Below are 144,179 nucleotides of genomic sequence, written 5' to 3' on the forward strand. Positions count from 1 at the left end.
GAAGTCATGTACTCATGGAAAAATTTACCAGAAGCCAAGAGAGTTTACAAACAAGGAGTGGGTACTATTTGGAGATAACTATCTATGGATCTTGCATTTCTGCTTGTCTTGAAAAGTGAGACGTTGACTGGTCTGTTTCAGACTACCTTTTCAGTTACGCTTGTCTAGAAAACACCCTTGACAGAGATAATGTTTCCATCTGGAGCAAAAAGCAAGTTTGCTTATAGACTTGGAAGATAGTAGGGTCTTCCTCCAGAGCAAAGATGTATGCATGTATGCATGCTTACTGCCCAGTATAATAAAAATAATGTCACTCTCCAAGGCAAAAAGTAAACATGCTTCTCACTCATTTTGAAAGATTGGGTTTAAAAACCTCAGGGTTCCTTTCCTCCAAGGCAACCTTATGCATATGTAGGTATAATCTGACCCATTTTTATCCATCCTGTGGACTTGGGGCTCAAAATTTATCTTAAAGAAATCATTGCAAAGTCTGCAAATATGTAGGGCTATATACACAAGGAAAGTCTTTGCAGCATTGTTTACAATGGTAAAATACAACTGTTTATCAACAGAGGACTACTAAACTATATTACAGTTATATTATACATGTTCTATGGTATAAAAGCTCAAGGGTGAGTTCCGGGCTAGAGGTGTAGATTTGGGAGCTGTTTTACACACACACACAGAGAAACCAACATTAAGTTATTAACGGAATAGGATACCCCACAGAGAGCATATAAAATATGCCAAATATTCCAAAGATGAAATGTACAAAACAACATTTTTGTCATAAGCAAAATAAATTTAGACAATGAAAGCAGGGGTATTGAATCTAGAAAGAGTCTCTAAGAATAAATGTGTTTTATTCTCAAGAGGAAATATATTCCTTAAATACAACCTCTTTTGTTGGCACTCATAGGTTTATTGCCATGGACAATTTGGAAAGCTCAGTGAAACCACAAAGGGGGTGAGAAAATAATGTCAATGGAGAGTATAGACACATATTTTTTAATTCTTACAATACAACACACTTTTTGAATAAAAAATACTATAAACAAAGCTCTATATAATATTTTTGGCTAGAAGGAATATGCAGAAGCCAGTGATTTTCAAGATAAGTAACTGAAGGAAGATAGGAGACATTCATCTTCCTAAAAGAAATTAAAAAGAGGGCATAGGTTTTTAAATGTCTTGAAACCAGTCTGAGCAGAGTCGAGGTCTGTAGACCATGCCCATTAAGCCATGGATGAGTGCCTTTTCCTCAGTCACTGTGGTTTTCCCAGCCAGATGGGAAGAGAGGGCTAAGAATGCATATGTGTACAACTCATCCCTATCTCAGGGATCTCAGGATCTATTTTAATTCTTCTTTTAAAATAACATGATTTTCTAAAATTAAAATTCATAAAGGCCAATAATAAGGAATATTCTAGAGAAATGTCAAACATCATGAAGGTTACATTTGCCAATTTTTTGCCCTGCTTAAAAAAAAAAAAAGAAAAGAAGAAGAAAGAAAAACTGGAAGAGAGTATATTACGTTTGACAAAGGATTTCAAAGACTGCTTCTTTGATTCAACTGTTTGGAAATGTTATGGAAAGGAATCCTGATAATAAAACAAAACATATCAAAGAATTAATTGTGAAATATCTGCCCTCTCACTGTCTCCACTTTCCCCTCCCCACCCCCTTTCACCACGACTAGGATCTTACAGAGTTGAAAATCAGAACAAAGCGGTGAGAGCAGACAAACAGAACATAAGACTTGACACGTCTGTGAAGAAGAATGACAGGTAAAGTGGTCGCCTGTGTTATTTGGGGGAAGGTTCATTATAGGATGGTAATTAAAATTATCCCTCACATTGGTAAGTGAGAAGAAGCAGAGCATACTATTTCTCTGAATTATTTCCTAGTCTCCTAAGACCGATCCCTCCCTCCAGTGCCCTCCTGACAATTTGTGCAATGTTCCCAGATTCTCTCCTCATCAATTTTCTTCTTGGTTTTTGAAAGAGAGAAACCCAAGTCATTTTCCAGACCTAGCTCTTTGTGCTTACTATCGCAGATTGCCTTAAAAGGTATGTGCCATGAGACCCTGTGTATTAAGGATGAGAGAGGCTCACCATGGAGCCTATGCGTCACATGAAGGATTTATAAAATAAAAGGCTATTTATAGATTACAATCTAAACTCTCATCACATTCTTTTCTTTCCCAGAGAATCCCACTTGGATTTCTCTCCATTTCCCTTTCCTTGCTAATTGAATCTTCCTTTTTTAATGTCTCTTTCCATTGTCTTGTCTTTGTTTTCTTTGAAGAGAAAGTTAGGCTTTTATTTTCATTTTATTTTTTTTCATCCTGTTTTCTCTTGAATAGATGGTTTGTTGTTTTGTATCTCACCGCTAAGTTCAGAAATTCTCCACATTATTTACTTAATGAACTAATTACAATTCTTCTGACTTTAATTTGGTCATTTACAATTTGTGTTTGGTTACCTTGAGTTCCTAGACTGACACAAATTGTGTCACTTCTACAGGCTACAAATGCCATTGAAAATAAAAATTTGGTGTCGTTCCAATCAGTCAGCTCTCCCTTCTCCTTTTTAATTATTTATTTTATTTTTAAGGCTCAAACTTCTGTCATTATGAAGAGGGTTGTTCATTATTCCAAAAACTGCTAAGAACAGGATTGCTACCCAAGCAGAAGAGAATCTGTTTTAAGTGGTGAGACATTTGGGTTGATTGTGGAAGAAAAAGGTGCCTCATGCCTTTCCTTCACTGGTAGAAATGCTTTATTTTAGAATTCTCAGACCTGGTCCTTATTCACATTATTCCCAAAATAGAATGCAGTGACATTTATAAAAGGAGGAATGACTTCTACTTTGTTTCCTTATAACTCAAATGTTTTAAAACTTAAACACTTCATTAAAAAAGATTAAAAGTATATACCTGTTAACACTAATATACTTAATTTAGTGGATTCGAGTTTGTAGAATGTTAAAACAATAAGATTAAGTATTGAAAGAGTCATTCTAAATATTTATTTAGCTCCACTACCTGTATCAATGTAATTGGTGTTTCTCTGAGATACAAAGAAAGCAGAATTAAATTCAACAAATATTTATTAAATTGCTAATATGTCCAAGACACTGTGCTAAGTATTGCATGGAATACAAATAGACAATATGCAAAGGAACTTACAGTCTGGTAAGCTAAGGTTAATGAATCCTTAAAATTACATGCAAAATTGTGTGTGTAGGTGGCATGTGTGTGTGTGTATTCATATGTGTTTTTCTGAAAAGAGGTGTATTATCTTCTAGATTCTCAAATAGTTCAATGGCCCCAAAACATTAAAACTCATGTGCAAATACAGAGTAAACTCAGAGCAGTAAAAGAAATTCAAACAAAGAACTCTTTTTGTCCCAGCTCCTTCAATTGCCTACGTGGTGCTTGGGACTGGGCTACGTACTGGGCTGGCCATTTACAAAGAATTTTACAAGGCAAAGGAACACAAACCTCAGGATTAGAAAGCAAGTTTAAAAGTTAATGCTAAGGAGTGGGATATTAAATGTTACAAGAGATAAGAGAATAGTCAGTAAATCCTGAAATAGGAGAAGCAGACTCCCCGAGGAAAGATAATTCTGAATGGAGCCTTGAAGGACGTGTAAGGCTTGAATGATTAGAACCAGAAGTCCATGCCTCTGCCTCTGTCTAGGTATCGAGAGACATGTAAACAAAGCTAGAGAGGAGGAAGTGAGCAAGAAATGGATGGGGATGGAAGCTCTTCTGGATGCTTCCCAAACCAAGGGGATTCTAGACCCAAACTATCTGCAACTCAACTGTTCTTCAACCCAGCTCCTGAAGTTGCCACACCTGTTACATGATTGCTGGCTAGACCAGAAAGAGAGATTATGTGTGTGTAAACTTGTATGCCTAAACACACACACGTACATTCATATTAGCTTCTCATACATATGTATGTGCTAATGTATATGTACGTTAGCATCTCTCACATAGCCCTTTTGATTATCTTTTGATCACTGCTCATTAACTAATGTATTCATTAAAAGCCTACCTTTTGCCAAGCTTTGAGTAAGAACTGAAGATGAAAAGTAGTTTCCATCATTCCATTTCCCTAGGAGAGCATTATAAAGACAGCAGCATGCAGAAAGGCAAGGAGGTGGGTAACCTGTGGCCCTCCCTGGAAATATAACAGCAAGTATTTCATTTGAATGGCTGTTGAAAGAGAGGTTCAACAAGGAATGAATTTGATGAAGTAAGACCACATGGAAAACAATGTGCATCGTGTTCAGACTTTGGTTTCGGATACCAGAGAAGCTATGAAAGGTTTTCAGCAGAGGAGTAATGCCAGTAGATGCAGATTTTAGAAAGTTGGTCTGGCAGTAATGCGAACAGTGGGGTAGATGAAGTAAAACTAAAGATCAGGATAAATATGCAGAGTGGTACAATAGACTAAGGGATAGAAGATGTCATACAGAGGTAAAACTAGGGTTGGTAATTTATCAGATGTGAGAAGTGAAGGAAACGGAGGAATCTAGGAAAATTAATTACCAGGTGTAAGGTGTGGGTGACTGAGTAGACAGTTGTTCTGCTAACCAAGGTAGAAAACACAAAAGGGGGAGAAAGTCAAATCATTATAAACTTGCTTGGGAGAGTTTAAATATGAGGAATCTGCAGAATTAAAGCTGTTGAATGGTCTGCTTTATAAAAAATGAAGCTTGGAAAGGATTCCTAGATCAAGGTCAGCAAATGAGGTCCAGCAGGCCCCATCTGGCCCGTTGCCTGTTTGTGTATGGCCTGTGAACTTAGAAGAGTTTTATCATATTTAAAAGATTGAAAAAAAAAAAAAAACAAAAGAAGACCAATATGTTGCATTCATTTCCTAGGGATGGTATAGTAAAATACCACCAACTGAGTGTCTTAAACCACAGAAATTTACTTTCTCACAGTTCTGGAGGCTGGAGGTTGACAGTGCTTTCTTCTGAGGCCTCTGCCCTGGGCTTGTTGGTAGCCATTTGTGCCCTTCGTATTCATAAGATTTTCCTTCTATAGTCATCGGTGTCCTACTTCCTCTTCTTATACAGGATGCCAGTTATATTGGATTAGGGTCCACCATAATGATCTCATTTTGATTTAATTATCTCATTAAAGACTGTTTCCAAATACTGTCACATTCTAAGGCACTTAAAGTTAGGACTGCAACATATGAATTTTGAGGGGACATGATTCAACCCATAACATACATCACCACATGAGAAAGTTTCACGAAATTCAGATTTCAGTGTCCATAAAAACACTTTTATTGGAACACAGCCATGCTCATTCTTTTCTGTATTGTCTGTGGTTGCTTTCACACCACAATAGCCAGAGTGAGTAGTTGTGACTGAGACAGTATGGCCTGTTAAGGCTAAACAATCTACACTCTGGCCCTTTACAGAAAAACTTTGCTGTCTTCTATTCTAGATAGAAGATGAGTTGGTAGTTACCAGTTTAGAGCTGGTAGTAGAAGTGATGAGATTATTAAGGAGGAGTGAGTTGTGTGAAAGAACAAAAGGGCAAGACTTGCACTGTTAAGACACAAACAGGCCAGAGAAGGAAGGGGAAAGATGCTACCAAGGTAATGGAGACAGAATGAGCAGGGCTGTCAGATGAAAACAAGATTGAGCTGTGTACACTGTATTTCACAAAAGAGGGCTCAATGACTGAAAACACTGACAAGAAAAACAGGGTTCTGATGTGGAATCTAGCATTTCACAGTGATTATAGATATAATATATTAAGCATTTTTAATATATATAATTAATATATTATATATTAATTATATATAATATAATATATTAATTATATATAATATATTATATTAATTATATATAATTATTATATATAATATATTATATTAATTATATATAATTATTATATATAATAATATATATATTAATATAATAATATAATATATTAATTATATATTATATAATATATAATATATTAATTATATATAATTAATATAATATATTAATTATATATAATATAATATAATATATATTAATTATATATTATATTATATAATATATAATATATTAATTATATATTATATTATATAATTATATATAAAAATATAAACACACATATACCCACACACACCACTGCTGTTTTGCTATTTACATGACTTGCAGAACTTTCCTCAAGAAAAAAAAAATCAGTGTCTATACTATAAGTATTTATATTCTGAAAACCCTTCTTGTGAAATTTTCTCTAGGATAATATTTTAGCCAGTGAGTAAAGTGAGATAAAAAGAACAATTTCAAATACATTCTAAAGCCAGTTATTGGGTACACATTTTAAGGAGTGAGATTTGCAAGTATTTCTGCCTATATATATCAAATTTACCAGAAAATACTAAATTTCTATTTCACTTTGTGCTGAGGAAATCACTGTACTTTGTAATTTATTCCTTTAATGTTACTCTCAAATTCTTAACTATTTCTTTTTAAAGCAAACCACTTTCACATAAAGAGTGGATTCTACTAAACTTCCATATTTTGTATTGTTTCATATTTTGTGCCTTGAGTTTTCTTCAAGAGACACGGCAATGAGAACTTTATCACTAATAAAAAGACATTTGAATAGAAAAGCGAGCCATAATCATGAACCAAGAGTTTCAAAATCATGTTTAGATCAAAACAGATGCACCCTTTGTATGCATTAATTATCAGTGAAGAAGACCTATATATGGTTATAGGCATTGCTTGCTATCAATAAAAAATTAATTCAAACATTTAAACTCAGAGTATAAGAGCATAAGCACATGGCAGAGCACTGAAGAGGGAACTGTCACTAAAATTTAATACAATAAAGACAAATACAGGATGAAAACACAGGATAATTGTTTCTTCAGTGCAATTTTATTACTATCAAAATTCCTTGGCCAGGCTCGGTGGCTCACGCCTGTAATCCCAGCCCTTTGGGAGGCTGAGGCGGGCGGATCACTTGAGGTCAGGAGTTCAAGACCAGCATGGCCAATACGGTGAAACCCCATCTCTACTAAAAATATAGAAATGAGCCTGGCGTAGTGGCACATGCTGTAATCCCAGCTACTTAGGAGGCTGAGGCAGGAGAATTGCTTGATCCCAGGAGGCAGACATTGCAGTGAGCCAAGATTGCGCCACTGCAATCCAGTCTGGGCAATAAAGTGAGACCCTAACTAAAAAAAAAAAAAGTTTATGTGACCTATCTTTACTCTTCTTTTGAAAATTATTTATTCCTCTATTATCATCATCATTATTGGTTATTATCTTTAAATCTGCATTTTTCCAATAGGTTTTCAACCCTGTCTACATTTCTTGGTACATTATTTACATATTTTCTAGCTACAGTTATTTATTTTCTAGCATTTTGCTTCTTAGCTAAGAAAAAAAATTTGCTGAAAAAATAGAAACTATTTTTGAGTACACGTCAATTGGAAGTAAGTGCTTACTTTAATGCACATTCTAATATTTATATTCGTCTGGACTTCTAATTACTTTATCATTTCAGGAGCAATGGAATAGAGTGGTCTGCACATGAGAAAAATATTTCCATTTGAAAGACCCAACACTCTATTTAGAAATGGTGCCTGCATATCAAAGTGCTGAAAATAGATTTCTTAATTAGGTGATTTTAATAAATAAATGCAAATGATAATGTGCTTGGTGCTCATAACTAACATAAGAGCATAATCGTAATTGCCAAGATAAATAGTTCTTCAGCCACATTCTTGTACTTAAAATACTGTCTCCTTCCTAGGAAAACACTTGATTTCAAAGGAAAAAGTCTGGATTTCTTGAATGCTTTTATATCCAGACAAATTTCCTATTGAATGTCATGAACTAACTCTACCTTGAAAAGCAGCTTTAGTATAAAATGTATTCTCAAAGAAGACTATTTCCTAGAAAATAAGATCATCATCACTTTGGTCCCAGACAGTTTTGCTAGATGGATACTACATTGACACAACTTCTAGTTGTGTTTTACTTTCAGGAAAAAATATTCCTGGCTGATAGAGGGATTGAAAAAGAAAAGAATGTGTTGTTAAAATATTCTTAAAGCTGTCCTGACTCATTCATTGTTTTTTTTTTAACCAAATTCCATGCTTTGTAATTCTTAAGAGTATGAGTATGGATGTTTAATTCAGCATACGCTGAAATTCTCAAAAGGCAAGCAAACATTTTATGAGAATGTGGCGACTGTTCATATGACCAAAGTTTATATGCTGGGTACTCAGCTCCCAAAGATAGAGTGGGCAAGGCTGAACTCTAATGGCACTGTGAGGCCTGCTAGTTGCTATCATTTTATATTCCTAAATCATTAGTAGAGGAGGGAATTTATGCCTAACTTTTCTTTAATTAAAGTGCAGATGGGAGAACAGCTGCACAGGCTTCAGCCTGTTTTCCAATTAATCAAGGGTTAAATTCAGGAATACTGGAGAATGAGTGAGTAGTTCTACTTTTTGGCTGTATCTTTATCAATTGCCAAAGTTTTACACAAGTAAAATTACCCATTTCCACATCTATCATTTGTTTCTTTATTTTTCTTTTTTTTTTGTATAAACCATAAATAATCTAGTATTTGACCCAATTTTGTAAGTTACATAGTTCTGGTTTATTTGTTTGTGTGCCTGTTCTCCAAATGTACTTAATCCCTCAACACTCTTCACACACATACTACACTTAGACTGCTGGATAGCCAAGCAGAAAAAATATTTCCAGTCTAAGAAGGTTGTTTCCTAAGTTAGGCAATATTTTAGCTTTCCTAAAGATGTTTTCTTTCATCACTTTTTGATGAAAATTCCATATGTCCCCATGGCTCGCATAATAGAAAATGTAATCATATACATCTGGGCAGGATGAAGAATGCCAAGGCTGACCCAGGAGCCAAATTGCCTTACCTTAATCTTCCTCACTTAGTTCAGGAAAAAATGTTAAAACTTAAAATAATAGGGTCTAGAAGCACTAAAATGGCTCTATTTCACAGAATTTGGAACAGTAATGTTAAAACATTTTAGAATGTTCATAACGCCACCAATTAAGCTGCTACAGTTTGGAAGGTTTTTGCTTCAATATAACAATTCCTCCCCCTGATTCCATTTTCATTTGAGCAGTTAAGAATAATACACATAGCACCTGTGTGAATTATGAGCCTCGCCATTTTTGTTTTTCCTTTCTTCATTTACAGCCTCCACCCTTTTTATCTTCTCCAGTCCACACTTTGGCCTATTCCCTAAGTCCTTCTTTGTTGCTGATTATCTTTTCAATTTAATATAATTACATATTAATTGGAGCTCCTAAAAGCCCATATGCATTGTCACAAAAATACTACTAATAAAGGACCTGAGAGGCTGTGAAAACAAGCTATTTCTCCTCCTAAGTAAACTTTGGTTATTATATTCATGTATTAAAATCCAGTTTCTGTCAATGTTGGTTATTGGATCACAGGAGAATGGCTAGATTCATTTGGAAGGTGTGTTTGGGACGTGACATACAAAATTTGTTTTGGTGTACCCTGACTGATGGTGGTGATAAAGGTTATCTAGAAAGGTAGGCAGTCATCCACAAGTGCCAGATTTGAGGCTGCTATAGAAAGGGAAAACAATAGTGTTTTCAAATATGAGCCCCAAAGGGCAGGGGTTCATTTGCAATTAGGCAGCTTCACTTGTAGACATTCCCATAGGTGAGCAGTAGCAAGGACTTCTGTTTAATGATAGTTTTTTATTCTTCTAAGCAGTTCTGGAATGTCTAGCTTGTACAGAACAATGCTGTATTATTTAAAAAATAGTATATATATATATATATATTTCCAAAATGGTATAAATCGATAGTTTTATATTATTTATATTTTGACCAAAATACCTCTGGAGAAGAACAAAGACAAATTTCAGGAGAAGAAACCAAGTTGTAAAGAGCTCAAGGGGATTCAACATACTGCTTTTTGTTTTGTCTTCTTTTGTTATCTATCAAGTGTCAAGTACTATACTGTTGTGTTATATTGTTTCTGCATTGCTATAAAAAAATACCTGAGACTGGGTAATCTATAAAGAAAAGAGGTTAAACTGGCTCACAGTTCTAGAGGCTGTAAAGGAAGTCTGGTGCCAGTATCTGCTCAGCTTATGGGGAGGCCTCAGGGAGCTTTTACTTATGATGGAAGGTGAAGTGGGAGTAGGGACATCACATGTCCCTTAAACAATCAGATCTCATGAGAACTCACTAGTATCATGAGGACAGAACCAAGCCGTGAGGGATCTGCTCCCATGACTCGAACACTTCTTATCAGGCCCCATCTCCAACACTGGGGATGACATTTCAGTATGAGATTTGGATAGAGACAAATATCCAAACTATATCAATAGTGTATAGTGATAGTGCACTATGCCGACACTGAGCAAAGCTGACTTGTCTTTCCTGGTTATACAGAAAAGCTTCACTAAGGTATCTGCCTCCATATATAAAACCCTACAATTTTAACTTTAAAGATGTTTTGCAGAGCAATCATTTATGCCACTAGAGGTTTGGGAAAATTTTGGCAAGACTAAACAAAATAAAAACTTTGACTATATAAACCTTCTAATTTGTTTGGACTAAAACCTTAATCAACAAATATTTACATTCTTAATTCACATAGAAACTATGTGAATTAACAAATATTTACCATCTTGTCTTTCTTCTTCCCATTTCTCATCCCCTCTCCCTTTCAATCTTCTCCAGCATTGTCCAGAATTCTTTTCCCTCATTTCCCTTGCCCTTGGTCTTGACCTCCCAAACTAAAGGAAAAAGCAGGACTATCTAGGGAGGAAATGGGAGTATGGGCGACCATGGCATTTGGGAGTAGAGAGGCTACCTGAATAGGTAGATTTAGAATAGAGCATGAAAAGCCCTTGGTGCCTTGGGGAGTATGAACTTATTCTGTAGGTGTTTTATTGAAGGACTATAAGCAGGACATTGACAAGATCAGATCTGTATTTCTGAAATATGATTACAACAGCATAGAGATGAACTAAAGAATAATTTAAATAATCCAGAAGAGAAGTAATGATCATCTGAAAGGGCTGTAACATAAAGATCTCATTATCACTTTTTGGCATAAGAGGCTGTATTAGTTTGCTAGGGTGGCAATAACAAATACCACAGAGTGACTTCAACAATAGAAACTTATTGTTTCAGAATCCTGGAAACTAGAGATCCTAAATCAAGGTGTTGGTAAGGTTGGTTTCTACTGAGGGCTGTCAGGGAAAGATGTGATCCAGGCCTCTCTCCTTGACTTGTAGTTCACCAGGTTTATGTTTACATCATATTTTCCCTGTATGTGTGTCTGTCTCAAAATTTCCCATTTTTAAAGGTACAAGTCTTTTTGGATAAGGGCCCAATCTACTGACCTCATTTTAACTTATCTCTGTAAAAACTCTACGTCAGCCTGGCACGGTGGCTCACACCTGTAATCCCAGCACTTTGGGAGGCCAAGTTGGGAGGATCACCTGAGTTCAAGACCAGCCTGGACAACATGGCAAAACCCTGTCTGTACAAAAAAATACAAAAATTTGCTGAGTGTGGTGGTGTGTGCCCATAATCCCAGCTATTCAGAAGGCTGAGGTAGAAGGACTGCTTGAGCCTGGGAAGTGTAGGTTGCAGTGAGCTGAGATTGCCCCACTGCATTCCAGCCTGGGTGACAGTGTGAGACCTTGTCTCAAAAAAGTGAAAAAAAAAAGACCCTATATCTAAATAAGATAATATTTTGAGGTACTGGGGCTTAAGAGTTCAACATATGAATTTAGCAGAGAGGGCACAATTCCACCCAGAAGAGTGGCCAATAGCTAAGGATTAAATAACTTGTTTGAAACACAGTTATCTGGATTATAACCTAGGTCTGTTGACTCACACTCCAGGAATATGTCTACTCTACTAGAGGGGATGCCAGAAAGCACTCTATTGCCATCCAGCATTGTGGCTTTAAAAAGGTAGCTTCTAAAGTGCTGCTACTGCCCATAGGAATCATTTATTAGCAAAGGGGTTGGCTAATGTCTTGAGAAATTTTTAAATTAGAGTACCTTTTTGAGAAACTAAATTGATTTTTGATAGAAATTAGAAAGCAGAGCTATTCCTCTAAGAGCAAACATCATAAGGTAATTCAGAGTACTATGCCCAAGCCCTCACTCACACAGCATTACTCTGTATTATCCAGGGGATACTTTCAAGCAAAACCAAGGAGCATAGTTTATAAAAAAAAAAGATTAGATAGGACAGTTTATTTCTACTGCTTAAAACATCATTTTCTCATGTGAAGTAAGACAAGAGGCACATATCTCTCTGCTTTCATAATAATGCTGTAATACCAATAACATAGTATCCAAAACAAACCAAGACATGGACTAAGTGGAGATAATACAGAGCCTAAACTTAGGAATATATCTCAAATTTACTTTGCCTCATGTCATGTCAGCTCACATGATACTTAACATAGGATTTACATGGGGGGTGATCAGATGCTATATACCATTAAGTAGATAGATACAATCACAAAAACCTCAAATATTTATTATATTAAATCATTGCATTATCCTATGGAAATTTATTTAGCTCTACCATAAAGACTTCACGACTTGAAGAGGTAGAACAGTTTTACTAGTTTGTCAGAATTGTTATGTCAAGGCAAGGCCACTTATTTTTTTTAGTGAAATAAAGTGTATAATAACATTTCTTAATAAGTATGAAGCTAGCTACACGGAAATGTTCCTCAGAGAACTTGGACGTAAATGAGTTTGTGACAGAGAAGTAAATTGTAAAAGCAAAAAGTAATGGATCAGAGAAGAGATGTTCAGTTAATGGAAAGAGACAGGGCAGTTCATAGACCATACATTTGGGTTTAACTCTAATCCAATTATACACACACATGCTTACACACATGCATGCACACACATCCCTTCAAAAGGACTGTGGCCGTCAGGAAGGCAACTGGTCAGCATGGACATAAAAAGAGAGTCATAGAGGTGCCTATTAGCAGCCCATTCAAACACTTCTTAGTGTGGATGAAGATGCAGCCTTCAGCTGTCAGCTGTTTCTAATCCATACAGCAAGGCTATCCCTTCAATGGAGGTGGATGGAGATGATGATAGCTGATGGACTTTACTAATTTCCACTCCCACTGGCAAGCCTCTTCGTGAGAAGGGTGTGTGACGCCACCTTTGAATGAGGCCATTGCATATTTAATTTATTTAACTCTTTCTGTTCTCAAATAGCATTTTCCTGATTGTGATTTAGTTTCCCAAGTAGCTTGATAATGGAGAGAGAATATGCTAATCAAGAAAATAAACTATTCAAGTCCATATGATTGCCCCAGTTCTAATTGCAAATTAATACACTGACATTTTGGTATCTGTCCCTCAAACTTTATACATAGCAGTTACGTATAAGGAATTTTCTTAAGGCTATTTTAAGGGTAACAAAGGCAATTGGCAACTGAATCTGGACTTTATCTCATTCTGTCCAGTGCCGGAAGGCCTTACCTTACGTGACACCATGATCAACTCTTTCTTTTTCCACTTATTTCTACATTGAATAGTAAGAAAATCCTCTTACCACCAGTATATTTCTGTGAAGTTTTTCTTTTCCTTTTCTTTTTATTTGGATGGGGCCTTGCTCTGTCACCCAGGCTGGAGTGCAGTGGTGTGATCATGGCTCACTACAACCTTGACTTCCTAACCTCAAATGATCCTTCTGCCTCAACCTCTCAAATATCTTGGACTGCAGGCACATGCCACCATGCCTGGCTGATTTTTTTAAAATTATTTATCGAGATGGAATCTCCCTTTTTTGCCTAGGCTAGTATTGAACTCCTGGGCTCAAGCTATCTTCCCACCTCAGCCTCCTGAGTAGCTGGGACTACAGGTGCGCACCACCATGCCCAGCTAATTTTTGTATTTTTAGTAGAGATGGGGTTTCACCATGTTGACCAGGATGGTCTCGATCTCTTGACTCGTGATCCGCCCACCTTGGCCTCCCAAAGTGCTGGGATTACAGGTGTGAGCCACTGCACCCAGCCTTTTCCTCTATTCCTAAGCAAGAGAAACATATCTAGTTGGCCTTAAGTCAACCATATGCATCATACAAGTCAAAAATTATTCTCTTTAAAACACACACACACACACACACACGCACACGTTGTTACTTTTACAAACTTAAAGATTTCATCCAATTAGCACTGATTCAGTTTCATTGTAGAATGAATATTATACCCTCTAAGAAATACAATTTGCATTCCATTATTAGTTTGTATTATTAAAATGCTTCAAATGAAAGTGTCTTTAAGTGTTAAGTAGTTTAGCTTCCTGAAGGCTTGCTATTTATCACTAATGCTTCATCAAGAAAGGACTTTTTTTATAACCTAGTTTTAGAATTCCATCAATAAGTAGAAAGCTTCACAATAGGTCCTTGAACCTCCATTCTCAATAATAAGTAACATTTATCTCTTTGTTTTATACACATTATATGGAATTAGAGTCCCCTGTAGAGACATTAGATTAGAAATTATAAAACCAATGTGGCATGCAGTCATTGTCCTGATATTTTCAAACCAACAACAAAGAATGGAAAAAGGGGCAGGGGCAGCTGGGCCCTGACCTACCATGTGGGACCATATTATGCAGCAAGGTATCTCTGTAAGAGTCACTAACTAGACTGCCTGTGTAAAGTTAGATAAGGGGTAAGCTTAGTGTTGAGAAAAATCTATAAATAATTATGCAGTTCACCAAGCAAGGTAACACTGCACCCTGTGGGGTCTGAAGCAGATGACTCAGTATGTGAAGAAAAATATTTGTATTTAACTGGAATTTAATTTAGTTTCACATCCTCGCTATAGGTTAATCTTCCCTAAAAGTAGGTCACTAAATTGGTAGTGTTTTGAAGTGTTAATTTCTTTTGCCATGTCTGCCATCCCTGTGGACAAACTTTTGTAGTTTATAATGTAAATCCACACTGATCCAGACTAATTTGAGGGGTTAATTCCATGGTGATCAATGAAATGGATAAAATGAAGACCACTGTTTAACTACTAACAAGAGGATTTTAAGTAAAGGTCCTTCAAAACCTAATTTAATGAGAAGGGATTCATTTGTAATTAGCTCCATCATTTAAAAATATGTGCTGATAACTATTGCTAAACAAACATTACCCAAAGTTAAATATACTTGCTCACTTCTCAATTTATTTCATCAAAATTTTGTTTTTTCTTTATATATATTGTCCAGGCAATCTCCAGATCAACTCAGATCCAATGTTCATCACTCATAACTCACAAATGGCTTTGTAGTACACAGTGGATGACAGGCATTTTATTGTATCTCATAAGCAGACATCATAATGCAGAATCAACCAGAGCTTCCTGAAGGCTTGAAAGGAACATCAATTTATGCATTCTTCAGAAGAGAAATCTTCACTGATATTTTTATTGTTACCTCATTAATTTCCCCTAGTTTTCCTAGCAGTGTCTAAGTATTCAGCCAGGTAACAATATAAGAAGTTCTGATGGTTAGTGGAGATGTTTCTAATCTCACTGGCAAATGTACTCTGAAACACTTGAGCTCGTAAATTAACTTGATAACTCATGCTTTAGAAGAGTCAGTAAATATCTCAGTTCGTTTTGGCAATCTAAGGAGGTTTTTTAATAAACTGGAAAAGGTTAAGAGATGCAGTTCAGGTTATTGGGACAATAATTGACAGGCACTAACCTTACCCAAGGAAAAGCTTTTCTTCCCTAGAATCTTAAGACAAGTACATGATTCATTCTGCATCATTAGCCTGTGAATCTATGGCACAAAACAAGCTTGGAGGGTAGACAGAAATAGTGTTTATTGAACAACTATTATGTAGCCAGCAACTGATAGGAACTTTACTCTGGTAGTCTTATTTTGTACTCACAAAGATCCTTCAAGATAGTAGTGTCAACTTACCAACTTCATTCAACAAAGGCACCAAAACTCAGAGAAAGAGAAATCTACTTGACTCTAGTGAGAAGAGATTTTGAAGCCACGCTCTTTACACGGTGCAGCCTCCAACTTAATGGGCATTAACCATTCATGGTTGGAATTCTTCAAAATCTGTTTTTAGGAGTTAACGTGCCCTTTGGTTAATGGACCAAAGAGGGAGAAAGATTGTTATACAGGATGTGTTGAGATGATAACTGACCCTTCATGTATCCTTCAAGGTAAGTTCTAGTAGGTTCTGTTTTGAATTACCGTCATTTGATGTATGATTATCATGGGCATCAAGGAAAAATTATACTATTTAAATAAAAATTTGAAGCTCAGGTTCTTTTGTATTATCTTCATCATGAACAGTATGGTTATAGGTGTGCCTATGCTATATATAGTGTGGGTGTGTGCCTGTGCGTGCATCAGTCTAGGGAAAACTCTAAAAAAAATTGTGTCTATATAATTAATAAACACACTTAAGACCAGTTAGGCAGAAGAGTTTCGTAACTGCAGATCTACCACTTAATTAGCTTGGATCCAACAGAAAGCCGAATCAGCAGTCATAGAATTAACACCACAGAGTTAACTTGCTCAATCCTGATCAAAGAATAGTCTAACTTACATATCAAGTAACTGAGTGTTTTAATTATATTTTTTAAAAGGTGTTTTATGTTACCAAATGCCTCTTCCTTTTTTAAAACATTGACATTTAGGTACAATTTAAATGTATGGTCTAACAAAATGCACCTCTGAATTGATAAGATTAGTCCATGGAGAAGTGCTGTGAACATCTACATTGCTCACAATCATATGTAACCCAGTGGTTGACTGCTTGGGTGTACCCAAGTCTCAGGCCTCCAGCACTCTGAAATACTCTTTTGCTGAGATCCTCAAATAAAAGTGGTTTTAGTCAGCTTACCAGAGAGGAAACTTTGGTGTTCCTATAAATATGGGAATTCTCTCTGAGCTTAAATGTTTCACCTTAAATTTCAGCTTTCCTGAGTTGTCCATTTCTGCTCCATGTCTCACTTCTTGCCATTCCTATATTATATTATATTATATTATATTATATTATATTATATTATATTATATGAAATATATATATCCATGCCATTCCTATTTTATATTTTATTATTCCATCAGTGAAATCTCTTACTTAATAAAATTCTGCCAGAAAAAGGTGGTAAAACTTATGTATAATTTACATATGACAATGGTATTGTGGTTTTAGTTTGTCCTTAAGTCCTTGTATTTTAAGGAGAGATACAAATATCTATGGATAAAATGGTATGATGTTGGCGTTCACTTCAAAATAGTAGAAAGCAGACAGGCAGCAGGAGATGAGGCGTCGCTTATAAAATAAAAATGACTATGGGTTAATTGTTTAAGTCTGATGCTAACTTAATTATATGAATCTCACATTTGTATATTATTGAAAATTCCAGGATAGAATGTTTTTGAGTGTCGAAACAATATATGTTAGAAATATAGTTTCCTGACTGTATAGTGTACATCAAAATATTTTTAAATTGCAATTAAAAAAAGGTGATGTCTGTACCAAACTCTGAAAGTCTGACAACAAAGACCAGGTTTATTTTTTTTGTGACTACATAATAAATGATATCTAGCTGAAGATGAGCTACCTTGTTCCTCCATGTCCCCTACCCTTCTCCCTCACAGAAATTCTCCCTAAGCCTCTCTTCTTGTCCTTCTATTCACTTACACTCTTCACTTATTCTTCCTTACTCTGTGTTTTCTCTGGGTTCTACCAACTCCTCTCTCAGCAGCCAACCTACAAAACTATTTTTAACATACAATAATTAAACTTCATTTCATTTTCTCTCTTGCTAATTGAGAGACAGCCTGAGAACCATCTTTCCCCACACAAAGTAACCTTGAAATTCCTTTTAAGGAGTTCATTTTTAGGAAATTTCTCCTCAAATGTAAATCAACCCTTACTGTGCTATATGCTCTTTGCTTTATTTATTAAATAGTTGTATATTCGCAAACATCTTAGTCTTTTCATATATTCCTCAATTTATACTATTCATATAGCAGAGAATCAATCTGTAAGGAATGAATAGTATTGTTTTTATTTAATTTTTTAAATGTATAGAATCATTTCATTCGCTAAAAAAAGTATATAAAAAGATGCACATTTAAATATATAAAAGAATATACAAGGTATATATCATCAAAGAAACTACTGTTTTTAATTATTCCTGAATTGAGGAATAATCACATAGCAAGATAATATATTATAAAGTCCTCATCTCTTAATGTTTAAATCAGAAAAAAATTACATTAAGTTGTTTTTTTGCCGTTTTATTCCCCCAATCTGCCTCCAAATCCTTGAGATCTCACAACTACACAAGTTTCAATCTACTAGAAAACTTTCTTTTTTTCTTTTTGTAGTTAACTTTTACTCTCTGTGGCAATGTTTTGTGCTGTGCAGAAATTTTCATAGCTGCCATATTAAAAGTCATTTCTTATCAATTCAACAAACAATTGTTGAGTTCTTCTATATATATAAAAAATAACATACTGATATACATATCATATATATGATATATATATAACATAACTGATATATATATATAACATAACTTATATATATATATATATATATATATATATATATATATATATATAAAACTTGTTGACAATACTGATGTATCATTTCTTTCCTCTGTATCCCTAAGGATCCCCTGGCAGAGCCCCATCTCTTTCTAAAGGTGCATGGCTATAAAATACAACTTCAGCTTCCCTGCAGCTTCTATAGATGAGATCAAGAAGATGCAGTTGATTCCTTCCATAATTACTTGGTGCATAAAACCTTTGACTTTTTTTGAATCCGCATATCTCAGAGAAGTACACCATTTACTTCTGGAGAGCTATTTACTTATTTTAGTCTTGGACAAGAGTTTTATACTGCTTCTAATAAAAGAGCAAAATGTGTTCATTAAAAGATCCCTAAACCCAAATGCATACTTATGCAATAAATTATTGCTTGGTTTAAATGCAGGAGCGTGACATCCTTGAAAAGGCTAAATGTAGACAGGACTGTCAGTTTTAGAAGCTACAAACAGCATCATAACTTTTGGAAAGGGTCAACAATGAATTTGCCTAAGTGATGTCATGTGTCCAATAAATACTGTCACTTGGTGAGTCTTGGAACACTTTTTTGCTGCAGTGTAAGGAAGTTTCTTTGTACCGTATGCACCTTAGTTGATTAGTTTTTAAATTCTCTACTGTAATTGATTGTTAAATGGGAAAATATGCCTAATCCCTTTTTCCTAGAAGCAAGTTCTTTTAAATAAATAGCACATCATTTAGCTGGTTGGTTTGGAAAAAGACACAGGAACTATTTATTTGAGCCTTCCCAAATACAATAGGAACATTGTTTCCCATGGTTTTGCATTCTTTTCTAGTGCCTCTTACTCTGAAATTTCTAACTTAATGCAAAAGCTCATGTCACATGTTTCAGTCCTGAGGGAAATTACTGTGACCTGTTTTTATTTTTTATTTTTATTTGTTACTTTCTTCAGGGAGTTAATTTTTCTCCACTTTCCCCTTCCCCAAATTGTTGTCTATTTCTTACCAGCCTCACTCCTCTAAATCCTCATTCTGGCAGGAGCATGCCAGCTGTCTACTGAGGACACATCTAATCTTGGCCCTGTCATTTGGCCTTTTTAAAATGGCCCCAGTTAAAAGTGTTGTGTAATAAAAATAAATAGGTTTGCCTCCCTAAGTGATATGACTCATCCTCATTAAAGCCACTGCTGCCTTAAAGGACACTGATTTTACCTTTCTCTTCAGAGGAGAAAAGCTTACACGTGTACTTCCCATTGGAGTTAAGGACAGAAGTTTCTTGTATTTTAGTTAATCTAGAATTACGGATCACATACTATATACGTGGATCATGAAAGTGTGACCAAAGTGCTTGTGCGGGGGGAGAAATATCCACTAACTATTTCATACTATCATATTTGTTTTTAATATCGACAGTCTAAAACCCACAAATCTTTCAAGTTTTTACATCTCAAGAATTCCTTCAGGTGTGCATTCTTGGTATTTACAATCCTGAACAGAATATATATTTTAGTTGTTTTTACTTCCCTGCAGTCAGGTTCTCCTCCTGCCCTACCTGCAGCCCCCTCACAGCTGCTACGTCTTCTTTGACAAAAAGTCCTAGGTGCTGGATACACTTCTGCATAGTTTTCTTTCTTTTTTTCTCACATGTCCAGATTTCTGTAAATAGCATAGGTTATACTTGAGTTTTTAAAAATTATAAATTATTAAGCATTAGTTTACAAATATTAAATGGCTACCTTTATTAATTTATTCAGCACCTTATCAGAAAAATTTATTTTGTAAAGGAGTGACATCTGTACGAGTAGGTAAAGGTCCGTAAGACATTTCCTCTTGTTCGTCTGTTCTAAGTATTCCTATGACGTGTTATACAGTTTATCCTAGTAAACTTTCAAATACATTATGCATATATTGTACACAGATAAGCAAAAAGCAATGCTGAGTATTGATTAAAGTTGATACTACTAAGACAAATATGGCACTTTTATTTGAAAAAGCAGGTTTTTGTTTGTTTGTTTGTTTCACTTACCATAAGCAAAATCAACTTCTTATTATGTTTTTTTTTTGTTTGTTTTTGTTTTCCCCTGTTACTTCAGTAAATGCTCCCACTTTAAAACCATGAGTTCCTTAGCCAATGTTACATGGGCAAATAATTTGTCTAAACAGCATGCAGTAATCCTAGATTGTCATCTGCCAGTTCTTCCATGGCAGGGCTAAAAAGGGGAGCAAAAGCTGACTGGCCATTTGCACCAGTGGTGAAGTTCACACTCTTAGAAGGCAAAATCATAGGGTTTTTATTATGAACACAAGGGAGTAAAGAAAGTAAATAAAGAAAATTCTAAATTATAGCTTTATACATTAAAGGCCACAGTTCTTTACTAGAAAGGTTCCTTGTGGATCCATGATTCTCTCTGTCCATTTATTTGGCTCTTAGAAGCACTGTTCTTTTAAAATTGAAAACCAAAACAAAATTCAAGGTGAGCTGTTACTACATTTTTGTATAATAATGAGTACCTCACCAGGAAGAGAATTGGTCAAGCTTTTCAGTAGAGTTCCTCAAACTGGGTTCGCAGGATCTCTGGATAATTTGGAAGGACACAGGGCACACATTTTCAGGGTAAAAATGTCCACAATAGTGTTTTAAATTTGTATTTTTTATTTTGATAATAATCTTTAAAAAATATTACCAGTTCTAAAAGTTCTGTTTTGCAGTATACAATTTAAATAAAAATGTATTCCATAGATTACAGGAGGTCTGTAAGAAGCTTATTCCCTCCTCCTCTTTAAAAAAGAGGTATATACATGAGTCAAGTTTGATACATGCTTTAGTCAAAGAAATAAACAAAATGGTCCTACTACCTCACAGAGCAGCAGAACAAAGACACATGGTAGGAACTCTCAAAGAAAAATTGCACCAAATACAGTCAAACGGGCAAGAAAGACTGTATGCAAAAATACTGCAGTAGAGGTCAGAGCTGCAAGAAAAGATACAAAGGTGAAACAAAGGCTGGAGACTTCTCTAATGTCCTCCAGTACTTTTTCACTAGCTCACCCCAGTGTTTAAAAAGTCTCCAGCCTTTGTTTCAGGTGAAACAAAGAAGTGAGCTAGTGAAAAAGTACTGGAGGACATTAGAGAAGAGGCTGCTCAGTGCAATCAGGCCATTCCTATTTGCTAATTGGCGATTGTCTAAGTTAGGCTCCTATCCTCCCAGAAAGACTGGGAGAAAAGGGTGCTATTTTTCTCGATAATTAATGTTTCAAAGAGATGGTTCCCAGGTCCTTGAGAAAGAGATTCCTGGGTTGTAAAACTGGCAAGAGCTGGGAGACTTACATCTCAAAGACGCAGAGAAAGTGTTTACAATTGCAAGGTCTTAAAAGTAAACACTCTAAGAAAAGGGAGCTCGGGGGCTGTATTAGTCCATTTTCACCCTTCTGTAAAGAACTACTTGAGACCGGGTAATTTATAAAGAAAAGAGGTTTAATTGACTCACAGTTCCACATGGCTGAGGAGGCCTCAGAAAACTTACAATCATGGCGGAAGGCTGAGGGGAAGCAAGGTATGTCTTACCTGCTGGCAGGAGAAAGAGAGAGATGGGGAAACTGCCACACATATTTAAACCATTAGCTGTCCTGAGAACTCACTCATTATCACAAGAACAGCATGGGGGATACTACCCGCAAGATCCAATCACCTCCCAACACGTCCCTCCTTCCACATGTGGGGATGACAATGGGTTTATAGCGAGGAAAAATCCTATCTAAAATTTTACTAATGCTGAGAAGAAGTTGTTTTGGTCATCAACTTGCAGAGGAGTAGAAGAGAGAAAATGGCCACATCTCAGGGGAAAAGAACAAGCTATGAATTAATGAAAGAGGGTAAATACCAAGAGAGTCTAGCTCTATTGCCCAGGCTGGAGTGCAGGGGCACAATCTTGGCTCACTGCAACCTCCGCCTCCTGGGTTCAAGAGATTCTTCTGCCTCAGCCCCTCAAGTAGCTGGGATTGCAGGCGCCCACCACAACACCCAGCTAATTTTTGTATTTTTAGGAGAGAAAGGGTTTCACCATGTTGGCCAGGCTGGTCTCAAACTCCTGACCTCGTGATCCACTCGCCTTGGCCTCCCAAAGTGCTGAGATTACAGGCATGAGCCACCGGCCTTGGCCTGATATATCTTTGCTAAGGCATTTAAAAGCATGTTTGAATGAGTGAAGGGATGTATTAATTTATTAATTAAAGATTCCCTAGAAGCAGATGATACTGTTTATGAGGATTTATTCAGAATGGTTCTTTGCCTTTCTCTTTCCTTTCAATGAACTATGAGTTAGATGAGACAATATTTGTGTTTTAGATGTTTTAAAATACCTAGCATTATATTTGTTATTCTCTTTAGTTCTTTAGTTCATTGAATTTCTGTAAATTTTGTTTTGAGATTGTCTCAAGTATGAATAATGACTGAGTTGGGAAATATATTTTTCTCACCAATATAACCCCATCAATATAACCCATGGATACACAATGCAACCCTTTGTTTTAAATAATTAGCTAGAAAATGTTTATGGAATAGCTACAAAATGTTTACAAACTGTTTCTCATGTTACAAAATGTTTCTCAGATCCCATGAAAAGTTCTGAGACTAATAAATGATTTAAATTCTGAACACTTAGCCCAGTACCTTGCACAGTAAATACTATATAATGCATTTTCTTATGGAAAATACTAATTGAGCCTACTCTAGTCCCACTGCATCCTAATATTGAGATGAATAAGGCATAGTTTCTATCTATTAGCAGTTGACGGGATAGTACAGTGTAAAGGCAAATAAATAGACATTGTCATTAATGCATCACGAAAGGGCACAGAGGAACACATATCTCCCTGATTGTAACACCTGCATAGACTGTAGTTTATTGTGGTATTATTCATTCATTCATTAATCAAAAATATATTTATCGAAATTCAGCTATATGTCATTCTCCTTGGTGCTAGGGATTTGGCAATGAACAAGACAGGCAAGATTTCCTAGAGTTTACATTATTGTGAGTGAAACAGAAAATCAACAACTAAATATGTAACATCCTGTTAGGAAATGGTAAGTGCAATGAAGAAATTAAAGCCTGGAAAAGAGAAAGAGAGCAGCAGCAAAGTCCTATTTTAGACGTGGTGGTTAGGGAAGGATTTTTAATGAGGCAAGTTTTTGGCAGGTATCAGAATGAAGTAAGGAAGGAAGTCATTCCAGTGTATAAAAAAACAGCACTCCAAGCTGGGCAGCAGCAAGTGCAAAGGTCCTGGGGCAAGAGCATAAATTTGGCTCCTGTCAAAATAGCAAGAAAGCCAGTGTGACTACAGCAGCGAGGGGCACAGGAAGACTGGGAGGAAATGAACAAGGAAAGTTAGCCAATGGACAGATTATATAAAAATCTTATTAAAACCATGGTAATGTCCCTCGGTTTTATTGTGGCATGATAGGATGCCAATAAGGAGTTTTGAGCAAGGATGCAATATGATATGTTTTTACTAAATTTAGATCTAGAATGAAGCTGGTGGGTTAGATAGGGAAAGGTATCTGGAGATAGAGGAACCTGAACTTTATCTGGAAAGACACATAATGATTAGGTGAATAGGTTCATCTGGGCTTCAGGGAGTAGGGAATAGGGTATAAAATTGTGGCAGGTAGACGAAGCCGTGTATGAAGAGTTCGGAGATAGGAATGATTACAGTGCCATGGCAGGATTGTTTTACCCAGAGGACAGTACTGGAGGTAGAATGCCAAGGGTCCATAAGCTTTCAAAGGCTGGCTGACCTAAAACAAACAAACAAAAAACCTAGTTTTTTTTTTTGTTCTAAAATATAAAAGGGAGAATTTTAAAATCAAATAAATGAGTAACTAATTATATTAAAATCTAGTTAAAAATGGAATGTAGGCTCCACAGAAGTAGAAATATTTTAGGTATTTTAGTACCTAAACTAGGGCCTTGCCTGTAGTAGCCACTTTTAAGTATTTAATGAATTAATGGATTTAATTCTATTAAAAGTGTTATTATGTCAACCAATCAACTACAATCTCATTCAAATATTATTTATAAATTATTAATGTGGTATATGAGTTTACTCTAATATATCTGATAAAATGTAGCTCTCCAAAAAGAATTGTGAGGGTATTTTAAAAGGGTCTGTGTCCTGGAAACCACCAAGTATTTGGAGGGTATGGTGTGAGTGGGTGAAATAGTAAGAAATGAATTTGAGGTGTCAGCAGAAGACAGGCTGTGGGCGGCTTTGTGATGCCCTAAAGAGAAGCATCAGCTTCGCCCTGGAGGAAATATGGAGCTATTATACAATATTAGGAATGGAAGTCAGAGTCACATATTAAAAGGGGCACTCTGGCCGGGCGCAGTGGCTCATGCCTGTAATCCCAGCACTTTGGGAGACTGAGGCTGGCAGATCACATGAGGTCAGGAGTTCAAGACAAGCCTGGCCAACATGGTGAGACCCCATCTCTACTAAAAATACAAAAATTAGCCGGGCATGGTGACATGCACCTGTAATCCCAGCAACTTGGGAGGCTGAGGCAGGAGAATCGCTTGAACCTGGAGGCAGAGGTTGCAGTGAGCCGAGATCATACCATTGCCCTCCAGCCTGGGCAACAAGAGTGAAACTCCATCTCAAACAAAGAAAAAAAAAAAAAAGAAACCACAGAAAAACAAAACAAAACAAAAAAACATGGTGGGGTACTCTGATTTTCACTTTGACGATAAATTTGATTGGGACAAGACTATAATAATTGACTGTAGACAAGATGGCAAGGCAGTTGTCATCATATGAGGGTAAAACAAAGATGAATTGATCTATGAGGTAATGCCCATAGGGATAATGAGAAAGGAGGTGAGTTAAGTCTCTTGAGGAGATAATATTAATAGGAATTGATAGCTAATTGGTTGAAGTAGAGAAAGGAAAGCATTTCAAATGACTCTCAGGTTTGTAGCTGTATCATTAGGTGGATAGTAGCGCCTTTTTCAAAAAGGAGAAGTAATAGAGAAAATGTTTATCAAATTAATTAATCGATTGATTAATAAAATGAAGTTTCTAGCCCTTTGCCAAGATTTAGCAGCAATTAGGCCTTGGATAAATGACTTAAATCTCACTTCCGGCATCTGTAAAACAAGGGCAATTATATCTATTCAGCCTGACACACAGGGCTGGTTTGAAAAACAAATGTGATAATGTATCTCCTAACTTTGAAAATATTTAACACTTTATATGTATCAAATATTACTTAAGTTATGAAGCATAATTTTAAAAATGAACCTTCTGGAACCTTCTGTAAATATTTTGAAAGGGTTATTACAAATGTTTTTAGGCAGTGTGCTTCTCTCCTTTCACATTTCATTCTCATGAAATTTTATGTTTGACGTTCTCTTACATTAAAAACTAGTTTTATTTAAACATATATATATATTCCCTAACAAGATATGACAAAGTTTTTCTTGTTTTTGAGCTTTATTAAAGTTACATTTAGCCTTATGCATTTTATCTATTCAGTATTATGCTTTCATTACAGTCACAGAAGCATTGTGTACAAAAGCAAAAACAAGTAAATAAATAAAAAATAAAACTAGGAACAATCCAAATGTCTGCTTACAGGAGAATGACACCTAAATTGTGATACCGATATATTCTTCCACAGAAATATTATATAGCAGGAAAAATTACAGCTGAATATAGCAGTAAAGAATGTCAGTTACCCACTTTGAAAAACTGCAAGAAGGTATGCAACAATAGCAAATTAATACTCTCTAAATTCTATGCAGGCCAACATGGTGAAACCCCATCTATACTAAAAATACAAAAATTAGGCAGGCGTAGTGGTGCATGCCTGTAGTCCCAGCTACTCAGGAGGCTGAGGCAGGAGAATCACTTGAACCCGGGAGGATGCAGTGAGCTGAGATCGCGACACTGCACTCCAGCCTGGGCAACTGAGACTCTGCCTAAAAAAAAAAAAAAAAAGGAACGCTTACTGAGGACAGTCTTTCTTACTAAAACAGAATACCACACTTGATGAGAGAGGGTCAAGGCAACTATAAACCAGAAAGTAGATTTTTTAGTGAGAAGGATTCTACTTGGTTTCCTTGGGAGTTCTTCCTTTTACTCAATGTTTGCTTACTTAGTAACTTGGTTACCACAGCCACTAGCTGCGAGGGACTCTGTTTTCCTTCTTAGAGAAGGGATGTCTAAATAAATACTCTATACTTAGCAGGGTTTAGAAACTAGCTGACCTGTTTATTTTGTTCCACTCCAGGATGAAGGCCAATTCCATTAAAATATCATAATAAAACATTACCCAACTCAAATCATGGGGGTTTTATTATTTCATTTCAATATGGGAGGGTGCTGCATTTTGTTGAAGTTTAAAAAAAAAAAAAAAACTACAAATTTTCTACATTCCCTAAATAAGATCCAGAGCTGCAGAACTTTCTTTCTTTATTTATTTTTTATGGTAAGACCTATAATTAGATCCTACTGTTGTAGTACTAATTAATCCTATGAAAGGAATTAAGTTTTTAAAAAGCATACGTGTCTATGGCTAAGAATTATTCTATTTCATTGAAATCTTTTCCTTTCTGTATCCTCAATGTTGAAGGAGTACAACATTGATTAATGCCAGCCCAAATCAACACAACTTCACTTCAACCAATATTCATTATAAAAAGGGAAAGTTTATTTCCTGGAAAGACAAAGGAGGAAGGCTTGTTATACTTCCATCTCAATATAAACAGTATGTTCCTCATTTAAGACATAACTTTCATTTCACTAATATCACAACAGTGCTTCATTTGTCATCTATGTATACATCTATACATATATAGCACATAATTATTGTATCACATAATTACAATTATTATGCTTCATTTAAATAAATATTTTATTTTGCTAGTAACCACTAATACTTCTATAACTTACACTTCATTAGGTACTATTCTAAGAGCTTTGCAGTTAAACTATGCAATCTGTCAAGTAGATACTCTCATTATGAACATTTTGCAAATGAGAAAACTGAGGCCCAGAGAGATTACGTAATGTGATAGAAGTCACACAGTTCATAAGTAGGAGAGCTGACATTCAAATCCACAGAACCTGGCTTGAGTGTCCATGCTCTCAAACCTTAATCTATATGGTCTGTACTAACTTGCTATATAAAATGAAGCTACTTAAAATATCAGCCTAGATAGTTAAACTAGCAGCTCAGCCCAAAGGAGCTATTAATATTTTAAGTTTGGTTAGTTACTTTGAAAATTACTACTCAAAATATTTTGCCTTTATTAGAGAGATATATTTGGTATTTGTCTTTTTCATTAGCACTGCTTATGAGACTGTGACCACTTCCAACATGAGGACCATTCCTAACTATTTCTGTTTTCTGGAACTTGGTGTCTTGCCTATCACACACTGAAAAAAAAAATTCCTGGAAAGATAAATGAAGGGATTGACTGATGGAACAAATTGGCAAATTAAAGGAAGTGTTGAGGTAAATGGATGTTTTAGATGAAAATTTTGTTCTCAATAAATAATATTTTTCTCTGAATTAATGACACAGTCAGCTTAATCTATTTTATTGAATTATAAAATTAATCATTAATTTAATTATCTTAGTCTATCATTTGTGCCCTTGTGTCATAAACTACCAGAGATTATTCCTGTGATTATTTTAAAAGGGTCCAAAAATTAAACTTGAAAATTTGAGTCCTTAGCATTTTGATAACAACATAATGTTGTCTAACATTGCTTTTCCAAACTTGTATTCAAAAATGAACATTTTCAGCAGGTATATACCATATTAAAATACTACAATATATTTTGAAATCTACTAAGTGGCTCCATTGAAAACCAGTTTGAAGGGTACAACATTTTCAAGTAAAGAAGTGTTTAAAACATTTGCTTAGAATTAGTGAAATAGAGCCAAATTTTAATCCTTACAATATTCTTAGAGAAAAGTATAAGTATTTGTAAGTTTCCTATGTTTATCATTGGTCTTGCCCCATTGGTGGGTCAAGAATTTGACTTCCCTCTCTCACATGTATTCCATACCATCACATATATGGAAAAACGTGAGACAGGTAAGTCAGATTCTTGACCCACCAATCTCCATATAAAAAAGCTGGGCCAGACCAGGCACAGTGGCTTATGCCTGTAATCCCAGCACTTTGGGAGGCGAAGGCAGGTGGAACACCTGAGGTCAGGAGTTCAAGATCAGCCTGGCCAACATGGTGAAACTGCATCTCTACTAAAAATTCAAACATTAGCTGGGTGTGGTGGTGCACACCTGTATTCCCAGTTACTTGGGAAGCTGAGCTGGGAGGATCACTTGAACCTCTGAGGTGGAGGTTGTAGTAAGCCAAGATAGCACTACTGCACTCCAGCCTGGGAGACAGAACAAGACTCTGTCTCAAAAAAAAAAAAAAAAGGCTGGGCCAGTTATCAACATGGCTCTGGCTCTGTTTTTTTTTTTTAATTAATATTTACTGGACACCCATGATACAAAGGCATGCACTAAGTGCTCTGTAATAGCACACTGCATGTATATGATGTGCTTCCAATATTCACAGGTATTGTCTTGTTTTGAGTTACAATACAGGTAACTTTGATGTCCTTCTCCCAGTATCAAGTGTGGAAAGTGAGGCCCAGCATGGGTTAATTTACTACACAAACTTACAGACGTGGTGGCAGAACTGGAGCTACAAAAGCACTAATAGTAATAATAAAAAGGAGAGAGGGAACAAGCCAGCATGATCCTCGTGGAAATAGCCCATCAAAAGGTTCTGCTTCATAAAAGTCTTCATTTTAAAGCAATGTTAAATGGCTTGGTTATACATGGAATGCACACAAAACTCGCTTTATCATCAAGGGTAAAGTTTCTTTTGATTAATATAGACTGACTTCCTAAAATAATACTGTTTTAAAATATGGTTGGTGTATTCTTATATCATGTTTTTCTCTCTTCTTGCTTAAACTTAATTGAAAAAACAAGCTTCACAAAATGCACCCTAGGAATAAATAGGGTATGTAATGAGCAACCATTATACATGATTTTTTCACTCATGTGGAACCCCTATAACCCACTAATGAGTTCACCACTTGTGACGTACTAAGGCCCTTTGTTTCAACTAGTTTAATCATATTTTATGGCTAACCATTATGTCTCTTCTATTCATGTGTATACTCTTTCATCGCTAGGTAAAGTGTTCATACTTTATGGTCCAATTTATTATTTGGCTGCATCTGAAAATCAAGCTTATATGAATATTTTGTTTGATATGCAAAATATACTAAAGTTTCTATTACTTTCATAAACATATAATAAGTTGTATAAAAAGGCAGAGTTTAGGAAAAGAAAATTGGGGAGTTCCCAAGCTTTCTCATACTAAGTATGCAAAAATTCATTTCGCTCAATATTACTGATAATAATGGCTATATTTATGGAGTACCTTCTCTGTGCCTTACTCTTTCTGTATACATTTATATATTTATTGTTTCACCTAACTAAGTCTTCAAAACGGTCGTATACAATAGTTATCTCCACTTCACAGCTGAAGAAACTGAGGTTCAGCAAGCGTAACTTTTCCATGTCACACAATGGCAAACTTGAGCATGTATTTCATCCTGAACACACTGCCTACTACATCATAGCTGTTCCCTATCCTCATTCCTTCCATTCTATCAGACCAATAGGCTGAAGCTCTTAATTCTTATTCCATCATCTTTCCAGTTCATTTATTCAGTTATTTACTTAAAATACATTTATTGAATACCTACCACAGGACAGTCATGGTTTTAGAAACTGAGGACATAAAGTTAACAAGACCAATTCCTTGCTCTCAAGCATTTATAGTGTCAGGACGAAGTCAGGCAACAAGACATAAACAAACAAGATAATTTCAGAAAGTGATAAGTGCTGGAAAGACTGACAGAGTGAAGTGATAGAGAATATGGGAATGGGGGCTGGTGAAGTGGGGAGTGTCTATTTTAAATGAGGAGACCTTTTTGAGGAGATGACATCTGAGCTGGACTCTGAATGATATAAAGAAGACACCAGGTGATCTGGGGCTGGGTGTTCCCATCAGAGGGAACATCAAGTGCAAAAGCCTAAGGCAAAAACAAATTTAGTATGTTCACAGAATAGCCAGAATGCCATTGTGGATGGAATTTACTGAGCTGACATGAAGGTGGTAGGAGGCGAGATGGGGTTCAGGAAATAAGCAAATATAGAGCCTTATTAGCCCTAGTAAAGTTTGGTTTTATTTTAAGTGCAGGGGAAGCTACTGGAGTATGTGGGAGTCCCCCATTCTTACCACCATAGGTAATTCTGCCTCTAATTACAGCCAGTTTAACTAGCTCATATTTAACAGATTTCCTGCTTCTCATACCTCTACCCACTGTCTGTTATCCTATTGTGATGGAGGAAATTCTCAATCACCCAATTGGAATCTCTTCTCTTTCCCTTGGATTTTCCTGACAAACGTCACCTCCATGTACTGATGCCAGAGTCACATTAGCTTGATATGCTGCCCTAAGCCTGCCCTACCACTCACGAAAATTATCTTTACCTTCTCAGCTCTGATGCTGATCATCTCAGCTAGACGTTAAGGGAAACCTCAAGGGGGTAAAGGTGGATGCCACTTGCTTTAAAGTGTAGCAAACTGACACCACTTAATAGACCCTATAAGAAATATTCAAATTTTGAAAGAGAATTCATGTTAATCCAAATGATTTTTCATTCTGTAGGTATCATAACTGTAAGAAAGTGACTTGAATTATAATCAGGTGACTTGAGATCATCACAAGATCCCAACCCAGGTTTCTCCAGGGTTAGCCCTTTTAATTCATTCTGCTTTTCAAAGTTTTTTGACTTTCTTACTTTCTAAAGGTTTATTTAAAAGTTCCCAAAATCTATTCTATATACTTGTATGTATATAGAATTTATATATCATGTATGTATACACAATTTATCTATTGTGTATAAATATATATATAAAAGTTTATACTCTATATATACAAGGGTGTATATATATATACTTATATGTATATATTTATACACAATAGCTGTACAAACCATTTCTAGAGAGAATGTGTTCTAATATATGATTACAAGCTTCACTATTATTATATTTTGAATCCAAAGGTCATTAATAAAAAAGATTCCAAGTGATTTCAATGGTGTTGAAAAGTAGTTGCAATCATGCGTTTAGTATTTTGTCCATAATTCAGTCAGATGAAAAAGCCAGAAAAAGCAATTATATATATAATTATATATATGTGTGTGTGTGTGTATATATATATATATATATGTGTGTGTGTGTGTATATATATGTACGTATGTATGTGTGTGTGTGTATATATATATATATATATACATATATATATAGTGGTCTCATAATTTCTTTAGTATTTTATATAAAAATTATCCTTTAAAAATTTTCATACAAGCATGACTTCAGAAATTCTACTTCTCTTACACCTAATATTAGGAAGCAACTTCAGTGACATTTGAGAATAAATCAAAGACAGACATAGGACCCAGGAGAAATGGAATTAGCCCAGGTACTATGGTCTGAATGCTTCTGTCCCCCTAAAATTCATATGTTGAAAACCTAATCACCAATGCAGTAGTATTAGAATGTGGGAACTTTGGGAGTTGATATAGTTTGGATATTTGTCCATGCCCAAATCTCATACAGAATTGTAATCTCCAGTGCTGGAGGTGGGGCCTTGTGGGAGGTGTTTGGGTCATGGGGGTGGGTCCCTCATGGCTTGGTGCTGTCTTCACAATAATGGGTGAGTTCTCACAAAATCTGGTTGTTAAGAAGTGTGTGACACCTTCCCCTCCACTCTCTTTCTTGCTCCTGCTTTCGCCATGTGAGATGCCTTCTCCCATTTTGTCCTCCACCATGACTAAAAGCTCCCTGAGCCTCCCCTGAAGCTGAGAAGATGCTAGCACTGTGCTTGTACAGCCTGCAGAACTGTAAGCCAACTAAATCTTTTTTCATTATAAATTACCCAGTCTCAATTATTTCTTTATAGCAATGCAACAACAGCCTAACACAGAAGTGACTAGACGATGAGGGTAGAGACCAAATAAATGGGATTAGTACTCTTATAAAAGAGGACCCGAGGAAGCTCCCCCAGCCCCCTGCTTCCACCATGTGAAGTTACAGTGAGAAGACATTGTCTATGAAGAAAGCAAGCCCTCAACAGATATGTAATCTACCTACACCTTGATCTTGGACTTCTCGGGCTCTAGAACTATAGGAAATACATCTATGTTGTTTCTAAGTCACCCAGTTTGTTGTGTTTTGTTATAGCTGCCCAAGGGGACTAAGACACATCTGGTGTCTTTTATTATAAGGGGCTCCCCTCATGAACTCTTCCAAACATAATTAATGCCTAAAGGCCCCACCTCCAAATACCATCACATTGGTGGTTAGGGGTCCAACTTATGAATTTGGGGGCAAGCACAATTCAGTCTATAGCACTTGCAGATTCAAGTTAGGTGACAGGGATAGTATAGACCTGACTTCTGGTTGAGAAGAGGAGTATCACAATTATATTGTAAAAAGATCATAAAGGATGGGCAATCTTGTAACCATCTTGAAAAATACAATGCACCACTTTATGTGTGGATGTATATACACAGGTACATACACACACACATACGTGGGTGCACATATTCTGTAACTACATTCAGTAAGAGAGCCTAAGGGTAGCAATCACGCCTAACTCTAATAGAAGAGAGCACATATAGTGTTCATATGTTGGCCTCTGAATACCACTCTTCTTTATAAGGAACCAGGGCTCCTTGGGGAAATTGCTGATGCAAGAGGTAGGGCAGGAAAAGCGCAAGATGAAGATGTATCTAGAACCTTCTGTGACAGAAAGCAAAGAATGATGTGGGCTGCCAAAAGAACACAGATTTCAGCTTGAAGGAGTTCCACTGGCCAACTCTGCAACCATTTTAAACATCAAAATAAATAATGATAGTAACTAGTAACTGATTATAACCCATTGAATTAAGTAAGAGAATAAAAAGGTTTAGTGAAGAATAGGTTATGTACATAGTTTCAAATTATCTCCCCATGCAAATGCTACTTATTTACAAGAACAGAAAAGGAATTTCACAATGAAGAAGCCTGGGCATACATCATCTTAATCAAGTGATCACAGTGAACATAGTCATTAATGGGACAAATTAAAATTCAACAGTACTTGATAGGATGCAATGAGAAAAAAAGCAAGATCTCTTTTGTGATACTCCTGCAAAAGTTAAATAACTTTTATCAAATTGTGAGGAAGCATCAGACACCCAGAATGAGGAATAGTTACAAAACAACTGCCCTGTCATTTTCAATAGTTTTGACATGGTTTGGCGTGTCCCCACCCAAATCTCATCTCGAATTGTAGGTCCTATAATTCCCACATGTTGTAGGAGGAACGCAGTGAGAGATAATTGAATCATGGGGGCGGTTTCGCCCATACTGTTCTTGTGGTAGTGTCTCACAAGATCTGACGGTTTTATAATGAGAACTCTTTTTCTTGGTTCTCACTCCCTCTTGTCCGCTGCCATGTAAGACATGCCTTTCACCTTCTGCCATGATTGTAAGGCCTCCCTAGCCATGTGGAACTGCGAGTCCATTAAACCTCTTTTTCTTTATAAATTACCCATTCTCAAGTATGTCTTTATCAGCAGTGTGAAAACAGACTAATACAAGTGTCAAATTCATTAATGTCAAAGAAAGACTGAAGAACTGCTCCAGACTAAAGAGGACTAAAAAGATATGACAATTAAATGCAACGTGTGATTCTGAACTGGATATGTTTGCTGTAAAGAACATTATTAGGACAACTAGTAAACTTGAACAGAGTCAGAAAATTACATGGTAGAAATGCATCAGTGCTGATTTTCTCACTTTGATGATTGCATTGTGTTGACATAGGAGAATATCCTTGTTTATAGGAGACACAGTAAAGAATTCAGTGTGACGGGGCATCAAGGCGGCAACTTACTCTGAAGTGGTTCAGAAAAGCATTTTGTTGTTGTTTTCTGTACTTGTAGTTTTTTAAAAGTGAAAGATTGTATCAAATTATATTTATAAAAACTACACATGGTTTAGTGTCACATCAAAATTTCCAGACATAATAACCACATGTCTTCTACCTTTTGGTTTTTTATCTCACCTTACATCTTGTATGTAACACTTCCCTGGCAATGACCACCACCTGCTTCAGTTGCAGAGCTGGCCAATCCATCACTCATCATTTTCCAGGAATATTTTCATCTCTTCTCTCTCTTAGAAAATTTTGTCATATTCTTTATGACCCCTTGAGATGTCCACTCTCCTGTGAAACCTTTTCAATTCTCCTGAACACATTTACTTAGTCCCCTATTCCCATCACTTTTGTATATTACCCTAATACAGTACATGTAGTGAAGGAAAGGCCTGTGATGTATGATGTATTTGTCTTTCCATTCCCATGATCTCTAGAATATAAGGGCATTCCAACACATTGTGCTGAATAAGTAAACACTAAACTAATAAAGTGTCAAAATTGTTTGTTAATATTTTATTCACTAGCAGTTCTAATATTTAATCATTGATATCATACAAACTTGTGGACATAAAATCTTTTTGAGAGGTTTTAGTTGTTCTATTATATATGCATTACATTATGAGTCCCTTCAGATTATTTTTTGAGTACAATGAGGAGGGAAGAGGAAAAGAAGGAGGGAGGGAGAGAGGGATGGAAGGAAGGAAGAAGGGAGGGAAGGCAAGGCAGGAAGTCAGGAAGTCGAGAAGTTAGGAAGGAAGGAAAGAAGGAAGGGAAGGAGGAAGGGAAAAAATGAGAAAGCATACATAGTGTTAAATTTAGTGTAGTCCAGTCGCAAAATAAGTGAATTGTGTCCATTTCATTAGAAGGGGGAAGTAATTTTGAATTCAAAAACTTCAGTGAATTGGTAGGACTTAGCATCATCTCTAACATCTGGTCTGCAAGGCTGCCTGGCCAAAGTAGACAAAACATCCACTTTAGGGTAGTCAAAACTAGATATGACCCCCAACTCTGCCACTTTTCTGATATCTGATCTTGGACAAGTTAGTTAATCTCTGTGATTCTCAGATTCCTCATCTACTAAATGGAAATAATACCATTAAATCTATCAGTTTATTGTGGAGATTAGAGGAAATTTTTAAAATAAAGACCATAGCATTATTCTTGGAATATTTTAAGTCCCTAGAAGGTGGAAGCTATTAATTTTATCTCTAAAATTTTGATACTCTATACTGTCCAATTGAAAGGCTGTCACTTTGTTGTATTTTACTAATAAATTAATACACTAAAATAAATATTATAATTATGAGGCAGCAAAATCTTACTTCTGAATAATCCAGTGGTTTCTTCTTTATCTATAAAAATGTTATGTTTATGATTACAGGTTCTATTTTCAATTTGGTTATTTTCCAAATCAGATGAATTTTCAAGTTAGTTGTGTATGAGGAAAGCGAATTGGACATTTTGCACATATAAAGCTTCTTTGGTTTGACAAGTTGAGAGGTATATTGTGCTTAGTTCTCAGGATCATTTTCTTCCTTTCCAGACAAAAGGTTTTCTGCTGCTAATCTGTCAGTCTTAAATCTCATGGGATATGCTCTCTTCAACCCTCCTCTCTCTTGTTTTTTGAGTAAATAATTATCTGATGTTTTCCTTCTAACGCATACATTGCTCTAAATCAAAGCTCTCTGAAAGAAAAATTTACATGGAAATGAATGACCTAGTAAGTATTAACGGTATTTTGAAATAATAAACAGCAGCTATAATGGCTTTTAGCCAAGTCAAACTAAAAAAATAAAATAAAGTAGAGGTTACCAAGTTCAGACTGATGTTATTTTTCACATCACTTTTCTTAGAGTTAGAAAATCCGTGAGGAATAACAATAAAGTCCCCCAAACGTGAGGCAACAAAGGAATTAGAAAAGTAAGACCAAGATATCACACTTTTAACTTTAAGGTCAAGGAGAGTAAGAAACCTAAGCATATAGATCCGTTCAAAGTCTCTATTTGTGTGGGCTCCTTTAACTTCTAATACTGTGTGTGAATTTCTATGGTGTTCATATTCACATCCTTCACATGAATCACTGAAGGAGTTTTTGTATAGCATCTCCTTCTGTATTCACTCTAAACAAGTCAGCAATCACTATTCGCTCTTAAGAATTTGAAGAACTTTCTTTTTACGCACTTTGAAAAGCGTTGTATAAAATTGGAAATTTCCAGAGTGTTGTTTATGTTCAAGGACAGAGTTAAACAATGAGGAGACACCAGGCTTGGATGAGTCTTCAAAAACAAAGGCAACCTATAATCCTTTATGACAAAAAGACATTATTTGGAAAATGCTGTGCATGGATGAATCACAGAATACAGAATTACCAATGTAATTATCACTGATAAGTCCCCCTCCTCATGCTCTGTGCCCATATTGCTGGGGCTTTAACAGTGCTCAAGAGCTATATTTTGCATTGTAGATTTCAGAGAGCCCCTAACAAGTCACCCATATTTTGGAAGCAGTGAGCAGGAGGATTAATGAGTTGCTTAGGCCCCCTCTTTTGAATGAGTATTTATTGATTCTGACAGAGGCATAGGGAAGTGAATGATAGAGGGAAGAGTTGCATACCTCATCTGGCTCTCTGCCTTAATTTGTTTGTGAAAATGGATTAAGACTGATGGCAAATAAGACTGTGCAGGGAAGACAGGACACAGAAAACTATAATGGTCACAGAAGGAGAGAGCATTGACTAAAAAAAATATAGTTTTTAGCTGGGTGCTATTTTTATAATCTAGGATTTTAGGCACACATAAGCTATTTTAATGTCATGCATATGAATATATTCACAAAGTTATATGCAATTTACAGCCTTTAAAACAAGGTTTTCCTAACTTACAGCACTGTAAGCTCAATTTCATGTACCTGGGTCTGAAAAAAAATCAGATTGTGTTCTTTTGGTCTCATACATCATCACTAATAAAAGATTTCTGGTGCTGGACCACAGATGGCACCTTTGTTAAAGATGCATGAAGTCAATGGAATAGACCTGATTTCTCTACAACTGTGTAGGCTCTGGAGGTCTGATGGTAATAAGCATTTGTTTGTCACTTACATGATGCATAAATCATTCAGAAGAGAAGATACAATTAAGGGGGGGGTGTTCGTTTGCTTTTTTGTTTTGTTTTTGCTCAGGTGTGCTGTTGACCAGACCAAAATTAAGGCTAAGAATGAAGTGTTATTGGTATCATCTCATTCTACATGGCTTTTATCCTCTTTTGTTTTGATAGGGTAAGCAGCTGTAGGTTGAAGACTACGGTCACCTAGATCTCCATGTGGCTATATTCTTCTATTAGTTTCCTAGGCCGTCATAACAAAGAACCACAAACCAAGTGTCTAAAAACAACAGAAATTTATTGTCTCACAGTTTTGGAGGCTAGAAGTCTTAAAGCAAGGTGTTGGCAGGGCCATCCTTCCTCCAAAGTCTGGAGGTAAGAACCTTTCCTTTCCCCTTCTACCTGTTGATATTTCTCAGAAATCACTGGCATTTCTCGCCTTGTAGACACATCATTTCAATCTCTGCCTCTATTGTCACATGGCTATCTTTTACCACGGTGTCTCACTTGCTGTGTTCTTTTCTTCTTACAAAAATGTCAATTATATTGTATTAAGGCCCATTCTACTCCAGTATGGCCTCATCGTAATTACATCTGCAAAGACCCTACATCCAATAAATTCACGTTCTGGGATGCTAGGGGTTAGGACTTCATCACATCTTTTTCTGAAGGACACAATTCAACTCATGACAGTTCTCAATTGATTTTCCTAAACCTATTGTGTTTTGGAGGATATATTTACATGTAAGAGGGTGAGAAGTACATGCCAGCAAGGAGAAAAATTGCAAGAGTACTTAAAGTTATGTTTGAATTTCACTAACTGTCTTACCTTCTCAATCTAATTTTAGCATTCCTTTGTTAGAATTTTAAAGCTGTAGAATGTTTGAAGAGCAGAGCTTCCTCGTTTGTGATGTGTTTGACATAATTTCTTAAAAAATTACCTGGAACTAGTTATTCTGGTTTACCAACTAACTGCTAATGAATTAGCATACCTTCCTCAAACCCCTAAGTCTATCTTTAATACAGATTAGTTTCAGATAGGCTTGCATCTCAGGCTATAAACCAAATTCCTACTATGTGTCAGGCCCCAGGCAATAAGCTTTTTATCCAACTCTCTGCAAAATCCTATTCCGTTAGTTATTACTCTATCAATTTTACATATAAGTGAACAAACTAATTATAGTTATGTGAGGCCAACAACTTCTTATAAAGTGTTAAATGCAGCAAACCTACCTTTTGAATTTTCTCTTAAGCCAAAAAACTGGCTCAACTAATTTTCCCTCCCTGACTTGACTGGTTCTTTTGGTATGACATATGTATTGACTCATTACAGTTTTACATCCAGGCTGTGCTTATTATAGAGGGGAAAATTTGCCCTTAATTTACCTTCTGGAACATTTGTTTGTCTACTACTCTTTTTGAAGGTGTATATAGAAAATTTTCTGCCTATTTTCAATTAAAAGGGATACAATTTTATTTTACTTTAATGTAGAGAACAAACTCAGATTGAAGCCATTATAATATGGCAATGTATATCTTTACCTGATATAAACAATATTTAATTCAATTCAATTGACACAAACCTCTTATTTTAGCATTATTATGATCACGGTATTTTTAAGACAATAATCTCACACCTGCTCCATTTACCAAAACCTGAGGAAATAATTGACATTGTTCTAATATCAAAACTTAGCTTTTATCTAATGTAATATTCTCCTTTTAAAAATCTCCTTATTCTACTCTTTTCTGTTTATGACCTGTCACTACACAGAAGAGAAGGCACTGTTTGTTTCTACCTGAAGCCCATTACACATTAAATGAGATTCAGACACCCTTTCATAGTTCACGAGATGCTGCCTGATATGAACTCAGTTCATTTGTGCTGATGCCAGCCACATTCCACAGCACCACATTAGCCTCCTCGCAGTAGTTACTACAAGAACAGATTCTTTTCCTCCTCAGAACCTCCATGTATGCTGTTCCCTTAGCTCCTCCACGGCTAGCTCCTTCCAATCATTCATAAGCATGTTTGGAATGTGTGTTCATGGATGCTGTGATAAACTGGATGTCCATGTCTCTTCCAAATTCTTATATTGACGTCCTAATACTCAATGTCATGATATTTGGAGTTGAGGGTATTAGGAGGTAATTGGGTTTAGATGAGATCATGGGGGTGGAGTTTCCTCTTATAAGAAGAGACCAGAGAGCTTGCACATGTTTTGTTTGTTTGTTTGTTTTGTTTTGTTTTTTTTTCTCTCTCTCTGCCATGTAAAGACACAGCACAAAGATAGCCTCTGCAAACCAGGAAGAGGGTCCACACCCAGAACTTCACCATGCTGGCACCATGATCGTGGATTTTCAGCCTCCCAAACTGTGAGAAATAAATGCTTGTTTAAGCCGCCCAATCTATGTATTTGTTATAGCAGCCCAAGTTAATTAAGACAGTTACCTTCTCTGCTTACTCTTTTTAAGTCTATTTCCCCATGTAATTTTCCAACCCCCTGCCTTATTTATTTCCTTAAAGGCACTTAACATCCTTAATTATTTATTTATTTCCTGGTTATTACCAGTTTTCCCTCTAGACTGTAAGGTCTGTGAATGTGCGGAATATATTTTTTTCTTGACCATAATACACTATCTATACTACCTATTTCATTGCCTGTTATCTATTAGGTATGCATTAAATAATTGTGGAAAAATATAAATAGGCATTTAATACTTGGATTCACTCTGAAGTCTTGGTACATTTTTTAATTGATACATAATGATTGTGCCTATTTCTGGGTATATGTTATATTTTGATACATGCATATAACGTGTAATGATCAAATCATTTCAAATATTATTTTATCATGATACACTTACTATTATATTAAAGAAATCAAAGAAATACCAAGATTTTAGATGTTCTGCTTTTGTCTTATTTTATGTTGCAGTTTTCATGACATTGAGACTTTAGGAGTTTTATAGTTAATTGTCAGCTCTTTTAAAGACAATATTTAACAACACTTCTCCATCATTATATTGTAAGAGTAATGGAAACATCCACACAGACATTCTGTTTGTGTCTCATATTTTACATGGATTAATTGGGAATATAAAAGACAAAGCTAAACTTAATAGTAAATTTCAAAGCATAAACTTTAAAAAGATAACTCTCTTTTCTGAAAAAAGGTAAGATATCAAGAAGAAATGTGTCGCTATAAAAATTGATTATATCTCTCATAAGTTGCCACAAAATTTTAATGTTGATATAAGTACTACAAATAATGATTCAATTACATATGAAAGGGTTGAATTTGTGGCTACTGTCTTTATTACCATCAGTTAGTGTATCAAACTGCATTTGTTTAAATCATTAATGTGATAAATTGTTCTTTTTTAAAAAAAATCTTCATGCTAATTGTTGGATATTCTTAAAAGCTATTCATGACCCAGCCCAAAATGATACACTAAGTAAGCACTTCATACATATTAAATAAATAAGTGGTCATTAAATATATGTCCTTCCATTGGGAACTGGGATATACTTATCCATTCGGTGACCTTTCCGAAATATTACCTTCACCCCATAGAATAATGCCCAGGAGAAGGGGCTTTAGGGCATCTCCAAGCTTTGACCCTTATATTGCCACTTACTCATGTCCTTCCATAATATGTGGATAATAATGCTTATCTTATTGGGAGTTCCTGAGACTGCCCATTAAGTGCTTTGTACATCAGTTAGCTGGTTGTTGAAATTAATCGTCAGGCAGGCAGACAAACCAGATGGCCGTTTGTGATCTCCTCTAACTCCTTAATCAAATAACTCCAAACAGCTTTTTAAGAGCCTATCTGGACAGCATTCCCTAGAAACTATAGTTGATATGCAAAATGTAAATGTGTTCAGTAATAGCTAGTAAAATCCCAAAACATATGGTTGACTTATTCTGCAAATTACAAAATCTCCAATGGTAATTAGTAAATAATAATAACAAATCTCATTGGGAGTTACTGATAGATGCTAATGCTTTGGTGTTGCATTCTGATATGCAATAGTATCTTTTGTCCAATTACAGTGTACTTTTTCTTTAATTTTAGCGGGGTCACTAGTGTCAAGATCTCCCTTTCTGTTTAGGTTTTGATGGGTAATTACCTGCTGGCAGGTAATGTATTATAGGAATAAGGTAATATATTCTTACGATTTACTATTCAGTAAGGAATTCATTAACATAAAGATTATGACCTAGAATATACCCTTGGGAAAATTTCATGTTGATGTGCTTTTATTTGGAAGGTGAGTCACTATGTTTGCTAGTAGAAAATAGTTGACAGAAACTTCATTTTTAACTTCTTATTGGATGTAACTGTGGAGTTCAGTCAAATGACAATAAGCCCAGAAAAAAAGCGAATAATTTATTCAACAATTTTAAACAGATATGTTCTTGTGTGTCATAAGAAGCATGATTGTCATAAGAAAAATGGATAATGTAAACCTAGTTAATGAAACTAACTTTACATATTTTAGTAGATACATTAGTATATTCTACATAGTAGCCTTCATTCCATTCAGGTCATTAATATAAGGCTACAAGAGACCCTTTCTATGAATTATTTAGGTAAGAGGGTGACAATAAACCTCAGTATTTTACAATCTAATGCAAATTAAATGTTTGTAACCATATAACATTTTATAAATGATATTTATCTACGTATCAAATGTTGATTTTAAATATGTTTTCTAATAGGTGAAAATAATCCAATTAGACTTATTGTTGACTCTGAATCTTCTCTTTGAACAAATGTTATGATACAAAGGTTAAAAACAAATTGAACTAAATCCAATCCACTTCCTTTGCTAGGACAAAAAAACTAGTATTAGGCAGGAAGACACTTTACATGTAGAAAGTCTCTGTGCAACTCTTGACTCAGGAGAATGTTTCATCCACAGGCAATTACACCTCATCTGTGTTGGTCAGAGAACATTAAGGGAAATTCATCGCTGCTGTGTTTGTTTTTTATGGGGAAGGAAAATAAATGTGACTAAAAGAAGAAAGGACATTTGGTAATTTTCCACTAAAGCTTAGATTGGCAATACAATCACCTCGGAGAGTTTATTTTTAAGAATTGATTTGTTTTTTCCTTAAAAGCCTGAATTGACAATGAGACCATCCTAAATCCGTAAGATAATTGTGTAACTCTGTGATTGTTAGGACTGGACCCATTATGTTTTTGCAAAATTAAAAGAGAATTTTCAGAGTTAATTTTTTAATTCCTTGGAAATTTCTTCACAACCTTTCTCTATTTCACAATGAAAGGCAAACACTACCTTGAAGTTTAAATGCAAGTGAATTAATTCTTAAAAAAATAAAAGTATTTGTACTAGAACTGCAAATGTTTGACAGAAATTAGAGAGTGGCTCTTAAAGAAACTCTCAGCAGAAGAGTCATAATTAGTTTTAAAATTTACTTCTAGTATCTTCTCAGACCAACAGGACTTTATTTGCTGTAGCATCTTAAAGTATCTAAGGGACATTCAGGCTTGAAATATCAAAGGAGACATGTTCTACTATAGTCCAAAGAGGAGTAGGAAAATATGTTGTGAAAGGCACAATGAAATTTCCCAAATATAAGCTATTAGCTTGAGATCAGCTTTCCTTATTTGGAAAATATAATACATTATGAATTTTCATAATAAAAAAATTTGTATAACTGTCTCTTACTCTATGGACTTGAATATTTATTTTGGGGAAAAACATATCTTATTCCACTCTTTTTAATGGTGTGTGTTCTGGTTTGGGAAGTAAGATATGAAAATATACAAAATAAAAATTAATATCTTTTTTTAGTTTACTAAGCAGTGATGGTAAAACACAAATTATGATCCTAATTTTACACATCAAAATTGTTCTAAAAGCTGGGCCTGGCAAATTCTTCAGCTCACTGGAAAAGAATCATAATCAAAGCATAGAGTTTTATCTTGTCAAGAATCAAATAAGAATTATTTGTGTCTATATTATATACTAATCTCTGTACGATATAAAACCATGAAATACAGTTTTCTCTTAATTATAGTTTGAGAAGAAAAACAAGATGAAAATAAGAATTTACTAAGAGATAGAAGATATTCATATCTGTGAATCACCATCATGAGCAAAACATAATTGTGAAAATATTTAAGCCTGAAGTCAAGCACAGAGAGTTTATGACCTCTATGAGCTGATGATCATATACTTATCAATTCAGCTCTCTTTTTTGAGATAAGGAAACACAGGAACATAATAGTAATTGATTTGTCCAGTGACATAAAACAAATGAATGATCTAGTATACTGTTAGAATTATTACAGTGGAACTAAAAACGAATCAAGCCCGATTTGGTTTACATGCTTATAATATCCCTTGCCCTCTCTTCCTCCACTCTATTCCCTGTTACCAAAATGATCTTCACAAAACGCCTTTGATCTGTCACTCACTTGTTTAAAGACCTCTTCAAGGCTCCACGAGATCTGAACTTAAAGTTGCTTTTCTGCCTTTTATTCTCACTACCCTGCCTGTCCCCTCTGCAGATAAAAAACAAGCAAAGCTATTCTCCAACATATGCTGAATATTTTTAACACAAAATGCCTTAGCGCACACTGTCCTTTCGCCCCATAATGCCCTTCTCCTTACCTCTTCAAATACAAACTTATGTATTCTATGTTCTGCTCAAAGAACAACTGGGGTCTTTCTTGATTTCTTCTCTTCCTATTGGAGATAATCTCTGCCATGCTTAGCCCATTACACCTCTGGGGTGCACAGAGTCCTCCCTCAGTATCCAAGGGGGACTGGGTCAAGGAGCCACTAGTAACAAGATGTGTAGATGCTCAGGACCCTTATATAAAAGGCATATTATTTGCATATAACCTGTGCACATCCTCCTTTATACTTTAAATCATCTCTAAATTATTTATAAGCTAATACAATGTGCATGCTATGTAAATACTTGTTATACTCTATCACTTGGGGAATAATGACAAGAAAACAGTCTGTACATGTTTAGAACAGGTGCAGTCATCTATTTTTTTTCTGAATATTTTCTATCGTGGTTGGTTGAGTCCTCAGATGTGAAATCCGAGGATACAGAGGGTTGACTGTATCTCTTTCTCCCACAAGACTGAAAGTTCACTGAGGACTGGGGCCTTCTCTTATCATATTTGTATCATCTGTAGTACATTGAATGACTTATGCATAGACACAGAGAAGTAACTTATTAATAACAATTGACATAATTAAAATAGTTCACATTTATTAGACATTTACCCTGACTCAGGCACTAATCCAAGTACTGTAGACGAAGTTAGGATTTGAAACCAGGCTGTTGGCTCCAGGGTTCTTGTTTTTAGCAGTGTGGGCTCTGGAGTCTGCTGTCTTGGACTGAATCCTGATTCTACTACTTAATAGCTGAGTGATCTCTCTGTGCCTCAGGGCTTCATCTATAAAATGAAAATATTAATGGTACCTAACTCATAGGTATTTTAATAGATGAATTAAAATAATACATTTTAAATACTTTGAGTAGTGCCTAGCACATAGCAGTGCAGAATAGCTCTATTTATTTAGTTTGTTCTAAGTATTTTTTGAGTTAATTAATTCAACCCTCCTGGGAAAAACACTTCTTACTTTCCCACCTCCTGTCAAAATTCTATTCTAACTTTAAGGACCTGCCTATAGCCAGCTTTTCTGTGAAATCATTCCCAATGCCAACAAGTTTATTCCTTCACAACGTTGTACATTTCTAACCTCCTAACCTTACACAGCAGCTAACTATATGTTAGCTATAGGAAACAGTTATCTTCAGCTAAATTTAGCTATAATGTGAGAAATAGTTAATGAATTATGAACTTTGTATCACAATAATGAAAAATGATCATCTAACTTTCTGTGTTTTGGATCCAGTCTTTCTTCTTACTTGCCTAAATACGTAAAAATGATTCTTAAAGTAGGCAGAATGCTTTGAATGACCTGAATAGGACTACACAAAATAAAAACTCTATACTTGATCACACCTACACCAGAATTCTAATTTATAAATTGGAAGGAAAAAAAATCTCTCAGGGTGCCCAGGTAGTGTTAACATATCAAAGATGGAGTGTTTACTCAATATGCTAGTAAAATCCCAATTTAATTCAATCTTTTCCCATACAGGAATTGTTTTCATATCTGAGGAATCATACTCAATTTTCTAGGTTGTATTAAAGCATGATTTTTAAGAGGTAATCCATAAAGATGTATTTTCCTATAATGAAAAGTAAATATATACCAGGCATTTTCCCTGAATAAAATGAAAGGGATTTTACAACAATTGTGGGGACTTGATAGCTTGTTAGGTCAGCCATCCTCCATGATGAGGCTCAGGAGTGACACAAATAACCAGACGAGAGATTCCAATGAGGTATTTTGACATTGCTGTATTTCAGGCATGCTTTTTGAAACTAAAGCATGAGTAGTTAAAATCAATCATTGGCTAATTGGATTTTAACACTAAAGTAATTTTTCATCCTCTTTCTGTAGTGGGAATAATCAAGATAATATTAGATATCATTTCATATTTTAGTGATTTTATTATTTAGTAGGAAAGAACACTAATCTGCTTTGACTCAGGCCCAAGACTTTGTGAGATACTTTAAAAAAATGTCTAAGACCATTTCAAGGTAACAGTAAAATACTTATGTGGCAAAGTTTAGGAAGAAAAGCAGAGAGGGTAGGATATTAAATGAAAATAGAAAAGGAGCAGCCTAGAAATCCCAAAACTGAGTTCTTTCTCAGGTTTCTCAGTGGAACTGCATACCCTTTTACAAGTCACCATCAGTTTTTCTGCTGCAGTATGAGGTATAGAAAAAAAAATAATACCAACTACTTCAAATACATGTACCTGCATTTCACGACAAAGGAGGTTTTATTTCACCAGTCATTCAAATATATACCACTCAAGCCCTGGGGACCCTTGGATTACAATGAAACAAGTATTTTATCAAATGTCCAGGAACTTTTAATAATGAATCACTTCCTTCTCTTTCAAACATAATAATTTTCTAACATGAGTTCTATGTATTTTGAATTTCATAGAAGGATATGAGGTAGTATAATTTATGGGTACATCATAAATATTTGAAAAATTAATTCCACATAGCATCTCTGATCTAAATTCTAAATTCTTATTAATTTTAAGATATTCTTAGTGTCCATCTAGAGAACAAGAGGTAACATACTAAACCAATATCACTTGTTTTTGTTAAAATTGGCATTGATCAATTAGGCCTTCTAATCAAAGCCTTTTTTTCTAGTCAACTGGACTATGAGACAACCCTAAATATATAAGGTTGAAATGGAGACAGCTAGTACACATAATATCTTCCCTCTCCTTCTAGCATCCACTTTAGCTGATGTGGCAGGGCTAAATTGTTCTCCCTCACTCACCCCCAACCCCTGACATTTCCTAGTATATAATGCATACAATATTGGGATAACTAAAAGCAACATTTAATAAAGTGACTGAAGGCATGTTCACAATTTGAAGCCAAGGATTTGAGTGGGGCTTCCTTCTCAAGAAAAAATACTAATAATAACACTGACTAAAATCTGGAATGCAACTTTAACAGACTCTAAGCCTAGGAAGAATGCAGACATAGCCTTCCTCTTAAGAGCAGCACAAAAACGACAAACTGAATTTGTAATTGACAGACTATGCAATGGTTCTATTATCCCCATGGCACAGAAACCCCCAAGCATCATGATATGCTCTGATTCTGCATGTGAGGATCAAGAAGTCAAGTGAAGACTACCTCAAAAGCAGGTTGAAAAAGAGAAATAAACCCAAAGAAAGAGGCAGTGGACTTATAAACAAAATTCTAAAACACATGATAAACTCAAATACCAAAGTACAGATAACCAAATCAAGAACTGGAACATGGATTCACTCCACATCAAATTATTTTTATGAAACAATCCAATGAAGACTTTAAATATCGATATTTGAGATACTAAAATTGATAAATGAAAGAAAAATTTTATTTTTTCAATTGCAAGGAATTCTTTTTAAAGAAGAAAATGATGGCTATGTACGAAAAGAACAAATCAAATAAAAATCATGGTCATTAAAATTTAAAAATATCCACATTAAACAGAATAAAATAGAGGACTGGTGAATTGAAAAGATTATATAAGAAATTTATTAAGAATGCAGTACAAAGAACAAGGAAATAGAAAAACATAAAACATTATTTTAGAGGTCTGGAAGAGAAATTAAAATAGCACAACATATACCTGATAGGAATTCCAGAAGAGAAAGAATGATGGAAAATTAATATCTAAAAATTATAGCTGAGAATTCTCTAGAATTTAGGGGTAAAATCAATTCTTAAATATACACTTCAGCTTTCAAGAAGATGTCAATAAGTAAACACTTTGTGTAATTTATTTTTCTCTGGAAACTTTTCTAGATTTTCTCCATGTTTCAGAGTTCTGAAATTATATGATGATGTGTTTTTTTGTGTGTGCATCCATTTTCATCTTTAATTGGGACTGTCAGTGGGCCTTTCAAATCTAGAAACTCACGTTCTTCAGTCCCAGAATATCTTCTACTATTTATGTGATATATTATCACATCCATTATATTTGTTTGTGTCTTTGTTAAACTACTTGAATGTTAGATCTTCTGACTTGATGCTGATGCTCTAATTTCTCTTGTTTTTTCTTTAGTTTATTTTCCATGTCTTTTTCATTTCATTTTCATTTCTGGGAAATTTCCTCAATTTTCTTTTTTGGCACTTTCCAATTTTTTATTCCCACAATTATTTAATTGTTTTGTTCATTGGCTAGTCTTTTTAATTGTGTGTATGTGTGTCTGTGTGTGTTTCTGCAATATTTTCTTCTATCTCTTTTGAGGATATCAGTTATAGTTGTTATGATTTTCTTTCTGCTCCCAAGTTTTTTTTTATTTGAATTTATTGGTCCACTTCTTTCTTTTGGTTTCTGTTTTTATGTTAAATATTTTCTTCCAATGGCCGTAGTGGCTTTCTAATAATATTTAGGAGTGAACGAGAACTAAAAAGCTAATTGGAGGTTATGTGTGCTTGGCTATCTTAGGGAGAGGCAGGGAGATGTGTTGACTGATGGATCTCATAATAGGATAATGAAACAGCTATTTCAATGATAGGTCTTCAAATGATGCACCTCCAAATTTTGCTGTCCCTGAAGGCTATTTTTACCCTTCTATTTATAGGTTAATCAGTTTACTCAGAAAATAAACTTCTGGTCCTGCCAGGGTTAAGGAAATACAGTTGACTGGTTATGTAGGAAGGGCAAAGAGATCCAGGGGTCTAAATGCATTGTATACAATCTTCCAAATATTCCTTACGTTTTCAAGCTCTAACTGCATTACCAGGTTTAGAGGCATTTCCCAACATTTCTGGTGTTGTGTGGCACAACTGGATTGATTCTGAGCTTCTGCATATGCTAGAATAAATTTCAGCCTTATTTGGTATTTTAAGTAAATTATCCTCATCAGTATGTGTTACAGCTTTCAAAAATTCCTTGTTATAACATCTTTCCTCAGTTTTTATATTATTTTATAGCTCTTCATATTATTTTGTCCTTTTAATCTCATTTTTATAAAGTTTTAAGAAGCAGAAAAATTAACAATTATTCTGACTCTACCATGTTTATCTAAAGGGAAAAATCTTAAAAGCTTCCCAAGAGGAAGCATAAATTATCTACTCAGGTGCCAGAAGATGATGGAATATCTTCAAAATGCTAAGAAAAAAAATATCCACATCAAATGCCACACTCACAAAAGAATCATCACCTGAGAAGGCATTTTTAGGTTTACAAAGACTAAGAAATACTCATAAACAGACCCTCAGTAAAAGAATGGTAATTGGATGCACTTCCACAGGAAAAAGAGGAAACCCACACAAATGGCATGAGTTACAAGAAACAGGAGTTAACACCAAGCTGGATAAGGTATCTGTACATTTAATGATTGATTTTAAATATAAAAAGTGTATTTGTGTCATATTGGTTTAAAACCGTCAAAAAACAATACCAATATGGTGCAATCAAGATGCTTCATTTTTGTTATTTTTTTGACAGAACAGAAAACATAAATGACTTTGTTAAAGAAAAATCATTAAGCATAAATTTTAAAAATTAAGACTGACTACTAACAGAATTGAAAGAAAATATACAGGTTGAGAATATCCTTTGTTGCAAACATTTGGAAACAGAATTCTTTCAGACTTTGGATTTTTTTTGGATTTTGAGATATTTGCATTATACTTACCAGTTCAACATCTCTAATCCAAAAATCTGAAATCTGAAATGCCCCAGTGAGCACTTCCTTTGAGCATCATGTCAGCACTTTAAAAGTTTCAGATTTTGGAGTATTTCACATTTTGGAATTTTTGATTAGTGATACTCAGCCTGTGTCACTTCTAAAGCAGCAGAGAAAATAAAGTAATTTTTTTAAGTTTTTACTCCCTAAAGCACTAATAAATACAGAAAAATAATGTACAAAGATGACTAACAGAAAAGTCAAAATAATATAATAAAAATAAGTTCAAACATAGTAGCTAATCAAAATAGTGTAAATTGTTCAAACTTGTCTACTTAAAGATTACAGACTGGATTTTTATTATTATAGTTATAAATTCTTGGCAAGAGCCATGATAAAATGATGGTGAAAGCTATGATATGTGAATAGTAACTATAAGAAAACTAATGCAGCAATATTAATATCAGATGGCATAGAATTTAAGGCAAAACATTAATAAGCATATTATGTACAATAATAAAAGGGAAAAATTGCTAAGTAATGCTAATAACCATGAGCTTGTTTGCAACTATGAACTAAGAGGCTTAAAATATACAAAGTAAAACTGGCACAACTGCAAAGAGAAATGGATACCTCAATAATATTAGTAAGAGACTAAATGACCAAAGTGAACTATATATTATTATATATTATAAATTACTTGCAATATTGTTTAGAACAACAAACTTAAAAAGCTTTAGCTAATAAATATGTTTAGAACTGTGTGTCCAAAAGAAAATAGGTAAACATGGAATAATAATCAAACTAACAATGCAGTAGGTCACAAAGGCAGTATTATCACATTACAAATAATTGCTTATAAGCAATAGTCTATGGTAATATCCTAATCTAAATGGACATCAATAGTAAAATGAATTTAAAAAATGAATATCCTGTTAAAAAACATATCTTATATTACAATAGGAATCAGGAAATACTCTGTGGCTGGCAAGATGGCCAAATAGGAACAGCTCTAGTCTGCAGCTCCCAGTGAGATCAACACAGATAGTGGGTGATTTCTGCATTTCTAACTCAGGTACCCAGCTCATCTCATTGGGACTGGTTAGATAGGCAGTGGATGCAGCCCACAGAGGGCAAGCCAAAGCACAGTGGGGCATTGCCTCACCCAGAAAGTGCAAGGGGTTGGGGAACTCCCTTCCCTAGCTAAGGGAAGCCCTGAGGGACTGTGTGTGAGTAACAGTGCACTCCGGCCCAGATACTATGCTTTTCCCATGGTCTTCACAACCCACAGACAAGGAGATTCCCTACATTGCCTATGACATCACGGCCCTGGGTTTCAAGCACAAAACTGGGCAGCTGTTTGGGCAGACACTGAACTAGCTGCAGGAGTTTTTCATATCCCAGTGGCACCTGGAATACCAGCAGGACAGAACCGTTCACTCCCCTGTAAAGGGGGCTGAAGCCAGGGAGCCAAGTTGTGTAGCTCAGCGGATCCCACCCCTACGGAGTCCAGCAAGCTAGGATCCACTGGCTTGACATTCTCACTGCCAGCACAACAGTCTGAAGTCAACCTGGGATGCTCAAACTTGGTGGGGAGAGGGGCATCCACCATTACTGAGGCTTGAGTAGGCAGTTTTCCCCTTACAGTGTAAACAAAGCCTCCAGGACATTCAAACTGGGCAGAGCCCACCTCAGCTCTGCAAAGCCACTGTAGTCAGACTACCTCTCTAGAGTCCTCTTCTCTGGGGATGGCATTTCTGAAAGAAAGGCAGCAGCCCCAGTCAGAGGCTTATAGATAAAACTCCCATCTCCCTGGGACAGAGCAGCTGGGGGAAGGGGTGGCTGTGGGCACAGCTTCAGCAGAGTTAAGTGTTCCTTCCTGCCAGCTCTGAAGAGAGCAGCAGATCTCCCAGCACAGCGCTCAAGCTCTGCTAAGGGACAGACTGCCTCCTCAAGTGGGTCCTTGACTGCCGTGCCTCCTGACTGAGTGACACCTCCCAGCAGGAGTTGATAGACACCTCATACAGGAGAGCTCCCACTGCATCTGGCGGGTACCCCTCTAGGATGAAGCTTCCAGAGGAAGGAACAGGCAGCAATCTTTGCTGTTCTGCAGTCTCCGCTGGTGATACCCAGGCAAACAGGGTCTCTAGTGGACCTCCAGCAAACTCCAGAAGAACTGCAGCAGAGAGGCCTGTTAGAAGGAAAACTAACAAACGGAAAGGAATAGTATCAACATCAACAAAAAGGATGTCCACACCAAAACCCCATCCAAAGCTCATCAACATCAAAGACCAAAGGTAGATAAATCCATGTAAATAAGGAAAAACCTGCACAAAAAGGTTGAAAATTCCAAAAACCAGAATTCCTCTTCTCTTCCAAAGGATCACAACTCCTCACCAGCAAGGGAACAAAACTGGATGGAGAATGAGTTTGACGAATTGACAGAAGTAGGCTTCAGAAGGTGGGTATAAGCAAACTCCTCTGAGCTAAAGAAGCATGTTCTAACTGAATGCAAGGAAGCTAAGAACCTTGATAAAAGGTTATAGGAACTGCTAACTAGAATAAAGTTTAGAGAAGAACATAAATGACCTGATGGAGCTGAAAAACACAGCATGAGAACTTCGTCAGGCATACACAAGTATCAATAGCCAAATTGATCAAGGGGAAGAAAGGATATCAGAGATTGAAGATCAAGTTAATAAAATAAATCACGAAGACAAGATTAGAGAAAAAAGAATGAAAAGGAACAAACAAAGCCTCCAAGAAATATGGGACTATGTGAAAAGACCAAACCTACATTTGATTGGTGTACCTGAAAGGGATGGGGAAAATGGAACCAAGTTGGAAAACACACTTCAGGTTATTATCCATGAGAACTTCCCCAACCTAGAAAAACAGGCCAACATTCAAATTCAGGAAATGCAGAGAACACTATAAAGATACTCCTCGAGAATAGGAACCCCAAGACACATAATCATCAGATTCAACAAGGTTGAAATGAAAGAAAAAATGTTAAGGGCAGCCAGAGAGAAAGGTCAGGGTACCAACAAAGGGAATCCCATCAGACTAACAGCAGATCTCTCTGCAGAAACCCTACAAGCCAGAAGATAGTGGGGGCCAATATTCAACATTCTTAAAGAAAAGAATTTTCAACCCGGAATTTCATATCCAGCCAAAGTAAGCTTCATAAGCAAAGGAGAAAGAAAATCCTTTACAGACAAGCAAATGCTGAGAGATTTTGTCACCACGAGGCCTGCCTTACAAGAGCTCCTGAAGAAAGCACTAAACATGGAAAGGAGAAACAAGTAGCAGCCACTGCAGTAAGATACCAAATTGTAAAGACCATCGACACAATGAAGAAACTGCATTAACTAACTGGAAAAATAACCAGCTAGCATCATAATGACAGGAAAAAATTCACAAATAACAATATTAACCTTAAATGTAAATAGGCTATACACCTCAATTAAAAGACACAGACTGGCAAATTGGATAAAGAATAAAGACCCATCAGTGTGCTGTATTCAGGAGACCCATCTCACATCCAAAGATACACATAGGCTCAAAATAAAGGGAGGGAGGAATATTTACCAAGCAAATGGAAAGCATAAAAAAGCAGGGGTTGCAATCCTGGTCTCTGATAAAACAGACTTTACACCAACAAACATCAAAAAAAGACAAAGAAGGGCATTACATAGTGGTAAAGGGATCAATGCAACAAGAAGATCTAACTATCCTAAATATATATGCACCTAGGACAGGAGCACCCAGGTTCATAAAGCAAGTTCTTAGAGACCTGCAAAGAGACTTAGACTCCCACCCAATAATAGTGGGAGACTGTAACACCCCACTGTCAATATTAGATCAATGAGACAGAAAATTAACAAGGATGTTCAGGACTTGAACTCAAGTCTGGACCGAGCAGACCTAATAGACATCTACAGAACTCTCCACCACAAATCAACAGGATGTACATTCTTCTCAGCACCACAACGCACTTATTCTGAAATTGATGACATAATTGGAAGTAAAACACTCGTCAGCAAATGCAAAAGAGCAGAAATCATAACAAACCATCTCTCAGACCACAGTGCAATCAAATTAGGACTCAGGATTAAGAAACTCACTCATAACCGCATAACTACATGGAAACTGAACAACCTGCTTCTGAATGACCACTGGGTAAATAACGAAATTAAGGCAGAAACACATAAGTTCTTTGAAACCGATGAGAACAAAGATACAACATACCAAAATATCTGGGACGCAGCTAAAGCAGTGTTTAGAGGGAAATTTATAGCACTAAATGCCCACAAGAGAAAGCAGGAAAGATCTAAAATCAACACCCTAACATCACAATTTAAAACACTAGAGAAGCAAGAGCAAACAAATTCAAAAGCTAGCAGAAGACAAGAAATAACTAAGATCAGAGCAGAACTGAAGGAGATAAAGACATGAAAAACCCTTCAAAAAATCAGTGAATCCAGGAGGTGGTTTTTTGAAAAGATCAACAAAATAGATAGAGCGCTAGCCAGACTAATAAAGAGGAAAAGAGAGAAGAATCAAATAGACACAATATAAAATAATAAAGGGGATATCACCACTGATACCACAGAAATACAAACTACAATCAGAGAATACTATAATACCTCTATGCAAATAAACTAGAAATTCTAGAAGAAATGGTTAAGTTCCTGGACACATACACCCTCTGAAGACTAAATCAGGAAGAAGTCAAATCCCTGAATAGACCAATGACATTTTCTGAAATTGAGGCAGTAATTAATAGCCTACCAACCAAAAAAAGCCCAGGACTAGACAGATTCATGGCTGAATCCTACCAGAGGTACAAAGAGGAGCTCATACCATTGCTTCTGAAACTATTCCAAACAATAGAAAAAGAGGGACTCCCCCTAAGAGGGACTCCTCCCTAACTCATTTTATGAGGCCAGCATCATCTTGATACCAAAACCTGGCAGGGACACACAAAAAAAGAAAATTGCAGGCCAATATCCCTGAAGGAACATCGATGCAATAATCCTCAATAAAATACTGGCAAATCAAATCCAGCAGCACATCGAAAAGCTTATCCACCACAATCAAGTCGGATTCATCTCTGGGATGCAAGGCTAGTTCAACATACACAAATCAATAAACGTAATCCATCACATAAACAGAACCAATGACAAAAAAACACATGATTATCTCAATAGATGCAGAAAAGGCATTCAATAAAATTCAATACCCCATCCATCCATACTAAAAACTCTCAGTAAACTAGGCATTCATGGGAAGTATCTCAAAATAATAAAAGTTATTTATGACAAGCCCACAGCCAATATCATACTGAATGGGCAAAAGCTGGAAGCATTACCTTTGAAAAGTGGCACAAGACAAGGATGCCCTCTCTCACCACTCCTATTCAACATAGTATTGGTAGTTCTGGCCAGGGCAATCTGGCAGGAGAAAGAAATAAAGGGTATTCAAATAGGAAGAGAGGAAATCAAATTGCCTCTGTTTGCAGATGACATGATTGTACATTTAGAAAACCCCATTGTCTCAGCCCAAAATCTCCTTAAGCTGATAAGCAACTTCAGCAAAGTCTCAGGATACAAAATCAGTGTGCAAAAATCACAAGCATTCCTACACACCAAATAACAGACAGAGAGCCAAATCATGAGTGAACTCCCATTCACAATTGCTACAAAGAGGATAAAATACTTAGGCATACAACTTACAAGGGATGTGAAGGACCTCTTCAAGGGGAACTACACACCACTGCTCAACGAAATAAGAGAGGACAAAAACAAATGCAAAAACATTCCATGCTAAAGGATAGGAAGAATCAGTATTGTGAAAATGGCCATACTGCTCAAAGTAATTTATAGATTCAGTGCTATCCCCATTAAGCTACCATTGACTTTCTTCACAGAATTAGAAAAAACTACTTCAAATTTCACACGGAACCAAAAAAGAGCTCGCATAGCCAAGACAATCTTAAGCAAAAAGAACAAAGCTGGAGGCATTACGCTACCTGACTTCAAACTATACTACAAGGCTAAAGTAACCAAAACAGCAAGGTACTGATACCAAAACAGATATATAGACCAATGGAACAAAACAGAGGCCTCAGAAGTAACACCACATATCTATAACCATCTCATCTTTGAAAAACCTGACAAAAACAAGAAATGGGGAAAGGATTCCCTATTTAATGAATGGTGCTGGGAAAACTGGCTAAACATATGCAGAAAACTGAAACTGGATCCCTTCCTTACACCTTATAGAAAATTTAACTCAAAATGGATTAAATACTTAAATGTAAGACCTAAAACCATAAAAACCCTAGAAGAAAACCTAGGCAATACCATTCAGGACATAGGCATGGGCAAAGACTTCGAGACTAAAACACCAAAAGCAATGGCAACAAAAGCCAAAATTGACAAATGTGATCTAATTAAATTAAAGAGCTTCTGCATCTGCATAGCAAAAGAAACTATCATCAGAGTGAACAGACAACCTACAGAATGGGAGAAAATGTTTGCAATCTATCCATCTGACAAAGGGCTAATATCCAGAATCTACAAAGAACTTAAAGAAATTTACAGAAAGAAAACAACCCCATCAAAAAGTGGGCCAAGGATATGAACAGACACTTCTCAAAAGAAGACATTTATGTGGCCACAAATATATGAAAAAAAGCTCATTATCACTGGTCATTAGAGAAATGCAAATCAAAACCACAATGAGATACCATCTCACGCCAGTTATAGTGGTGATCATTAAAAAGTCAGGAAACAACAGATGCTGGAGAGGATGTGGAGAAATAGGAACGCTTTTACACTGTTGGTGGGAGTGTAAATAAGTTCAACCACTGTGGAAGACAGTGTGGTGATTCCTCAAGGATCTAGAACAAGAAATACCATTTGACCCAGCAATCTCATTACTGGGTATATACCCAAAGGATTATAAATAATTCTACTATAAAGACACACGCATACATAGGTATATTGTGGCACTATTCACAATAGCAAAGACTTGGAACCAACCCAAATGCCCATCAGTGATAGACTGGATAAAGAAAACGTGGCAAATATACACCATGGAATACTATGCAGCCATAAAAAAGGATGAGTTCATGTCCTTTGCTGGGACATGGGTGAAGCTGGAAACCATCATTCTCAGCAAACTATCACAAGGACAGAAAACCAAACACCACATGTTCTCACTCATAAGTGGGAGTTGAACAATGAGAACACGTGGACACAGGGAGGGGAAAATCACACACCAGGGCCTGTCAGGGAGTGTGGGGGCTAGGGGAGGGATACCATTAGGAGAAATACCTAATGTAGATGATGAGTTGATGGGTGCAGCAAACCACCATGGCATGTGTATACCTATGTGACAAACTGGCATGTTCTCCACATGTATACCAGAACTTAAAGTATTATTTAAAAAATTTAAAAAAGGAATAAGGAAATAGAAGTTAAAAATGTAAAGATACATTTTACGTGTGTGTGTATGCTTTTGAGATATAATTCTCTCAAAACCAATCCAATGCAACTAAAATATCAGGTATATTTTGTAGCATTATGTGGATTTTATTTTAAAGAGAAAAGATTAAAAATAAGTGAGCTATACATTCATCTCAAGAAGGCAAGGAAAATAAAACAGAAATAAATGGATTAGAAACCAAACTAGTTCAATTGCAAGATTTTGGCAGGTTGCATAAAAGAACATATAAAAGTCAATAGCATTCTTACCCTATTGGCATAATTATCAAAATAAAGAACTAATAGCTACTAGATCTAATAAAAGAGTTCAACAAAATAGTTAAGTGACACATAAATCAATAACCCTCTGTCAAAAATTTCTCAAATGAAGATATAATAGGAAAAAATATTTATTTATAATAGCAACAAAATCCATAAGGTACCTTAGAACAAATCTAATAGAAAATGTTTACTGTATTCATTGATAAAGTTGTAAATCATGATTGAATAAAAGACATGAATAAATTAAGAAATATACTATTCTCATGAATGAAAAGACAATGTTTAAAAATATTATCTCTCCTCAAATTTATGTTTCTATTCAGTAAAATTTCAACTTGAGTTTTCAATCACATTTTTCACAAAACTTGATAAGCTGTTCCTATAATTCATATGGAAGAGTAAATAGCCATAAGTTAGAGAATTTTAAAGAGCAAGTTAGAGCAACATCCCCTATCTGATATCAAGATCCAATATCTAAACTTGGAGTTTCTCTGTCGTAGAAGTTTAGAACTCAGACCCAGAAAATTCTAACAAGTAAGGTTTTGGATGTATATAACTAGGATGCAAAGCCACTGTTGGGAAATTCTGTTTTAAGGACCATATATCTTGAAGAGTAAGCGGAGGCAGAAAATCCACTGACAAAAATAGAGAAATGAAAGGGACAAAGAAAACAGAAAAAAAAAGATGAGAGAACATGAAAGTCCAAAAGAGACTACATTTCTGGTGACTTTTTATTTCCTTGTTGCTGTTCCTAGTGATCCCTATTTTCACCTCTCACCCAGAAGTTGCCTTATTTATGATACATTTAATTTTTTCTTAAAGCTACCTTGAAGGGTTTTATTTTCAACCAATGAACAAGTTTGATTGTTATCAAAGTATACTTGGCCTTAGAAATTAAAATGATGTCCTACTTTATAAAATACCATAGGCTCTATGCCTTTGTCTTCCTGAAAGGAAGAAGCGAGGCAAAATTATTATAAGTAGTTTATTTGGGCCAAGCTTGCAGGTTGCAACCTAGGAGTGTAGATTGATTTAACATGCCCTGAATATACACTCTAATTAGCAACATGAGTAGGTTTTTCAAAGGAAAGGAACAGACAGTTCCTAAGTTATTTATAAATAATTTACATTAAAATAGCATAAGTTATACACTGTTCTTTGTATCGAAAATTCCAGGAACATGAAGATAATGGATGAGGCAGCTAGTCAAGAACAAAATTCCTTTATACCAGTGGTCCACAACTTTTTGGCACCAAGGACTGGTTTCATGGAAGACAATTTTACCACAGACTTGGGTGGTGGGGGGGCTACGGAGGTAGTTGATTTGGGGATGAAACTGTTCCACCTCAGATCATCAGGCAGTAGTTACATTCTCATAAGAAGCAGTCAACCTAGATCCCTCACATATGCAGTTCACAGTAGGGTTTGGGCTCCTATGAGAATCTAATGCCACCACTGATCTGACAGGAGATGGATCTTAGGTCTTTATGGGAGTGATGGGGAGAAGCTGTAAATCCAGATGAAGCTTCACTTGCTCACCCACCTCTTACCACCTGCTGTGCAGCCCAGTTCCTAACAGACTACAGACCAGACTACAGTACTGGTCCACGGCCCAGGGCTTGGGGACCCCTGCTTTAAACAATTGCCCCCAGGCATGAGGGGGCAGGGCATGACTGAAATCCCATCCTCATGTCTCTCTGGGCTTGCATAACTCACAGAGCTCAGGCTGCTCTAAGGTATTTTTCTTTTCTGACCCCCAGTGATAGAACAGCTTTATAGATGCAGCAAATTGACCCATTAATTTTTTTTAATTGAGCAAAGAGACAATATAAAAAGAGCAGTTTTCAAAAACCATTCCTCTGTGTCTTATGTGGGTAAGGTTATGCTGCTAGTAGAAGCATAGCTAAAAGCTTTTAAAGCAACTATGCCAGTCTTTTGCTAGCATATCCGTATGAACTTCTTCTGTGGTCTCACATAATGATAGTACTTCTTTGGATATGTTTCCAATACACACACTCCTTAAGCAGAGTGAAGGAAAAGAGATCCACTGCTATTCAGTCTCAGCATAGCATCACCTGCATGAAGTAAGGCCAAAAGTTAAAGTTACTGCAAAGGCCAAAACTAAATATAGTGACATTGGTTCTGCCTTAAAATATCTTTGTCGGCCGGGCGCGGTGGCTCACGCCTGTAATCCCAGCACTTTGGGAGGCCGAGGTGGGCGGATCACGAGGTCAGGAGATCGAGACCATTTTGGCTAACATGGTGAAACCCCGTCTCTACTAAAAATAATTTAAAAAAATTAGCCGGGCGTGGTGGCGGGCACCTGTAGTCCCAGCTACTGGGGAGGCTGAGGCAGGAGAATGGTGTGAACCCGGGAGGCGGAGCTTGCAGTAAGCCGAGATCGTGCCACTGCATTCCAGCGATGGAGCGAGACTCCGTCTCCAAAAACAAACAAAAAAAATCTTTGTCTCGTATTGGATATCTTGGGTCATTTGTTCACATTTTCATTTATTTTTGCTGTTTTAATAGTGTTGTTTTACCCTATGATTGTTAAATCTTGGTAATAGGATATAGTTACTTCCCCCCAAATTTTTGTTCCTTTTACTGATGAGAAGCAGAATGCATATTCATAATACACCTTCTAGCACCATAAACCATTATAATTTTGAGTATCACATAGTGGGCTCCACAACTTTTGCAAAAGTTTCTTCCATCTTGTGCCATGCTGGCTATCTCAAATGATGGAATTATCATGTCCTGAACCATCTGAGTAGGCCTACAGTATCTGGTTTCACAGTGGTGTAATTACCTTATGTCAGTAATGTAAATGATTTCTTTCTTGGATTTTGGCCAGCACATTCTTTTTAACATGTTTCTACCATTTTTTTTTCCTTTTTTTTTTTTTGACATTGTCCTCAGCATTACTATGTAAAAATATTGTTCTACTTTACCTAAGCTGATCAGGAGCTGCTATACATGAATTACAATCTATGATCCCAAGGACAAGAATTCTGTCTTTAGGTAATAGAAGGCTATTGCATTGAAAGCTGCCCCTTTTATTCATGTGACACAGAGTACTTCACACCTATTGGGTAGGTTATTTTCATAGATTTCGTAGGCTGACCTTACAATTCATCATCCAAACCATTTTACTTATGAAAGTTAAAAGGGGTGCTATTATTAATTACACTAGAACATTAGGCATAAGTAAGCACTACTACAATTACATCAACATGTATCCTCATCCCAGTTATTATGCAAGTAAAAGTTAGATATAATAATGCATTTGGAGGGTATTTTGTGTGTGTGATTTCCTTGATCCCTAAAATTACAGTGTTAAAAAGATGGCACATCTCTGAAATGTGTAAAGCAAATTGCTTACAAAACCAAACAATCCTCACTTTGTGCCACTTCTGCTCTTAAATTTTATCTCTATTACTGAACTGGTGACAGATATTGCCATTATTGGTTTATGTCTCTACCTCCATTGCTGTGCTCAAGCCAGGTAAGATGTAGGACAAATATATTGCTTGCAGCCTAGAAGGAGCTCAATCAGTATTTTTTGAATTGAACCCATTTGAATAAAAATGAATTGAAAAGAATAGAATGTTTTAGGAACCTTCCATTTTCAGGAGCATTCATAAAGAATCAGCTGTGCAAAAGATACAGTGTGTTATGTGTAGTGTACTTGTATGTAAATATAGTACCACAGAGCACACTGACATAGAACTGTGTAATTTATAAGAATAGCTCAGTGTATCTGGATTGAAGGTACAACATAGTGAAATAGTTAAGAGGATCAACTCTGGAGAAAAACTGCTAAGGATCTGAATCTAGACTTTACTGCTGACTAGCTATGTAACCTTGGAAAAATTAATCTATGCATCTGTTTCCACCTATAAAATGAGAAAATTTTCTCAAGCAGTTGTGAAAAATAAAATGTGTTATTTTCCATAAGGAGTTTTAAATACTACCCAATTTACTATAAACACTCAATAATTGGCCATAAATTTATTATTTTTATTGTTGATATTATTAAAGATGGAAACCTCACATGCACAGATCAGTAGGATATATATGTAGAAGTTATATTCAAAGATTGAGTACAACTTGATACTGTTTATTCATATAATAAAAAATCAACTGTTGTATTTAAATTAAATAGTAATTTAAGGATGCGAATAGGACTAAATAGGCCAAAAGAATTCACATGCGAAGAGCCAATCTGACTTGAATTATAATCTATAGGCTTACCCAACATGCTAAAGGCTATACCCGCTTCTTCAATTTTCTGGAAGAGTTTCAGAGGAATTGGTATTCATTTTTCGCTGAATGTTTAATAGGATTCAGCAGAGAAGCTATCAGGTCCTGGGCTTTTCTTTGAGAGGAGATTTTTAATTACAGATTTAATCTTATTACTCATAATTAGTCTGTTCAAGTTTTCTATTTATTTTTGGCTCAGTCTTAGTAGATTGTATGTGTCCAGGAATTTATTTATTTTTCCTAGGTTTTCCAATTTGTTGGTTTACAGTTGTTCATAATAGTCTCTAATGATCCTTTTTAGTTCTGTGGTATCAGTGGTAATCTACCCTTTTAATTTTTATTTTATTTATTTGGTTATTTTTTTTTCTTTTTTTTCTTTGTTAGTCTAGTTAGTGGTTTGCCAGTTCTCAAAATTTTATAGAAAATTGGGCCAGGTACAGAGGCTCATGCCTATAATCCTAGCCCTTTAACAGGCCGAGTCAGGAGGATTACTTGAGCCTCATAGTTTGAAACCAACCTGGGTAATTGAGCAAGACCTTGTCTCTAATAAAAATAAAAATAGTTCTTCTTGAAGAGGTCCTTCACGTCCCTTGTAAGTTGGATTCCTAGGTATTTTATTCTCTTTGAAGCAATTGTGAATGGAAGTCACTCATGATTTGGCTCTCTGTTTGTCTGTTATTGGTGTATAAGAATGCTTGTGATTTTTGCACATTGACTTTGTATCCTGACACTTTGCTGAAGTTGCCTATCAGCTAGGCAATACCATTCAGGACATAGGCATGGGCAAGGACTTCATGTCTAAAACACCAAAAGCAATGGCAACAAAAGTCAAAATTGACAAATGGGATCTAACTAAACTAAAGAGTTTCTGCACAGCAAAAGAAACTACCATCAGAGTGAACAGGCAACCTACAGAATGGGAGAAAATTTTTGCAATCTACTCATCTGACAAAGGACTAATAATCAGAATCTACAATGAACTCAAACAAATTTACAAGAAAAAAACAAACAACCCCATCAAAAAGTGGGCGAAGGATATGAACAGACACTTCTCAAAAGAAGACATTTATGCAGCCAAAAGACACATGAAAAAATGCTCATCATCACTGGCCATCAGAGAAATGCAAATCAAAACCCCAATGAGATACCATCTCACACCAGTTAGAATGACGATCATTAAAAAGTCAGGAAACAACAGGTGCTGGAGAGGATGTGGAGAAATAGGAACACTTTTACACTGTTGGTGGGACTGTAAACTAGTTCAACCATTGTGGAAGTCAGTGTGGTGATTCCTCAGGGATCTAGAACTAGAAATACCATTTAACCCAGCCATCCCATTACTGGGTATATACCCAAAGGATTACAAATCATGCTGCTATAAAGATACATGCACACATATGTTTATTGTGGCACTATTCACAATAGCAAAGGCTTGGAACCAACCCAAATGTCCAACAATGATAGATTGGATCAAGAAAATTTGGCACATATACACCATGGAATACTATGCAGCCATAAAAAATGATGAGTTCATGTCCTTTGTAGGGACATGGATGAAGCTGGAAACCATTATTCTCAGCAAACTATCACAAGGACAAAAAACCAAACACCACATGTTCTCACTCATAGGTGGGAATTGAACAATGAGAACACATGGACCCAGAAAGGGGAACATCACACACTAGGGCCTGTTGTGGGGTCGGGGGAGGGGGGAAGGATAGCATTAGGAGATATACCTAATGTTAAATGACGAGTTAATGGGTGCAGCACACCAACATGGCACATGTATACATATGTAACAAACCTGCACATTGTGCACATGTACCCTAAAACTTAAAGTATAATAAAAAATAAAATAAATAAAAAATAAATTAGTCAGGCATTCCTGGCATGTACCTGTAGTCCTAGCTACCCAGGAGGCTGAGGCAGAAGAATAGTTTGAGCCCAGGAGTTTGAGATGGCAGTGAGCTATGAACACGTCATTGCACTCCAGCCTCAGCAATGGAGTGAGACAGACACAGAAAGAAAAGAAAAGAAGAAAGAAAAAAGAAAAGAAAAGAAGAAAGAAAAGAAGATAGAAAAGAAGAGAGGAGAGAGAGAGAAAGGGAGAAGGGGAGAAGAAAGGGAGAGAGGGAGAGAAAGAGAGAGAGAGGAAGGAAGGAAGGAAGGAAGGAAGGAAGGAAGGAAGGAAGGCAGGCAGGCAGGCAGGCAAATTTAAGGAAGTAATTCTTCCAAATTCATTATTTGTTTGATTCTATGAGGCTAGCATTACCCTGTACCAAAACCAGCTAAGGATACACACACAAAAATAGAAACCTACAGGCCAATATGCCTGATGAATATAGATTTTAAAAAATCCTCAACAAAATTCTAGCAAACTGAATCCAGTAACACATTAAAAAAATCATTCACCATGATCAGGTAGGATTTATCCTAAGGTTGTAAGGATGGTTCAACATACACAAATCAATAAATATGATACACTATATTAATATAATAAACAACAAAATAATATAATCATCCCAATATATGCAGAAAAAGCATCTGATAAAATTTAATGTCCCTGCATAAATAAGACTCTCAACAAACTAGGTATAGAAGGAACCTACCTCAACACAATAAAGGCCATATATGACAAACCCGCAGCTAACATACCTAACAGGAAAAAGTTAAAAGCTTTTCCTCTAAGAACTGGAATAAGACAGTAATGTCTACTTTCACCACTCTCATTCAACATAGTACTAAAAGTCTTGGCTAGAACAATCAGGCAAGGGAAAATAATAAACGGCATCCAAACTGGAAAGGGGGAAGTCAATTTGTTCCTGTTTGAAGATGATATGATCTTATATACATATTTTTAAACCCTAAAAACTCTCCCAAAAAACCCTTAAAACTGATAAACATATTCAGTAAAAATACAGGCAATAAAATCTACATACAAAAATGAATAGCATTTCTCTACACCAACAACTAGCAAAAAAAGAAATTAAGAAAACAATTATATTCATAATATCCACGAAATATACCTATGAATTGATTTAACCAAAGAGGCGAAAGATCCCTATAAGAAAAACTATAAAACACTGAAGAAAAAAAATTGAAAAAAAAAACACAAATGGAAAGACATCCTGTGTTCATGGATTCAAATAATTAATATTGTGAAAATAACCATACTGCCAAAAGCAATCTATAGATTCAGTTCAATCTCTATCACAATTCTAATGAAATTCTTTACAAAAATAGAAAAAGGCAACCCTAAAATTCCTACGAAACCACAAAAGACCCCCAAATAGCCAAAGCAATTCTCAGGAAATAGAACAAAACTAGAGGCATCACACCACCTGACTTTAAAGTATACTACAAAGTTAAACCAAAACAGCCTGGTAGTGGCATAAAAACTGACACATAGACCAGTGGAACAAAACAGAGAAACTAGAAACAGCCACTGATTTTTGACAAAGGCAACAAAAACATTCTTTGGGAAAGACATTCTCTTTAATAAATAGTGGTGGGAAAACTGAATTTCCATATGCAGAAGAATAAAACTAGACCTCTCTCATCATATTAAAAAAATCAACTCAAAATGAATTAAAGACATAAATGGTGTAAGACCGCAAATTTTGAAACTACTAGAGGACAACATAGGGGAAATATTTCAGGACATTGGTCTAGGCAAAGATTTTATGGAGAAGGCCTTAATAGCCCAGACAACAAAAGCGAAAGTAGACAAATGGGATTATATCAAACTAGAAAGCTTCTGTACAGCAAAGTAAACAATGAACAGAGTAAACAGACAATCAGTAGAAAAATATTTGCAAATATTAATCCAACAAGGAATTAATAGCCAGAATATACAAGAAACTGAAACAACTCAGCCAGTAAACAAGTACCTTGATTAAACACTGCATATTCTCACTCATAGGTGGGAATTGAACAATGAGATCACATGGACACAGGAAGGGGAATATCACACTCTGGGGACTGTGGTGGGGTGGGGGGAGGGGGGAGGGATAGCATTGGGAGATATACCTAATGCTAGATGACAAGTTAGTGGGTGCAGCACACCAGCATGGCACATGTATACATATGTAACTAACCTGCACAATGTGCACATGTACCCTAAAACTTAAAGTATAATAAAAAAAAGAAGAAAAAAAAGATGAGAAAAAAAAGTTAGCAAATGAGCTGAATAAACATTTCTCAAAATAAGAATATAAATGGCCAATCGGTATATTTAACAAAAAGTGCTCACCATCACTAATCATCAGGGAAATGCAAATCAAAACCACAATAAAATATCACCTCATTCCAATCAGCATGGCTATCAACAAAAAGATAAAATACAACAAATGTTGGCAAGAACGTGGAGAAAGGAGGAACCTGATACACTGTGGTAGGAATGTAAATTAGTAAAGCCATTTTGGAAAGCTATATGGAGTTTCATCAAAAACTGCAAGTAGAACTACCATATGATCCAGCAATCCCACTACTGGCTATTTATGAAAAATAAAGGAAATCAGTATGTCAAAAAGACCTCTGAACTGAACCATGAACTGAAGCATGTTTATTGCAGTACTATTCACAATAGCCCTTGATATGAATCAACTTAAGTTTTCATCAATAGATGAATGGATAAAGAAAATGTGGTATATATACACAATGGAATACTGCTCAGCCATGAAAAAAATGAAATCCTGTTATCTGTAGCAATATGGATGAGCTTGGAGAACATGATGTTAAGGGAAATAACCCAGGCACAGAAAGACAAATACCATATAGTCTCACTCATATGTGGAAGTTTAAAAAGTTGAGCTTATAGAAGTAGAGGGTACTGGAATAGTGGTTACTAGGAGTTTGAATGGATGGGATAGATAGAAATTGTCAGAGATTTTGGCTAATGGACACAAAATCACATCTAGATAGGAGGAATACATTCTATCATTCTATAGTACTTAGGGTGAGTAGAACAGAATTTACAACAATTTATTGTTTATTTTCAAATAGAAGAGTGGATTTGGAATATTCTCAACACAAATAAATGATAAATGTTTGAGGTGATGAATATGTTAATTGCCCTGATTTTGTCATTACACATTGTAAAAATATATCAAAATATCACTGTACTCATTTGTACAATTGTCAATTAAAAATAATAAAAGCAAAAGATTATGAAAATATGAAAAACATTATCTTTACTTTCTATTTTCTTTTCCAAATTTCAAAGAGTAGAAATGTATTTAAAATATTTTCACATGTTTATGAAGATAGGAAATAATCTTTTCTTTATTCCCTTCTTTAGGTAGGACTCCACCATTTCACTTAAAAACAAAGAAATTGTAGTATTTGCATCAAGAAAAAAGGACAATTGGATTTTCCAAATATGTATTAATTGGGAAGTCAATTTAATATGTAGAAAAATATCTTTTTAGTGTGTATGTTTAAAATGATTTAAATGTATTTTTCTATAAACACTTTATGCTAAAAATGTTTACAAATTCTAACATAAAAGCTTCCTACATAAAATTACTAAAAGTAGGTTATGGGTTAAGTGTTTACAAAGAGAATTTCTAAACTCATAATGATTTTTAAGCACCATCTCTCTGCTGTTTGATATTATGTTTTATAGAGTTTGTCTTTAAGGAAATTTTAAGTCTGTTTCCACTCAGAACCAAGTCAATCATATACAGGATTATTGAATTCTACCGTATGATAGACACGTATCTGGCTTTTCTTTGAGCCTTCAGATACTAGTTGCCAATAGTCTTAAGCTGTTGCGTGACATGCTACTACATTTCTAGGCTACATTTCTTTCCTTTGGACTCTGCCTCAAAATTAGACATGTCTTTGTATTAACATTTTAATTTCATATCTGAGTTTGATATGATGAATCTCGTCAAGAATGAACCTCCACACATTACATGCATCACTACACGAAGTATTAGTAGACCGTATTCTCTGCCATTTGTCACTGATTGAATGTTAAAATCATGTGTATGCTGCTGGGTGGGTACTCATATATTAATCAAGCAAATGCTTTCTTTTTCAAAAAAATCCACTGATTATTTTTTCTAGTTGTTCTGTTTGTTTATCCTAAAAGTTGACATGCATAACAGGTGCAAAACTGAAAGATCAGCCATTTTCAAAGGGCACGGCAGCAGTTAAGAAGATTGAGTTTCTTACACTTTATGTCTTGTGATGTTTGTTGGTTTTTAAGCTACTGAGCTACTTTATTTGAAAACATGTCTTGTTCTATTTTCACCTTAGCCAGTGAATTTAAGTTTGCATTATTGTTCTTTTAACATATAATTGGTATTTTATTCCCATGAAATAAAGGGAATGATTCATGTGCTAGAAAAAAATTATAAATACAATAAATCAACTTAATTCTTAAGAGAAATGGAGAGAAAAGGGGATGTTTCTTTCCTCCCTACCTCCCAAATCCATTATACGATTCTGTCCTTTTTTTCTCAATGTCTCTGCCTTTTTCAACCTTGTGTTTGGTAGTTTACTAAAGCACTCTAGTTTTGATTCAGTTAAATTTATTCCTTTTTAAATCAGACCTCAGAGTATCCTGTCTTCATTTTAAGGATAATAAAGACCTCATTGCAATTCAATTCTATCCACAAGTATTGACTGAATATTCCTACAAACTAGACCTTGCAGTGTGATAGGAAACCTTGTCCATCTTGAACAAGCAGACAGTCCAGTTAGAATGAGTCAAATCCCTAGTGCATGCAAGAAGAAGGTTAGTCAGAGATATGAAAGTGGAGAGATCCTACTGACTGAAACAGGATACTTCCAAAAGACAGGGTCTTGAATTTCCATAGCAAAGTGTGCAGAACTGGACAGGAAGAGAGAAGTAGAGATAACCGAACGTGTCCTTTAGGCAGGGAGGCATACATGAACAGTCATGGAGGTACAGATTCCTATGACATGTTCTGGGGATGATGTCACTGACTAAGGGCTTGAGACAGGGAGCAGTGAGAAATAAGGTTGAATGGTTTCACTCAGTAGGGGTATGAGTAGGAAGATGCATCAATTGTAACCAAGGCCAGTTTAATTAGGCATTGAAATCTGCTGCAAATCATATGTTGGAGGCATCACAGCTAAATAAAGGTAATTTATCTATAATCTATTGTTTTACCCATGCCTCTCTTCATTACCATTAATACAAAGAATTGAGTATGTTAGGAAAAAGGGACTTCATCAAATTTTCACATTTGTTTCATATTTGAAAAATGAAAGTAATATGAATGCATTTAAAAAATGTAGAAGTGACACAAAATAAAAATGTTATGCTTTTTAAACAGTTGTTTGTTTAATAAGGTTTTAACACACTAAAATAAAGACATTTCTTATAAAACATGATCATTCAAACCTAGTGAAAATTTAATTCACTGTTTTAAATAGGTTTTGGCAAAGTGATGGAAACATATTGGATTAATGGCAAAATATATTTTTAAAAGATGGAAAGTGAATTATGTTGCCATGATTTTTATTACAAATTATTTCCAAAAACAGAAAAAATAAGCAAATGAATTTAACCAAATAAATACCAGTAATTTTTTTTACTGTTCTCTTCATATAGGAGTACAGAGATAGAGGTGCTTGAAGAGCTTGGCTTCTCATTTATTTCAGATCTTGTTGCAGATTCAAAGTCAATCTTATTTCTCAGTTCTACAGGAACTGGCTAAGACAGATTCAAATAACTAAATAAGATCCTATTGCATAATCCAATTTCGATATTCTCAGTAAAAATTTGAAAGGAAAGTCAGAGATCACAAAAACAGAAATCAGTAGAGGAATCTGCTTGTATTTTTACTAGTTCTTCTGCTAGTTTATTGTTTTGCTTTGCTTGCTTTTTTGTTCATTTATATACAAAGCTTGCCATGGATATTTTTAAGTTTCCATTTAACCAGCAGACTGGTTTGAGATAACAAATTAAAGATAGACCTGCTTAATAAATTGATAGATGATATAGACATAGATATATTAGTTGAAATAATTAACTATCAAAATACTGGAGCTCAGCAGGAAACCAAGGCTGCATTAACCCAATGTTCTTTTATGTTGAAGGGTGAATGTCATCTCATGAGCTTATTTTCTCTTACCTTGAGAAATCTATTGTGATATTGATGGCCTATACTGATGTGATTTTTTTTTTAAAGATAATTGTTTTTGCTACCCACACTTACTTGACTTGCAAATTTTTAGAATTTTGTTTCTAAAAGTCAGAAGCCCAGCAAAATAAAGACTAAGTTATGTTTCTTACCCAACATATGAAGCGGATGTGTGATGCACCTCTAACTCTCCTGACATGCCTTCATTTGGGCCTTAACCAGTACTTGGAGAGACAGAGTGCAGGCAGCTATGCTTGTAAAGATTACCCTTGCCATGATGACTCACAGCCAGATCTCCCTTAACCAGGGGCTGCTAGTCCTCCCTGAGATCCACTTTTCTTGCTCGGCATAGTGATGTGACCAAAACAGGTTGAAATAACCCATCTATTCACATATCAATAGTTTCATAGGTTCCTATTTTATTTCAAGGTCATGAGTAATGTTTGGAGATGCAGTTGAATCATGAATTATTTCTTCACTGAATTCAGAGAAATACAATTATTTCAAATCTTTTAAAATTTGTTTTGTCATATTAAAAATGCATAGGAGAAGATTTGGTAAGTTAATATTACCAAAAAGTAAATAAAAGACATAAAAAGTTATGTTGTCTTTTAAGAGAATAATTCTAGCTCAGACACCTGTGTTCATAAAGTAATGTAGTGTTCTCTGCAATAATGAGATATGGCATGTTGACTAAAACCCTTAAAGGTAGAATTCAAAAACTGAGACATTAAGAACTAAGGAAATCCTAACCTTAACTTCATTGTAATTTAGACCTGTCAACAAAATTATCAGGATAGCAATTTTAGAGATTATTTCTAGGTACTGCTTACAGTACTTCTCTTGTACTGAATGAAATTGTGCCCTCTCAATCAAATATTTGCCCTAAGCTCTACTTTAGGATGTTTGTATTTGGTCAACTAAAAAGTTGAAGTCAAGCATTCATTTTCAATGGGACTTGAGAGTAGTATGCAATTAGAGGATTTGGAAATAGTTACGTACCTAATAAAAATTAAGGAAATCATCTACTACCAGATGAAAGTCAGTATAAGTGTTTCATTCTTGTTTTGTCTTCCCATAAATGCATATGTCTTAGTTATATGGGATGACATATGCAAGTTGTACTCATTGACTTTGCCCTTACAGGTAAATAAACAGATTGCTTTTTCTATCTGAAGATCAGTGTTACATGTTTTATGAAGGAATTTCCTATGAAAAAAGAACCAACCAAAGAGGCCTCCTCTGGGTGTCTTTCTTCCATAATTTCAGTGAAGTCAGAAGTGTCACACTACGTACCTATGCCTAGAACTAGCTATGCAGCATATCAAAGGAAGTTCTATGCCACAGAACAGAGCACAGAGTTTTGCATATAGTAATCATTCAATAAATAGTTGAAATAAACTATGTGAATCTTTGCATTGCCTCTACTTGACTAAAATGATGAGTTTCATTATCATACACACTTAGCTATAGGTAATAACAGCAGTCAAAGTCACTGCTATACTGGATATTCATTTCTTCTTCAGATTTCCACATTACCTATTTGCCTACTGAAAATTTTGAGTTATCATCTAACAACCTGATAATCATATAATAAATATCACCAAAGACTGTTTTCTAAATGCATTTTGGGGGATAATTCATTCTCTTAGAAAATATTTGAAGACAAAAATACAATGTGGAACAAATAGTCCATTTGGAATTTTTATTGTCATTTAATGCCTTATGCTTTATAGGTACAAATTCATTCTGAAGCAATGCTTGTGGAAATTTTAATTTACATTTTCAATTCTGAATAGTTGACACTGAAATAGTTCAGCTGTGTTACAGTCTTCCCTCACAAGAGAAAAGCATTGCTTAAAGACAGGCCACCCACAGAATTTTTCAGAATTGAAAGATAATCTCCCAATTGTTTCAGTCTTGTCAGATTTTGCCTATGAACGCCCTGACTTTGTAGCTATAAAGAAGGTATGTGTGTGTGTGTGTGCATGCATCAAGTATTACACTCAAGTGAACAGAATATGTTTAAGTTTGCATTTCAATATATATGGGTGTTTTCTTAAAAATATGAAAGGTTGAAATATTTGATCAATGAATCCTGATAAATGATAAATTGAACAAATTTCATGTTCAATACTAAAAGACCAAAAAAGTCCTCTGCCATTGTCCATGTTTTATCTGTTTTTTAAAACCGTAGGGGAAAATATATACTCTCAAGGGGAAAAAAAAATGAAGCTTTATTGCAAGAGAAATGAATGCAAGAAATAGCACTTTAAGTAGTGAAGAGATGTGAAGCATTGCAACTTCATAGCCTGCTAAGGAGCAACAGCTGTACCTAATTTCAACTTGACGTGCTTCAGATCTCATATTCATATAGGTATTTAATGATCCAAACATAATGGTCCTATATAGAATAATTACTTATATGAAGGAGCAAACTTATTCGCGTCCCTTTTTAAATGATCCTTCAAGAGAAAAACTGCACTGGATCTTTGAACAATGAATAGTCCCATTCACCAATCCAAATGTTTGGGGTTAAATAGCTTATCTTTTAAGAGAGAATAGTAGTGCTGAGGTTACTTCTTTTTGACAGACTCTTTTTGTCTACCCTCTTCCCAGGATAGCCAGGACAATGACAAAACGTAGAATGTCAAGCCAATCATTAAGTCATAATGGTAGACAGTTATAAGAAATATCAGAAACAAAAGGAAATAAGGTATTTTAGAGTTGGTATATTTTGAAAACAAAGATTCGTTGCCTTGAGCTTGACTTTCCTCAACAGGAAGACTAGTAGAAGCAGAGCTGTCAGATTCCTTTTCACCTGAAGTGTATAGTGATTGCCCAGAGCTTACTAATCCTTCATTTTCATGCCTTGCTTCTTCCATATTCTCAAGAGGTTTGTTGATTAAAATCATTGGCCCTAGAGATTTTTCCACACTATACTCTTCTGTTTGGAAAATCTGGCCTATGCATCTTTCTTTTCTACTACCTGATGTCACTATTCCTGAACTTCTGGAAACTTCTTCAGGTTTAGACTCAGGATAAGGGTGCTTCTCAATACCCTGGATTTCTCTTGTTGAATTACAAATATTTTCTGATTTCGTAGAAATAGGTTGGCTAGCCATGGTAGTAACTGCATTCTCTACAGCAATTGCCTGCTCATTAGTTGACACTGAAATTTCAGTATGATGTTTGGAAAAAGGAGAGCTATTCTGAGGAGCTCTATTAGTGTCTGAGTTAAAAGCAGAATGCACAATGGCATCCGAGTCTGTTTTCTTTGATAATTCTTGAACCTGCCTAAGATCTCTGTTTTCTGAAAATACAGTTTTGTCTGTTGGTAACATTCCCAACTGTAAATCCAGTTTTGAAGTTGCTTTTTGATATTCTGTAATGACCCATGAGGATTCTTCCACAGATGTTATATTTCCAGTGCCACATTTCTCCCTGTCATGTGTCTTCCTAGGATTGTACATAGACATGGTTTCTTCCTTCTCCATTTCATCTACACGTACATTACAAATACCTAAACGTGATTCCTTTTCAAAATCATTGTCATAGATTACACCTACTGTATCTCGTTGACAAAGGGTATAATGTGAATCATCATTTCTCCCTTCATGTGGATCAAACGCTGTTTCCTTTACCTCGATGGGCCTGTCACTTCGTGCTGTCTCTTGAGGTAGCTTAGCAATTATTGCTTTTTCTCTAGCAGACATGCTTTCTGGAGTACTTTCTGATGTTGTCTTAATTATATAGGCTGTACCAGCTTCTGCTTTCTCAGTAATGCCATGATCAGCTAGAGAAGACAGTTCACAGCACACTGTTTCTTGGCAGGTAAACAATTCTTCTGTAGTAGCTTTCAAACTCCTCGTATTATCTCTTTTTCCCCACACGTCTTCACAATCTGTTTGTCCTTTGATATGCTCTGTTATGTTTGTCTTATTCTCTCTTGATTTTCCCTGACTTTCCAGAACATTCCAACTTTGTTTATGCTGTGGGCTATTATCCTGATCTTCAGAATTAATCCCACCTGATTTTTCTTCAACTTGGAAAAGATAATCATTCCTCAAAACATTTCCAGTTCTTGATGAACAAACTTGACCAGTTATCCCTCCTAAAGCGCTGCCTTCACTAGTCAAATGATGATGCTCTGGGGTTAACACAGCTTCTTCCCAACTTAAATTTGTCCTTGGTGAATGAGACACATCTGCTGTGATTGCCCGGGTGGGGATTGCGGTATGTTCGCTCAGCAGAGTAGCCAGGTCTCTGTTACTAGCTCCAATCCCTGCCACACTTATTTTAGGGTTACCCATCTTCCTTTCTTGGTCATGTAAGATTGTTTGGAAATTTTTTCTTTGTTTTTCATTAACACCTAAATATATTCTTTGTTCTTCATCATCCTTACCATTGCCATAATAATCTTCCTTAGAAGATCCTTCTTCTGTTGATTCTTTGAGACATGCCGACGTATCTGAATGGAAATCTCTTCGTAAACATCCCAAATCTTTTACTTCAATATTTTTAGCTCCTCCTTCATGTTTTTTATTAAGGTTTCCTGCCATTAGTTGATCTGAAGAGGGGCAAGGTATTTGCACTGTGCCATTGCCATGGGCTGGATTAGCATTATCATCCAGGACTTCTTTGCTGCCAGTATGTAATTGCACTAGTTCATCACTACTAGTATCTCCCAATGATGGCTTGATTTCTCCCATATTTGAAGTAGTTTCCTCTGAAGGTTGATGTGTACAGTCATCTCCTGAGGAATATTTTTCATTGCAGTAAAAATCTCCCTTTACGGAGCTTTCTGCTGATGAACTTGGAGACAGAGACCTTTGGAACAAGTCAGTACATATTTCACCATGGATTTGCTTCTTCTCTAACCCCTCTGCTTTATTTGGAAAATTGACTGGATCTGTTGAAAATGTATTCCTTTCATCTCTGGAAGCAGTACTTCTGGTTCTTATTAAGTGTTGATTTATCTTATGGGATAAAAACAACAAAGAAATAATGACCATAAGATCTTTTAAAATATATAGTGAATTAGATAGGTTTTATTAACTCGGCTAGTAATTATCTGGTAGATTTCTTTGACTGATTTCATTTGTGGATTTCATATAAACTCTGGAAGCCAGATGTTTTGGGGAAATCCTTGCAGGCTATGACTGGGGAACGAGATTAGTAAGAAAGGGGGCCCAAATTTATCACTCTCCTTCCCAGCTTCCAACTATCACATTGTATTATTCAACTGTTCTTGCTTGTCATTGCACTTTCTCCTCACTTAGACTATACACATTGATAGCTCCATGCTAATCAATTAGACAGCAGCTTCCTGGGTGCCCCTTGCTGCATTTACACTTGCTGTAGGTGCCCCCATTACAGTTTCTCTTATTAATATGTTTTCTGCAAAGCCTCTGCAAACTATTAATAGCAAAACGTCACTCAAAGAAAAGTGAGGGAGTTAATGTCTCTGCAAATTCTGTTTTAATGACCCTCTGCCAACTGGTACTCAAATGTATTTGAGCTCTTCAGTGATGCCAACTGTCAGGATTTAACAGTGAGATGCCTGTGTTTTTTTTTTTTTCTCCTCATAACTGACATTTGCATGATCTCAATAATTATATGCAAATCTTACGTTTTCCCCTTCTTCTCACATAAGGCTCATGTTACTTGTCAACTGCACAGCTGTCTTGTAAGCCAATGCCTGTGGGTTCCACAGATTTGGTTGTATTTCCATCTATTATAGAGCTTCATTGTTTTATGCATTAACGTCAGCATGGAGCAAATTAGCATCTAAATTACAGCTCCCTGTTCATTTATTGGATGTACAATCTCAGTAACTTCTAAACAAACTTTTATATTTGAGCCTGCTCATCGTAATGAGATGTATTGGTGAAGTATGTGATTTTTCAGGGCCCTTTCATTATATTCTGTGGTTTGAAAAAAATGGCCATGTTAACTTTCAGCTGGTGAGAATTCTCACAATGGGTGACAACTTTGTAGTTTCTTAAAGTTGGAGCAAAGTAAATTGCATACTTTAGTGATGCAGCTCCGCGATCACTATAGAAAAGGTGGAATATGTGGGGAAATAGATGAGCTCTATTTCTTTCCTGTTTCAGCACTGACACTTGAAGAGACAAATGTCATTTTAATCTTAGATGATTATGAATCCATGTATTCCAATGATATGAGCTCCATCCAAATACAGTAAAGGATAAATTGCATTATGTGACTCATTTACTCCTATTTCTTCCTTTGTGATAAAAGTGCTGTATAAACCATCCCCCCAAAAAATTCCAAATAGATTGAATGCTCACCAAGTATGAAATTTATAACAAATTTAATACTAAGTTGTATAGTACTGAATTTGTTTCCTGTTTTAAAATTATGGCACAGGCTATTTTCTTTTTACTTGGTAATTTAATACTCTACAATGATATAGAACTTGGAGATTCTCACAAGGATGGAATTTTTTAAAAAATGCTGTTACATGTGAGAATCATAGACTTCTAGAGTAGGACAGGACACTAACAATCCTCTAGTCCAGCCCTCTCATTTTATAGACGAGTTTATGCTAAGTATACACTTGTCACAAAGATTAGAAATGCACATCAGGATAGTGCTACCTCTCCTGTAATTCCTGCAAACTATTACTCAGAGCCACTGGTAAAGAGATAAGAAATGAATGTCATTAATTTACCACTGCAGAGACCAGAAGCAACATACAGAAATCAAAGTGCCTTGTTGATCAAGCTAGAGACGCAAGGACAGAATAGGCTGTGCTTTCACATTTGCAAATTATATTAGTTGAAGCTATTGAAAGGCAGGCATTGCAGCATCTTTGAAGCAGAAATGGATTCATCTTCTCTAATACCGTGGCAACCAGAACACTTACCATCAACTCTAATTCTTTTTCATTATGTTCATCATGTTCCCTGTTTACATCTTTTACATTTCGATTACTGGCTTCCAAATCTTCCTTGTCCTCATGAGAACAAATGATTGTTGGGATATAGGTATCTGAAAAGTTAATATAATTGTGCCTATGTAAGATTGTTTTAATTGTAGACTTTCACAAAAGAGACAAATTTGGTTTTAAAATTAATGAAGAATATTACCTGTATTCTTTGGATTCTCAAAGTTATTTTCTTCTGATGTTACTGATGATTCTTCTTTACTGTTAAATTTAAAAGAAAATGTTATATGTTTTTCTGGGACTGCATCTTCTAAGTATTTTTACACAGGGGGAAATTCAATCAGTAACAAGCCAAATAAACATTATATAGCCTTTCTTATTTTCCTATATTACTTGGGATGTTTTGAAATAAAAATGATCTTTTTGGAATGATGCAATAGTAAGTATTGGTTGTAGAAAAATTTAAAAGTAATTCAAACAATGCCATATTTCTAAACAGAAACACACTCTATTTCTTAATATTTAAGAAAATATATTAAAACTTATATAACCAAAGTAAAAACATATGTAAATGTAGATTATTCTATCTTCAATGAATTTCATCTTTTCAAGTGAGAATGTTTTTCTCATGGCTTAATGATAAAATTTTATGAACTGACAGTCTATTTATGGTCATGGAAATTGCTAACATTTCAATTAATTTTTTGTGTTCCATTTTACTCAAAATTCTTCCAGTTGGACTAACATTAACTCTCTCTCCAGAAAAGCAAAAAAACACAAAAAGTAAAAGTAAGAAAGAAACAAGCTAACTAAAAAACTGAAAGGCAGCTAAATTTATACTCAGTTAAAAGACTTTATATATGTATTGCCACAGGCCAATTTTAAAAGCAAGACTTTGGATCATTTATATGCAAGCATATACTTTCCTTCTTTAAAATGATTTGGGTTACATTTCCTTTTCTAGCATACCCTGCATACTGATTGTAAAAGACAAATACCTTTTTCCTTCAAATGTAATCTATTTGTAGTTGTATTTGTGAAGTCATTAGAATTTAGATTTGTCCATGAAACTCAGGAGGAAAAATGTTGGTAAAAAAAGCTCACTTTGTGTATAGTTATGTCACAAGTCAATTATAAGAAATATTTGGCGCAGTATACACATTTTCTTATACTCTCTCAACTGAATTTCCTTATGGTGCCTATTCTCAAGGACTTTTCTGCAACAAAAGAAATCTGGAAAGTTGGCAATGGCTGATAAATTTGTGTAACAAGAGTCTAGACTTCATTGCATGAGCAATTCTGATCCAAATCCCAGGAAGGCCAATTTTATATTCACAAATCATGAGAAATTGAAAATTCTTCCATCCTGACCATGCAAGAAGATAATTCAGTTTTATATATTTTTATGATTCATAATTTTAACTTTACTAAAAACATTTGGTATTTTTAGTGGGCCCACATATAGAAAATAATGCTTCTATATAAATATAATTTTATTAGAAAAATATACTGCTTGCATAATTGATACTGAATTTATGAATCCATATTGCTTAATGAGGTCAAAAATTATGCCAAGGTTTATTTTTACGAAATCCAACTGCAGGCTGACACACCTTCCCTTCTCCATGTACATGTTTATGTGCTTAAAAATATATAAACCATTAAACAGCATTTATTTATTCCTGCTTCGTCTCTATTCCCATACAATACTGAAAGTATTATTTGTAGAAGAAAAATAGTCAAAGATTTTTGTTCTTATCTAATCAAAATGCTACCAATCACTTCTCTAATTCAATTCTCTAATATAATTTAATTCTTAAAAAATGATCGAGTCAAAAGGACAGGAGCCTGCTTTAACTTATTTGGGGATAAAATAAGTATTCAACTATGTATTCTTATGTTAGTGTCTTAAAATGTAAATATAGAAATATAGGAGAAAAACTTCAAATTCAGGGACAAGTACAAATAAAAGTAGAAATAAATGAAATTTAAATATATGAAATATCTATAAACAAAAACAGAAAATACGTAAGATTTCTATGGGCAAAGTAATAAAATTATATCAAAGAATGTCAACAATCCTAAAAAGGTTGATAAACATACCATGTTCATAGATAGAAAATATTATGAAGATGTCAATTCTCTCACAAATTGATCTACAAATTCAATACTAATCAAAACACCAAAACATTTTTTATAGAATTTGAAAATATTATTCCAAACAGAAAAATAAAGGGCAAATGATGGCTAAAATGTTTCTGAGAAATAGCAGGGAGGAGGAACTTTTTTTATCAGATTAAGTATTTTTAATGAAGATTTATTTATTAAGATAGTGTTATATTGGTACAGAGTCAGGCAAACTAATAAGACAAGATTGAGAGCTTAGAACTTTGGTATATGACAAATGGTATATCCAGAACATTGGTATATGACTAACATAGCATGTCAGACAATAGGAAATATGGTACTTTTCAGTAAGTTGAGAGAGAGAAAATGGCTACCAATTGGATTTAGATCTTAAATGTCAAAAACCTTGAAATTCTTAGTAGAAAATATATGTGAATATCTTCTGGGCCTAAGAGTAGGAAATATTTTCTTAAGAAAAAAGAAAAAAAAGATTTAAAAAATTGGTCAGTTTAACTGTAGTAAAATTTAAAATGTTTATTAAGAGACTATGCAGTAAAAATAGAAGTTACAAAGTGGGAGAAGATGCTTTCATTACACAAAATCAACACAAATAAGCATCAAGAATACATAATGAACTCCTACAAATCAACAAGAAAGTACAAACAATTCATTGTGTGTAGGGGGGCAAGGGTGCAGACATTTCAGAGAAGAGAAAACACATAGCCAATAAGCACATAATGGGACGGTCAGCATTATTAGAGAATAAATGAAATCAAGACCACAAAGAGCTATAATTTTATACTCATTTAATTGATAAAAAATTAAAAGTCTGTTAATACCAAGACCTGAAGATGGTTGAAGCTGCAGGCTTTTTTAAATTTTTTTGGACACAACGTTTTGCTCTGACATCCAGGCTAGAGTCCAGTGCGCAATCTTAGCTCATTGCAACTTCCACCTCCCAGGTTCCTGTGCCTCAGCCTCTCAAGTAGCTGAGATTACAGGCACAGACATGTGACACGACATCCTGCTAATTTGTACTTTAGTAGAGACAAGGTTTCACCATGTTGCCAGGCTAGCCTTGAACTACTAAGCTCAGGCAATCCACCCACCTCAGCCTCCCAAAGTGCTAGGATTACAGGCATGAGCCACCGCACCTGGCCCCCAGGCTTTCTTGTACATTGCTGGTGGGAGAATAAATAGGTAAAAACACTTTGAAAAACAATTTGACCGACATTATCTTCAAAATTCAACATTTATATAAATGATGACCACTACTTCCATTCCCAGGTGTATACCCAAGAGAAACTCTTGCATATATTACCTGAGATATCTAAAAGAATGTTCATGGTGTCATTGTTAACTGGAATGTCCATAGTGTCATTGTTAGCTATATAAGTCTTGAATCAACCCAAATCAACAGAAGAATAGATACAAAACTATTAATATCACAAAAAGGAATATTATACAACAATCAAAATTAACACACCACAGAAACACACAATATGGATAAATCTTAGCAATATAATATTAAATGAACCGTTCCAAAGTATAACAGAGGACATTCTTTTTATTAAGCTAAAAACTACCTATATATGTAAATATACATATACCTATATATGTAAACGACCCTTGCCATATATATTATAAATTAAAGTTATATATAACTATATATAACTCTGTAATTTATATTATATAAATATGTTAAATATTATATATAGGTATATATAGCTATAACTGTATAATTTATATATAACTATGTATATAGCAAGGGACAAGTAATTTTATTTACATATATAGGTAGTTTTTAGCTTAATAAAAAGAATGTCCTCTGTTATACTTTGGAACGGTTCATTTAATATTATACTGCTAAGATTTATCCATTTGTTGTATGTCTCTGTGGTTTGTTATATATTACAAATTACATATATATAGCAAGGGATAATTTAATAATAAATAGTTACACTAAAAATAACTTGATTTTCAAGATATTATGGTTATATCAGGCGGTGATATGGTTTGGCTGTGTCCCCACCCAAATCTCATCTTGAACTGTAACTCCCACAATTCCCACAGTGTCATGGGAAGAACCCAGAGGGAGGTGATTGTATTATGGGGGTGGGTCTTTTCTGCACCATTCTCATGATAGTAAATGAGTCTCATGAGATCTGATGTTTTTAAAAACAGAAGTTTCCCTGCACAAGCTCTCTCTTTGCCTGCTGCCACCCATGTAAGATGTGACTTGCTCCTCCTTGCCTTCTGCCATGATTGTGAGGCCTCACCAGCCATGTGGAACTGTGAGTCCATTAAACCTCTTTCTTTTGTAAATTGCCCAGTCTTGGGTATGTCTTTATCAGCAAAATGAAAATAGACTAATACAGGTGGGTCAAATTAGGGAGAAGGAATCAGGAAATGAAATGAGTAGAATTCAGTCACTGTTTTGGGTGGTTGTTTTGCAGGTGCTTATTAATAATTTGAAATATATAAATAGTTCAATTCTAGTTTCAAATAATTTATGAAGATAGAGTACTCTCTGGCCCACATTAGAGGCCACTCTGAAATTCAAAGTACTAGTCATATGACCAATTAGATCTAAAGAGTTGAATTTAAGAGCTTTAGAACATTTGAGAAAAAAGACAAATTGATGGTTGATGATGATAGGGCCCAGAACTATGACAATTGTGACATGAAGAAAGTATACTTTTGAATATCTCTCATTTCACCTTTATGTTCCTCGAGTACTTTTTGATAAAGGAGAGTTTCATATTTTTCTGTGGCTAACACAGTGCCTGACATATAATAGTGGCATAAGAAATGCTGTTGAGTGAATAAATGCACAGCATCGTCTCCACCCTCCCTTCTCCTCTCTACCTTTTGCCAACATTACTATGACAGTGTTCTTCTCTTATTTCTTCATCTAATTTCAGAAAATAATCTAATATTTTAAAATATGTATATTTTTGTTTATCTTCTAAGACTTAAAGTATTACCCCTTCAGAGTTCAGGACAATGTTTTCAATTATGGAGTCAATAATGAGTCAAGATTTAAGCATAATTTTAAAATCATTATAATTTTAGAAATTAAAAAGTAAAAAAGAAATTAATTAATGGAACAATACTTTGTTTCCAGTGTACCTTAAATTATATAATATAGTCATCTATATTATTTAATCATGGTTTTTCTAATAGATATTTTAAAATATCTGTGTGTCATGAATTATAACAAACACTGAGAAACTGAAAATAAATATGCCCTAGTTTCTTATTTCAATGAAGCTATAATGTGAAGATGGAAATAGACATATCAATAGGTAATTATAATTACTATAAGTGATAAGTATTATAATAAACAATGGGATATGATAGATATTCTCTTAGAAATAAGAAGAAAGGACAGAAGTTATCAGGAGACTGTTGGAGAAATCAGGAAGTTTATCTCAAAGTTACTAACATTCTGATTTAGGTTTTAGGGATAACTAGAAGTTTCCCAATTAGAAAAGAATACAGCCATTGTAGGCAGAGGGAACAACAGGTCGCCAAAGACAAGACTAAAAAAGCACAAAATGGCCAGGTGTGGTGGCTCACGCCTATAATCCCAGCACTTTGGGAGGCCGAGGAGGGTGGATCATGAGGTCAGGAGTTTTGAGACCAGCCTGGCCAACATAATGAAACCCCATCTCTACTGAAAATACAAAAAATTAGCCGGGCATGGTGGCAGGCACCTGTAATCCCAGCTACTCAGGAGGCTGAGGCAGAATAGCTTGAGCCTGGGAGGAGGAGGTTGCAGTGAGCAGAGATTGTGCCATTGCACTGCAGTCTGGGCGGCGGAGCAAGACTCTGTCTCAAGGAAAAAAAAAAAAGCACAAAAGAAAAAGTCACATCTAGAAACAACAAAATGTTCAGAGGGCTGGACTCTGTTTGGGGAAAGAATGCCAAGGGGTAGAATGAGAATTAGTTCAAGCCAGATTGTAAAGGGCTTAGCATAGCTGGCAAAATGAGGTTGAATTATTTAGGTACTTTTTAACCAGTGGCATGGGGTTTAGGGCTAAACAGGAGAGAGACGTGGTCAGATTTACATTTACCAACGTATTTCTGGAGGTAATGTAGAGGAGAAACTGGACGGGATGAGCCACAGTGGAGCAGAAAGACTAATCAGAGGCTCCTGAAACATTTCAGGCACAAAATGATAAGGGCAAAGGGTACTATTAATGAAGAAAGAGAAAAAGAACCAAATATGAGTTTTAATTTTTGTTGTAGCATCAATATGCTGTACATAGATTTTTTAATGCCCTTCTCTACCCAACCTCAGCCGCATTCATCAGAATTAGAAATCTACATTGTTGCCCCTTCCAAGACCTAGGCAAAGACAGTTAACTGAGGGATCCTGCACTACAAGTCAGCAAGGTCTTGAATTAGTCTGCAGATTGGTTTTGATGTTTTATGTGCTGGGTGACTTGCTTCCCAGGAGTTTATGTGGACACCTTTTTCAGGGTTCCTCCCTAACCTCTGGCACACATGTCTAGATGGTGAACCAGCAAGTTATTTCTAGGTTTCTGATTCCAGTCGTTCACTGAGGAAAATAAAATGTTTTCTCATTCACACTAGTCACCTGGGTCCATAACATTCTAAGGAGTTCTTACCAACCTTTAGAAGGCCCCCTGGGGCATTCTACCAGATGAATTTCTAAGGAACTAGAAATCAAGTTCACAAAGGAACTTTAAACATCTCAGCTGTTTAGAAGCCCTGTTACGTTGTCTCTCCCCTCTCTCATAAATACAGTAGATCTCAAATATAACAATAGTTCCCAGAATTGCCTTTCATGTCAAAAACTTCAGGCCCTACCTCTATAAAATCTAAATTAATATAGACCTGTATATGGAGGTGAAGATGGGGAATAGAGAATGATGGTGCTAAAAATTTCCTAAAATGATTTTGATGAGAGGCCAGATTTGCAAACTCCTAGTATGGACAACAATGCATCTCACTGCCCCACTGGATTTAGCTGCTCCTCCTTAGATGATAGACAGGTGGGAGAGTCATTCCTTTAGTTGCAATTCCTGGCCCCAAACCCAGTTGCCCTGCTTCTTACTAGTTTCATATGAGTTTAAAGCATGCTTTGCTACTATTTACATAACTCTTAAGATATCAAGAAATAAAGAATTATGCAGAGGTTTCTAATTTGGAGATCTAAAAGGATGGAACCACCATTACTTGACATGGAGACTTAAAAGGAAAAGCATGGGTGAAAGAAAGAGGATAAGCTTTATTGAAGGAAACATGTTAAACTTGTAAACTCTTTAACCAAATGGGAAGTGAAAACTAGTGTTTGTTGAATGGAAAATGCCCAGATTGACATTTTTTCCTTTTTCCCTTACAATATCATTGCACAAAGGCTTGCACTATCTTTATAAGTTGCGGTAAATTTTCCCTCACTTCAAAGAAATGAGACATAATATTGAAATTTTATGTGACGACTTCTAGTAGACATTAAATAAATATGCCCTGAACATAAGAAATGAATGTTTTCCAGGCAATAGTTACACTTGTAAAATGTAGTAGCAATTTTAAATTTATAGCAATCTGTATTTATTCATTCAATGCATCATCATTTAACAAATATTTAGTGAGTACCCACCAATTGTGAAATGTTGTGCTGGATTACCAAAAAAGCAAGACGGAGTCCCTGCTCTCACAAGCTAATGGGGAGAGTGGACAAGTACATAAAGCAACAGCGCCAGGGTATGATAACTGTGTGCTCCCTGAGGAACAGAGTGGGGTAGGAATACCTTCTAGAAGGACATGGCCTGTAAGCTGAAACCTAAATAAGAAGCCTTAGCTAGAGAAAAGGAGAGAAGCAATTCCAAGCTTAAGGCATTATATGCAAAAACTTTATCAGTAAAAAAAAAAAGAATTATTCTCAACATGTCAAGTAATCCAAGATACAATTTAGTAAAAATGAAAGACTAAAAGCCCAGGGCACCAGCCAATTGGTAGTCAACTAGCTTAAGAGGCACAAATTCAAACCCAAACAGTGCCTCTCAAAATGTGGTTCACAGACCTCCTATGTGAAAATGACCTGGTACAAATGCTATTCAGGGGCCAGAAATCGGATCTACTGCATCAGCATCTCTGAGTGGGCAGTGGGAATCTGCATTTTTAACTGGAACCTCAGAGTTAGCTGAAGTGCACTAAAATTGGATCTACTGAATCAGCATCTCTGAGTGGGCAGTGGGAATCTGCATTTTTAACTGGAACCTCAGAGTTAGCTGAGGTGCACTAGTGCTTGTCTAACTACATATATTAAAAAAGAATATCTGCAGACAGACACTCAGACTCCAGGAATGTGGTACACGAAGTGCCTCTTTACATCTCAAACTTTTCCAGCAAGTTACACACAATTATGCCATAGCTCTACGCACAAAAGAATAAATGTTTGTGTATCTCATATGCACCCAGGAAAGAAGAAACACATTGTAGAATAGACCAATCATCATCTGTGACTTACAGAATAAAATAATGAAACATCAATGGGGTAGAAATTGAAGGACATTTTCAACCTATCTAATAAAATAAGTAAGCAAAAATAATTTGTGTTTCTAAGTCAGCTATTAATCATTCAAAAATGTGAGTTCTACAGACTCTTTACCTCTGAGCCCCATGCAACTTACAGAAAGATTTATTTTACTTTTTATGCCAAATTCCTCTCAGATTTGTAAGAGACCTCATACTTGGATTGTCTCATCCCATCATTTTATAGAGAAAAGAAAACTAAAGCCCAGTTAAACAATATGGCAGAAGTCATACCAACCAACTAGTGGCAAATCCATAACTAGCTCCAAGTTTCTTAGTCATTATGTTAGTGTTCTTTCCATAAAGGGTCAATATGTGGTGGAAAAAAAGCAAAAAAAAAAAAAAAAAAAAAAAAAAAAAACCCTGCATGCAAATCTCAGTATTTCCGGTTACTTAACACTTACTAACTCAATTACTCACCATTTGACTTTAGTCAAGATACTTAATCAACCTCTCTGCGCCTCATTTTTCTCTAAAATCTTGCCTACTCCTAACACAGAGTAATTATTTAGCATAGTTTCCAACACATGAAAGTGTTTAATAAATTATTATTGTTATTAGGAAATGTAGTAAATGGCACACTGATCATTAATTCTACATTATCACAAAAACCAATTTGTATGCTGCTTCTTTTACTCTGAGTTATCTATATTTTTAATGTTTACCATATTCTCTCATATCTTTAATATTCAAGGTACTTCTAAGAGTAAAATTTGCAGTCCATGATAGCATACTTGCTCAGCCATGTAAATATACCCTTATTATCAGAAGAGCACCCTTCAAAGAAAAATCATTAGATCTTCAGTGACAGTAACCTTTTATTTAAAAGTATCCTCTCTAAATACAACGTACACTGGCATGATAATTTGCACCTTCTTTCATTACCCAATTGATTTATTCAGTGCCAGGATTTAGACACCATGTTAATATTACTGCAGTTTCTGGATATGTTGCACTTTTGCTTTTGGAATTATAATTAATTTTAACACTGTCAAAATGTAGTCATTTTTAGTATAATAATATGGTTTTTCCAAAGGTCCTATAATGCCATTGTGCTAAAACCCCATATGTCTCTTAAAAAACGAGCAAAACCTCTTAAAGATCTATGCCACAAAGTCTAAGTCTGATGTGATGGAATTACCCAACCAGTTAAGGTGAATGGCAGGATTAGGTTGTAAGCAGCAAAGTCTAACTCTGCTCTAAGAGGAATGAAAATGTTGGCATGAAAAGGGATCATTGCCAAAGTGAGTCATGAATATTGTATTTGTGTCTCCTTAACACTCAGCCTGAAAGTGCTCAGAATTTTCTAAACAGGACCAAACTTGGAATTCTTGGGCATCACCTCTCACTCTATGATAAACAGCTAAAAAGTAAATGTGAAATTACTCAAGTTCAGACCAGCCCTCTTTGTTCAAAGCTTGTGATCTCATTTCTTTTGCTCTCCTTCTCTCCACAAAAGAAAGGAAAATAAATGACCTTTAAAATCAGAAATATGAGCCTCCTTTGAGATTTTTTAAAAAGTCACTCAAGAGTAGTATGTCATTGGCACTAAGTGGACACATACAGAAATGTCGAACAGGTTTTCCAAGGGTAAATAATTATATAGTGTATTGTGGACTGTTTCTTTTCATAATGTTATGTTGCAGCTTCTCTAAAAATTGACTTTCTAGAATTCTGCCATTTCATAGCCACTCATATATTGAAGAAAGGAAGAAAGTAAAGACTTATACTTAACAATAGGCAAAATTCATAATACATTAGCCAACTACTACAGCTTAATATATTTTCCTTTGGTGTTACAGTACTGGCTAGTCTTCTCTTGATCAGGAATAAAACCAAAAGTGGAAGAGGAACATTTGATTAAAAGAGGGATCAGTGTCTAATTGTGAAGAGAAGCGCCTGAGGAAAAACAAATTTAAGGAACTATGCAGAAGGAATTAAGGATGAAAAGATGCATTAGGTTCAGTTTCTTGATGATAATGCCAGAAATGAAAACGAAATGAATACAGTTTGGCATGATTAACAGGCATTGAAAGAAGCAAAAAATAATCTCAAGAGAAACAGTGAGAATTTAAAAAATGTCTTTATATTCTTCTATGCTGAATCTGGGGACTAATAACTGACACAGTAAGGCACATCGTTTTGTTTTGGTTTTGACCGACACATTGTTTTTTTGTGGGCATCACATTTCTTATGTGTAAAGTGAAAGCTCTGGATTAGATTAGAAGGCCACAAATACAATACACTCATGCTGACCTTTCTCTCTAACACTCATGGCAAGCTCTGATAACAGATAAAGGGACTTCCTTGCTGCGGTCATATTGAGCCCCACTACCTTTCTTTTACACAGCCAGGCAGCCACTACCCATCAACCCCTTCATTGCTCAAAATGGAACCAATTTCACTTCTCAGCTTTAATATTAAATAACATGCCTTGCAGTTTAAGAGCTCTACATCTGTATAACTTAAAGGAGTATTCTGAGTATCATTTAGAGGTATTTAATTGAAAAAATTCTTAATATTTTTCAAAAACAAAAATGCTGGTAGAATCAATAGAAATAACTGCTTACCTAAAATTGCAATATAGCCAAGGATAAATTGTCAATTAAATCATAAGATCAGTATTATTAATTTAAATTTAATACCACAGAAATCTCACCTGCATAGCTTGTGAGCTAGTCTTATATTATTTCTACTACATGTAATGGAATGGTTTATTTCCATGATATTTTATTTATGGCAAAGAAAACCTTTTCAAAAGTAAAACATTACCAGTATCTATAATTGATTAAGAAAAATACATCGAATATACCTATTATATAAGCTAATTTATTAATTTTAAAATGTGACTATAAACCATGGAAAACCACAAGTCCATTGGGGAAACTGTACTAAACTGCTCAAGCATTCAAGTAACTTAGAACATACCAATATGTTTGTGACCAGATTGTTTCATTGAATTATCTTCATCTTTGCATAAAACTGAGTTGTTGCATTTCTAAAAATCTTCTCTATTTCAATATCTAAGTTAGAACATTGCCCAGTACCTCGGAGCTTGATCTTACTGAAAACAAGAGGTACTTTGCCTTATTGATCCAGGAAATTTCAACAGCAGACAGAAAAGCAACTGAAAAACAATCTTATTGGAGAATTCTTTGCTAAATCTCTCTTCAAAAGTTTCTTCATTTTTTTAACTCTTCAGTTCCTACCAAGGATAACAGGTCGAAATTTGCTTTGTTGTGACAAAGTGGTAGGTGGTGGTGTTTTTTTCTAGCTCACCCCAAAGGAAATAGGGAGAAAAGACATTTTAGACTTAATTCTCTGATTGGATTGGGCACCATGTGCAATTCTGTAGAGCTGTGTACTCTCCAAAGAGGCACTCAATTGTCAGGATCTAATGCATAACTAAGTAGAATCTGGGAGGTCCAAGTGCGAACCAAAAAACATTTAGGTTGCTTTGGAATGAGATATAATTACAAGCAGCATTCATAAATTGTAAGCTGAAGAAGACTTACAGATAAAGCTGGCCCAAAGAACTCCATTACAACCTGCCAATCATATTCAATCGAGAGAAAAATACAAATGTTTTTCAGCTATGGATACTGGAACAACTGAATATACTTCAGAGAGATACCATTAACAAAAAACTCAAAGTTATTGGCCTAAAGTCCTTATTTTACCTGCGTTCTTAAACAATAGTCACCCTTGGAACAGGTGGGTAGCAAGAAAGTAGTGATTGTCCAGCTGAGAGTCTTGCCACCTCAGAAGTCTTATCTCCACAATTCTGTCTCCACAATTTCCTCACAACGTAAGTGCTGACAGCTTTATACTACCTACAGCCTTCAAAAATAATCAGTGTATTGTCATGTGTGTTTTTTTTCCTAGGGATACTAAATTTCAGGCATTATTTTCTTTATAAAGATGCTAATTTTTTGTGATTGTATAAAAAATCATTATTAGAGTCATGACCACTGAGTTAACTAATTCCATTTCAACAAAACCTGTTTCCTCCACGGAATCTACAGCAAACTTCACCTAAGTCACCTGATTTGTTAAATATTGAGCTCTAACCTCCAAACTCTATAGTATTTGAATTAACATATTATTTTGAAAACTGTTGTTAAGAAAAGGTGATCTTAAATGTAAACCAATATTCTCAGTATATGTTTGGAAGAGTTTGGAGAAGGAATGAATACAGGAGGACATGAGACTTCCGAACTTTGAAATCAAATCATTCAGAAGTGACAGCCCTCAGGAGAGGAATATCTTACCCAATAGGGTGGCAGGTGTGAGCTCACAGCATCAAACTGCAGCCACTCACCTGAGCATGTGTGGCCTCTAATGTTCCCCAAGATGGGATGTTTTCATGTGGTTTATTTTTTAAAGAGAACAAAGTACCAAACTTCAACTTTTTTTCCCAGCTTCTATCTCATTCCTGGCTCTTGACAAAGAATTTCAAATGTGTGTCAATAGCCCTCCCATTATCTGGAGAGTAAATCATGTGAAATGATGCATAACTCAATAAAAATACTGGAAAAGCAATGCTTCAATATGTTTTATGGTAAATCATAGATTTTACATTTGTTAAAAAAAACACCAGATATCTTAAATAATTTGGACTAATAAAATTAAAGCATGCCAAAGCAAGTTAGAATGTTAAAAGTAGCCACAACAATGAAGTGAATATCTTATTTAAATATTAACTTTAGAAGCTATGAAGTCATTTTTTAGATCCTGGGCACATTTCTGGATTGCTATGCAATCAAATATATGTCTAGTATTTACTCTATGTTTTTGTTTGTATTATCAGTTACTGCTTTATAGTTTTTATAAGTGGTTAGATGCCTCTATGATATGAAATCTGTTGGAATTTATATCTATTTTCAAGCAATTCCATTTTACAAACATATTTTCAAATTATTCTACTTATGCTAATCATGCCATAAATTAATGTATCAGGGAAAACAGAAATACAGTAAATTGGGTTAGTTTGCATTAAAATCCAAACAAGAACCCTATTATTAAACTGGATTTGTATTTAACAGCATTTGAAAAGTTTTCTACGCAGATTCAGTAAGTCTTAAAGCATTATTTCTAAATTTAATGCTTTGATGAACTTACGTCACACATTAAAATCATCTTAATGCACCTTTTTGTCAATTCTTCACAATAGTATTACAAAAGGAAGAGAAGAGAGGATATATTTATAAAGCAAATGAAAAAGAACTCAATGGAAGCCTATTAGGCTACCTGTTGATGAGCGTATAAGAGAGTCATTAATATGCGGATCATTGACATGATAGGCCATAATGACGCCTCCAGGGACTATCAGTCTATTGTGTCAGAGACTAGTTGGGGATTCATTACGTGCAGACGCGTGACTTCTTAATATGCAAATTATGAACGCAAAGCACTGAGGCATACCTCACAAATGTCCACATTTTGTGTTACACATTTTCTTTGTCAACCCCTCACCCACACCTTTTGTGAACTATTTTGTTTCTTCCATCCTCTGTCACAGATTTCTTCATAAAAGAGCCTATACTGTTATGGAATCTACCGCTTCACATTCAGAGAACTCCTCCTCTTCAGCTCATGGGTTTTATTTATTTATTTATTTATTTTGGTTTTGGGCTTCTGTTGTTTTTTACTTAAAGCTAGTTTATACATACAAACCACTTGCTTGCACCGTTTTGACTAAACCAGTCGAAGTTCAGTACAAAATCTGCTTTTATATTTTTCTCCAATGTGAAATTGGTTTTTGGCTAATGACATATAAAGTGAAGAAAGCACTTGTTTTTAAAAATGAAACATGAGTAGCATAATTAGCAGTTGAATAATTTGGACTGAAGGTGGGTGGGGAAAACATAGTGGAATGGAATACCGAAAAAGAGAGCAGAGAAAGGCCCAAGAGAGGACACCAGATAAAAGAATGCAATTAAATCAAGTAAGAGTATTTGATACCAATGTAACACAATAAATGAGGAAACAGATGTAAGCCACTCAATGTCTGGCATACAGCAAGCAAGCAGGAAGCATCAACTATTATTATTATATTGGCATTTTGCATTTATGCAAAAAAAATGAATAGACACATTCCCTTTTGAAAAAATATGAAAAAAACATATGGAGTAAAAGTTGTTCAGTCTTTGAACTAACCGTCTATGAAGAAGGGAATCAAACTTACATTCCTGCAACAGAATTAGCTACAGAATCCATGGAAAGGTATTCAAGTATTTTTTGAAGCCTATTCACATGCCATGTTATGGAAAATATGTTATGGTATAACTTTTCATATGAGACTTTAAATGTTGCTTGTATTCACTTTCTTGACACTTTATTATTCTAGTGTGATCTAAAGTACAACACAATCTTTCATTACTATTTCTCTCTTAAATTTCAGGAGATACAGACGCTTAGTTCTTTACTTGTAAACTCCATATATCCTAAGCACTGCAGTGGGTCTACAGAAGTCTATATTTATTGAGTATGAAATAATTATATCTCCATATAAATTAATTTGTATAATTTTTAAGTTAGCTTTAAGGTCCTCACTATCTTGAGGAGATCCTACATAGATTTTATTTGATTAAAACTCTTTAAATATGAGGTAATATGTTTTAGAATAAATTATGCTTACTAACATGATTATCACAAGCAGCTAATTACACTTCTTATTCTGGCTAATGTTAATTTCAATATTAAATGCCAGAAAACATCAAATAGTTACTGGAGTTCGAAGCTGCAGTGAGCTATGATTGCACCACTGCAATCTAGCCTGAACAGCAGAATGAGGCCCTGTCTCTTAAAGGAAAAAAAAAAAAAAAGTTATGCAAATTATGTAGGAAGCTTAGAAGTTTACAGTAGAGACACCATCTTATATTCGCTGGAGCCACCCACTGGAGGGGATGAAAGAGGTCAGGATGAGCTTATAAGTGCCAAGACAACTTGCCCCATTGAAGGCTTTTGGGTCCCTGATTAAATGAGTAGAATTTATTACCAGAAAATCCTAAGATGAAGTGAGAAGCATTCACTAAGATGACTACTGTTGAAGATTAGTATAAGAGCAATATGGTGTTCTGGAAAGGTCAAGTTGAGAACCTGATAAAAGGGGAAAGGCAAACAGCAGGTCACTGAGGAAATGGACCACACACTGGGATTGCTAAAGGAGTGAAGTGCAAGAGCCAAACTCTGCTGAGATGCAGTTATGTTGATAAGGATAGGGATCTCTGTCACACTTTTAACAAAGCAGCACAGGACATTATAGTCAATACTTGGAAGGACACTGCTACCCAGTGGGTTTAAAGGACTCAATCCGTCTATTGGATATGATACCAATTCAGAGTAATGTTGGATAAAATTCAGCATGTGTTCATTCAAAAAATATTTAACTTATACTGGGCTAGAAGCTAAACCACTAGCTCAGGCTGACATGGAACAAATTCTGCCTTCATAAAGTTTACAGTCTAATGAAGGTTAACACAAAACAGACTTTAAAATCACAGCTGTAAGCTTAATGATTGGGGTAGCATGGAGTTCTATAGAAGAAAATAATAAGAGAACTAAGTCAAACTCAGAGAACAGAGGTGGCCAGGGAAGGCCTCCTGGCAGAGGGAGCATTTTGTTTGAGTCCTGAGGGCTTAGTATGACTATTGAGATGAAGAAGACAGAGCAGAATATTCCAGGCAGATGGAATATCAAGGGGCATGGTAGTGAGAGAGATATAAGTGTCCAACAAAAACAACTAAAAGATGAGTACAATTAGATCTTAGTGACAAAGATAATGATAACAATTTTCTCTTTGACCAAACTCTAGCCAGGCTCTTTAGGCCCATGTTATTGACTAGGCCTCAACCCTGGCCTACACAAACTACAGCCTCTCAACACAAATAGTTTTGTCCTCCTCCTTTCCCCACAATAAAAGACTTAAGCAAATACTAACATCTTTTCTAAAGCTCAAGGCCATATTTCTAGGATGACCCTAGCCATACTTAAAGTGCCTGCTTCAGAAAGCTCAAGGCTGCCAAAAGAATTTATTGTTCGTTCCAGCCAACACCTGAAGATAAGGCCCTGGCCACCATTTCTTAGAGCTTTTACTAAAAAGGGCTTATAAGTGTAAATCCTTTCTCTGTGTGTTAAGATGTATATGTATGTCCTACAATTCAGTATTGTCTTTTTCCAGGGCCTGAAAGCCATTTCATTAAAATGTAATCATCAGGAAGGATAGGGTCTCTATTTCCCAGTCTATGGAAGGATAGAATCCTAACTAGAATTTCAAGCTAACAGACTGACTGGCCTAATCAGCATTTATAAAGACCAGTACTTTGCAATTTTTTGGTTTCCTGACTCTACTAAGAGTCAGTAACTCACCTGGATCCTATTTGCCCCTTCTCTACTTAAAAATTCTCCCTTAAAAATGCCCAGTCACCTCTGTACCAATTCAAGCTGAGTTCAGTTCATGATGTACCCCACTTACTTATTGCAGTAGTGTATTATTGATTAAAATCTGTGCTCACCACTTCATCCAATGTCTTTAAAAAGAAAAATGAATACTTTCTAAAAGTTTACTTCATTCTAAATGAAAATGCCACGCTGTGTGATGTACCTTTTTTCCCAAAGAAATGTTTCCTTTTGTCCCAAGTCATCACTGAGGGAGCAAAGTATCTTTAATAAATATATAAAGCTTATCCTTTGTATCTGAATGTCCCACATCCTTAATATTGTTATTAATGCTTAAAAATACTTCATGCCACATTTTCCAAAGTGTTATTTGGATTTACTAATTTTTGTTTAAATAGCATTATTCTTTTTGTGGATAGTGTGACTAGTTACAAGATTTTCATTATTTTTTAAATTATAACTCAAAACACCAGTATTTATGTCCTTTGTTTACATCAGTCATTCTCAACCTTTGTGCACATTGGAGTAGTCTGGAGACCTTTTAAAAATACCAAGCCTGCAACCACCCCAGACCAATTAACTTACAGTCTTTGTAGTTGGATCTGGGTGTGGGTGCCTTATTTTTCCGTTTGCTATGTGCAGCCAATTTTGAGACGCACTGGTTTACACTGCTATTCTACATTGGCTTTTACTATATGAAGTTATGGTTAATGTGAAATTAAGACCTTTAGTAAAAATACTCTGCTATTAAGGTTTTCTAGATGAGTGAGGACGAGAGGGGCATGCATAATCAAACATGCTAGCATTAATGTAAATTGTATATGGATTGCTCTTCTGCTACTAAGTCTATAAAACAATTAATTTTCACTCATGAGGATTACCTCTCCATACTTCAATGAATTTAAATTTACTTTTTTTTTTAACTTAAAGGAAGCCTAGATGTTGTTTTAGGTAGGAAACATTAATTATTTCTATGTTAACAACTTCTGCTTATTACAAAATTGATCATGTTTACGAAGATTTAGACTTGGGCTAGCAAAATGTTTTCCAGTTGTTGCACTATGTAGTGAATAGCCCAATTACTATAAATGAAAGTACCATAAAGTGTATCTCATAAAATAAACAATCAGAGTCGAGAGGTGAAAATAATAAAGTTACAGTTATTGAAGAAGGTAGAACTGCAATATAATTGTTTAAATGCAAGTTCATGGATAATGCTGATAGTTTAATGTGTTAGGAGTTTATTATGTGTAAGAGAATATTTCATATAAAAATACCATAACCATATATATTCTGGTCTTTTCTTTCTTCCTAATATGGTATATAAGTGAAGGCACTTGCAAGATTACACTTGCAGTCTTTCAGAATCATCAATTTCCAATGGTTTGCTTGATTTATACATATATCATTATATATGTCAATATACATAAAATATTGATATATATCATACATATATAGTATGTATATATTATTGTATATATGACATATCAAAAATGTATATTTACATATTATATATAGCACTTTATATGTGTATATATAGTGATTTATATATATACAGTGCTATACATGATATATATAAGTATATACTTGTATATACACTTACATAAGTATATACTTACATAGTATATACATATATAATTATATATGTATATATACTCCTAATTTTATAAAAAATATTTCTTATAAGTACTAATTTACATAAACTTATCCAACTTGCACAGTACTAGAAATTAATAATTCAAGTTAAGACATTTTGAAACAAAAAATGATAGCTACAATGATTAAGTTTTTTTTTAAATAATGCTGATGTAGAATTTCTTCTTTGATTAGATTTACTGTAACACAATTCTACTTTCACTCAGAATTAGCAACTGGGTACTTCAGTGGGAAAAGACGGACCTGAAACATAGAATTTGAAGATCTGGACAGCAAGAAGGCAGCTAGAGTAAAGGTGAAAGGGATCCCCAAAGAATTCAAAGACAAGCCACCAACTGCATGTGTTCATCCACACTTTTCCTGCACTCTCCCTCACTGTGGGTAGTGACTTATTTCTGTGTGAAATAATCCAAAGAGGGTATAGGAGCCCCAAGGAGCGTTAAAACCCAATGAAAATAGACGGCGAAGGTCCATTACCTGAACATTTTCCAAACATAGACACCATCCCCCTTCTAAATTGGACTCTCCAACTCTATAGCTGGCCCACGACAGTGTACCTAATATATTGATGAGTAGAAAAAAGCAGGTTGTAGTCCAATACACAGGCATTGCATAATTTCACTTCTATTTAAAACATGGTGACAGTGTGTATATATATTTGCATCAACTTAGGTAAAAACCTGGAAGTTTATATTCCAAATTAATTTCTCCTCAATGAAATAAAATTGTGAATGGGTTAAAGTAGGAATGTCACAGAGAAAATTACGAAATAAAGAATGTGTTTTGCTTTTTTCATTTTCTTTAATATTCTTAACCCTCCTTGCCAACGATCTTCATGACAGAACTCTTTCTAACTAAGCAAACTGGTCCAGGGTTAGCTGCGAGTGGTAAGGGGTCGTGTGGCAGGACATAGTAGAAAGATCATATGCAGTGGTGTCAAAAGTATTATTTTCAAATCCCCTGAAAACCAACATACTCATTCTGTGACCTCAAAAAAGTATTGCAAATCTCTTTAATCCTCTTTCTGCATTGTCACAATGGAGATAATAACATCAGCCTGACCTACATCACAGGGTTGTCGAAAAAAGATCATAAACAAATGCCACCTTTTGCAAACTATGAACATCAAAACAGGGATTTTTAAGTTTATAACTGAAGTCATTTTGTATATACAATTTTAGTCATAACTTTTAGAAAACAAGAAGCATGTTGTGTAACTTGGCTCCTAATTTTAATGATCTTTGTTTTCTTCCTTATCTTTTTCTTGGTCTCTTAATGTTGGAATCTCTGAGAACTCAGTCCTGTTCCTCTTCTCTCTTTGTGTGTGTGTGTTTTTTAAGAGATGGAGTCTCACCTTGTCACCCAGGCTGGAGTGGAGGGGCACAATCATTCACTGCAGACTCCAACTCCTGAACTCAAGTGATACTCCAGCCTCAGCCTCCCAAGTATATGGGACTATAGGCACAAACCACAGTGCCTGGCCTGTTATCTTCTTTATGTATGATATATTCTTGGTGATAACTTCCAGTCTTACATTTTAATATACTGTTTATAGCCTGAAGACTCCTAAATTTGTACTAGCCCAGAACTCTCTCCCAAATGGCAGACTACATCTAATTGTACACTACATCTCCACTTGGATAAAGATTTACAATGCACTTTAATGCAATCCATGCAGTCAGAGTCAGCTTGCCTCTCTGCGAGCTCTCTGCATCTCCTGCTGTGTTCACCTTCACTCACTCTGCTTTAGCCACACTGGCCTTCTTGCTAGTCTGCAAACATTCCTGTTCACTCCCTTCTTAGAGAATTTGTACTGGTGGTTCCTTCAGCATAGAACAGAGTCATCGCTGACTCTTTTCAAGTCTCTGATCAATTGTTACCTTCTCGATGAAGTGCATTCTTTTGAGAAAGTGAAGGAAGAACACTCATTCTGCTTATGCTTCTCAATTGCATTTATCTGGTAACCTTAGTTGTTCTTTATACTTATAATTTATTATTAGTTTTCTCTCCATTAGGATGTAAGCTACGTAAGGATAAGCATTGTCTTTTTGCTAATGTATCCTCAGTGCTTAGAACAATATTGGCACATAGTATGTTTTCCATAATATTTATTGAATGACTGATGGTCCTTCATCATTCATTTCTTCCAGTCACTGATCTTTTTTTACTTCCCATCAATACCCAAGCTAAGAGCATAGTAAGAGTTTTGCTGCTGATATTTGTATATTTTTTTCTTTAATGTTAACCAAGATCCCTACCCTCTTAACCTGGAAGTCACTGGTATTACAGAAGAAACCATAGTAGAGTAGTTCCTATATATCCATCTAAGAGGATAAAGATTGAGGTGCCTGGATTAATCTTTTTCACTAGGTAAAAGTGTAAACTTTAGATTTTGAAGGAATGAATAATTTGGATTAAACTAATTACAATAAGAAAGTTCCCTTAAGCACCACCAGAGTAGTAAGATGAATCACCCGTGAAATAGGTATAGAAATAGCTAAAATCTGTGCAATATATATCTGCTTATTTATATAAAAAATGACCTATAGAAGAATTGAGTACTTAATATTGATAATGGGAAAAGGATGAAACCCATGTTTTAAACACAGCAACACGTATAGACAAGTAAATGAAAATGCTTATGAACACAGAAACAATTATTTAAACTATGAGGTCCCCAAAATATGCCCTGTAAGTATCATGGTGTTCATAAATTCCTTAAGCAGAAGGCAATGAAGGACCATTCGTATAACATCATCAATGCAAAACCTCTTAGCAGAAAAAGTTGGGAAATCATACTCAATACGATTACATTCAATTCTCCTCCTTACAGTTAGCAAACTGAATCTTACATTTTTTTCCATTCTAATGTGCCCTCCAAACTCTTTCTGGATTAATATAACCAAAAATACTTTGTTCTTGAGCATAGAGACTAAAGCACAAAATCTTCAGCCTAGCAAGACTGTACAACTCTTTTTCAATCTTGCTTTTCAAGATTGACTCCCACAATTCCTTTCATTTCAGACAGTGTGATTAATAACATCTTCAACTTACTTTCTGTGCATTCATCTCCATAAGTATATTTATACTGTATGTAAATGTTCTTCTGTTCCTTCTCCACATTCACAAATTTTACCATTTGCAGGTCAAATTCAATTCCTCTGTGGTGCTGTCTCTAATTGTGGTAGCCTGCAGTATAATCGTTTTTCTAATGCCTATTGCTCTTTATCTCCTATGAATTTGTCCGAGTATGTTTCACTCTATTTGGTAAATACCATGTCGATAGCTAACTTCTCATGTGTACAAATATTATCACTAAACCAAATCTTTGCTTAGAGATAGAAGTTACCTAAAAGAGTTCTATGTAAAATAGGGACTGTAAATTCTTTATGAATAATTAGTTTATCGAAGCACTATGCCTCAGAGCTATAGGGAGTTAAAGACCTTAAATCCCAAACCCAGCTTCGCCTGCTATACATTTCCTGGACTTGATCAAATAAATTTCCTTTGACAAATTTCTTCTTATGTGAAATGGGACTGGCTCTGCTTACTACAATGTAACTGTGAAGTAATGGGAGATAATGTTATACCACTTAAGAAGTCATAATAGATTTAAAAAATACATAAGTTTATGTAATAGCAAATTCTAAATTGATGAAGAACAAGCTAACTTATTCACATGGTAAAACACCATAAAACTCAAGTTGTCAATACACTACAGTTCATTATACATGAGATGAGATTCTTACCTGGTTTTGTAGCCAAGTTCTAACAAATGTTACAGACCCTCAAATACAAAATTAAAAGAATAAAAGGAAATTGGTCCAAAATCATCATAAGTGGTCAAAGAATTACCCAGAAATTGAGGAAATACAAAGAAAAAAAAATTGTCTTTTATAGCTATGTCAGCAAAATTATACAAAGGGTTTCAAAAATTTATTTCTTCAGGAGTCACTGTACAGAAAATTATATTCTATTGTACTAAAAACAGTATCCCTCCATATTTTCCAGTCAACAGCTAATTCGTTCTCAAAATTATGTTTAATTCAATCTCACAATGTTTTCACTGGGACCCATATTTGTATATTGAAGCTAATAGGAAAACAACAAAATGTATCAATAAAATTTTACCTTTTAGCTACTTTCACTGAAACAATTATTCTGAGAAAGTGGAAAATAAAATACTTACAAACACCATGTATTACCTATCTCCACAACACATTTTTACTTTGGGTGGAGACTTCAGCTTTTGTACAATGAAGTTCGCATGAGTATTAGGAAAAATTATAGTAGAATTCTTAATGAAAACTATGAGGATTAAGGGTAGTAATGTAAGAATTAATTGATGTATAATAGATGGAATATATTATTTTTGCTATATAAAATACATAGTTATTTAGACTTCACCCTAATTTCCTAAAATATGTTTCCAATTCTTGTCATAAAAATATTATAATTTTAAGAGTTATGAGTGTTATAATATGCCTGATAGTACTATTCCATTTGAGTTTGTCAATATTTTCACAAAATATTTAAGATGTTTTATATTCAGTGAAATCAGCAATCAGCTACAAACTAAAAATTCCCATTGCTTAAAGTTTACAAAAGTAAAAGCCCTTGCCTACAATAATCAATGCAAATAGACCCCTCTGTTACACAGTTTAAAACATTTATATACATGAATATGGGAATTGTTTCTATTCTTCCTGTAACTTTTCTATAAATCTAAAATTTTATCAAAAACCATTTTAAAATACCTTTTAAGTAGTACACAATAGAGTGTAGTAGACACATCACACTAAATTTTTGTAGGTCTTGAGTTGAAACATTTAGATGCATTGCATTACTCTCACTGGTTCTAGGTTTTTGTTTTGCTCTTTGTTTCATTTAGGGAAGGACCAAGACTCTGCAATCTCAAGATAGAAATGTCAGTGGAATACAACTAGTAGAGTGTCTAGGGATGCCAGCATCAGTGAGGACCACATAAGCGTCAGCACTAATATGAGCAGTGGCCCTGGCAAGAAGAAAAAGGTAAGTGAATCATTTCTGATCAGTGAACATAGAATTTCTACCTTTGGTCTTTTGTTATTCAGCCTATTGGATGTTTCTTGTTCTGGTCCCACTGGTCTGAATCATAAAGAAGGCCAAAGGCTGATCAATAAATATTTCTTTTGAGATGTTAGAATTACTTGAACTTATAGAAAAGTAAAATTATGATGGTGCAATTAATCATTTCTTTAGAAGTCATAGAAAAGAAGAAGGTGTTGAACAATTAGAGTATGCTGTAGCAGACTATATTATTTCTCAGTTCGATTTTTCATTGATATCTTTGTAACTGAAAGAAACCATCTAAATTTAGACTGTCTACAAGATGTTACAATGATTGTGTTCAATTATCTATTAATTTTTATTCAATTTAGACAACAAATATGCAGTTATTGCTGGGACAAATCCCCTTCTATCTGTTGTTTTTAACATATGTAAATATAGTCTTTGTATATCCTATTGCATTCTTAATTTTTAAAATAATTGTATTTTTGATCAAAGGAACAATCATCACCTCCACGGCCATATAATATAATATGGATGTAGAATAGGAGTTGGCAAAGGTAAATTAGGTTTGATATTAAAGTTTCTTATTTGAATGACAGGAATGATGACTATGACTTAAACAAAATATAAGATATAAGACGAAGAAATAGGATTGGGGGATAAATGTAACTTTGACTTGGAACATAAAGTAATTTGCCACTTGGAGATCCAGATGGAGATGTATAGGGAGCATCTGATTTTTAAAAATCATGAAAACAATAAATGCATTCATCATTTGAACTACAATGAACATAATTCATTATTTAACTATTCAGAAGTCTTTTTGGATTTTATTAGGCCTCAGAGTTATCTATGAGAAAACTATTTGGCATTAATAGTTTTTCAAAGGTTTTTGTTGGTCACATGGGGACTAATACTTAGACTAATACACCATTCCTGACCTCAAAGAACTTGGGAAAAAGGTCACACGTACAAGTTCTTAAGTGCAGAAATAGGCAATATTTAACATTTACCAGATGAATGATGTAGGCATTAAATGCTGAGCCTAGAGAAAGGAAGGATCTGGATAAATTAGAGACATTAGGAAAGCCTCAAGTAAGAGGGAAAAATCAAACTCGTTCCTGTGGAAGGTGGAAATGGAATAGTAAGAGACAAGGAAAAAAATGTTTTCAAAGCACGCAAGTGGCTTGAATAGAAACAGTGAACACAAGTGGAAGAGCTAGTGTCTGCATAATGGAAAGCTCTAAAAACATCCTTTTGGCTGTATTCATGTTTACCTGTAAATCAGAATCTTTTATTATTAATAGGATTGTTAAACCCCATAATGTATTGTTTTTATCACTACTGCTCATGAGTAGCATCAGAAACCAGGAAAGCCCTATTACAATCACATTGTATTCATAAACTCGGAGGAACTTTCTAAATATTTACATTTCAGCATATTAAGGGTACACTACTTTATTGAGATTTAATATCCTTTACTGTTCACAAATGGTTACCTGATGAGGCAGCATTAGTAGTGAAGGGGAAGGTGGTTTTGACATCAAAAGCGGCTGTAATCCCAGTTTCATCAAGAGTTACCTTGAAAAGTCTGAGTTTCAGTTTCTTCATCTATAACTACCTCGTGGGATTAAGGGAATACATTTCCAGAATTTAACCAAAAAAAAAAATCAACATACTTGTTCCCATCACCCTGCCTATATTATGGCCAGCAAGATGTAGTTTCATAATTGTTTTTTTAAAATGGTGTAAATGTAATAAATGAGCTTTGAAAGTAGCCTATGAATTAACTGAAGTGTTTTACAATAAAATAATTTTTGAACTTTTCACAAGGGAATAAAACTACTTATTAAAATATAAAAATTATGAATGATAAAATATAATGTTATGGTTTGAAAAAAATAGACCGTACCTGGAGGCTGCCTAGAAATGCCACCATTGTAAACATGCTGACTAAACAGATATAGAGGGCGTTGTGGCAAAGGTTCTATTTCTTCCAGACACAAAAATATCTGGTAAGTCTTTTGCTAGGTGTTAATTTCTTCGCCTATAAATAAATTGCATCAGATGTAATAGTGACAAACAGCAACTTTTTATTTAGGAAAAGTTGTGCTCTAGAATTAGCTCTTTCATGGGAAAATGTTGCTAGAAATACTGGTAAATTAAAGAAAGTAAAAAAAGAAATCAGAGGTCAAAGCAAGTTCCATAATATGGATAGACAGTAGCACTAGGGGTCCTGTTGAACTAAATGGGTTTTATGAGATTTGCAAGCAAATGCCTTGAATGTTCACATAATTGCCAATGTCTAAAAACTTAACTCAGTTTACCAAAGTTAACTTGGAATGAGATATTACCGATATAGAAAATATAAAATACTAGCTAACATATGAACTCTCTGAAGAATGTCTTCATTATATGGATTACACACACACATAAGAAAGAGATCAGGTTAAGTGAAAAGCTCGTGTGTGCACACACGTGTGTGTGTGTGTATTTTTTCCACAGAAAAAAGCGGTGCATCAAGGATGAGTTGAGTGTAACTGGGCAGTATTACACTGCTTCCCATGTTTAATTTCCTAAATAATCAACTGGAATGGCTGTACCAATATTCTGTATATATTCATTGATAGAACAAATAGCTTTTAGTTAAAATTATACATACACACAAAGTCAAGAAATTTAGTATATATTCAAATAATTTCTGCTTGTAGATACAATATTAACCTTTTTAAAACAAAAGGATACAATGTAAACCAATTTAAATTTCAGTGGGTCTAAACTGCATTTTATTTTTATAAATTTATTCAACATTTCTTTTCCAGACACACTCGTAGATGTTATTGTAGCACTATTCACAATAGCAAAGTCATGGAGTGAACCTAAGTGTCCATTGATGGTGGATTAGATAAAGAAAAAGTATATATACACTATGGAATACTATGCACCCCTTAAAAATAATGAAATTATGTCCTTTGCAACAACATGGATCCACCTGGAGGCCATTATCCTAAGTGAATTAACATAGAAACAGAAACTCAAATACTGCATGTGCTCACTTATAAGTGAGAGATAAATAATTGGTATATATGGCCATAAAGATGGAAACAACAGACACAGGGGACGATAGAATTATGAAGAGAAAGAGGGGAGCAAGGTTTGAAAAACCACCTCATGATTACTACATTTACAATATGAGGAATGGAAGTCCAAACCCCAGCCTTATGCAATAAACCCATGTAACAAACCTGCACATGGACCCCTTGAATCTAAAATAAAATAAAAATGTAAAAAAGAAATTAATAATGGCTAAAAAGTTATGTTCAGCATTTTATTTATACAGTTACATTCTGGAAAGAAATGTTATTTTAAAATTAGGTATCTAGAAAATAGTGTAACTTTAATTCTTAATTGCTCATTATTTGTCCACAGTTTTCAAGAATTCTAATATAGCTATCTTTTTAGGTAAGATAGAAGAATAAATGAAGCGATCTTCTGAAGTACTTTTAACTTTCTAATTTTATAAAATAAAGTTTCCTTTCCTTCTCTGACTCCCAGAGGAAATACTGTAATAATAGTACCTCCAACACTGAGAATTCAAACAAAGAAGGCAGGGCTTGGAGAGTGCCTTAGTTAAACTCCTGTTGACCAATTGGGCTATTCCTGATCCATCAGTGTTGACAATGTATGGTCCTGGTAATAGTGATGTCATTCACCCCTTATGAGAATTCAGTTGATGATGGAGTTTTTTCTTCTCTGGCGTATGCATTAAAACACTACAAACTTGTTTTCTAGTTAACTAATTCAGACCTCAAGGGAAAAACAAAGTTATTGAGGTTATTTGACATGGAAAATAGAAGTCTGTGAGAGAAACAATATAATTTTGCTTGATTTTAATGTATAAGGATAGGGATTCCAACATTTAATTCAACTGAAAGAGTAAATAAATGACTAAAGACAGAACAACGTAAGTGGCTACATTAAAGTCATGGAACTTTTCTGATAGAACACATTATTGAAGAACATAATCTTCCCAAGAGATATGTATTAGTTTGTTCTCACACTGCTAATAAAGAGATACCTGAGACTACGTAACTTATAAAGGAAAGAGGTTTAATGGACTTACAGTTTCACTTGGCTGGGGAGGCCTCACAATCATGACGGAAGACAAAGAAGCGAAGGCACATCTTACATGACAGCAGGCAAGACAGCTTGTGCAGGTGAATTCCCATTTATAAAACCATCAGATCTCACGAGATTTATTCACTACCACGAGAACAGTATGGGGGAACCCACCCCCATGATTCAATTATCTCCACCTGGCCCCACCCTTAACACGTGGGGATTATTACAATTCAAGGTAAGATTTGGATGGGGACACAGCCAAACCATATCAAGATGATTAAGAAGAAAATATATAACCATTTGACCTGGGTGTTTTCTGAATACTGCTAAAAGCAAAGGATAGAATTAGATAGTCTCTCCTACAAAAGGATTCAACAAAAACTGTTCAGAAATCAAGTACTGTATTAACATTGGAAACAATAATTATAACTATATTTACACTAAATACTAAATACAATAAACACAATAATCTTATGCACCTACTTAAGATTATATGTGAACAATATAATCTATTTTCTGCTGCAGCTAAATGTGACTTTTTAAAACTTCAATTTTTCTATTGGTAAGTACTTACAAGATTTAAGTTGTTTTAACATATAATAAAATTATTTATAAATATTAATCTTCAAAAGGTGAGGTTGATAGACTATATTTTGTTTTTCAAATATAGTTTGTGAAACTGAAATTTATCTTAGCAACTCTATGTGATTTGTAATTGTGTTAACACATCCACAGTAATTTTTAGAAATGAAAATCAGCTGGAGGTTATTCATACAGATTTATAGTCAATAGGTTAGGTTTGTACCATGGCTTAATTCTCTAAATACCACGGATGATATTCTGATGGTGTCAATGGGCTAAGAAATGTTTTCACATAATTAGGAAAAGCATTTTCACTATTCAGTATAATTTACAAATATCAATGGGGAGGGTACTTGAATCCTTTTTACTACTGCAAATTTCAAAAGGTGTAAATAAAAATCAAAACCATGACTACACATAAGACAACCATTACCTTACAATATTAAAATTCAATTCATAGTTGTGACTTGAATAGTGCTGATATACAACACAGACAGATCATTTTCAGAGTAACTTGGTGTGGAGGGAATTTTAGAATTTCCTACGACAGGTTTGTTTAATTGGTCTCTGTCCCTGAGCAATGCAGTATAACAGTTAAATTTAGCAAATTCCTTGTTTTCATCTTTTTATCATAAGATCTTTAAACAGCAGGATGGCATGATTAAGGCTTCAAAACCAGTTGTTATTTTTATTTAACAGATAATAACACTACCATGCTAGTTAACCTAGTAAAGCTATTGAAGCAGCAGAATGGACACCAGAAAAGATTTGAGAGATAATACTCTGAAAAGAGATATATTCCTTTTCGTATAGTTGTGGGATACATAGAATGCTTTAAAACAGAGGAATGACCGAAATTTGATGTTGCATAATGTATTTTCTTAGAAGAAGAGAATTATATAAACTTCAATTTCATCTTCTATTCATAGGCATAAAGAGATAATAAGGTGAATTGTGTGCAATCAACTCAGATATTTAGTCCAAAAGAACCATCTTCAGAAGAACTACCTTAAGAAAAACATGTCCTCAGTTTCCAATTTATGAACAGGTGATGTTCCAAAGCTTTTTTTGTGTGTGACCCAGAAGTTGCTAAAATTTGGAAATCATTTACCCATAGAAGCAATGCTATAAATACTCGTCTCCCTGGCTAGTCCCCCAAGACTTATTGAACCATAACATGATTAATTTTGAAACTATTTGTTTTAGCCTGGGTCCTGGTAGCAGGAATGATGAGGGAAAACAGCATTTCTCCGTTAATCTTGGGCACAGTACTAGCCATACACAAGATTGGAAAATGTGGAATTTATCACCAATGTCATTAATACTACCACTTTGAGTATCTACAAAATGTCAGCAACTGGAATAGATGCTTGTATGTGTTAGCTAATGTATTCCTCATAGCAACTCTGCCAAGTAGAAATTATTATCCCTATTTTACACTTGAATAAAATAGATACAAAATATAATTTATCCAAGTCAAGCAGATAGTAATTAGTTAGAATTAAAGCCTCAAGGTCTTGCCTTACTTTAAAGCCCTTGCTGTTTCCATTATGCTTCAATGTTTTTGGAATTCTCCATCCTCCATATACACATGTACTTCAGACCCCATGAGTCTCATACTACTATGGAACCCTATCACAACGTACTTAAATCTACCTTGTATTCTGTAGTGCTCTCTGCTCTAAAATCAGACATTTCCATTTTCTCAATCCAAACTCAAAGTGCCTCTGTGCAACTGACCTCAATGGGTATAAGATTGAAATAGCTCCTGCCACCCTCGAGGGGTCTCCATTTAAGAAGGAAAATCTCACACATGTGTGTGCATGTGTACATACATATATAAGCATACAACACACACACACATATATATATACACAAACACATATATGTAAATTTTAGGCAAGGTTACAAAATGAGGTGTCAGATTATAGAGGATTTTTTAAGTTTGATAGGGCCCTGGGCAATCGGATCCACTTCAGATATCTGCCCTTGAGGTCTTTTCCCCTGCATTATTTCCTGTTGAGGGGTAGGGGTAAAAACCTGGAATAGGGATGAGAGTCACAGTTAGCAGAAGTGGAGGAAGGTGAAAAACTAAGTTGACCCACTTCATAACGGTGCCATCTTTTTCTTCTTCCTTTTTTCTTTTCTTTTCTTTTTTTGCCAGGAGCATTTTTGGCTCAGAAATAGTGGGCTCTGCTTTATTTTTACAGGCTGCAGATGGGCTTCAGGTGGGGAGGGATAGGCTCTCAGAGATCCCAGAGGATCCATTTGAGGCATGGCATTCATAGTGACTCCTTTCAGCCACAGCATGAGAGACACCCTGAAGGAGGATACCCTTTTGTTCCTCTTCTCTCAGAAAAGTTTCAAAATCACTCTAGGGAAAGTCTAGGATGGGGTATGGATTTCCACAAAACCAGGAAACCATGAAGCCTTGGTGGACCTCCAAGGAAACTTGAAGCCAGTTGGCACCTCGCTGTCAACCAGCTGGCTGCTTTCAAACACCCTCCTGATGGGCCCTGCACAGCTGTGTTTTATGTTTCCACGTGGCCTTGCCAGAGGTCCCTCCTTAAACAGACCCAGCTTCCACAATTAGTGTGGACTCAAAACGAGTTAGTTATGGCATACGTGAGGTCCCAAAGGCCTCGTGGGGCTATTTACACCTCTTTGGACTATTTCCAGGACCCCAGATTATACTGTATGCGTAAATTAAGGAAGTCTCACAATCCAACAGCTCTGACTGAAACACACAATGTAGCCATATCTTAGACCCCATTTCCCAATGCTTTTCTTGGCCTCATTTTCACAATTTTACCACCCTGAAAGATAAACCCTCTGTATTCTTAAAATTATGTTTTAGAAAGGAGTTCTCTCTTTCCTGTTCCTGAACGTACCTGGTTTTTTTCCTACAGTACAAAAATTGAGGACTAATCAATTTTCTCCTTTGGCATTAAAGTCATTTAGGACTTTATTTGCATTCACCTGGCCAAGTTATAAATACCATCAAACACCTATATCATGCAGTTTCTTTACTTAAAATAATAAATTGGTTTCACTTAATAAAATACAAAACCAGATGAACTCAACCGGTGTACCCAGCCATTAGGAACATACATTTAGCAGGCAGTGGGGAAAAAAAGCCAAGATGCTGAGAAGGGAGACCACCCCCCAGGCCAGTAAGTACACAGTGTCAGCTCTAGGTCACATATTCTAGAAAACCTCAAGTGGAAATAATTCTTATTTCATTTTTTATCTATGGCTTCTACTGTATACCCAGAGAATCTGAACTTGGTTTTGGTGTTTTCTCTCTTCCCTTCATTTCTCTCTGCTTTTCAAGGCCTTTTCCCTTGGGGCCTCTTCTTGTCTTCACAGGCGCCTGTCTCCAGCCACATTTCTCAGTTATCGATACTGCTGCCTAACAACTCAGAACCTGACATACAGTTCTTTAGTAAACATTTGTTGAATAAGTTTTGGAGCCTGAAACAAGGAAACCTATGATGTATGGAGAAATAATGCAAGTTCAAGAGTCAGGACATTAGCTGAACAAGATTTGATAATAAAAGGGACAATTGTGATGAAGGGCTTTTGATGATATCCTCATGTGTGTCTAACATGCTATATTAAAAGCTTTAAGTATATAAACTTATTTTAATCAATGTGACACTAGACATCATGACCCTTATTTGACAGGTGAATAAACTGAGGCTTTGAGCTCTGAAGTAATATGCCCACAGCCACATAGCTACTAAGTGTAAACTTTACTGAAATTAATATGCATGTCTGTTCAATCCTAAATGAATGCCTTTTTATCCCTTTTGGTCTAGTTCTTCATTTTTTCATCTATTAAATGTGGAAATTTTAACATTCCTAAGTTCTCTTCCAGCTTTAAGATAATTCATATATAAAGTGACACATTTCTCAAGAAAATTTACAGTTCAGTTAGTCTTCCTTGTTGATTAAAATCTTGCAAGAGACAAAGGAATGGCTCTCCAAAGCTGAAAATTTAGAAGCCCTGAAATGAAAGAGGAGAAGAACTTTGGTGCAGCTTGAGCCTTGCAGTTTTTCAGATACACCTAAAGCTGAAGTTACCATTGTCTTTTTACAGCAGTTAACATTTACTGATAACTTATTATGTTCCAGACACTGTGCTAAAAGTTTATATGTATTACTTCACCGAAATCTCAACCCCTATGAGATAGAGCTGTAGTTGTTCTCAATTAACATACCAGAAAAACAAGCTTAACTTGCCCAAGTTCATATTGCTAGCATGTAGGAGAGCTTGGATTCAAACTCAGATATCTTTAACTTTGAAGCCTAAAATCCTAACTTTGAGGTTATATTGTTTTGCATGCCATTTTAGCTTATTTGTCTATGTACATTTAATGTGATTTATATCAATGTCATTTTTGTCATTGATTTTAAAATAAAACCCATCAGATATATCAGGAATCTGCTTAGTTTGCTAGCATATGTGGTGATACTTAAGTATCTCATGATGCATGCCTTTCGGTGCAATTAAATATCTTTGGGTCACTCTCAATCACATGCCTATGAGTTACAAGCTCTGCCTCCCCTTCTCTCTACATATTTCTTTCTGTCCAAAGTGTACAGACTATCAGGCATCAAAAGAAAATAGACAACCCACACCAATGTGGAGATTTGCAAACTCTTAACATGAGAAAAATCTCCATAGAGAAAACATAATGCCTGGGTGGGTGATTGACTTAACAGAAATCCTACCTAAATGTATTTCCACATTCATTCATTCCATACTTATTAGAAGGGATTATTGACACTTTCAGAAGATACAATCTCAGGCACCCTGATAGCAAATTAACTTTTTTATTAAGAAGAATTGAAGTTAGCTGTTATTCTCTACACTAGGGCAGCCTGATTTTCATTTTAGCTATGACTGATATTACATACTATTACTAATCTATTTGCAGGTATAAAGAAAAAATCATATATATATATGTATGTATATGTATATACATATATACATATACATATATACATACATATACATACATATATACATATACATATATATACACATACATATATATACATATATATATTCTGTTTTTACCTTCTGAAAGAAATAACCTCCAAATTAAGCTACATAGGAAGTGTAGAAATGCTCAGAAATGACCCATTTAGATTCTGTAACTATTTGGAGAGAAGAGATTTTAGTAGCTATAATTTTTGATCAAATAAGTATTAGTTCATTTTTATTTTAGTCAAGTACACATTTTGTAAAATAACACCGATAAGGTGTGCTATTTTTCTCTAACCAAACTCTTCACAATAAAATCCAACTGCAATATTCATTTAGAAATTTGATAATGCTCTCTTGTGTGAGTTTTAGGAATATTTGAAACCCCATTGCATATAAATTATATCATGGAAAAGCTGTATAAATATTCTATTATGGCACATGCTGTTCTAAGGATCTGTCAGGATTTCCTTTATACACTCCATTTTGAGTGGTATATAAATCAGATGTAAAAATTCATGTTGGACTGAAATTCAGCACAAAATGCCTCCTCCAGAGGCAAATGCTTTTTTCAAAATGTGGTTCGAATTATGTTGGTCATTTTTAAGTTACAGAAGTGCAGAAAATGTATTTGTGGTTTTGAGGGAGAGAGATTTTTTCCATTTTTATAACTCATTAGGAAACTTTACAGGCCTTCAGACCATTTTGTGGTTTAGTTCTTCTCAGGTTTTTCCCCAAAGCAATATTAAAACTTGAATGGTGTCCGCTGTGAATCCAATGATTACTGTTCTGAATACAAATGTATGTGTGGATACATATAGTTCTACATATCTTCAACTAGGAGAAGTTCCAAAAATATTATGACCAAGGTAGAAGATGAGGCCTATCAGTTGGCTAGTCTTTGCCTTGGTATCAGTCAAGTTTGGCATATCAAAGGAATCAAAGGAATCCCCTATCCAAACCACAGTTCAGCAGGTATTGCTTGAATTTTAAAACTGCATTAAATTGCAGAAAAATCCGCTGAGTTCAACACTGCCTCTTTTATGAGCTTTTAGACAATAATGCTGCGCCTTTTCTAAATTTTGGTTTCTCTAACATATAGAGCAAGTTGCAGTGTGTTTAACAGATATTCACTAATGCTTATCTCATTTCTAAAGTATTTAATATGTATATATTATGCATATAAATTAGTTTGCTAAATAATGTTGAACTTATTTTGTTAGTGTAGCTAATGTGTTAGAGTAATTTCATAAACATCTAAATTATTATTTTAGCCTATGTAGAGATTATTATACTCTCTTTCCTAACAGCATCAGTTAAAATCAAAGAAAGTTTGATTTAGACCAAGAAAGTTGGCCTAATTCACAAAGTTGATTAAGCCAATATTTCAGATGACTTTAAAGGAAAATGAAAATAAACATAATATATATGTTTGAATTGCTTCCATCTATACTGCATTTAGTTTATTAATACATTGGAACAATGCATTTAGTAGTTATTATTTATCGTTTAAAGCACAATTTTTAAAAAAATTTCCCAATATCGTATCTTATGCTTTGTATTAAATTCCCCTTAGAGAATTAAATCTGGGTGTCTTGATTCCAAAACAGTTCCCTTTCCTATTTCCTATATTTCCTATTTCCTACATTACACTATTTCTGGTACAGTTACCAAAATCCTTGGGTTTAGGGACAGTTAAGATGGACCACTCAGAGGATGATCAAACATTTGCCTGTGGCTGGAGCAATGTAGACTTTCCCTCTGGGATACTGAGGAGCAGAAGGGGTCTCACTTCTCCTGAATGTTTTCTCTACTTACCTAGTGTCACAGAAATTAGCCAGCTATGTACTATCGAGACAGCTGAATGCCAGTTTTTCTTATTTTTCACATTAACAAGAGAGTAAGGTTACTAATGAGGGGTCACATCCCAAATCTCTAATCTATATAGCTGAATATCCCTATTTATATTTGGGTCATTTTTTGTTCTGCTCCATTGACTTTTACTAAATTATACTAATTTGTGTTCCATAATGTTATTCTTGGTTATAATTAATGAAATTTTGTGTGTAACTCATATATCACTGATATACTTATGTCTTTCTGTTAATCATTAAGGTCATTTCTTTTATAATTTAAATTAACATGTATCACTTCAAACATCCCTGTATAACTCAAAACAGTTATGAAGAAGTTCTTTGCAGCTTTTGGGAGAAGTTTACAAATTTCTGAGAACTAGATACATATTGAAATATAGTTTTATGTTAATCAAAACTGTTTCAAAGGAAAGCATAGACATTTAAAAACGACTGAAAATAAAAGTACTTTAAATGTCAAAGTAAATAATTTTATATGTGAATAATCTAGATTTCATGGTTTGAGCAGGAATAATTTATAACTCATTAGGCAAGTAATATACACAGTGCACTTCTCTCCCAACCTATTGCATTACAGCCATATTTTTTCTCACATTTGTAGAAAGGGTTACACAGTGCTATTATTTGAATAGCTTTGACCTTGTTAAAGCCTGGCACCATTGTTTTTTACATAGCAAGCAGTATATTTTTAAATAGAGTCACTTTCTTACAACACATGAAATAAAGAATGACATAAAAACTTTAAGATTGTGAATAATAAAATATGTAAGATATATCCTCACCTTGATTTTACCTTTAAGCAGCCTTTTATTTGTCTGTTAGGAACTTCTTTCCATGGTTTTACAGGCTCCGGCTCTTGTTCTTTCTTTTGACAAATGAATGTATAATTTGTGCCATTATTATTTGACCAAAATGTACCAACAGAAGTTTCATAACGTATACAAAACTCAACTTTACTGCCATCTTTTTGATAAGGAGGAACCAATACAATCTTAAAGGAGAACTGGTCAGTTTCACCATCACATGAATTAGGAACATATTCTGCTAAAATGTCATAATGTGTCTGCCAGTCATCTAAAGACATTCTTACATATACTAACTTCTCAAAAGAAACATTCAAAACTCGAATAATACCCTTGATACTTGTAGACCCAAGAAGAGACTCAGTTGACTCCAGTATTGCTTTCTGTATTTGGAGTTGTTGCATAAGATCTTCTTTTGAAGAAGGCAAGTCAAACAGTGGGGCTAAAACATATTCTTCTGTGTGGAAAATGTCCGTCCCTAAGTCAAAAGTGGTTGAAGCACTCGGTAATTCCCAGCAATCAAATTCTTTAACAGACACAAGATTGAATCCAAAGGAATCAGCAAATGAAACTCTTCTAGTACCTGAAGATGGGGTATCCAGGTATATGTCTTCAGAAGAATCAGAACCTCGTCTACTTGGTTGAGGGGAGAAACCAGGTTGGAAAGTAACTTCTTCATCTTCACAAAGAGAGTCAGATAAATTAGGAACTTCTAAAAAATTATCTTTGCTAATCTGACTAGGTACTTCAGAAGGCTCCATTGGGCTCTCTGATATCAAATAAGAGAGAACTGTACGACTAGTAGAGGCTGACATTTGAGATACTGAGGCTTAAAATAGGTATAATGTTACAGTTGACATTGCAAAAAGAACTCAGCTCTATAAATAGGTCCAATGGCGTGTCAACTATGCTAGCCTGCAACCCTGCTAGCCTCCCCCTAAAGGCCTTGCATATGATAGCATCCATGCTACTCCCACCAGTATGTTTCAGATTTAACTGGCAGTTTTTAAAGCTGTATTTGTTTATGAGCTAAGTTCCAAACAGATATTTTTAAATCATGTTCTGCTGTATTGGAAATCCTGGAACTTTAGGATAAAAATATTATTTTAATTAGTTGATGTTAAAAATGAAAATGTGGATTTTTTTTAAATAAAATAAAAGTAGTATCACAATACTGAATATGTAGTTTGGACTAAATTAATCCATGGAGCAGGTAAGTGCAAACAGGGAAAGATAAGAACATTTATAGAACTGAAGAGATCCAGAGCCTACTAATAATGACAGCTATCATTTTCAGGGATTTATAAATGTATAGCTTTATTACAAAAGGGTTAAATAGAGGTGCTGAAAGTTCTGAGGAAGGAAACATGATTCAGATGGGGAAGGTATCATTTTAAATAAAGCATGAAGGGTAGGTGGAATTTAGACATGCAAGGTTGGAGCAAGGCAGATTGTCCAGGTAGAAGAAATAACCCAAGCAAAAGCCTAGAACAAAGAAGTAATCAAATTCATTATTTTAAACATTAGTACATTTATTTTAATTAAGCCATGGGAAAATACAGATAAGACATGTTATTGATTTACAAATATAAGTGGGCAAAGGTAAGCCTGATCCAGGACTAATACATCTACGTAGAATAAAATGTTCTTTTGCAAATGGCCATTTTATGCCCACAAAGCAGAAGTTGATACCATCACACCTTGAAATTCAATATGAGTTTTAAAGTATGAACAGCCTGCTTAAACTGTCACGTTTTTTTTATGTCATAAAACCCAAGTTGGGGGATGGTCATTTTGGTAAAAACCTATAAAAATTTAACTGCACACAATTTGACCGAGAAATGCCCCAGCTAGAAATTTGCTCTGTCAGTATGGGAAAGTATACAAAGATAAATAGAGATCTATGTTCATAACAGAATTGTGCGTTTAACAGTCTCTACAAACCTGTTAAATGTCCCTCTCGAAAGAGCATTGGATAAATAACCCATACAATAGAATGTTTTAGAAGGATAAAGTAGCACTTTATGTGCTAATATGGAAAGATAACCAAGATAAATGGCTAAGTGATAAAAAAGAAAATGTGTACAGATATGTACATAGAAAACTCCTGAAAGGATACAAAAGACAATGTTAGCAGTATTTACTTCTAACCACAGAATTTAAAGATGGCAGAGGAATGGGGGCTCTATTCATTTTACTTTATGGTCTGCTGTACTGTTTGAAATATTATACATGAGCATGGTTTTCTTTCAAAATATCTATTAATTAAACTGAAAAAATATACGAAGTGTGAAAGGTGATTAGTTTTTCTTTTTATAAAGAGCCCAATAGCATAATTTCTTTCAAATGAAAACCTCATTAATATGGTATAACTTATTAGGTAATTTGAATTGCATAAAGTAGTGGATGGAGAAATTATTTTCTAAAATTATAAGTGACTAGTGTCTAGAAGGATAAAGAAATGAAATTATTTGAGCTTTATCTCATCCACATAGCTAGAATGGGTGGTGACCACATGGATTGCTCAAGAATGGGTAATGGCTGCGGAAATGTCTGTGCCTTTCAGATTTGATGACTACAAGTAGCTATATTTCAAGGTACCTGAAATACATTGCTATGTAGTCAAGGAAATCAGCAACAAAATGCTTTATGGAAATTAGTAAAATAGTTCATATAGCCATGTAAATAATGGGATAATGAAAATTTAAGATATAATAATGTACTGAAATATTTTAACTATCCAGGAGTTAGTTAGCAAAGGAATGGAAATGAAGACCCCTGGGTCCATTTCCTGGCTCTGCTGCTTACTAGCTGGATGACCTTCCGAATGTTACTCAGATGTTCTAACCCACAGTTGCCTTAATTGTCAAAGTACAATGTTTAAAATTAAACAAGATTCTTGTTAAATGTCTAGCACAAAACCTATAGTAATAGCACCAGTCACTATTTCAATTCCGATATATGTTTGTAAAAGGCTGATTTCTAAGGTATATCAACAGATAGATGGATAGATATGTAATCTATCTAGCTACAGAGAATTCATATATATCATTAAGAAATGATTTGTAATTTGTTTCATTTTTGTCTTTTTCAAAGGCTATAGTGTGTAACACTTAGCTTTATAAGACATAATATAGCTCTACATTAGAAAATGGTCCTGTTATTTGATCTAAACTTTTCCCTTGTTAATGTGTCTCTTTACACAGAGCACTACCTTGATTTGTAGTAATCACTGCCTTTCTTTTGGAATTTATAACCTTCACATAATTGTAGACAGTTGACATGTTCCCCCTTAGTCACCACTTAGCTAAAGCAGAGTGATTTCATCTTTTTAATCTCTTCCCACATGTCAATCCTCCAGTGCTTTTTACCATTTTGTTACTCCTCTATGAACTCCTTCCAGCTTGCCTGTATTTTTCTGTTAATGAGCTGCCCCCAGATGAATGCAATATTATAGATCAAGTGTCTCTGGAGCATGAAAAGAAATACTAACAGCCTCAGCCTTGTGACTTGGTGTTTGCATTCAGTTAAAATTCACATTTCCTTGCTTTATTTCCATATCACAGATCAGACCAATGTCCCATTTTCTCATATCCACCACTACCTCAATTTCAACACAATTTATCACACTCTTCTTCAGCTGCTAAGGTATACTGTTTTTAGAAGAATTAAAGCTTTTTCTTTCCTTCTTTTTTTTTTTTTTTTTTTTTTTTACAAACTAAAGCTCAAGTCTCCATGCATTCCATAATTTTTGGTATTAATCAAATATTCTCAAAGGCACCATTAACATAAAAAACAGTATCAGTCAGGAACCCAGTAAATAGGAAATAGATGGCATGCTCAAATAAGATAATTTCAGGAGGATTTATTTACAAGGGTCTATTTATAAAGTGTAAAGGCAGAGAAGCCACAAGAACTAGTGTGACAAACTGGGGTCAATTGCATCAGAGCTTTTACCATCCTTCAAGGGATAAGGGAAGGGAACACTTATCAGAACTTGAAAGCAAAGCGTGCCATAAAGAGCTTACCAACTGGAGACCTGGTCAAAGGACACAGCCAGTTGAAGACGACTTTGCCAGGAGTGATCCGGGAGCATAATAAACTGAATTCATTCTTCTCCCTTTTTATGATGTCCTACCAGAGCTACCTATTGGCCAGAGGGCATGGGAACTATTATAGTTCATTCAGGTCAGTCTCCCGCAGCAGAAAACAGGGAGGAAAATGGTGGAAAGGGTGGCAAGTGGATTTGGAGGAGCAAACAGAAGATATGAGGTATGAAATATATGCAAATATGTATATAACATATATACATATATAACTTAAAATACATATGTGTGTTCCTCTTTATTTATACATACTGTATCTCAATGCCAACTGAGTTTCTATTACCTGATCTTCTACTGTCATGGGTTCAAGAAAAAAAGTTAAATATCTAAGGTCTGATCAGCTCTGATCCAGTGAGAATCAAAAATAAGAGAGATTGTGTTTATCCACAAATGGGTAGGAAAGAAATGATCTATTTTGAAATTAATTATGATTTTGCATTTGTTTCCCATGTTAGCATAGATTTTTGCAACCCAAAGAAACGTTTTGTCAAGAGACAGTCTAGAACTGTAGTCTTTAAAACCAGAGATAGATGTCAAAAATCACTGGGAGAGATGTTCAAATAAGATTTTCCAAGAGGATGATGGTTCACAAGTGATTCTGATATATAGACTTGGTTAAGATGCGTGATCTCCGGCTGGGCGCAATGGCTCATGCCTGTAATCCCAGCACTTTGGGAGGCCAAGGCGGGTGGATCACAAGGTCAAGAGATCGAGACCATCCTGGCCAACATGGTGAAACCCCGTCTGTACCAAAAATACAAAAATTAGCTGGGCATGGTGGTGTGCACCTGTAGTCCCAGCTACTCGGGAGGCTGAGGCAGGAGAATTGCTTGAATCCAGGAGGCGGATGTTGCAGTGAGCCGAGATTGAGCCATTGCCCTCCAGCCTGGAGACAAAGTGAAACTAGGTGTCAAAAAAAAAAAAAAATGCATGATCTCCTAGTCTGTCTGCCATAGTCAGGGACTTAAGTTCTAGTTATGAAAACAATTGTAGCTATTATCCCTCTACATATGTACTATGTGCTATTTTTAGTGTGTGTGGGGGCTATAAAATGCTTTTACAAAAAAAAAAACAAGAATTGGGTAGAACTTTAAGGTCATTTAGCAATCATCTAGGCTAGTCCCTTCATATTCACATAAGAAAACACAAATTCAGAACAATGAAGGACTCCATTATTTAATAGCAGAGAACTGACTTGAACTCAGCTCTCTCTTGCCCTCAGTCCAATATTGTCCATATTATTCCATACATATGCCAACTTCTAGTTTTAGAATTCATAATTAACAAATTAATCATTCTTTGAAAATAGTCATTAAAATTAATTTGTTCTAGATTTCATTTATGTTGTTAAAATCAATTAACTTTTGTGAACTTCCTTTTTTCCATTTGATGTAAGATCTCCAGGGGTGTCCAGATAATTTTTCTTTGTGACAAGCTCTCTCAACCTTTTCCAGCTTATGTACCCTTTAATAAATTTAATATCTTATAATGTTCTCTCTCTCCCTCAGAGACACTGCTATATTTCTATTTGAGAATTACTGATCTAAGTTATAAAAATGAATTATGTAATCTCTTAGAACTAAATTTGATATTTAGTATTTTAAAAGACTACTAGTGAAAGGATATCACTTCAAACATAGTTTGAGACACAGATTTGTTCCTCAGATGTCAGTCACTGAAAAGTTTTCTTTGAAAATGTTCATATATACCAATAGGGCATGCACAGTTAAGTCAGAACAGAATGGAAACTTCGCAAGATATAGGTAATTTTTTTTTTTTTTGAGACATGGTCTTGTTCTGTTGCCCAGGCTGGAGTGCAGTGGTGTGACCATGGCTCACTGCAGCCTCGACCTCCTGGGCTCAAGAAATTCTCCTGTCTTAGCCTCCCTAGAAGCTGGGACTACAAGAATATGCCACCACATCCAGCTATTTTTTTTTTTTTTTGGAGAGATGGGGGTCTCACTATGTTGCCCAGGCTGGTCACTACATTTGTAAAGGGATGTGTCACTTATTTCTTGAAGAGTTCAATTATTCAATATAGATAATTGATCATGTTACAGCAGAATAATTTGGCCACCAAAGGCAGCATTCAGATTGTTTAGCTTAATTTATGAAAGATAAACTAGTATAATACTCAAGCACCAAGGGCTTATTTTACAGGGATTGCATAATGTGCTTTAAATTTTGACCAAAATAAAGACATACAAATATATAGTCAGAAATCTAGATCTCTAAGGTGTTTAGCAAGCACACATCAGAGATAACCTCTTCATTTTACACTGAAAATTGAAATTTCAGTGGTCAACTGGATTCTCCCTTGACTTGTGTGTGATTCCAGCATTAACCCTAGAAGGAAAATATATTATAAGCTTAAAGACAGATACCATCTAATAATATGTTAGGAAATTTTTAATTGACCCATAAAATTTATGCTCATAGTATATGCATTTTGATATTTAAAAATATAGCTAAGCACACTGTATTAGGAGTAAGTAGGCCTAAGTTCTAGAGCCATGCTTATTATTAAGAAACTGTGACCTTGGAAATCATTTAAGTTCTTTGTATAAATGTCTGAATATTACTGAAAATCTCTTCAAAACTGTGAAATCTGCAGACATATGAACCTTTTATCATGAAAGTTGTCATTTATTTGTGAAGCAAACGTATATTGACTTCTACTCTGTCAGGCACTGTGTTACATCCTAAGATTACAAAGTAAGTTATAAAATATAGAATCTGTTCTCAATACCCTAGCATCTAATGGAGAGAGGGAACAACAGAAATTCTCCATCATTATGGATCTCCCTTTCTTGTGCTAATAGCTTTGGTTATTGATTGGGAAATCATAAACTTGGCTTTAGGTGTTCTGCCCATAGTCTCCCCTTTATTATGTTAGAATTGGACTCTTGTATCATAGACAGATTTTTACAATTTTTTATTAGCAGCAAGAGACCATCCATCACTATTTCAAAGAAGTCTGGACTTGAAAACCTGCAAATAATGACGTTTGTGACTATTGACTTTGTTGATTTTGTTAACCATTCAGTGGCAGGGACTCAAGTGCTTGTATGCTAATCGAAAACTCTGCTAATTTTTTACCCCACACTTTCACCCTAGTTAAAAGGCATCAGCCAAGAAATACCAAGGAGTCCATACCAGAGTCAAATATCCCTTGGTATGATACAGATAGCCTAGAATCATTGCTTTGTGCAATTAGGGGGAAGGCAAAATTTAAAGTTCTATTTATGTTACTATGAATTATCAAAAGATTATTTTAAATTTAAACTTAAACTTCTTATTTCTAATAGTTACATTTAGACAATGTATATTTTCACTCGTTTTTTGGATGCATATGTCTTTTTTTAACTTTTATTTTAAGTTCATGGGTACATGTGCAGGTTTGTTATACAGGTAAATTCATGTCATAGGGATTTGTTATACAGATTTTAGTCACCTAGGTATTAAGCCTAGCACTCACTAGTTATTTTTCCTGATCTCCCTCCTCCAAAACCCCACCCTCTGGTAGGCCCCAGTGTGTGTTGTTCCCTCTATGTGTCCATGTGTTCTCATCCTTTAGCTCCCACTTATAAGTGAGTACATGCAGTATTTGGTTTTCTGTTCCTGAATTAGTTTGCTAAGGAGAATGGCCTCCAGCTCTATCCATGTTCCTGCAAAGGACATGATCTCATTCTCTTCTATGGCTACATAGTATTCCATCATGTATATGTACCACATTTTCTTTATCCAGTCTACCATTGATGGGCACTTATGCTGATCCCATGTCTTTGCTATTGTGAACAGTGCCGCAATAAACATATGTGTGCATGTATCATTGTAATAGAACAATTTATATTCCTTTGGGTATGTACCCAGTAATGGTATTGCTGGGTGGAATGATATTTCTGTTTCTGGGTCTTTGAGGAATTGCCACACTGTTTTCCACAATAGTTGAACTAATTTACACTCCCACCAACAGTGTATAAGCATTTCCTTTGCTCCACAGCCTTGCCAGCACCTTTTATTTTTTACTTTTTAATAATAGTCATTCTGACTGGTGTGAGATGCTCTCTTATTGCGGGTTTGATGTTTATTTCTCTAACGATCAGTGATATTAAGCTTTTGTTCATATTCTTCTTGGCTGCATGTTATGTCTTCTTTTGAAAAGTGTCTGTTCAGGTCCTTTGCCCACTTTTTAATGGGGTTGTTTGCTTTTATTCTGTACATTTGTTTAAGTTCTTTACTAAACCTTTGTCAGATGCATAGTTTGAAAATATTTTTCCCATTCTGTGGATTGTCTGTTTACTCTGTCACAGTTTCTTTTGCTATACAGAAGCTCTTTAGTTTAATTGGATCCCATTTGTCAACTGTTGCTTTTGTTGCAATTACTTTTGGTGTCTTTGTCATGAAATCTTTGTCCAGAGTGGACACCAAAAGTAATTGCAACAAAAGCAACAATTGACAGATGGGACCTAACTAAACTTAAGAGCTTCTGCACAGCAAAAGAAACTATCAACAGAGTAACCTACAGAATGGGAGAAAATATTTTCAAACTATGCATCTGATAAAGATCTAACATTCAGCATCTGTAAGGAACTTAAACAAATGTAAAGAGTGTTTCTATGTTCAGAATGGTATTTCCTAGGTTGTCTTCCATGGTTTTTATACTTTGGAGTTTTACATTTAAGTCTTTAATCCATCTTGAGTTAATTGTTTTATATGGTGTAAGGAAGGGGGTCCAGTTTCCAGTTTCAAACTTACATATATGGTTAGCCAGTTATCCCAGCACCATTTATTGAGTAGATAGTACTTTCCCCCTTGCTTGTTTTGTCTGCTTTGTCAAATAACAGATGGTTTTAGGTGTACAGCCTTATTTCTGGCTGCTCTCTTCTGTTCCATTGGTCTATGTGTCTGTTTTTGTACCAGTACCATGCTGTTTTGGTTACTGTAACCCTATACTAGCGTTTGACCCTATGCTAGAGTTTGACCCTATACTAGAGTTTCAGGTAGCATGGTGCCTCCAGCTTTGTTCTTTTCACTTAGGATTTCCTTGGTTATTTGAGCTTTGTTTTGGTTGCACGTGAATTTTAAAATAGTTTTTTTCTCATTCTGTGAATAATGTAATTGGTAGGTTGATAGAAATATCATTGAATCTGTAAATTGTTTTGGGCAATACAGCCATTTTTACAATATTGATTCTTCCTGTCCATGAGCATGGAATGTTTTTCTGTTTGTTTGTGCCATCTCTGATTTCTTTGAGCAGTGGTTTTTAGTTCTCATTATAGAGACCTTTCACCTTCCTGGTTAGCTGTATTCCTAGGTATTTGATTCTTTTTGTGGCCATTGTAAATGGGATCACATTTCTGATTTGGCTCTCGTCATGACTGTTGTCAGTGTATAGGAATACTAGTGATTATAGTTTGTTGATTTCATATCCTGAAACTTTGCTAAAGTTGTTTATCAACTGAAGGAGCTTTTGAGCCAAGACTATGGGGTTTTCTAGATATGGAGTTATGTCATCTGCAAACAGTGATAGTTTGACTTTTTCTCTTCCTATTTGGATGCCTTTTATTTCTCTCCCTTGCCTGATTGCCCTGGCCAGGATTTCCAATACTACATTGAATAGGAGTGACAAGAGAGGGCATCCTTGCCTTGTGCCAGTTTTCAAGAAGAATGCTTCCAGCTTATGCCCATTCAGTGTGATGTTGGCTCTGGGTTTGTCATGGATGGTTCTTATTATTTTGAGGTTTATTCCTTCAATACCTACGTTATTGATAGTTTTTAACATGAAGGGATGTTAAATTTTATTGAAAGTCTTTTCTGCATCTATTGAGATAATCATGTGTTTTTGACTTTAGTTCTGTTTAGATCACATATATTGATTTGTAGATGTTGAACCAACTTTGTATCTCAGGAATAAAGCCTACTCAATCATGGTGGATAAGATTTTTGGTGTGTTGCCGGATTTGCTTTGTCAGCATTTTTTGAGAAGTTTTGCAACAATGTTCATCAAGGATATTGGCTTGAAGTTTTCTTTTATTGTTGTATCTCTGCAAGGTTGTGGTATCAGGATAATGCTGGCCTCATAGAATGAATTAGGGGAGAGTCCTTCCTCTTCAACTGTTTGGGATAGTTTCAGCAGGAATGGTACAATTTCTTCTTTGTACATCTGGTAGAATTCAGCTGTAAAACCATCTTGATATGGTTTGGCTATTTCCCCAACCAAATCTCAACTTGAATTATATCTCCCAGAATTCCCACGTGTTGTGGGAGGGACTCAGTGGAAGGTAAATTGAATCACGGGGGCCAGTCTTTCCAGTGCTATTCTCATGATAGTGAATAAGTCTCACGATATCTGATGGGTTTATCAGGGGTTTCTGCTTTTGTTTCTTCCTTATTTTTCTCTTGCTACCTCCGTGTAAGAAGTGCCTTTCATCTCCTACCATGATTCTGAGACCTCCCCATCCATGTGGAACTGTAAGTCCAATTAAACCTCTTTTTCTTTCCAGTCTCAGATATGTCTTTATCAGCAGTGTGAAAAGGGACTAATATAGTAAATTGGTACCAGTTGAGTGGGGCACTGCTGAAATATACCCCAAAATGTGGAAGTGACTTTGGAACTGGTTGGAACAGTTTGGGGGGCTTGGAAGAAGACAGGAAAATGTGGGAAAATTCAGAACTTCCTCGAGACTTCTTGAATGGGTTTGCCCAAAGTGCTGATAGCAATACAAACAATAAGGTCCAGGCTGAGTTGGTCTCAGACAAAGATGAGAAACTTGTTGCGAACTGGAGCAAAGGTGACTCTTGCTATGTTTTAGTGAAGAGACTGGCAGCATATTGCCCCTGCCTTAGAGAAGGGTGGAACTTTGAACTTGAGAGAGATGATTTAGGGTATCTGGCAGAAGAAATTTCTAAGCAGCAAAGCATTGAAAATGTGACTTGGGTGCTGTTAAAGGCATTCAGTTTTATAAGGGAAGCAGAGCATAAAAGTTTGGAAAATTTGCAGCCTGACTATGCAACAGAAAAGAAAAAAACCATTTTCTGGGGAGAAATTCAAGGCAGCTGCAGAAATTTGCATAAGTAGCAAGGAGCCTAATGTTAATCCCCAAGACTATGGGGAAAATGTCTCCAGGCCATGTCAGAGACCCTCACAGCACGCCTTCCCATCACAGCCCCGGAGGCCCAGGAGAAAAGTGGTTTGGTGGGCTGGGCCCAGGGTCCCCGTGCTGTGTGCAGCCTAGGGACTTGGTGCTCTGTGTCCCAGCCACTCCAGCCATGGATGAAAGGGGCCAACATACAGCCTGGGCTGCAGCTTCAGAGGGTAGAAGCCCCAAGCCTTGGCAGCTTCCATGTGGTGTTGAACCTGTGGGTACACAGAAGTCAATAATTGAGGTTTGGGAACCTTTGCCTAAATCTCAGAAGATGTATGGAAATGCCTGGATGCCCAGACAAAAGTTTGCTGCAGGGGCAGGGCCCTCATGGTGACCTGCTGCTAGGGCAGTGCAGAAGGGAAATGTAGGTTTGGAGACCCCACACAGAGTCCCCACTGGGGCATTGCCTCGTGGAGCTGTGAGAAGAGGGCCACTGTCCTCCAGACCCCAGAATGATAGATCCACTGACAGCTTGCACTGTGCACCTGGAAAAGCCACACAGACACTCAACACCAGCCTGTGAAAGCAGCCTGGAGGGGTGCTGTACCCTACATAGCAACAGCAGCAGAGCTGCCCAATACCATGGGAACCCACCTCTTGCATCAGCACGACCTGGATGTAAGACCTGAAGTCAAAGGAGAGCATTTTGGAGCTTTAAAATTTGATGGCCCCACTGGATTTCAGACTTGCATGGGCTCTGTAACCCCTTTGTTTTGACCAATTTCTCCCATTTGTAATGGCAGTATTTACCCAATACCTGTATCCCCAATGTATCTAGGAACTAACTAGCTTGCTTTTGATTTTATGGGCTCATAGGCAGAAGGGACTTGCTTTGTCTCATATGAAACTTTGGACTGTGGACTTTTGGGTTAATGCTGAAATTAGTTAAGGCTTTGGGGGACTGTTGGGAAGGCATGATTGGTTTGAAATGTGAAGACATGAGATTTGGAGGGCCCAGGGGCAAAATGATATGGTTTGGCTGTCTCCCCACCCAAATCTTAACTTGAATTGTATCTCCCAGAATTTCCACATGTTGTGGGAGGGACCCAGGAGGAAGTTATTGAATCATGGGGGCCGGTCTTACCCGTATTATTCTCGTGATAGTGAATAAGTCTCATGAGATCTAATGGGTATATCAGGAGTCTCTGCTTTTGGTTCTTCCTCATTTTTCTCGTGCTGCTGCCATGTAAGAAGTGCCTTTCACCTCCCTCCATGATTCTGAGACCTCGTCAGCCATGCAGAACTGTAAGTCCAATTAAACCTCTTTTTCTTCTCAGTCTTGTGTACGTCTTTATCATCAACATGAAAACTGACTAATACACATCTGGTCATGGACTTTTTTGGTTGGCAGGCTATGTATTACTGATTTAATTTTGGAGCTCATTACTGGTCCATTCAGGGATTCAATTTCTTCCTGGTTCAGTCTTGGGAGGGTGTATGTGTCTAGGAATTTATCAGTTTCTTCTGTTTTCTAGTTTGTGGGCATAGAGGTGTTCACAATATTCTCTAATGGTTATTTGTATTTCTGTGTGGTCAATGGTAATATCCCCTTCATCATTTCTGCTCTGTTTCTTTGTATCCTCTCTCTTTTCTTCTTTATTTTTCCAGAGAGTTGTCTATTTTATTATTTTCTTCAAAAATCCACCTGGATTTGTTGATCTTTTTAATGGTTTTTCATGTCTCAATCTCCTTCAGTTCAGCTCTGATTTTGGTCATTTTTTATCTTCTGCTAGCTTTGGAGTTAGTTTGCTCTTGGTTCTTGTATTAGTCCATTTTCATGTTGCTGATAAAAACATACCAAAGACTGAGTAATTTATTAAGAAAAAGAGGTTTAATGGACCCACAGCTCCACATGGCTAGTTAAGCCTCACAGTCATGGTGGAAGGTGAAAAGCATCTTAAACAGTGGCAGACAAAAGAGAATGAGAGCCAAGCAAAGGGGAAACCCCTTATAAAACCATCAGACTAATAAATAGATCTAATGAGACTAATTCACTACTATGAGGACAGTAGTAGTGAATCACCTTCATTATTCAATTATCTCCAATGTGGTCCCTCCCATGATATGTGTGAATTATGGGAGCTATAATTCAAGATGAGATTTGGGTAGGGACACAGCTAAACCATATCATTCTGCCCTAGCCCCTCCCAAATCTCATGTCCTCACATTTCGAAACCAGTCATGTCTTCCCAACAGTCCCCTAAAGTCTTAACTCATTTCAATATTAATTCAAAAGTCCACAGTCCAAAGTCTCATCTGGGACAAGGCAAGTCCATTCCACCTATGAGCCTGTAAAATCAAAAGCAAGTTAGTTACTCACAAGATACAATGGGGTTACAAGCATTGGGTAAATATACCCACTGCAAATAGGAGAAATTGGCCACAATTTAACAGGCTACAGGCTCCATGCAATTCCAAAATCCAGTGAGGCAGCTAAATCTTAAAGCTCTGAAATGATCCCCTTTGACTTCATGTCTCACATCCAGGTCACATTGTTCCAAGAGGTGGATTCCCTTGGTCTTGGGCAGCTCTGTCCTTGTGGCTTTCCAAGGTATAGCCCTCCCTCCTGGCTGCTTTCACAGGCTGGAGTTGAGTGTCTGTGGCTTTTCCAGATGCATGGTGCAAGCTGTTGGTGGATCTATCATTCTGGGGTCTGGTGGATAGTGGCCCTCTTCTCACAGCTCCACTAGACAGTGCCCCTGTGGGGACTCTTTGTAGGGGCTCTGATCCCACATTTCCCTTCCACACTGCTCTAGCAATGGTATTCCATTAGGGTCCCTCCCCTGCAGCAAACTTCTGCCTGGACATCCAGGCAATTCTGTACATCCTCTGAAATCTAGACAAAGGTTCCCAAAACTCAAGTATTGACTTCTGTGGACCCACAGGCTCAACACCACATGGAAGATGCCAAGGCTTTGGACTTGCACCCTCTGAAGCCATGGCCCAAGCTATACCTTCACCCCTTGTAAGCCTAGAGCAACTGGGATGCCTAGAGCAACTGGGATGCAGGGCACTGAGTTCCTAGGCTGCAAACCACAGGGGGGCACTGCCCTGGTCCATGAAATCATTTTTTTTCTCCTAGGCCTCCAGGCCTGTGATGGAAGGTGCTGCCACAAAGGTCTCTGACATGCCCTGGAGACATTTTCTCCATTGTTTTAGTGATTAACATTTGGCTTCCCATTAGTTATACAAATTTCTGTAGCTGGTTTGAATTTCTCCTCATGAAATGTGTTTTTCTTTTCTATCACATTATCAGGGTGCAAATTTTGTGAACTTTTTTTTTTTTTTTTGAGACGGAGTCTTGTTCTGTCACCAGGCTGGCATACAGTGGCAATCTTGGCTCACTGAAACCTCCGACTCCTGGGTCAAGTGATTCTCCTGCCTCAGGCTCTTGAGTAGCTGGGATTATAGGTGCATGCCACCACACCCAGCTAATTTTTGTATTTTTAGTAGAGATGGGGTTTCACCATGTTGGCCAGGATGGTCTTGATCTCTTGAACTCATAATCTGCTCACCTCAGCCTCCCAAAGTGCTGGGATTATAGGCATGAGCCACTGTGCCTGACCCCAAAGTCAACTCTTGAATGCTTTGCTGCTTAGATATTTCTTCCACCAGATAACCTAAATCCTCTCCCTCAAGTTCAAAGTTCCACAAATCTCTAGGGCAAAGGCAAAATGCTGCCAGTCTCTTTGCTAAAACATAGCAAGAGTCACTTTTACTCCAGTTCCCAACAAGTACCTCATCTTCATCTGAGACCACCTCAGCCTGGATTTAATTGTCCATATCATTATCAGCATTTTGATCAAAGCCATTCAACAAGTCTCTAGGAAGTTCCAAACTTTTCTACATTTTCCTGTCTTCTTCTGAGCTCTCCAAACTGTTCCACCCTGTGCCTGTTTCCTAGTTCTAAATCACTTTCACATTTTCAGGTATCTTTACAGCAGCACCCACTCCTGGTACCAGTTTACTGTATTAGTCCATTTTCATGCTGCTGATAAAGACATAACTGAGACTGGGTAGTTTATAAAGAAAAACCATAGCTGGGGAGGCCCCACAATCATGATGGAAGGCAAAAGTTATGTCTTACATGGTGGCAGACAAGACAGAATGGGAGCCAAGTGAAAGGGGAAACCCCTTATAAAACCATCAAATATTGTGAGACTTATTCACTACCACAAGAACAGTATGCGGGAAACTGGCCCCATGATTCAGTTATCTCCCACAGGGTACCTCCTACAACACATGGAAATTATTGGAGCTACAATTCAAGATGAGATTTGGGAGGGGAGACAGCCAAATCAAATCAGTTCTATAGCTATTTTACTTGTGATTTTAGGTTGTTAAATTGAGATCTTTCTAACATTTTAATGTGGGCATTTAGTACTACAAGTTTCCCTTTTAACGCTGCCTTAGCTGTGTCCCATAGATTCTGGTATGTTGCATGTCTTGTCTCACTAGTTTCAGAGAACTTCTTGATTTCTTTCTTAATCTCATTATGTACTCAAAAGTCATTCAGGGACAGTTTATTGAATCCCAAGTAATTGTACGGTTTTGAGTGAATTTCTTAGTCTTGATTTCTACTTTTATTTTGCTGTGGTCTAAGAGAGTGGTTGTTATTTCAGTTCTTTTGCATTTGCTGAGGAGCATTTTGTCTGATTATGTGTTCTATTTTAGAGTATGTTCCCTGTGGTGAGGAGAAGAATGTATATTCTGCTGTTTTGCGGTGGAGAATTCTGTAGATGTCTATCAGGTTCATTTGAACCAGTGCTGAGTTCAAGTCCTAAATATCTTTGTTAATTTTCTGCCTTGATCTGTCTAGTACTGTCACTGGAATGTTGAAGTCTCCCACTACTGTGTGGGAGTCTAAGTCTTTGAAGGTTTCTACGAACTTGCTTTATAAACGTGGGTGCTCCTGTGTTGTATCCATATATATTTAAGATAGTTAGTTCTTCTTGTTGAGTTGAACCATTTACCATTATGTAACAGCCTTCTTTTTTTAAATTCTTGTTGGTTTAAAGTCTATTTTGTCTGAAATTAGGATTGCAACCCATGCTTTTTTCTGTTTTCCATTTGCTTGGTAGATTTTTTTTTCATACCTTTATTTTGAGCCTACACATGTCACTGCGTGTGAGATGGGTTTCTTGATGACAGCATACCAATGGATCTTGGTTCTTCATCCAGCCTGTCACTCCATGCCTTTTAATTAGGGGCATTTAGCACATTTAAATTCAAGGTTAGTATTGATATGTGTGGATTTGATACTGTCATCATGATGTTATTTGGTTATTATGCAGACTTGTGTGTTGCTTTAGTGTCACTGGTCTGTGTACTTAAATGTGTTCTTGTAGTGGCTGCTAATGGTTTTTCCTTTCTATATTGAGTGCTTTCTTCAGAACTGCTTATAAGGCAGGTCTGGTGGTAACAAATTCCCTCAGCATTGTATTGTCTGAAAACAATCTTATTTATCCTTTGCTTATGAAGCTTAGTTTGGCTGGATATGAAGTTAGTCATTGGAATTTCTTTTCTTTAAGAATGTTGAATACTGGCCCCCAGTCTCTTCTGGCTTGTAGGGTTTCTGCTGGCAGGTCTTCTGTTAGACTGATGGGCTTCCCTTTGTAGGTAAACTGACCTTTCTCTGTAGCTGCTTTTACCATTTTTTCTTTCATTTTGACCTTAGAGAATCTGATGATTATGTGTCTTCTGGATGGCCTCCTTAGGAAGGGTGTTATTGGGTTTTTCTGCATTTCCTTAATTAGAATGTTGGCCTCTCTAACTAAGTTGGAGAAGTTCTCTTGGATAATATACTGAAATGTATTTTCCAAATTGGTTTCATTCTCCCCATCTCCTTCAGGGACATCAATGAGTCATAGATTTGGTCTGTTTACATAATCATCTATTTCTTGGAGGTTTTGTTTGTTCCTTTTTATTCTTTTTTCTCTATTCTTGTCTGGCTGTCTTATTTTAGGAAGCCAGTCTTTAAGTTCTGAGATTCTTTTCTCAGTGTTCTCTGTTCTATTATTAATACTTGCATTATGAAATTCTTGTAATGTGTTCATCAGCTCTGTCGGATCAGTTACATTCTTTTTTTTGTCAGCTCCTGTATCATTTTTTCATGATTCTTGGCTTCCTTGGAATGTGTTCTGTATTAGTCTGCTCTCACACTGCTATAAAGATACTACATGAGACTAGGTAATTTATAAGGAAAAGAGGTTTAATTGACTTACAGTTTCACATGGCTAAGGAGGCCTCAGGAAACTTACAATCATGGCAGAAGGCAAAGCAGAAGCAAAGAACATCTTATATGGCAGCAGGAGAGAGAGAGCACACAGGGGAAACTGACACTTTTAAAACCATCAGATCTCATGAGAACTCCCACACTATCATGAGAACAGCATAGGGGAAACTGTCTCCATGTTCCAATCACCTCCCACCAGGTCCCTCTCTTGACACATGGGAATTGCAATTCAAGATGATATTTGAGTGGAGACACAGAGCCAAACCATATCAGGTTTCAACATACTTCTGGATCTCAATGTCTTCATTCCTATCTATATTCTGAATTCCATCTGTCATTTCAGACATCTCAGCCCAGTTCAGAACCCTTGCTAAAGAGGTAGTGTGGTCATTTAGAGGAAAGAATGCAGTCTGCTTTTTGAGTTTTCAGAGTTCTTGTACTGGCTCATTCTCATCTTTGTGGGCTGATGTTCCTTCTATCTTTGAAGTTGCTGTCCTTTGGATTTTTTTTTTCATTTTATCCTATTTGATGATCTTGAGAGTTTGATTGTGGTATAAGGTGGGTTCAGTTGACTGGCTTTGTTTCTGGAAGATTTTAGGGACCAAGATTCAGATCCCATCTCCTGGGCTGCATGCTTTAACTCTGAAGGACTTGTAACAGGCCCAACTTCCTTCTCCATCTCCTTGAGGTTAGGAACCCTCTGCACCAGTGGAGCCAAGGTGCTCCTGGACCACTGGCCACTACCCTCTGATGGGTGCCATCCAGCCAAAGTGTTTCATAGGGTGGTGGCAGCAGGATCTGTCCTCATTCACATGTGCCAGCCTCAGCAGTGGCAACACAGCAAGGTACATGCTCATCAGCTGTGGCAGGGTGCTAGCAGGTGCTGCGGTGCCTTCCTCCATGCCTGCATTCACAGCAGCAATGGAGATAGCATGGCTCTCATGGTCCCCACTGGTAACTTTGCACATAGTCACACTGGTGGTGGTGTTAGCACAGGGGCAGAGCAGTGGCAGATGCAGGCCTGTGTGTGCCCTCTCTGTGCATTAATGCAGTTGGGGGTGGCCACTCAGGGTGAGAGAGTGTCTGCTGTTCTCCAGTGCCTAGTTTCACCCTGGTGGCAGTGTTGGTACAGGGGTGGGGCACTGGTGGGCGTGAGGTGCTCGTGGGGGTGGGGCTGTCAGGCTCTGTGCCCACCAAGGCTCCAAGTGCAATGGCAGTACAGCAGGAAAGGAGGGACAGAGTGCATTTCCACTGGCAGCAGTGGCAAGGCAGGGTGCATGCACATACATGTGCTGGCAGGGCTGGGAAGGCAAAATTTGTGTGTGCACACACACCAGCAAAGTGATGTGGGGGTGGCCATGGGCCCCCAAGGAAGCTGCAGTTGGGGAGGGAGCAGGCAGGCTGGTGCATGACCCTGTAGGCTGGCTGCCCTGCTGGAGCTGTCTGCTGGTCAGGCATGGTCTGCCAGCCTAGGAGCTATGAATGGGCCCCCAGGGCACCTGAGGATGCAATGCAAGCAGGCATGGACAGGCTGGGGCCCTGGAAGAGGCCAGCACACCAAGGATTGCTCAGGTAGGACTGGCGTCGTCTGATGAGCAAGACTGCCCTGCAGAGCTTAGGTCTGACAGTCTCCCCAGGACTGAAGTCTGCTATGGGTGCAAGTGGAGCCTAGGGGGATGGGAATTCCTGCCCATGCTTTATTACAGATGCTCTCACACCAAACCCTTGGGGCTCTGCATTGGCTGATGTGCTACCCCTAAGACTTCTCTAAGCAGCTTTCCCTGCCAACTCAAGTGTCCATGGTGGTCAAGGGGTGTCCTCTTTCCAGGATTCCAGAGTTCTATAATGAGAGCAGGTTGCTCCTTGCCAGTTCAACTCACCTATTCCGCCAGAGTCTGTGGGGGCCAGGTAGGAGTCTCGGTGCAAGATAGCCTCTTGCAGGGTTCCCAGCTTCCTCCCCTTCAGCCCAGCTTCTGTGTCTTCCCTCCCTGCACTCTCAGTGCCTTCCCTCTGCAGATCTGTTAGGAGTGCACCAGTAGTCCCAGTCCCTTAGTGGCAGCTGTTCCACCTGGCTGCCTCTAGTTGGCCATGTTGTTCCAGTGTATGTCATATTTTTTATACACAATACTTATTATTATTATTATTATTATTATTTTTGAGATGGAGTCTTGCACTGTCGCCCAGGCTGGAGTGCAGTGGTGCAATCTCAGCTCACTGCAAGCTCCACCTCCTGGGTTCATACCATTCTCCTGCCTCAGTCTCCTGAGTAGCTGGGACTACGGGCACCTGCCACCACACCCGGCTAATTTTTTGTACTTTCAGTAGAGACGGGGTTTCACTGTGTTAGCCAGGATAGTCTTGATCTCCTGACCTCGTGATCCGCCCGCCTCAGTCTCCCAAAGTGCTGGGATTACAGGCATGAGCCACTGCGCCCGGCCTATACACAATATTTATTTCATTAAACATTTAGCTGGAAGTTTAGCAAGTGGTCAGGAATGCGGGGTTTTTTTTTCTTTTTTTCTTTCTTTCTTTCTTCTAACTTTTATTTTTGGTTCAAGGGTCCAGGTTTGTTTTATAGGTAAGTTGTGTGTCATGGGGATTTGGTGTACAGATTGTTTCATCACCCAGATAATAAGCATAATACCTGATAGGTAGTTTTTTTGTGTTTGTTTGATTGTTTGTTTGTTTGTTTGTTTTGAGATGGAGTCTCACTCTGTTACCCAGGCTGGAGTGCAGTGGCACAATCTTGGCTCACTGCAACCTCCACCTCCCGGGTTCAAGTGATTCTCTGCCTCAGCCTCCAAGTAGCTGGGACTACAGGCATCTGTCACCATACCCGACTAATTTTTTTTTTATTATTTTTAGTAGAGATGGGGTTTCACTATGTTGGCCAGGCTGTTCTCGAACTCCTGACCTCATGATCTGCCCACCTTGGCCTCCCAAAGTGCTAGATTACAGGCGTGAGCCACCATGCCCAGCAGTAGTTTTTAGATTCCCTCTCTCCTCCTACCCTCCACCCTCAAGCAGGCACCAGTGTCCGTTGTTCCCTTCTTTGTGTCCATGTGTACTCAATGTTTAGCTCCCACTTACAAGTGACAACATGCGGGCTGGGAGTGGTGACTCATGCCTGTAATCCCAGCACTTTGGGAGGCCGAGGTGGTTGGATCACCTGAGGTCAGGAGTTCAAGACCAGCCTGGCCAACATAGTGAAAACCGATCTCTGCTAAAAATACAAAAATTAGCTGGGCATGGTGGTGCATGCCTGTAATCCTGGCTACTCAGGAGGCTGAGTCAGGAGAATCACTTGAACACAGGACGCGGAGGTTGCAGTGAGCCAAGATCATGTCATTGCACTCCAGCGTGGGTGACAAGAGGGAAACTCCATCTCAAAAAAAAAAAGAAAAAAAAAAGTGAGAACATGCAGTATTTGGTTTTCTGTTCCTGCCTTAGTTCACTTAGGATTATGGCCTCTAGCTCCATCCATGTTTCTGCAAATGGCACGATCTTGTTCTTTTTTATGGCTCCTTGGCATAGAATCTGGGTTTTAGAATAAGAGACCTGATTCAAATGCCTGTTCTTTTTCTTATAAGCTGTTTGATCTTGAGCAGGATATTAAACCACTCTGTGCCTTATCTTTCATTCTATGAATGAAGCACAATAATGCCTAACTCATTTGATCACTGGGAGGATTAAACTAGTGCAATTGTCAATAGTGACAAGTTTATTATAAGCAGTAAAAGTGGCATATATTATTATTGTTATTCTTGCTGATAATATTGCAGTATTGATGACTGTATTAACATACTTCTAATATTGAGAGACAATATAGCTGTGGGGTTCAGAACACAGTGTCACGGTGTCTGAAGAGTCATTGCATAAGCTCAAATCCTGCTTCTTCTATTTATTAGCTGAATGACCATAGGTAATTATTCACTTTTCCTCTGCTTTTATTCCCCCAACCATAAAATAAGAAGACTAATAGTTACTACCTCAAAAGGATGCTACAGGGATCAAATGAGTTAATAGAAAGCTTTGAAACAATAAAAATATCTGTATCAGTCAAAATTACACAGTTAAAAATTTACAAGGGAAAAGATTACTTAAAATCCCGTTATCTAGTATAGCCATTACGTTATTTTTCTTTCTGAAACTTCCATGACAAAAAAAATATCTATTTTGTGCAACATTGTATCCCCATAAATCCCATAGTGTGTAAATGAATGAATGGATGGTGTGGATAAATGGATGCATCCATGGATCAATAGATCGATGACTGCATAGATGGATGGGTAAATGGATAGATACCAGGCAGAATGAATGAATTTAACATAAGCCCTCATCTTCCTAGCAGTCTATTAATGATACCTTTTCTTGCTATTTCTGTACTTCTATAATATAGTAAAAATCAATGTTCAACAATATAAGATCTTGAAGTACCTTCTAAATCATTACAAAATGGTTATTCATGTGTGGTATACGTGGCAATTCTCCATCTCCAAAGCATTTTTTAAACAGAAATCTCTATTCTTTGTTTAGATCAGATATTTTCCATACTAAAGAGAGTAAATCCCAATGCATGATATTGATGACCCTCCACATGTGTATACCCAAAAAAGAGCAGAAGAATTGCTTAGTTGTTTTGGATTTGCTTTATACTACTCTATTTTAGAAGCATATGTTTTCTTTAGACTGTCACCATTAGTACAGATTGCTAAAAGACTTTTGCCTTCTTCACTAGACCAATTATGTAACTTCTTCACTATGTACTTTTCCACTAGTCCATGTTAGTCCTTCCTGTTGTCATAGAATTCAATAAATGGTTCAAAATAGGATGAAACAACATAAGACATGGAAGAAAACAAAATTTGATTGTGAAAAATTAAGAGTTACTGGGATTTTATTATGGGGTCCTACATAAATCAGCATACAAAAATTTTCATTTTTTCCAACCTGTTTATAGGGTAGTATTGTAAGATATGTGACTTATTTTTTTATGGATCTTCTGTCATTTGGGTTACTTAATATAGGTAAAAATTCAGCAATAAGTATGAATTTCTCCAAAAGTTTCAAAGATTATGCATATGCTTTATGCAGTACTTGGCACAGTTTGGGTGATAATGAATCTTTATGTCTCTGCAACAATTTAAAGAATTGACTGAATTTAGCATGCAGGGTAGGATGCTTAATAATGTTTAATAATATAAAAAAGCCAGAAAAATTAGCTAGTTGTCTAAATGTTATATTTCACTAGTTTGCCAGGCCAGGAGTTTGTAATCTAGCATATGCACACCCTGCAGAGTCTGTAGATGGAAAAAAAAGGGTCCAAAATATTATCTAAAATTGTATATTGTTTGTGCATGTCCACATTTCACTATGTAGAGTATATGAAATTCTTGGCCCAGGTACCTGAATCAAAAATTTAGGAATGTCTCTGTATAATTTTTTCAAATTGTTTGTATGCTTTAAATTTTTATAATAAAATGATAGAAAATAAAAAATTAGAATCTGCAGATGATGATGATTATTATTGATATATAAAAATCATTATTTAACAATCAGGAGGAGTTGGTCCTATGAATTAAAAGTAAAGTGTATGCCAGTATGTACCTTTTATGCATCTAAAGTTATTGTTCAGCTAAAATTAAATCAGTATCCGTTATTAAATTATCTTTGCTATGTAATATGAAGGCATATACATATTATGTATATATAATCTGAATATTCAGGTGAGAAATAAATAGTAACTTCCTTAATTTTTTAAGGTACTTCCTCGTACAGTGAATAGATATATTTAGCATCCTTCTAAATTTTCCTATGGCAAATCATCTTTTACCACTATAGCAGTCAACTATCTTTAGATTATTTTGGATTTTTCTTAAGAATAGAAAGAAAAAAAACCCTAGGCATAATCTCTTTCTTAGCCCAGTAGCTGAGTCATATATATTTTTAAATCATGTAACAAAAGTTGTCAAAAATAGAAGGAAGTGAGGAATATATGTTCCTTCAAGTGGAATCAGTTTGAAAGTTTAAGTGATTTGTTCACTGATGAACAGTGTTTGGCAAATTATGTGGTATAACCCATTTGGGAACTTATATTATGTGGAATTATACAACTTAAGTTATATAGTCTTAGAGTCGAAAAGCTGCTTGGAAGTCATTTTGTCCAACCTTCACATTTTAAAGCCTCCCTATAAGATATGTTAACAGGAATGCTTCAGCTTGTGTACATCCAATGATAACAAATTCACTGCTGCATACAGCAACACCTTTCATTTTTGAAAAACTTTAATTAAAACTTCTTTCTAATTTTGTGCCACAACATAATGCGTATTAGTTTTTGTGTTTTATTTTTATTTTTGTTTTAGAAGCAGCATTTGATATTCTCATAAGAATGTATTGTGTCAACCAAAGTCTTCATAAAAATTTATTGTAACTGCTGCAAAATGTTTAAGTATTACTTTCATACAGAACAATTCACAACCCATAAATATACAGCTCAGTGAATTTTTCAAAAGTAAACTTAGTTATATAACCCTCAACTAGTTCAAAAAAGAGATCATCGGCACTTCAGCCAGAAATTCATTTTATGTCTATTCCTAATAGGTGCCCCTTAAAGTGCACCACTGTCCTAACTTCTATCATTGGTAGAAAAATACTGATTAGTATTGCAGGTTTTGAACTTCATATAAATAGAGCCAAACTCTTCAGTGTCTAGCTTTTCTCCCTAATATACTATGTTTGTGAGATTCACCTATTTTTCTTGATGTATAATATTCTATTTTATAAATAGCTCATAATAAACATTATGGTTTGTTTCTAGGTTTGAACCTCTAAAGATGGTTCTCTGAACATTCTTGCATATGTCATTTAATGCACAAGTATACACATTTCCATTAGGTATATGCTTTAGTAGATACTGTCAAACAGTTTTCTAAAGTGGTGGGACAAATTTTCACTCCCCAACAGCAATGTGTAAGAATTTGAGTTGCACCATATCCTTGCAAACACTTGATATTGTCAATATTTTTGCTTGTCACTCTGGTCGTTTTACAGTGGTATCCTTTGTCTCTCATTTGAGTTTTCCTAATGTCTAATAAATTTGAGCACCTTTTTTTTTTTTTTGGCCATTTGGATCTTTTGCTTTTTTAAAGTGAAGTTCAAGTCAGGCAGATGGACACAAATATATGTGATATGCGTCCTCTTTCACAAAGACATGTGTACATGTCTATATGTGATTATTTCTCCAATTATGTGACTTGTCTTTCCAATCTGAATGGTGTTTTTTGATGAATAGAACTTATTTTAAATGGAGTCCACTTGCTAGTTCTTTATGTAAATCCTTTAAAATTTTTCTTTCACATTTAGATCTATAGTCCATGTGGAATTAATCTGTAGGTATGATATGAAGTAGGAGAATCAAGATATATTATTGTTGCATAAGGATATCCAATTTATCCAACAGCATTTAATGAAAAGATTACTCTTTTTCAATATACTGTGGTGTCACCTTTATAATAAAATTAATGACCATATGTGTGGAGATCTGTTTTTGTAGACTATAATCTACAGTCTGAACAACTGGTTTATTTTATTATTTTATGCTAGGATTATATTTTTCATTACTGAGATTTTATTATAAGCCTTAACATCCTGCAAAGTAAATTCCAGGTTCATTATCCTTCCCAATTTTCTTGGCCCTTTGCAATTCCATTTAAATTTTAGAATCAGCTTAATTTCTCCCAAAAACACTGCTAGGATTTTATTTAGAATACATTGAGCCTATAGAATATTTGAAGAGAATTTGAAAATAATTGACATTTTTACATTATTGACCTTTCCAGTTGGTAAACATTGTGTAGCCCTTCATATTCTAGCTTTTTAAAATTTATCTCAATAATATTTGGTAGATTGCATTGAGCGGCCCTTGCACATCTATCATTAGATTAATTCTCTGGTATTTTATTTGTTATGCTAGTATAAATAGTGTCCTTTGAAACATATCATTTTCAAAGTTTCCTTTTGTTTCTATATAGAAATACAATTGATTTTTCCATACTGATTTTGAATCTAATGATCTTACTAAGTTTATTAATTATAGTTTATTTACAGTTTATTTTGCATTTTATGTGTACAATATCATGTCTTTTGTGAATAATTATAGTTCATTTCCCAATTTCTCATCTGTATATCTTTTGTGTTATTTTACTGCTTTATTGCACTGGCAAAAAGTTATAATGCAATATTCAATAGTAGTTCCTATAAATAGCATCCTTGTTTAAGTTCTCACCTGGTAAAAAGATTTTAGTATTTTATCATTAAGTATAGCATTTAATTCTGAATAAACTGGATATCCACATGCAAAATAATTAAGTTGTTCCCACCTCCCACCATATATAAAAATTAACCTAAAATGGAATAAAAGATGTAAATGTAGGAGCTAAAACTATAAAACTTATAGACAGAAATATAGGCATAAATCTTCACAAGTTTGGAGTAGACAATACTTACTTATCTAGGTCTCCAAAATTACAAGTGATTAAGAAAATGAACTTCATCAGAATTAAAAACCTTTGTGCTGCAAAGGACATTATCAAGAAAGTTAAAAGACCACCTACAGAAAATGATAAAATATTTGTTAATAATATATTTGATAAAGGACTCATAAATAGAATCTATACTGTTTAAAACTCATCAGAATAAAAAATCAAATAACCCAGTTCGAAAATGGGCAGAAGCTTTTTTTTTCCCAAGATGTTGGATTGGAGACTTTGTTAGCATGCCTCTCTCACTTGGGAAGACAAAATAGTGTATAGAGATTCATGTTGTGAACTTTTTTCCAAGAAGCAACACAGGAACTTAACAGGAAAAGTGAAAGAAACCACAGACCCTTTGAAAAAAAGTGACAGAGACTATACCATAAATCAGGTGGAAAACTGTGAGTCTCCAGAGTGTGAGATGGGGAGAGACTGTCTCTGTAATATACCATCCCACTGGGAAACCTTAGCAATCCAGGACATTGGGGAATCCCTTAACCCTACCTAGAACCAGAGCTGATGTAGTGACCAGTGAGGAGTACAGGAGGAGCAGCATCAGGGTGTGCTTTGCATGCACTCCCAGACTCCAGCAGAGAAGAAGGGAAGCGATTCCTGATCCTGTCTCACAAGGGACCTCATGGAACTCAGCCAGCTAACTCAGGTGGCATTCACAAGTTGAGAGAAGCTCCCAAATGAGATTTGTGATATAATCTTGAGTGGGAACAAGGGCCAGTGGGTTCTGGCCCTTTGGCCAGAACCAAGGGGCAAGTGGGAATTATGCTGTAGCCGCAGCTGCAGAAGCTGGGCATCCCTGCTTTGCAGGCAAACCAGGAGTGGCATGGCCTGAAAGCTGTGGCTTCTGTCTTAGTAGGGAAGGCTTGTGGCCTGGGGCAGTTTTGAGTTCTGAGTGTAGGCTGCCTGGAACCCAGCTAGCTGCTGGAACACTGTGGGTGTAAAACCTGCCTTGCCAAGTACATGGGAGCTGGGTGGGGCTTACTGCTGCCTGCTACACCCACTTCCCTGTGCAGGTTCTTTTGTACAGCAGATGTAGCTGCACTTCTCCCTGGAACATTACCCCAGTAGCCAGAGAAATGCCCTCCCATCCCCACTGGAGCTGCTGCTTGTACCCACACATGGGAAGCCAAACCACAGACTTACCTGACCTAGCCCCAACCTGGCTTTGTCCCTCCACCTGCCCTGGTAGTTTATCACAAAGGATGTGGACTTTGGGTAACCCCAATGCCCTACCCATTGCCTGAGAAATCAGAGTACCTTCTCTGGCAAGGACATAAGGCAAGCACAAATCCTACCACTACCAGTGCAGCTGGTGCTTTTTTGCAAGTACCAGCTCCTGGCTGGAGGCCAGCCAACACAATCCAGTATAGCATCTGCAGGCAGAATAACACAAAGCCCAAGAAGGAGAAAACTTTTGCATGACCTCGGCTATCACCATTGCCTGCATCACCCTGGCTAACCAGAAGGTCATGAGTCTGTCCATGTGACCAATACATTACTACTACAGCTGGCAGTTGAGAAAGCCAACACTCTAAGGCTATTTATAACCAAGGAAATCTCACAGAGTCTACATCAGTCCCCTGCTACCCCCATCAAGAGTGCACGCTGGTACCCACTGCTAGAAGACTACCAGACAGGTCAGATCACTAGGTTCCTTGCATACATTCCCCAGTACCAGTCTGAAGCATGGCAGCCCCACTAGGCAGTTAGACCCAGAGGAGCAGAAGGATTTGTAGTTCTCTGGCCCTCAGGGACTCCTACTCCAAGGGAAAGAGAAGGTGCATCACATCAAGGGAGCACCTTGTAGGACAAAAGAATCTAGATTGCAGGCCTTGAGTCCCAGAACTTTTAGTTTATGAGAAGTTTCTTTCAGCAGAGGCACAGGTGCAATGCTTGGCTCAGTGGGGAAAGTCTGCAGCTCTACCCCAACAGTCAGGCAGCCCTGGGGCTCATGAAGAGTCTTGGAGGAGGGGGCTTCTTCTCCAACTCATCTACCACTACAGATTTAGCTGGGTCTTCTCCCATGGGAGCTCAGCATAGGTGCATTTGCAACAGTCTCTCTGGAACACTTCAAGGTGACTGCATCCCCACAGGAGGAGTGCCCTCCAGGTTCAGGCTTGCATGAAGGACAGCCACAATCTCTCTCTACATGGAACAATAGCATTCCTGCAGATGAAAAGAGGTATCTGTCTTATCTGAATATCTGGAACACTGGATCAGGAGTGGGACTGGGAGGTGGATTGCATTCCTGATGGCCGGGTAAGAGAGCTGAAGTTGCTCTCTCTTTTCCCCCTAAAAAGATCTTAGTGTGTTTCACTGAGAGCTCCCCCAGCTATCTTTGTCAAGGCTGGAACCTCTGCCCACCATTGGGCATTGCATTTATCCACCTGATTTAGCTGCAGCTAGTTTTTATCTGTGGACACCTCCTTTGGACTGAAGCCTGAACTGTTCAACCAAGTGAATAAAATATTGGGGGGAAAATAATTTAAAAAGTGAATACCACTGGGGAATGAGATAAGCTTCATGAAACCTTTGCCATTCTGGCCCGACAGGAGACAGTGAACACACTGAGTACGTCACTACTGCAATCAGAATCTGAGAAAACCATCACACAAAGACTCTATAACCAAAGAACTCATACAGAGTCTGTACCACTGAAATCACCCAGAGCTGAATTAGGTTTCAATAAACTACAAACATTAAAGTCAAATCCTTAAGGGGAAAAATAAAAAATAAAAAAGAGCACAGTCAACTCAAAAATAAATTCAACTTCCTGAAGTCCATAGTATCATTCTTATGCCTTTGCACCCTCATAGCTTAGCTCCAACTTGTGGATGAGAACATAGAATGTTTGCTTTTCCATTTCTGAGTTACTTCACTTCAGAATAATGATCTCCAGTTCCATCCAGGTTGCTGAAAATGCCATTATTTTGTTCCTTTTTATGGCTGAATAGTACTCCATGGTGTGTGTGTGTGTATATATGTATATGTATGTATATATGATGTGTATATATACGTATATATGTGTGTATATATGTATACGTGTGTGTATATATGTATATATGTGTCTATATATGTATATATATGTATATGTATATATTGAGAGAGAGATAGAGAAGTTGTGATTATACATATCAGCCAGAAATTCATATATATATATCACAGTGTCTCTCTCCACTCATTGATTGATGGGCATTTGGGCTGGTTCCACATTTTGCAATTGCAATTTGTACTGCTATAAACATGTGAGTACAAGCATCTTTTTCATATAGTGACTTCTTTTCCTCTGGGTAGACACCTAGTAGTGAGATGGCTGCATCACATGGTAGTTCTATTTTTAGTACTTTAAGGAATCTCCACACTGTGTTCAATAGTGGATGTACTAGTTAAAGGGTGGAAGAGGGGTAAGAGATAAAATACTACAAATTCAGTACAATGTATACTACTTGGGTGATGGGTACACCAAAATCTCACAAAGCACCACTAAAGAACTTACTCATGTAAACAAACACCACTTGTTCTTCAAAAACCTATGGAAATAAAAAATAAATAATATATTAAAATAAATAAGTAAATTAAAAAAAAATTAGAAGAAATAGTCTACCTGAATAAGACGGAACCAAAAAATGATTCTGGCAATATGACAAAACATGGTTCTATAATAGACCCTGAAATTACACTAACTGTCTAGCAATGAATTCAAACCAAGATGAAATCTTCAAAATACCAGATAAAGAATTCAAAAAGATGATTAACAAGTTACTCAAGGAGATACAAGAGAAAGGTGAAAACTAACATAAAGAAATTTTAAAAATAATTCAGTATGTGATTGAAAAAAATATAAATAGAGATTTTTAAATACAAAACAATCATAACTTTCGGAAACAAAAGACACACTTAGGGAATTAGAAAATGCAGTGGAAAGTTTTAATAATAGACTAGACCAAGTAGAAGAGAGAATTTCAGAGCTCAAAGACAAAAGCCTTCAAATTAACCCAATCAGACAAAAATAAAGAACAAAGAATTAAAAGAAGTGAATACTGTCTCCAAGAAACATCAGATTATGTAAAATGGCAAAACCTAGGAATCACTGGTGTTCTGAAGGGAGAAGAAAAAATAAAAAAAAGTTTGGAAAACTTTCGTGGTTTTGTTTGTGATTTAGACATCAAAATATGAAAAGCTCAAAGAACTCTTGGGAAATTCACTGCAAAAAGGACATCACCAAGGTATACAGTCATCAGGCTATCTAAAGTTAATGTGAAGGAAAGAATTATAATAGTAGTGAGAAAAAACCATCAGGTAACCTGTAAAAGAAAACCTATCAGACTAACAGCAGACTTCTCAGCAGAAGCCTTATAAGCCGGAAGGGACTGCGGTTCTAAATTTAGTCTCCTTCAACAGAATAACTGTCAGCCCAAAATTTTATAACCAGCAAAACTGAGTTTTATAAATGAAGGATAAATAAAGTCTTTCTCAGACAAGCATATGCTGGGGGAATTTGTCACTACAAGAACAACCCCACGAAAAAAAATGCTGAAAGGAGTTTTATCCCTTGAAACAAAAGATTGGTATGCACCAGAACAGAAACTCTTAAGAGCATAAAATTCACAGATCCTATAAAAGAATAACACAGTGAAGAAAAGAAAAAGTAGGTAACAATCATCAAAATGACAGGAACATAAAATCTCACATCTTACTATTAATGACCTTATTTATCCTTTTTTAATGTTATTGCTTTAAGGATAGATGGTGACTCCTAGGTTTTGGCCATTTTACATAATCCCATATTTCTTGGAGACATTGTTAATTCTTTTAA

General features: G+C 35.8%; 1 protein-coding gene across 2 annotated transcripts, besides 1 other annotated feature; it reads right to left on the reverse strand.

Annotated features, from left to right (window-relative positions):
* Positions 20,795 to 21,431: an enhancer, noted in NCBI's record as "OCT4-NANOG hESC enhancer chr7:113465760-113466396 (GRCh37/hg19 assembly coordinates)". NCBI's record gives its function as "activates a minimal SCP1, AML or CMV promoter by ChIP-STARR-seq in naive H9 embryonic stem cells {active_cell/tissue: H9 hESC(naive)}" and the evidence as "EXISTENCE:reporter gene assay evidence [ECO:0000049][PMID:30033119]".
* PPP1R3A (protein phosphatase 1 regulatory subunit 3A) lies at positions 71,867 to 114,099 on the reverse strand. Of its 2 annotated transcripts, XM_005250473.4 has the most exons (5): positions 113,909 to 114,099; positions 113,305 to 113,387; positions 77,352 to 77,410; positions 77,129 to 77,253; positions 71,867 to 75,215 (listed from the first exon to the last, which is right to left on the reverse strand). In XM_005250473.4, the coding sequence occupies exons 1-5, from the start codon at positions 114,002 to 114,004 to the stop codon at positions 72,813 to 72,815; spliced, it is 2,766 nt and encodes a 921-aa protein (XP_005250530.1). In that variant the 5' UTR covers positions 114,005 to 114,099; the 3' UTR covers positions 71,867 to 72,812. The 2 variants fall into 2 exon arrangements, with proteins under 2 accessions (XP_005250530.1, NP_002702.2); NM_002711.4 differs by having other exon boundaries at positions 113,305 to 114,099.

The sequence above is a fragment of the Homo sapiens genome, chromosome 7 (assembly GCF_000001405.40).
Source record: "Homo sapiens chromosome 7, GRCh38.p14 Primary Assembly".
Taxonomy (NCBI): domain Eukaryota; kingdom Metazoa; phylum Chordata; class Mammalia; order Primates; family Hominidae; genus Homo; species Homo sapiens.

Excerpts from the sequence above, each read along its gene's own strand:
- PPP1R3A (NM_002711.4), bottom strand. The coding sequence starts at position 114,086 with ATGGAGCCTTCTGAAGTACCTAGTCAGATTAGCAAAGATAATTTTTTA. Across the intron at positions 77,254-77,351 it reads TGAGAATCCAAAGAATACAG|ATACCTATATCCCAACAATC; the intron begins GTAATATTCTTC and ends TTAACTTTTCAG. Across the intron at positions 75,216-77,128 it reads AAAAAGAATTAGAGTTGATG|ATAAATCAACACTTAATAAG; the intron begins GTAAGTGTTCTG and ends TTATCCCATAAG.